We start from the raw sequence: 132143 nt of genomic DNA on the forward strand, positions 1-132143 counted from the left end.
GAATTCAATATGGTCAGAGGAAAATGATGGCCTGAGAGAATTCCCTGTGGTGTGAAGGGATCAATGCCCTGCTTTATAACTTCTAGGAGCTGAGACGTGGTACCTAATACATCTTTTATCCTCCACCTTGCCTAATGTATATTAAATGTTAAATTCCTATTGAAAGGGTAATTGAAATAATCAGATCAGATGGATATGGATATACTGAAGGATAGTGAAATTGTATTTGGAGAGGGAGATATTGACTTGATTATACCTAAATTGGAAAAACGATTTTAAGTATGAGAAGTAGGATGGCACCATGTTGGTAAGTACATGATGTGCAATAGGAATGGGCAAAAATTAAGAGCACAAAGATTAATTCCCTGAAGAATTAGCAACAGGAAACCTGCTCTATTTCATGTGTTCTATCAGTCACCATTTCCTAGCCATTTTTCCCTTGAATCTATTTTTAATCTGTCCCTTGTTCTCTATTTCTACCCTCAGTGTTTTAGTTTATGTTCTCATCTCTCACCGAGGTACTACAACAACCTCATAGCTGCTCCTCCTGCCCTTAAACTTCCATTCCCTACACTGCAGACATAATGTGTGTTTTTCCCACAATGCTAATCTTGTTGTGTCAGTTTCCTTTTGAAAATATTTTATTGGCTCTGCATGGACTGTATTATTAACCTTAAATGACAGCATTATCGAGGTAAGGTCATGTTTGGCTTTGTTCATGTCTTAGAAAGAGACAGTGAAATCATGAAATAGGATGGCATTAATAGGGATGGAGAGGACAAGGCATATTTGAGAAATATTTGGAAGATACAGTGTTTAGAAATTGGTGAGTGAATAGATGGTGAGTGAGAAGGAAGCATAAATATTTGGAAGCCTGGTTGCCATCAATGGATATGGGGGTAAGAGTAGTAATAAAAGCTTGACATAGTAGAAATATCCAGCAGGCCAGTGGAAGCCTGGAACATGTTAACATATAGTTAGGGTTAAAGCCAAAGAGTTGATGGCTGTTGTGAATAATGCTGCAGTAATCATGGGATTGCCAATATCTTTTTGACATCCTGTTTTCATTTCCTTTGGATATATTCCCAGAAGTGGGACTTCTGGGTTGTATAATAAATATATTTTTAGTATTTTAGAAGAGTCTTCATGCTATTTTCCATAGTGGCTGAACCAACTTACATTCCACCAACAGTGTGCAAGTGTTCCCTTTTCCCCATCTCCTCACCAACACTTCTCTCTTCTTGATGACAGTGGTTGGAAAAAGTATGAGGCGATAAGCCATTGTACTTTGATTTGCATTTCCATGGGAAGTGCTGGTGAGCATCTTTTCATGTACCTATTGGCCATTTGTATGTCTTCTTTTGAAAAACATCTGCTCAATTCCTCTACCAATTTTTTAATTGGATTGTTTCTTTTTTGTTATTTAGTTGAATTCTTTATGTATTTTGAAAATTAATCCTTATACCATATATGGTTTGCAAATATTTTTCCCCATTCTGTTGATTGCCTTTTCTTTCATTGATTCTTTTGCTGTGCCTTTAAGTTTGGTGTAGTCTCGTTTGTTGATTTTTGCTTTATTTGATTGTGTTTTTTGGTGTCAGATCCAAAAATGAATTGCCAAGGTCAGTGTTAAGGTGCTCCTTACCTATGGTTTTTTTCTAGGAGTTTTATGGTATCACATCTTAATTTTAAGTCTTTAATCCATTTCAAGTTAATTTTTGTGAGTGGTGTAATAGAGAGGTCCAATTTTATTTTTTTGCATGTGGTTATCTAATTTTTCCAGCATCATCTGTATAAGAGACTATCCTTTCCCTATTGAATACTCTTGGCTCCCTTGTCAAATATTACTTAACCATATATGAGTCTATTTTTATGGCAGTGCCATGCTGTTTCAATTATTATAGCTTTGTAATACAGTTGGGAATTGGGAATTATGATACCTCTTGCTTTGTTCTTTCTCAAGATTGCTTTTGCTATTTTGGGTCTTTTGGGTTGCCTTATACATTTTCAGATGGCTTTTTCTATTTATGTGAATGTGCTATTGGAATTTTCATAGGGATTGCTTTCAATCTATAGATGGCTTTAAGTAGTGTGGATATTTTAATATTAATTCTTCTGATCCATGAGATATTTTTCCATTTATTTGTGCCTCCTTCAGCTTCTTTTATCAATGTCTTTTGGTTTTCATTATAGAGATCTTTCACTTCTTTGGCTAAATTTATTCCTCAGTATTTTGTTGTTTTTCATGCTGCTGTTAATGGGATAGTTTTCTTGTTTCTCAGATATTACATTATCAGTGTATAGAAATGTAATTGATGTCTGTATGTTGATTTTTAGTTGAGTTTTAGTATTTTCTATATATAAGATCATATCATTGGCAAATAGTGATAATTTTATTTCTTCCTTTCTGGTCTGAATGCCTTTTATTTCTTTATCTTGCCTGATTGCTGTAGTTAGGACTACCAGTATTATGTTGAGTATGATGTTAGCTGTGGGTATGTCACGTAGTGGACTTTAAAAAATATTACATACATTAACCAGTTTAATGTTCTCAACAATCACATGACATACTTTAGATAACACTAATTTATAAATGATGAAACCAAAGCATTATAGAGTTTAAGTAATTTGCCCATGGAATACCTAACTGCTAAGTGCTTTATTGCTTTCATCTTGTACTGTATTGATGTCTCTCTTTTCATGGCCTTTATCATGTTGAGGTATGTTCCTTCTGTTCCCAATTTGTTGAGGGTTTTTATCATGAAAGGATGTTATATTTTATCAAATGCTTTTTTGTGTGTGTCTATTGAGATGATCATATGACTTTTTATCTTTCATTCTATTAATGTGCTATATCATGTTTATTGATTAATGCTTATTGAGCCATCCTTGAATCCCACATATAAACCCCACTTGATTATGTTTATGATACTTTTAATGTGTTGTTGAATTTGGTTTGCTAATACTTTAAGAACTTTTGCTTCTATATTCATCAGGGTTATTGGCTTATAGTTCCTTTTCTTTTAGTGTGCTTATCTTGCTTTGGTATCAGAGTAATGCTGGCCCATGAGTTTGGGGGGTTCCCTCCTCTTCAGCTTTTTGGGGTTTATCCAATGTAGGTTATCCAATTTGCTGGTTTATAATTGTTCATAACAATTTCTCATGATCTTCTGTAGTTCTGTGGTATCAGTTGTAATGTGTCCTCTATCATTTCTGATTATAATTATTTATTTGATTTCTCTATTTTTTCTTAGTTATTCTAGGTAAAGGTTTGTCAATTTTGTTTATAAACAGCTTAGTTTCATTGACCTTTTTTATTGTTTTTTCTGATCTACATTTCATTTATTTCTACTCTGATCTTTGTTATTTCCTTTCTTCTGCAAAGTTTGTTCTTTTTCTTCTAGTTTCTTGAGTTGTAAAGTTAGGTTGTTTAATTGGGTATTTTTGTTCTCTTAATATATACATTTATCACTGTAAACATCCTTCTAAGAAGTAGTTTTGCAGCATTCCACAGATTTTGTTGTGCTAAGTTTCCATTTTCATTCATTTTGAGATGTTTTCTAACTTTTTTTTTTTAGGAGAGCCAGGAAGACTTTTATTGAGAGATACAATGAGAGGACAGACAGAGCTCCTGGTGTGAGCCAGGAGGGGACAAGAGAGCCCGTCTAATTTTGCTTTTGATTTCTTCTTTGATATGTTGGTTGTTGTAGAGTGTTCTTTTTAGTATCCACGTCCACTTTCTTCTTGTTCTAATTTCTATTTTTTTACCATTGTGGTAGATAAAGATACTTGATATGATTTCAGTCTTCTTAAATTTGCTAAGACTTGTTTTCTGGTCTATCATAGGATCTATCCTGGAGAATGTTCCATGTGTGCTTGAGAAGAATGTGTACTCTGCTGCTGTCGGATGGAATACCCTATATATGTCTGTTAAGACTACTTTTAGTCTAACGTATAGTTCAAGTCCAATGCCTCCTTATTGATTTTTTATCTGGATGATCTATCTGTTGTTGAAAGTGGGGTACTGAAGTCCTCTGTGCTATTATATTGTTGTGTATTACTTCCTTAGATCAGTTAACATTTCCTTAATATATTTAGATGCTCTGATATTGGGCATGCATGTATATTTATGATTATAATATTTTCTGGATGAACTGACCACTTTCTCATTCTATAACAACCTTTATCTCTTATTACCACTTTTGTCTTAAAGTCTTTTTTGTCTGATAAAAGTGTAGCTATCCTTGCTTTCTTTTGGTTCCCACTTACATAGAATATCTTTTCCCATCCCTTCACCTTGAGTCTATTCATGTAATTAATCTGAAGGGAGTCTCCTGTAGGCAGTATATAGTTCAGTCTTGTTTTTTTTTTTAATCCATTCAGCCACTCTGTTCCTTTCTATTGTGAATTTGATCTATTTACCTTAAGAGCTATTAATTGATATATAAGGAGTTACTGTCATCTTATTAATTGCATTATAACTATTTTGTAGTTACATTGTTTTTTTCCCTTCCTTTCTGCCTAACTTTATGAACTGGTCATTTTCCATGACTATGTTCTCTGATTCCACCTCTTTTATCTTTTGCAAATGCATAGTAGGCATTTCCTTTGTGATAACCAGGAGGCTTACATAAAATACTTCATACATAAAATAGTCCATTTTAAGATGATAGCAACTTAACTTCAATTGCATATTAAAGTTCTACACTTTTACTCCCCATTTTTATGTTTTTGATATCATAATTACCTCTTTTTATATTGTGTATTCTTTAACAAATTATAGTAGCTAGTTATTTTTAATATTATTTTTCTTCAACATTTACATTAGTGTTAAATGGTTAACAACCCTCATATTACAGAACTTAAGTTTTATAGATTTGACTGAATATTTACCTTTACCAAAGTATCATTTGTTTTCATGTTACTAATTAGCCTCTTTTCACTTGAACTTGAAGAATCCCTTTCAGCCTTTCTTCAAGGCAGGAATAGTGGAGATGAACTCCCTTGACTTCCGTTTGTTTTTTTCCTCTTTTCTATCTGAAGGATAAGTTTGCCATAGCTTTGCTTTTCACATTTGAAATATCAGATACCTCCTAAAATCTTTACTTGCTGTCTTCAGGTGGGAAATATCTTTCGTTAGTCCTTGCTTACATCTGGGACTTTCTCTAGCCTTTTATGGATAGACCTGCTCCCCCCTTCTTGCTCCCTTTTCTGGCCAAATTCTTAAGCTTGTATGTGTTGTCTGGTTCTTACGAATCTCCAGGCTGGCTGCTGGAAACGTCTTTTTTTTCCAGAAGGTGGCACAATAGCTCAAGTTGTAGTTTCTCCCTTGCCCAAAGATCTGTTTTCTGAGGGATTTCCTGTTTACCAGAGCTCACTCTCACTGCCCCATTCAAGATTACACACAAGGATCTGACCACAGAGTGGGGCTAGATGTGAGTTTAGAGCTTGAGGAATCAGGGGTGTCCACGTCTCAGGTTGGGGGATCCTTGGGTGAGGTTCTCCCAGTGGCTATGGACAGGCTTCCTGCTGGAGTCCAGAAATCAGTCAGCAGGTATTCCATCCTTTTAATGCTATTTGATATTTTTATCTTTTTCCTGATCTACCTTCTCCTGCTCATTGGAGGTCCCACCTCAATACTTTGGGTGCTGCTGGAGAGAAATGGGCTTCTCCAGCAGTGTTCCACACAGCTGGAGCAGCCAGCAGTCACTCTCTTCTCTCCCTTCCCCCCATACAAGTTTCTGCCACCTACTTCAGATTTGCACTATGCTGCCTCAGGGAAGGGGCAGCACTAGCCAGGTTCCTCTTACCAGTCTCCACTGTATCCAAACTCTTGCTTTGTTTTCCCAACAGAGCGCTAGCATCTCTTATTGTGAAGGCTGGAATTTCACAAAGGTTTTCTCATCTGCGGGTGTCTGCTCAGATCAGCGCTTTCCTAGTTTTCCTCAGCTGTGACCAAGGAGGTTTTGGCTGATTCACAAGCTCCTGCTGGTTCTGCAGCCCATCCTGTGGTCTCTCTGCCTGAGACCTGATGCAGAGGTAGGAGAGACTCTTCCTCGGTCCTTTGCAGTAGTCCTGGGCCCAACAACTTCCACACAAGTACTTCCGTTTGTGGACATATGTCAAATTTAGTTGTTAAAAAGAAGAGACAAAAAGCAGGGACATCTTACACTGCCATGATGCTGACATCACTCGTTAAGTAGTTGTCTGCTCTCCAAACCAGGGGGATGCCTGGAGCTGATGAAAACTCATGTGGGGGGAGAAGGTGGACTGAGCCTCCAGCCGTGCCAACTTTGGGAGGATCAATAATAGCACAGCTGTGACCCATTCTTTATTTTTTGACAGTGTATTATGTCACGGTGCCATAACAAAATACCATAGATTGGTTGGTTTAAAAGATGGAAAGTTATTTTTTCACTGTTCTAGAGGCTGAGTCCTAGATCATGATTCCAGCATGGTTGGGTTCTGGTGAAAGTTCTCTTTGTGGTTTGCAGATGGCCACGTTCTTGCTGTGTGTTCATGCAGCATTTCCTTGGTACATGTGTATACCTTGGTACATATACACTTTAAAAAACTTGTTTTGTCAAGTTTGGGCTGGAGAGAGAAAGAGAGAAAGACATCTGTTCCTCTTGTAATAAGACCACTAATCTTTGTGTCCTTGTCTAACCATAATTGTCGCACAAAGGCCCCATATCCAAATGCTGTCACATTAGGGAATAGGACTTCAACATATGAATTTTGGAGGAGACACAATTCAGTCCATAACAGACAGTCGTAATCATGTACTAGTTACGGGCCTGTATTTTATTGTTAGATAGTTTAATTGAAGGTTTGATTTTTGTTATTTATTGGCAATGAAAAGTATCATTTTTAAAAAAATTTTTGCAGTGATGATAGTTCCTACCACATGGGCCTGTGAGGTTGAGCTAAAGTACTTCACATTGTGTTAAGCACCTGGTTACTTCCATAAATGTTAGTTGTATTGGTATTACTACTAGGAATTTTTGAGGAAAGCTATGTACTGTGGTGTTATTTTAGCATTATTCTTGAATGTGGAGATTGTTGGGGCCTTCTGAATATATTCCTTGAAAATGTCAATGAATTCTGTCTGGATGTCATTTGGCTGGTTGGTCAAGCTCCTTCATGCTGTGTAGAAAGATATAAAACCATATTTGGATGCATTGTTCATACAAATGTTGGGCAAAGTGTGTTTGACAGATCTGTGTTTTTGCAAAACTGTCATTAGCGTTGGTAATAACAATTATGGATAAAAGAAAGAAAGTAAATACTTAGGAATTCATTACCTTGACTTTATTTTTTTTTAATTCAAAGAAATTACTACATGCATTCATTAATTTAAAGTGTTGACAAAACAAGTGTTATGTTTCAACTTTGAGAATTGAAAATATCCCAAGGTTTTGAATAAATTATGCAGAAGTGGACAAGATGAATATATTTTAAATTATCCTATTTCAGAAACAAGTCTGTTCTAGTCTCTTATGCAATTGTGTTTTTTCTAATCATGTTGTTTACATTTAAGAGTATACTTCAATTGTATGGATGACAGTGGATGAGACAGACATTTCTTTTTGCTACCTGTGAAATGACAATAGATAATTTGATTAAAAGTAAATCTCACATACTCAAATTTTGCTATTTTTACAGAGAGACCTTTATAGAGCAGCCAGGAATGCTTGTTTTGTATATGCTTTCTGTCAAATTATTGGGGTAGAAAAATCATATACACTTTAAAAAATTATCTGAAATAATTGTCTGTTTCAAGATCTTTTGTACATTAGCACTACAAATGATGAAAGGTAAAACATAGAGTAGTTATGGGCTATTTAGAACTGGAAAATATTTTAGGTTCAAATAACTAAAAATCACAAATCTCCCAAAGATTAAATAATAGTATACAGTAGTCCCCCCTTATCCATGGGGGACACATTCTAAGACCCCTAGTGGGTGCCTTAAACCACAGATAATACCAAACCCTATATACTATGTTTTTTCCTATACATACATACCTATGGTAAAGTTTAGTTTATAAATTAGGCACAACAAGAGATTAACAATAACTAATACTAAAATAGAACAATTATAACAATATACTATGGTAAAACTTATGTGAACATGGTCTCTCTCGAAATGCCTTACTGTATTGTGTTCATCCCTTTTCTTGTGATGAGGTGAGATGATAAAATGCCTACATGATGAGATGAAGTGAGGTGAAAGTTGTAGGCATTGTGACATAGTGTCTGAAAATGCATCAAAGGAGGATCATCTGCTTCCAGACTATTGTTGACTGTGGGTAACTGAAACCACAGAAAGCAAAACCATGGATAAGAGGGGGGCTATGTGTGAGCTAAAAAATCAAAATAAAGCATTATGCGGTTTCAGCTATACTGCAAATCTAAGCTATGGCCTTATACGTATAGCAACTATGTAGCTTATAAGAATAGTATTTTAGAAGACATCTAATATCATGGGAAAATGGTGATGGTATATTGTATTAAAAGATCCTATAAAATATCCTATGAAATAGAATGGGATCCTAATTTGTGGGAAAAATGTAGCGATGCAACACATTCAGGTCTAGAAAACTGTGGGAACACATACAACCATGTCAGTTATCATCTTTGGGTCCTTAAGCTACAGGTATTTTCTTTGTTTTAATATTTTTCTCAGTATTACTTTTATAACCAGGGGTAAAAGTCATACTTTTTAAAGTTTAAAGTAGAAATCATATATAGAAAACCCTAGTATCTGTTATAAAGATATGGTGATCTTGTCCCCCAACATTCAGTGTTAGCTAGCTTTGTGATGGGGTTCACTACCAGTAGAGTACTTTAATACTGCAGTAATAGAAATTGCTTTCATAGGAATTTTTCAGTAATTCTCTAATATCTTGGGGGAAACTTGGCAAGGTCATGAAATGGAATTACAGATTTAGGGTTTTTACATTTCCATTCTCTACAGTATGAAAATAATGAGTTGCTCACAAGCCTTAAAGACATTTTTGAATGTTTCAAATCTTTTCTCAAGTAGAATTGCAATACAGACTACAATGGAAACAGTTTGGATATAGAGGGAATAATGATATCTTCTCATTTTCACATGTTAATTAACAGCAGTGTTTGATTTAGAAATGCTATGGCAGTTTGAAAAGCAATCATAGATCACATGGATGCAGGCTTTTCCTGATAAAACGTATGATAGTTTCATGAGTCAGTAAAGCCCTAAATCATCTTGAAAAATTAAAAAAAAAATAAAAGAGCAAAAAATTTGCTGTAGCTGAAGAACCTCATTGAGGTTGTTGTTGACAGTTTCTGCTTTGGGATATAATTTTGATACTGTGTTTCTTTTCTGGTTTGTCATTAATACAGGAATAATGCACATTCTTATCATTTAAAATTGGGCATTGGACTTGGCAGCAGTACATGGACTGGATGGACTAGCATTAGGGACATTGATGACAAGAATTACACTCTCTTCTTTGCGGGCATGTCCTAGTCCACCAGTACAGTTATCTTTCTAACAAAGGAAATTAGTTTTTCTGCCACGGTTTTTGCGAGTGTCCATGAGTCCCCCTACATATGTTTCTAAATTCTCTCAAGACATCTCTCTAACAATATAGTGAACATGTAGCTAGTACTATTGTCAAAGACATTGCACCATAGTCTGGGGAATATGCGTTCTTACAATTCTTTACGAAAACTTCATGATTTGCGTATCATAAGTTTTCCATCATTTCTCTCATTCTTTATCACTCCTCAGTGATTACTGAGAGTGGCTTGAAACCATTATTTGGAAGTTCTTTCAATGACCCAGGATAAAATTTTATTTCAGGAACTTAAAGGAAATTAATTTCTCAAAACAGGAGATTTCTGAGAATATATGTAAAGAGATGCAAAAAGATGTTAGAGAATAATTATAGAGTCAATAAAATTGCATAATTATGAAATAAGTGCAGGAAAATATATATGCAGTCTCCTTCTGTTATGTTTTTATGCTCTTCCAAAATAAAATTTGAGGTAAAAGTGAAGAAAATCTTCCCTGCTGAGAAACCTGAAAGGAATATTTATTTCATTATCTAAATGTTATTTTCAAAAGATTAACAGGCTATATCTACATGTATATGTTTTATATGCTGTAAAACGTTGAAAAGTTGTTTATTTACTTTGTGCATCAGTTCCTGTGTCTGTATAATGGAAATAATAATACATCCTTACAGAGTTGCTCTAATGAATAGATAATGTGTTAAAACCTCTGGCAAAATAATTTAGATTTAGTTTAAAGCTGAATGCAAAAAAATACCCTGAGATTTGCATTTTTTTATTTTTTCACATAATCAAGTATTTTAGCATCGTAATATTTAAAATATTAGGATTTTATCTTAGAACATCTCATATTCCTGACATATTCTTAAAGAATTATTGTAATTTTGCTTATAATTTGGGAGAACTATTGATTTCTAAATTATTTCTTCTGACTTCTTTGCTGACATTTGTAAGAAAGACTTGAAAAAGAGCGTAAATTATTTAAACTACTACAACATCAAAATATTGTTAAAGCACACCAGGAGGTTCTTTTTAGGTGCTGACACAGTCCCTCCCCTATCCAAGTCTGCTTCTCCTTTGAAATTATCTGCGACTGTAAATGTCTCCTTTCCTGGAATAGTAAATAGTTTAGACAGAAAATAGGAGTTTCACTGGTGCCCTTCTGAGTGGCTCTTGCACTCCCTTGTAAGTGTGTCTGTCATCGGGGTCACAGCCAGCCTAGGATCACCTTCTGCGAAACAAACGGGCAACATAGACTCCTATACTGGCTCGGACTCGTAATAGGAATCCCAGTTCGCCTTTACTGGTGTTGCCTTGTACTTCAGTCTTTATATACATTTCTGTTGCTCTCACCAGATTGTCCATTTTGGGGGAGACTCAGAGATCCCTCTGTTTCCTTTTATCTCCCACAACTTCTGGAACAGTATATTTGAACAATGTAACATTAAAAACTATAGGAAGTTAGTTAATGGTAGAGTCAGAAACCACTTATCACAGAGGACTCTGAAGACTTTTTCAACTCTAGATTCCAAGGTTTACTCAAGCTTGGGCCTGCCCATCTCTGCATCTATGGGTTGGTTTAACCTTCATTCTGTGATGAGAGTAGCCCCTATCAGACTCAAAAAGTAAGAGAACAAGTAAGAGGTGAAATCTCAAGTCTAGCCTATTATATTTTTAATATCAATTCTGATGTGGCCAAGCAGGATTCTTCTAGGTAAAGTTTTACTTTTGTAGAAATGATGTCATTTTACTTAAGTCACTTCCATTTTTTTCAGTTATAGATATGCATTCTGTATTGACACATCAAGAGTTGCCAAAATTTAAAAATTGAGAATAATTCAGGAGTGTTTTAGAAATACAACCGGAGGGCTGTGAACATGTAGGACTTAGGACTAGCCCATAGGGGCCTGATTCATGAATAATTCCTCAGGAAAAGTGTTCTTAACCCCTCAAACTAGGTTAGACTCCCTATACTATATGATCTCATAGCATTACTTATATTTTGGGGTAACATTTTACTTTATTTTATTTTATGCTGCAAAATGTATTCTTGTTTCCATTTGGTCCACAGCCTGGGCTAGGGATCCAGAGTAGTTAAAAAAGTGCCTGGTGGCTGGAGAGAGACGCTTAGGCAGAAGCTCTGATACCAGGAAGATAAGAAGGGCCTTTCAAAGGCTGCAAGGCTCCAAGGGCTCTGACCTGTGCCCTTGGAGGGTTCCTAGCTTGGAGACTGGCCAGCTTGTCAAGGTTAATTCAGGTGGTCACTAATCTTGACGAGTTTCACTTCATCATCTAGGCAAACAGCTGTCCAGAGGGTCAGAGAGGGCAAGGCTGTGAGGGCAGAACCCAGGATGTACAGATCCAAAAGGGCCTGGTTTATGTTCTTCTCCAGGGCCATGACAGCTTCTGTGGCATCCAGGCTGCCCTTTCATTCATCTTTGAACAGTTTCTGCCCATCCTGGGAGAGGATGTAGTTGCTGCACTGGTTTTGCATCTTCAAGAGATGCTCAGCATCTTTGCACTTCTCTTGGACCGTCTTGTATAAGTAGCCCATGCTTTCCATGGCCACATAGTTGCCTTTAAGTAGAAGCCCAGAGAGTGGCAGATATAGGAGGACTACAAATACAGGTTGACTATGTAGTAGATAGTAGCCTCCACCTTAGTAGAATGAGTCTGGTAACTCTAGGAGCTCATGGTCCGTTATAATGAGCTAACCACAAAAACAGTGTTGGATGGATCCAGAAGCAGCGAATGGTCCAGAGAAGGATGGTCCCAGAGGTAATGACTGGATCGGGGTTGGAGAATGGCTGGAAGCTGGAAGAAGAGCCCTCAGGTCTGTTCCATCCAAACAATATTGAAGCAAGTAACAGATCCATGAGACCACCAGGCACACTGCCCATTTTATTTTTATATAATTTCAAATTTGGAAAATATTATAATAATAGTATAAGAAATCCTGACTACGCTTTACCCACATTCTCCAACTAGTTACCTTTTATCCCATCATTTGCATGCTTTCTCTCTCAAACTCTCTTCTCTTTCTTCCTGTCTCCCATCATGTGAGAATAAGTTGCACACATGCTCATTTTCTTCTTAAGTATTTAGGTATCTTTTCACTAAGATATTGCTTACGTAGCCACCATAACTGCAGTAGACATCAAAATATGGACGTTTAACAATAATACAACATTATTATATAATTCACAATAAAAATCTAAATGTCAAATGTTTTAATAATGCCATTTATTAGTTTTTATCTCTTACTTCATGAAACAGCCAGGAATTAGGCATTGTACATCAGCAACATGGCTAAACAAGATGTCCTTCATCCTGTCTCTCCACAACAATAGTTTGGCATCTATCCACAGATAAAATTGCCATTGTAGGAACTGTTGGATTTATGGCCATATGCCAAAGGATCCTGGGGGAGCTTGCCTGCCTGTGCCCTAAGTAATAGTTGTCCAGACCTCCATCACAGTTATGGACCCTACAGTAGCCCATGAACCAGCTGAAGCCCATCTTGGCTGAAGTCTTTGAGTCCCTGGAGAACATGGCCTTAGACATTCACCCATGGACAGTGGTCTTTGTGGAAGTCTAGGTTTCCAGGGGGGAAAAAATGTTTGGATGCATTAGAGAACTGTACGGAGTTATGAGCTGCACGACTGGGGGATGGAAAGAGTCTGGATGAATGCAGATAGGACTTTCTGAGGACATTAGAGGGGCAAGGATCCTACTGGCTGCATCAAAGACTCCATCAAGAAGCCCAGCCATGTACTACTAGGGACCTCTCACCTGTATATCCTGCCAACTGGCCCATGGACCAGTGCTCAGCATGCCGCATTCATCTCTGCCCAATACACATGCACACCCTGTGGCCAGTTTCTTGTGTGTGCTCTTGGTGAAGGCAAAAGTGAACTTTGGCAGATGACTGGTGAGCATATACAGAAAGCCAGACCAAATATGCATACTAAACAGAGGCTCCAATTTGAGCTTTAGCTCTGCCCTTGAGACACCAAAGGGAGGCTGTCAGTACTTGGCCTGGTGCATTGCAGGATCAAAAGGAAGTATGCAAGTTTAAGAATTCTGCTGTAACAGGGGCCATGAAGTGTGCTTAGGACATATCCATAGGTCTGAGAAAGCTTCAGAATTGCTAGCAGGGCTGACAGAAGGCAGTTTTCCCCAGAAGGCAGTTGGGGAACACTGAAGAAGTTGGCTGGTACTTCAAATGTGAAATATTTTAAAGAACATGAAAAATAAAGGAAACATGACACCACCAAGGGACCACAATACTCGTCCAGTAACCAACCCCAAAGGCGTGGAAATCTGTGATTTATATGAAAACAAATTCAAAATACCTTTGTTAAGGAAGGTCAATGAACTGCAAGAAAACAGAAAGATAATAATGCAATGAAATAGGGAAAACAACAAGACAGAATGAAAAATTTAACAAAGGAATAAAAATTATAAAAAAGAACCAAACAAATTCTGGAGCTGAAGTATTCAATAAATTAAATGAAAAATGCAATAGACAGCATCAACATTAGAATAAATCAGGAGAAAAAAAGAATATATAAATAAAAAGTAGGGCCTTTGAGATTATCCAAGGAAGAAACAGAAAAAAGTAATGAAAAAAAGTGAAGAAAACCTGTGTGATCTATGGGATACCAGTACAGTGTGCGAGTTATTGAAGTCCTGGAAGAAGTGAGGAAGGGTGTAAAAACCTTAGTTAAAGAAATAATGTCTGAGAACATCCCAAATACAGGAAGAAATTTGGATATCCAGGTTTATGAGTCTCAGGTCATCAAACTCAAATAAAAGCGATCTTCAAGATACATTATAAGAATAGCATGGAGAATATAGTCAATGATTTTTTAATGTCTTTCTATGTTGACAGATAGTAACTGAACTAGTTGGGGTGAGGATTTAATAATGTGGGAAATTATTGAATCACTGTGTTGTAGACTTGAAACCAATATAATATTGCATATCAACTATATTTCAGTAAAAGATACACTTAAAAAGATATAAGAAAACTGTCGAAAATCAAAGACAGAGAATCTAGAAAGCAGCGAAAGAAAATCTTATTACTTAAAAGGGTACCCAGGTAAGGCTATCAGCAGATTACTCAGTAGAAATCTTACAGACCAGGGGAGAATGAGATGATACACACAACATGATAAAGAAAAACTGCCACCCAAGAATACTATCTGACAAAGTTATCTTTCAGAAATGAAAGAAAGGGAAAGACTACCCAGACAAAAAAAAGCTGAGGGAATTCATGTGCTCTATACCTGCATTATGAGAAATGCTGAAAGGAGTTTGTTCTTAAGGCTGAAATTAAAGGATATTAATTAACAACATGTAAATACATGAAAATTTACAAAACAGTGGTAAATATAAGTATACAAATTCAGAATACTCTAATACTGTAATATGGTGGCATATTTACCACTTAACTCTAGTATAAAATTTGAAGGAAAAAAGCATTACAAATAACTAAAATAATTTGTTAACAAATACACAATATAAAAACATGTAAATTATGACTTCAAAACTACAGAAGTAGGGAGGGGTAAAGGATGGAATTGTTATTTGAGATCAAAATTTAGTTGTTAGCTTAAAATACACTGTTATATGCAAACCTCAAGGACACAACAAAGCAAAAACCTGAGGTAGGTACACAAAATATAAAGAGAAGGCAATCAAAGAATATCACTATGGAAAATCATCAATACACAAAGGAGGCAGCAAGGGAGGAAGAAAGAAACAAGAGAACTACGAATCATCCAGGAAACAATAAGGCATTAGCAAATCCATCAATACTTGCTCTAAATACAAAAGGGCTGAAATCTCAAATCCAAACTCATGGAGTAGCTGGATGAATTAAAAAACCATATGCTGCCTTAAGAGAATCACTTCAGCTTTAAGAACACACATAACTCAAAGTGAAGGGATAGAAAAGATATTTCTTGCAAGTGGAAACCAATAAGGAACAGGGGTACCTATTGCTTATGTTAGACAAATAGATTTTAAGGCAAAAACTGTAATAAGAGACAAATAAGGTCATTATATAATGATAAAGGGATAATTCATCAAGAGGCTCTAACAATCATAAATACATATGTACCCCAAATCAGAGCACTTAAATACATTAAGCAAATACTAATAGATCTGAAGGGAGAAATAGGTAACAATGCAATAGTAGTAGGGGAATTCAGTATCCCACTCATAGCAATGAACAGAGCATCCACACAGAAAATCACAAAGAAACTTTGGATTTGAACTATACTTTAGACCAAATGGACCGAACAGACATATATAAAACATTTGATCCAATGCCAGCAGAATATGCATTCTTCTCAAGGACATGCAGACAGTTCTCCAGGAGAGACCATGTTAGGTCACAAAACAAAGATCAGAGTGGGCAATGAATGAAAGAGAAATAGAAATTAACAAAACAAAGTAGGTTTCTTGAATATATAAACAAAATTGACAAACCTTTAGCTAGACAAGTTAAGAAAAAGACTCAAGAAATGAAAGATGAGGCATTACAATTGATAAAATGAAATAGAAGTGATCATAAGAGACTACTGTGAACAATTATGCACCAACAAATTGGATGGTCTAGGGAAATAAATATCTAGAAACATGCCGTGTACCAAGACTGACTCATGAAGAAATGGAAAATCTGAATAGTCCAATCATGAGTAAGGAGATATTGAATTAATAATAAAAAATTTTCCAACAAAGAAACTCCAGGACTGGATGGTTTCTCTGGTGAATTTTACCATACATTTAAAATAATTAACACAAATCCTTCTCATATTTTCCAAAATATGGAAAAGGAGGGAACACTTCCAAACTCATTTTACAAGGCCAGAATTACCCTGATACCAAAGCCCCCTAAGGACACTACAAGAAAGTACAGGCCAATATTGCTGATGAATGTAAGTACAGAATTTTTCAACAAAATACTAGCAAACTGAATTCAACAGCACATTAAAAAGATCACCAGTATTAAGTGGAATTTACCTCTAGTAAGCAAGGATGTTCCAATATATGCAAATCAATAAATTCAAACACCACATTAATAGAATGAAAGCTAAAAATAACATGATCATCTCAATAGAAGCAGAAAAGGCATTTCACAAAATATATTCTTTTATAATAAAAACTTCAACAAATTCAGTATAGAAGGAATAGACCTCATCATAATAAAAGCCATAGGTGAGAAGACAACAGGTAACATCATACTCAATAGCAAAAGACTGAAAATGTTTCCTTTAAGATCAGGAACAAGGGTGCCCACTCTCACCATTTCTATTCACTGTAGAACTGGAAGTTCTAGTCAGAGCAATCAGGCAAGGAAAAGAAATAAGAGGCATCCAAATTGGAAAGGAAGAAATAAAATTGTCCCTGTTTGCAGATGATATTGTCTTATATACAGAAAATCCTTAAGATACAACCAAAAAATTGTTAGCACTAATTAACAAATACAGTTAAGTTGTAGGTTTAAAATCCACATACAAAATGAGTTGCATTTCTCTGCATTAACAATTAAATATCTGAAAAGAAATAAAGCAAGCAATCCTATTCACAATAACATTAAAAACAATAAAGTATTTAGGAATAAATTTAGCCAAGGAGGTGAATAATCTGTACTCTAAAAACTATAAGACTTTGATGGAAGAAATTGAAGAAAATGCAAGTAAATGGAAAGATACCTCATGTTCAAGGATAATTAATACTGTGAAACGGTTGATACCACCCAAAGCTATCTATAGATTCATTGCAAACCCCACCAAAATTCCAATGGTATTTTTCACAGAAATAGGAAAAACAATCCTAAAATTCATATGCAACCACAAAAGACACCAAATTGCAAAGCCAATCTGAGAAAGAAGACCAAGGCTGGAGGCATCACACTTCCTTATTTCAAACCATAGTACAAAGATACAGTCCTTAAAGCAGAGTGGTACTTGCATAAATATAGCTACATAGACCAATGGAACAGAATTGAGATCCCAGAAACAAACCCACACATATGTGGTTAACTATGTTTGACAAAGGGGCCAAGAATAGTTGATGGGGAAAAAATAGTTTCTTCAGTAAATGTTGGGAATACCAGGTAATCACATGCATAAGAAATGAAATTGGCCCCTGTCTTAACACCATTCACGTATTTAATTTACAGTGGATTAGAGACTTGAAACCATAAATCTCCTAGAAAATAAACATATAAAAAAGCATCTTTTTCACTGCTGTTAGCAACAAGTTTTTGAATATGACAACAAAAGCAAAAAGAAATATGTGGGCTGACATTAGAAAGCTTTTCACAGCAGGAGAGACAATCAGCAAAATGAAAAAGCAGCCTACTGAATGGTAGAAAATATGCACACCATATATCTGATAAAAGGTTAATATCCAAAATATATAAGGAATGTGTTCAACTTAATAGCAAAAAAAAAAAAAAGCTAATTGAAAAATGCGCAGAGGAACTGGGTAGACTTTTTCCAAAGAAGGCATTTAAATGGCCGAGTGGTACATGAAAGATGCTCGGCTTCACTCATAGCATGGAAATGCAAACTAAAACACAGTGAGATACCACCTGACACCTATTAGAATGGCTATCATCAAAATGATAAGAGATAATACTGGAGAGGATGTGGAGAAAAAGGATGCTTGTGCACTGTTGGTGGGAATATAAATTTTTACTCCCAGTGTGGAGAACAGTATGGATATTCCTCAAAAAGAGAACTACCATATGATCCAGAAACCCCATTTTGGGGATATACCCAAAGGAAATGAAATCAGGATCATGAAGAAATACCTACACCCTCATGTTCACTGCAGCATTATTCACAACAGCCAAGATATGAAAACAGCCTAAGTGTCCATGTACGGATCACTAGATAAAGAAGATGTGATTAATATATATATTTTAAAAATACTCAATTAAACAAAATCTACACACACACACACATACATACCAACAATGGAATATTATCCAGCCATGGAAATGAAGGAATGTCTGGCTTTTGCAACAACATGAATGAACTTTGAGGGCACTTGCCAAGTGAAATAATTCAGACAAAGACAATTACCATATGATCTTACTTATATGTGGAATTTTAAAATGTCTAACACATAGAAAAAAAGTGAATGGTGCTTGTGTGTCTGGGGTGAGGAGTAATGGGGAGATGTCCATCAAAGACTGCAAACTTCCAGTTATAAGATGAATAAGTTCTGGGGATCTAATATACACCATGGTGACTATGTTAACAATACTTGAAAATTGCTGAGAGATCTCAAATGTTCTCATCCAACAAATGAAATGGAAATTATGCAAGGTTATGGAGCTGCTAACTAACCCCACTTTGGTAATCATTTCCTAATATATAAATGTATTAAATCATTATGTTGTATACCTTATATTTATACAATGCTACATATCAGTTATATCTAAATATAGCTGGAAAACAATAAAATGTAAAGACAATATTTAAAAAAAAGAATCAGGTATTGCATTAAGTTGATATGGCTTCTTAGTCTCCTTTAGTTGGTTATTAGGAGTGCTGGTCAGTGTAGTTACTCTTGATTCCACCCATAAGTTCCCCTACCCATGTCTTCTTAGTGTTGTAGATTGTATTAGTGCACTATTGCTGCTGAACAAGTTACCATGAACTCAATAGCTTAAAACAAAACATCTATTCCCTTATATAGTACTGAGAGTCATACATGTGAGGCCAATTTACTGGGCTGAAGTCTAGATGTTGACAGGGCTAGGTACTTATGGAGGCTCCATTTCCTTGCCAGTTTCAGCCTCCTAAGTGCATTGGCTTGTAACCTCTTCCTCCCTTATCGAAGTACATCACTCTAATTTCTGCTTCTGTCATCGTATCAGCTTCTCCTCTTCTGTAGCCAAATATCCCTCTTCCTCTTATAAGGACATTTATGATTACATTTCAGCCCCACCTGGATAATTCAGCATAATGCCCCCATCTCAAAATCCTTAATAACATCTGCAATGCCTTTTTGCTATGTAACATAACATTGACAGGTTCTGGGAATTGGAACAAGGACATGTGAAAAGTATTACTCAGTCTACCACAGAGACACAGGTTAAGATAAAGGTTTCTGATTCAGTGATATACTTGGAATGCTGTCCCTTCCTCAAATAATAGTGCCTCTGAGCAGGTGCTTCAGTTATACCTTTTAGCTCTCTTTTCCAATTGTTCTACCAATTCCTTAATGAAGAATCTTAAACTCTCCAACTATCTTTGTGAATTGTTTATTTCTTTATTTTACTTTGGTGGGTTTTTTCCTCCATGTATTTCAGAGCTCTGTTATTAGGCACATTCACATTTAAAATTGTCACTTTTTCCTGATGAATCATTCCTTTTATCTTTATGGAATATTATAGGTTCTAGATAAATATTTGTTGAATTAGTTTAAAGAAAATACAGCATATTAATAAGTTTAACATAAATGCAAAGTAAAGTAATATACCTTGATGTTTTTTGAAATAAAGATACTGACCAGAGCTCCAACTTTTGGAGAAACTTTTCAGAATACTTTCTCAGTTCTTTAGACCCCTATTTCCTTATTACAAATATAGCTGTGTTTGCTATTTGGAACTGAGAATTCTGAATAAGGTCACTATTATGTTTATAGCATAAAAAGTAGACCTTATAAAATCAAACAGCCAGCAAAATTCTGTGTCCTTAGGATGAACACGAAGAGAGTCCTTAATGTTCACAGTAGGTAATTGATTTTGCCAGGTTCTTCCTCAGAGCTACCTTAGTAATCTGGGGGTGTGCAGTGTAGGTGGGCCCCACTAGAGGGCAGTCTATCCTCTGAAGCACAATTCTCTAATAATTATATATATATATATATATATATATATATATATATATATATATATATATATATATATATATATATTAAAGGTATGGATATATAGATACCAAATTAATCTGTGAAAATAAACTGAGTAGACCCAAACTTTTGAGCTCCATATAGAACATCTAGGTCTTAGGCACCCTGAGGATATCCTGTGTCCCGTACACATGCTAGAAACTTGGTCTCTCTTTTTCCCCCACAACTAGAGTTACATCCTTTCTTTTACTTATTTTTATTGAAGTATAGTTGATATACAATATTATATTGGTTTCAGGTATACAACATAGTGACTTGACACTTGTCTACATTATTAAATGTTCACCCCAACTAGTGTAGTTATTATCTGTCAACATACAGAGATACTATAATATAATTGACTATATTTCCTATGCTGTACTTACATCCTCATGACTAATTTACATTATAATTAGAAATTCATGCCTCTTTTTCCCCTTCACCTATTTCACCCCCCCCCAACTCCCTGCCCCTTGGCAACCACCAGTCTCTTCTCTGTGACTTTGAGTCTATTTCTCTTTTGTTTATTTGTTGTGTTTTTTAGATTCCATATAACTGAAATCATTTGGTGTTTGTCTTTCTCTGACTGGCTTATTTCACTTAGCATAATACCGTCTAGATCCATCCATGTTGAAGCAAATGTCAAGATTTCTTATTTTTATGTCTGAGTAATATTCCACCGTGTACGTGTACCACATCTTTTTTATTCATTCATCTGTTGATGGGCACTTAGCCCATGCATATATGGTCAATATATGAGAAAAGATGCAAGAATAAGGAAGAGACAGTTTCCTCAATAAATGGTGTTGGCAAAACTAGACAGCTACATGCAAGAGAATGAAATTGGATCACTGCCTTACACTATACACAAAAATAAACTAAAAGTGGATTAAAGACCTAAATCTAAGACATGACACCATAAAACTCCTAGAAAAAAAAATGTAGGCAGTAATCTCTTGAGCATCAGCCTGAGTAGTTTTTTTCAGGATACATCACCCTGGGCAAGGGAAACAAAAATAATAAGAAACAAGCGGGACTACATCAAACAAAAAGGGTTCTGCGCAGCAAAGGGAACCACCAACAAAACAAAAAGGCAGCCTACCATATGGGAGAATGTATTTGTCAATGGTATATCTGATAAGGGGCTAATATTCCAAATATATAAAGAACTCATATAACTCAATACCAAAAGAGAAAATAACCTGATTAAAAAATGGTCAGAGGATCTGAACAGACATGTTTCTGAGGAAGACATACAGATGGCCAATAGACACATGAAAATGAGTTCCATATCATTCATCAGCAGCGAAGTGCAAATCAAAACCGGGGCTTTTATTTATTGAACCTCCTATCTAAGAACCAGTGACAAATCCAAAATGTCTTTCATTCATTACTGGCCAGAGTTATCAAAACTAACCTTAAATTTATAATTCTTGTTAACCTTCAGCTGCAAGACAAATGTTAACCTGCTGAGGTTTATATCTATATACTTTATCACTGACAGTGTTATTGGCTATTCGAGGCTAAGTGATAGTAGAACGTATTTTGCTCCTTGGAATTGAACTGTTCCACCAAAGACTCCATGTCTGCTTCTCAAATTCAAGCTCAACTTCTCCTGCTGGTCAGCTTGGAATAAACCCATTACAGCCTCTCTCACTCCCACTGATACTATTGCAACAGTATGACTTGAACATAAAAAGGCAACCACTTGAGGACTTTGAAAAGTAGGAAGGACAAAAACCATGGGGTGTTTCCTGTTTTTAGTTTTTTTGTTTGCTGTTTTCCTCTTTTTTCCTCCTGGCTTTGACCTGAGACACAGAAATCCAGAGAGAAACTCCTAGAGAACTGTCTGACCAGAGGACCAAGAAAAAGGTTCCTGAAAACTGGGGAATGGGGTAGAATCTTCCCTCTGTTTTCTTTTTGCTCTCCCCTCCCCTCCCCTCTCCTCCCCTCCCCTCTCCTCTCCTCTCCTCCTCTCCTCTCCTCTTGTTTCCTTCTTTTCTTTTTACTTTACCTTTCTTCTCTTTTCTTTTTTGTTTTCCTTTTTGCTATGATTATAATGGAAGAGAGGTTTCTATCCAAAGGGGCACCGTGAGGGGATTTGGGGGACTTATGGAACTTGTCCGTGTTATTTGTGGTGGTGGTTACATGGCTCTGTGCATTTGTCAAAACTCAGACATCAAAAAGAGTGAATTTTACTATATGTAAATTAGAAAAGACTAAAACCTTGAACTGGCCCCAGGTAGTGCGCTGTTTTGAATAGAACATGAGGTTTTGAATTGGGAAGTCTTACGTTCAAATACTAGTTTGGCTTTTCACCAGCTTTGTGATCTTTTCTGTACTTAATTATAGGAGAATATACAGGTGATAAATACTCAAAATCGAAATAAGTTAAAAATCTGTATTCTCAAGGCATATTGGGAGGGACAGGGAGAGGAAGGGAGATCTCAGTAAGTGATAGCTGTCAGTATTAGTAGCCCTGGCGGGCCAGGTGGCCCTTCCCCCAGTACCACAGAGAAGATGGTGAAGTCGCTGTTGTTTTCCTTCACCATGACTGTCTCCAGTCTGACCTGGCCGACCCAGCTGGCTTCCATCTCTGCCAACCACGCAGTGCTGACAGGAAGGATATGGCCTCTCAGCCCTGCCTCGGCCTACTGCAGATACGGCTGATGGAATTATCACCCAATAGACCCTTCTTCCTTTATCTCAGAGTGGCCTTTTAAGCTGAATTGGCAAAGGAAAATTCCACATTACAAACCTATGTAAATTTAACATTAATACATAGCTTACGTATGTAAGTTTGTGTCAGTAATAAAAGGCAAAATAAAGCAGCACTAACAATGTAAAACAACAAGGCTCTTGGGTACCCTGATAATTACAATAATAATACGCTATGATATAAAATTAGTAATGTATTAGAACAAACCAGACATTTAAATAGTAGCTTCCCTACACACATAGGCAGTTGGAGGTAGCAGGGATTTAGTTACTACTGTCTCAGTGCTCAAATAATCCTGAAGAGGTTTTAGTCATGTTGATGTGTATCAACTTAGTTTTATTTGCTTTCCAGTGAGAAGTCTAATCATATGCAAGGCAGAAGCCTGGAAAACTACAGGGTTTTAGCTGAGTTTTGCTTTATCAATGTAATTAATTGATAAATGCTTTGGGTTTTGGTACATTGATTTATTCACACATTTTTGACAATGCTATACTGAAGAAAAATATGTAAAGATTATAAAATTCCAAGACATATGGAAACTGTTTTAGGTTTAGATACAGGACAACTTTTGGTCATAACTTGTCCTTAAACTTCCCTGTAGACTTGAACACAAACGAAGATGCGCTGTGCGATCTCACCTTTTCCTCAAACTCAGACTGTCCCCCTTTGGGAATGATTTTTATACTTTGGATTTCCACCACAAGAGGAGACAAATGCTGTATTGTTCTGACCCAAGATCATGTCCGTTGGCTTTCTCTGATTCAGTGATTACAGAATGATGTCTTTATTTTGAAATGACATGTTCTCTGAGGAATGTACTTGTGGGCAAGGATAGAGGCCAGAGGGAAATGACAGCTCAATTGACATACTCAGAAGTACTTTATAACGCCAAAGAAATCTGAGTTACCACTGTGTGACAGTGATCTCGCTTCTTCATTCTGCCCAGGGAAATATTCTGTTGCTAGCTAGCACTTGAGGCGATTTCATAATTCTGAAACTGTCTTACAAAAATTAAACAGCAAATTGCAGGGAATCCCTTCTAAGTTGAATATATTAATGATGAGTATATTTCTCCTGCAAGGCTGGTTCTGCGTGAATATAATGGCAAGATGGTACAGAAATAGTTCAGCCATGGTGACTAGTAAAAACAGAGGAGCCATCTAAGCTTGCTATCTATGATCCATGTGGAATGGCATCCTTAAGTTACATAGTAGAATTAATGATAGGCTCTTCAAGGTGGAGGGGACCTTATAGGCCATTTCTAATTCAATCTCCTGTCTATTTGAGAAGTCCCTTTTTCAAAATGGTTGGCACATTGGTATCCGACCTTTGCTTCACCTCTTTCAGTGAAAAGAGAGCTCACTGACTTAATTCTTTGTGAGGCACCAGGCATCTCGTAGTAATATTGGGATAATACGCTATAATCAATCGTACAAAGACAAAACTCAATCCCCAAACCTAAATCCAGCAAGCACAATAGTGAGCATCATTTAGTCAAGTAGTACATTGAAAGAATAAAGTTTATATGAATTTGGGGACAATGAAAAAAAATTTTTTAAGTAATATAGTATCATAATTAAAGATAAAAATAATGCATTGCATTTTTTTATGTATTAATTACATCTTACAGACATTTTGATTACCAGATGATTCTGAAGAGGCTATTCCTTGATTTTTAAAATTCTTCAGTTTGTATTACCAAGGTTACTTCATTGATTGTTTATAAGCAGTATTTAGTGAGTGCTATGTGTTTCAGACTGTGGGAGAGAGAGAATTCCATTTGAACATTTATCCACAGTTATTGAGGAACCATATTTTAAGGGATTAATTTAACTCTAAATTTAATTCCACTCAAAGCTAGATCACATTCACATTTACAAATCTGATTATACACATTTTAACAAATATAACTTGAACCGGATGTATATAAAATGACCTGTCATATAGTATAGCATTAGCAAAATTAAATTCTGAAATATTTAAAATTAATGGCTTGTGTGATATTTTTATATCCAGTATATTGTTGCACACATTAAAAACTAAGAAGAATTATTTGAAAAATATGAGTGACTATCTCAGTAGGACCAGGGGACATCTAGATATATTGTGTATACTCCAAGGCAAAAGTGTTGTATAAGTGACCAAGTCACTCCTTGATGATATGTCTATTAAAAGGGAACAATTTAAATGGCAAGAAACGTTTTAAGTGGTAACCTAGGAAGTTCATTGGTAGGGACTTAGTATTAGTTCCTGTTGACACAAATTTACTGGCTTAAAATGAATTTATCATCTTACAGTTAAGGAAGTCAGAAAATGCATTATACATGTAAAATACTAGTATTAATTTGCTTATCAAATACAGTTATGTGTATGACAGGGTTTGACTTAACATCTGGTAAATCTTCAGTATTTATACAAAGTTTCTATCTTATAAATAACCATATTGAAGTATATAGGACTTTATTATTATTATTATTATTATTATTATTATTATTTAGTGTCATCCATTGGTTCGTTAGCAAACACTGGTCATATTCTGGGCAGGGACGTGTCTTCCTTGTGTGTCACACTGGTGAGCACTATTCTATAGGCATCTGTTTTGAAGCCATGGGCCTACATGGATAATCCAGGCTGATCTTCATCTCAAGATCCTGAACCTTCAGCCATGAGCAAAGTGTATTTTATCATGTAGATTAACACATTCACAAGTTTTGAGGATTAGGACACAGATATCATAGGGGGCCTTTATTCTATTTACCAAAGTCTCCATCTGCCTAAATGCGGGTTTATAACCTCGATGGCCTAAACATGCTAGTTTTGTGTGTTTTTAAAAGTCTCCCAAAGTAAAAAAAAAAGTGTTCAGATGCTTTATATGTTTATTTTATGTCAGGCTTTTTAAAGAAGCAAAATGTCTTGACAACAATTGAATAAATTAATGTTGATTATGTCCTTAAGTGCTGATAAGAACAGTCCTATTAGAAAAGTTTCATTAGAAATTCCAGTAGAAGGTTAGGTCATTCTGTCATTGATTTACCTATGAAAACACAATTTTCACAAGCTTATTTAAACATTTGTCTGAATTGTGCTCCTCACATCACTCATTTTCTGTGCTCTTTGCCTCAAGTTAGTGCAATATTGACAAATATTTGAAGAGCAATCATTTGCTTCAGCACATATAGATTTAAAATATAAAGACATTCTATTAGGTAGTATATTCCTTGAATAATAAATATATTCCCTGTCAGTGTTCCTTTCTAACTATGCAAATGATACACTTTTGATGTTTAGCTGGTCTTGTATGCTTTATTTGTGCACCATATGGTTTTCATAGATAACTAGTCTAATTGGTTTGAATCAAGAAACTGACACAAACATGCAAATATAGTCAGAATAGAAAATATTTCTACCGTTGCTCTTTTCTGCACTATTGATTGAAATATGGATGCTTAAAAATACTTCTGTAGAGCTAGTCTGTTTGAACAGTTTGTGATTACATCCATTCTCAATTGTCTACATTCAGGAGTATGATGCTAACAAGGAAAAATGACTGACCAAGTGCATTTATTTAACACAGAACCAGCTCTGGAAGAACATTATGCTTGTGATTATTTGTATTTGGTTACCACAAAGTCAGCATGTTTCTCAATAAAACTGCTGTTAAGGATATACTGTTGTATGACAAAATTCTACGCTATTAGGCTAATGTTAGATTATATTCTTGGCACAGTTATTTTTTTAAAGGAGCCCTTACTATAGAAACAATTTTTCTCTCCTTTTAGGTTGCTTCTTACATTTTTTTTTTACAGAAAGCCAAGTGGAGTTGCTTTAATTAGTCTCTGGCTAGTTCTAGCCCTGTGTTATTTGCCATCATCTTTTTTTTTTTTCCCTCTGACCTTCCACAATCTGTTCACATTAGATATGAGGTGGACCATGTCATCAGGGAGCATATTTTCATCTGAAGGACTGCCAGCATAGCTTTCTGCTGTTCCTTTCCATTAGCTCAAAATTCTCTATGGGACTATGCTATCCTCTGTTTTGGGTTTTGTTCCTACGTAGTTATCAGAGACTTTCAATAAAAGCAGAGTCATTTCTGATAATTCCTTACCTTTGTGCCTCACCATTTTCTTTCTCACTGTGAACCGTGTCTGTTATGCTTATTAATATTTTGTTTGATACTAATTCTGAAGTCTGTTTTTCCCATGAATATATGTTCTTATGAAGCTCAGTGAGACTGAAAGTGTCAAGAAGAGGCTGTACCTTTTCTACTTCATGTATTTTCCCATAGTAACTAGCACAGGGCTTTCCCTACAACAGAACTCAGATGTTGATGCCCATTAGCCAAATAATGCATTCTATCAGCCAATTTTCCCCAGTATATATTTAGTCTCTGAGTGCAACACCTACAGTTTGGGGGAGGGAAATAATATGCTTAGATCACTGAGATACTCTCAAAGAACAACTTTTTTTAGTCAGTTAATTAATGCTTTAAAGTAGTTTGCAATTATAAGACTGTCTCTAGAATTTCAAAATGACTAATAAAACATGCAAAGTCTTGTTGGGCTGATTGTCGCCTTTAGGTTGATCAGCATATAAAGCTAACCTTAAAGTAACTACTTATTTCTTTGGAGAAACCTATGTCCAAGGAGACTCTCAGTAGTAGATTTGTGCCTCCTTTTAAATTGATCCAACAGCAAAGCACAAAGATAAGCAGAGACTGAAAACAATAAAGTGTATTACTTTGAGTTAATCACCTTCCATTTTTTTGATGATCTAGAAATAATAATGGCAATATGACCTTGATATTATTACTGGGTTAGAATGGCTACACATCAATTGTCAAACAATCTAGAGAACAGAAAGCATGGTCACTATTAAGTTCTGGGTGATCTTCTTGTTTGAGGAAAGTAAACTCTCTTCCTTTAAATAGTGATTCATCAGCCAGTATTTTTGTGAAAACTGATTCACTTCTTAATTTCTCTTCCTTCTCCAGGCATTTTTCACTAAAGCTAGTAATTCTGTCAATGACAAGAGTTCCGTGTTTGAAATAAAATAACAAGGACATTGGAAAAGGTTTCTGAAGTATGAGATTTCTTTTTACACTTGGACTTGGAAAGTTGTTACTATAGTAATTTGACTTTTTCTGTAACATATTTATTATTTTCATTGATGTGAGCATCACCCCTTACCTACTTTCAGTTACATACAAAGGAAACCATATACATGTACATTTCAGTATATGTCTGAAATATTTGCTGTGTTTAAACTGGTTAAGAATCAGACCACTAAAACTGAATTAATGCTATTTGACATAGAAACCAGATGGAGGAATGGGCAAGGGTTGTGTGTAATGACCCCACTATATAGGGGACAAATTCATCTTTTGCCAAGATGCACTCTCAGTTCTCACTAGGGCATCTTACTTCTGTGTCCTCACATGTCATCTGAGCCCCGTCCATCTGTGACTCACCTTCAGGCCAAGAATCATTTGTGTTCTTAATCCTAATGATAAAAAAAATCATATCATATAGATTCTTGCTTCTTCTAGCACATGTTTTCACGCTAAGTCTGTCCCTTAACAATAGTCTCCTCTATACCATCTGGAATTCAGAAAGAATAAAGAATCCAGTGAACTATCTCCTGACCAAGAAGAAACCATTTCCATAATGACAGATCATACTTAGCATTCAATGTCTTGCAGTGACACACAAGGTGTATTGTGCATGATCCCTACTTGTTCACACCATGGCACGTCAAGACATCCATATGGACCATGGCTAATTGGCATAAATCCTAAGCTGTTATGTGTAACCAACTGTAAAGGAAAATAATGGATGGTAAAAATTATCATAAAAGTTTAAAACTGCATTATACATGTAAAATAATAGTATTAATTTGCTTATCAAATACAGTTATGTGTATGACATAGGGTTTGACTTCACATCTGGTAAATCTTCAGTATTTATACAAAGTTTCTATCTTATAAATAACCATAGGACTTTATTATTATTGTTATTATTATTATTTTAGTATCATCCATTGGTTCATTAGCAAGCACTGGTCATATTCTGGGCAGGGAGGTGCCTTCCTTGTGTGTCACACTGGTGAGCACTATTCTATAGGCATCTGTTTTGAAGCCATGTTATCAAAAAGGACAGCTTTCTCACATGATGAAAGAATAATACTTATTTAGTACTATACAAATGGCTGTATCCATGAGTAGAATTGCACCTAGTAAATACTATTAGGGTTCTTTAAATCAAATTTACTGGGCATGCTCAACTCATTGCTTTCAAAGTTGATCACCTCACAAGTGTAGTGTGGTCAACAGGTAAGTTGTATCTATATAATGCCCAAATCACCCAGTTAAGTAATTAACAAGCCAAATAAGCAGAACCGTCAAGCCAATAGTTGGGTGTCATAGTTGCAGGAAAAGACTTAAATTTAATTTATTACTTCTAAGTAGGCATTGTACTTTCAATTAGACATTTTATTGACTATTATTCTTTGCTTATATTTTTGCATTTACACTGACAGCTATAAAGAAACTTGATTCTTTCTCTGCATAAACTCAGTATCCTGATTCATTGAGATGACACTGCTACTAATTCTTCCTTGTTCTGAGGTTACTTCAATAATATTTTTCATGGACTTGATGTTCACACTATGCCATTTAGGTCCTTACTAGAAATATTTGTTACCAAGCTATATTTTCTATCTTTTTTTTAAATATGGGGGATAATAACCCATACAGACCTTAATTATTGGTCAGAACTATTTTAAATAGAGAGACCTTTAAACAAAATACTTCAGCAGTGAAGAGGAGAGCATGATTATTTTTGACTGCAGGGACTGGGAAGGACTTGACAGAAGCAAACACATTTGATTGAACCTTGAGTCATGAATTGATTGATTCACTCATTTCACTTGTAAAGAAAGAGTGGCTGATGACATTGTATTAACTATATTTCCTTATTTTCTTTATTCTTGGTGCTCTGGTATCTAGGGCCTGGCTCACTACTAGGGAGGAACCATCCCTTCTTGGGTTAGTTAATTCTTCCATATAGCAAACCACGTAATCCCAAGCCTGTTCTCCCCAAGTACCTCCTTATCTAGTTCTTACATTCTAGGTCACCACCCATTTCCCCAGTCACTCTAGAGCCAGGTACTAGACAACCAGGAACAATCCACAGCCACTGAAATTATTCAAACCAGCCAGTCCTAGACTTCCTTACCCTGCCTTTACCACAGAAACAATGATATAGGTTCTTACCTCTATTTTCCTCACTTCCTCTACTTTCTGACTGACCCTGATGCTTCCCCGTATGGCCCTACATTGTGTACCATGCCTCCTGTTTCTAGGGAACTGTGAGTATAACCTTCCTTCATGGCAGTCATTTCCATGTCTGTGTATCTTATTATACCAGATTAAAACAAATCCTGGTACATCTAAAAACAGCAGTACTGTAAGCAAAGAGGCATGAGATTGTACAGTATGTCCATTGAATGGCTGGAATGTGGATTTGTGGCAGGCGAGATAAGGAACAAGTGACGAATTTGGTTGAGAAGCAATTAAGAAAGCCCTTAAATGACAAAATAGAGCATAAGACTTAGTGATTTTACCAAAATACAGTTTTCCCATCTGACACAGAGAACAGCAGGAGAGCAAATAGGTTAAGGACATATTGTGAATATTAAATAAATATAGGTGAATGAGTATTGTGAAGAGTAAATGACAATATAACATTGTTATATATGTTGAATATTTGTTGGATTTGAATGTTGACCCTTGAAATAAAAGCTCACCCCGTTTTATCCTTTTCAGTGATGCCAGAATAATCATCCTGAAACAGCAAAGTTGGTTTTGTGGATCCTCTGAAGCTTTTTTAGCTATTAATTATGTGTAGACATCTGAGCATCACCATACCCCTCCTTATACCTTTCTCTTTTACTGCATCTATACCAGGAAACTCGGAACTTGTGTTTCCTCAGGAAGGACTTTTGTTACCTCCCTGATTGCATCTCATACTTCTCTCCCTCTTGCTCACTTCGTTGCAGCAACACAGGCTTCTGGGCTTTCCATGAAGACACCAGGCACCCTGTGGCACACTAACAGGCACACTCCTGACGTAGGTCTTTAGAGTCTCTGCTCTTTTTCTCTGGAATGCACTTAAAATAAACAGAACATTACCAAGCTAGGATTTGAGTCCAGTTTTGTCTTGTCACTCAGAAGACCATTATTGGTTTCTACCCTATACTACCAATATACTTATACCATTAATACTTATAATTCCCTGTACAGTCTTTATTCTTCCTCACATTTATACCTCTTGCCATTATGTTTACTATTGTATTAACCTTTTCCCATGACCCTCTGCCTAAATCTTCTCTATCTCATTAATGGTAACTCTATAATTCCAGCTGACTTCTCTATTCCTTCCATAGTCTTCATTTAATCCATCAGCAAATCCATCAGCAAGTCCCGGCATTTCGACTTTCAAAATCCCTTAGAATCTAACCACTTCTCACCACCTCCACTGCTACCATCCTGGTTGGAACCACTATCTTCTCCCACTTGGATTATTTTAATAAGCCTCTTAACTAGACGCCCTGCTTCCACTTTTGCCTCTCTTGATTTTCTACGGCAGGTATCCCTATATCAAATAGGAGCCAGATTATGTCACTTCTATGATCAGTGTCCTCCAGTGGCTTCATATCTAACCAAAGCCTGTGTTCCCTGTTTCCAACCCCCCTCCCCCATTCTCTCTTAGAATCGCTTCACCAAAATGGCTCACATCAACAACCCTAATGACTTTGACATTTCTGAAATCACTAATCTAAAATCATTTCTCAGTCTTCATCTTACTTGGCCCATCAACAGCATTTGACTCCGTTGATCGCTCCCTCCAGTTTTGATACACTGTCTTCACTTGGGTTTCAATATGCCACATACTTAGTTTTCCTTTTACATAGCTGCGTGTTAGATAATAATAAATGATGCCTTTCATAGTCTCTTATGGTGGGTCTTCCACTTATCTTCAGATGTTTGATGTAACATACCTCAGGGCTCCAGCCTCAGGCTTCAATACTCACTAGTTTGTCGACTCTTCTAGTCTAATGGGTCTAAATGCCATCTTCATGTTTATGATAATGAAATCCATATTTCCAATCAAGACCCTTCTCAGAAACTCGAGTCATATACTCAACTAGCAACTAGCTACTCATCATCTTTACTCAGAGATCTTTTAGGCAGCTTGAACTTAACATGTCTCAGTACCAAAATCTGCATTTCTATCCTTCAAACCTGCTATTCCCATAGTCTTTCAGATCTTAACAAATGGAGGCTCCATTCTTCCTGTAACTCAGGATACATTTATAGGGATCATTCTTGACTGTTTTCTTTCTCTCCTATCCCAGGTCATAAGTAAATCGTGACAAAATATATTCAGAATCCCACCACTTCTCACTACCCCCACTCCTATAGCTTGGTTCCATCATCTGTCAACTAGATCATTGCTACAGTCTCCTAATTGGTTTCATAAGCTTCTTTCATAGCCTCCTTCAGTCTGTTATCAGTATAGCACCTGAATGGGTCTATAAATCAGATCATGTAATTATCCTGCCTAATGCCTCATAATGGCTTCTGATCTCAGAATATAATACAAATTCATACACTGTCCCTCAAGGCCCAACCTGACTTCCCTTCCATTTCCTCCCTGACCTGAACTCCTACTCTATCCCTCATTCACCTTGTGGCAGGCACACTGCCTTTCTGGTAATTCCTGGAACATGGAATAATCCTGCCTCAGTGTTTCTACTGACTGTTTCTTCTGCCTGAAATGCTCTTCCTCCAAGTCTTTACTCACACTCATCTTTTCAGTGAGGATATTTGTGGCCAAGCTAACTAAACTCTGCCTACTCATTCATACCCCTTTTTCCTTATATTTCCCTCTGATCATTTATCATTATCTAGTATACCATATATTTTATTTATATCCTTCTTATATATCCTCTACTGCAATGTAAGCTTCACAAATATAAAGACTCTTATGTGTTTAATTTACAACTGTCTCCCTTGCACCTAGAACATTGACTGGTGTACACAAGTATAAAGACATATTAGCCAAGCACTTTTTGTTACTTTTTTACATAAAAATAAAATGGGAAAAATTTTAAGTGGAAAGTTAAAGTTATTCTTCATTTTCTTTATATGATATATGTTACCTTAAACAGAAAATAAGTAAATTTAAACAAATACAATGTCTGATACTGCTACTATCCCTATAGTGCTATACATTCATACACCCAGTGATTTATTCCTCAAAATAACTCAAAAGAGGAAAAAAGTTATACCCCCAAGTCATCAATTAAAAAGTCACACAAGTAAGCACACAGACATCTTTTTTTAACATTTAAGCAACATGGCTGGTGTGGGGTGAGAGTTCGGTAGAGTAATGGGGGTATAATGGAAGCCTAGAGTGATCTGCTACTGGGTTATACTTACTGACAAAATTATGGTAAATGGAAAACCATAGGGAATTAGTCCTTTAATTCAATGTTTTATTGGGCTTTAGCCAAAGGAAATAACAAAAAACTTCGATTCTTTTTTTATTAAGGTATCATTGATATACACACTTATGAAGGTTTCACACGAAAAATATTGTGTTTACTGCATTCACCCATATTTTCAAGTCCCCCCCCATGCCCTATTGAAGTCACTGTCCATCAGTGTAGTAAGATGCCACAGAGTCACTACTTGTCTTCTCTGTGCTACACTGTCTTCCCCATGATCCCCCACACACCATGTGTGCCAATCATAATACCCATCAATCTGCTTCTCCCTCCCTCCCCACCCATCCTCCCACATCCCTCCCCTTTGGTAACTGCTAGTCCATTCTTGGAGTCTGTGAGTCAGCTGCTGTTTTGTTCCTTCAGTTTTGCTTTGCTGTTATACTCCACAAATGAGGGAAATCATTTGGCACTTGTCTTTCTCCACGTGGCTTATTTCACTGAGCATAATATCCTCCTGCTCCATCCATGTTGTTGCAAATGGTAGGATTTGTTTTCTTCTTAGGGCTGAATAATATTCCACTGTGTATATGTACCACCTCTTCTTTATCCATTCATCTACTGATGGACACTTAAGTTGCTTCCATGTCTTGGCTTTTGTAAATAGTGCTGCTGTAAACATAGGGGTGCATATGTCTTTTTGAATCAGTGATCTTGTTTACTTTGGGTAAATTCCTAGGAGTGGAATTCCTGGGTCAAATGGTATTTCTATTTTTAGTTTATTGAGGAACCTCCATATTGCTTTCCACAATGGTTGAACTAGTTTAATTCCCACTAGCAGTGTAGGAGGGCTCCCCTTTCTGCGCATTCTCACCAGCATTTGCTGTTCCTTGTCTTTTCAATGCTGGCCATCCTAACTGGTGTGAGGTGATATCTCATTGTGTTTTTAATTTGCATTTCTCTGATGACTAGTGATGTGGAGCATCTTTTCATGTGCCTGTTGGCCATCTGAATTTCTTCTTTTGACAATTGTCTGTTCATGTCCTCTGCCCATTTTAGAATAGGGTTATTTGCTTTTTGGGTGTTGAGACATGTGAGTTCTTTATATATTTTGGATGTTAACCCCTTGTCAGATATGTCATTTACAAATATACTCTCTCATACTGTAGGATGCCTTTTTGTTCTACTGATGGTGTCCTTTTCTGTACAGAAGCTTTTTAGCTTGATGAACTCCCATTTGTTCATTTTTGCTTTTGTTTCTCTTGCCTGGGGAGATGTGTTATGGAAAAAGTTGCTCATGTTCATATTCAAGAGATTTTTGCCTATGTTTTCTTCTAAGAGTTTTATGGTTTCATGACTTACATACAGGTCTTTGATCCATTTCAAGTTTACTTTTGTGTATGGAGTTAGACAGTAAGCCAGTTTTATTCTCTTAGATGTAGCTGTCCAGTTTTGCCAATGCCAGTTGTTGAAGAGGCTGTCATTTCCCCATTGTATGTCCATGACTCCTTTATCATATATTAATTGGCCATATAAGTGTGGGTTTATATCTTGGCTCTCTATTCTATTCCATTGATCTTTGGGTCTGTTTTTGTGCCACTACCAAATTGTCTTGATAACTGTGGCTTTATATTAGAGCTTGAAGTCTGGGAGCATAATCCCCCCAGTTTTATTCTTCCTTCTCAGGATTGTTTTGGCTATTCAGGTGTTTTTTTGGTTCCATATGAATTTTAGAACTATTTGCTCTAGTTTGTTGAAGAATGCTGTTGGTATTTTGAAAGGGATTACATTAAATAAGTTGATTGCTTTAGGCAAAATGGACAATTTGACAATATTATTTCTTCTTATCCATGAGCATGAGATGTATTTCCATTTATTCGTGTCTTCTTTAATTTCTCTCAAGAGTGTCTTGTAGTTTTCAGGGTATAAGTCTTTCATCTCCTTGGTTAGGTTTATTCCTAGGTATTTTATTCTTTTTGATGTAATTGTGTAGAATTGTTTTCATGATTTCTCTTTCCACTAGTTCATCTTTAGTATATAGGAATGCAACAGATTTCTGTGTATTGATTTTGTATCTGCAACTTTGCTGAATAAAGTTACTAGTTCTAATAATTTTTGGGTGGATACTTTAGGGTTTTTTATGTACAATATCATGTCATCTGCAAACAGGGACAGTTTGACTTCTTCCCTACCAATCTGGATGGCTTTTATTTCTTTGTGTTGTCTGATCGCCATGGCTAGGAATTGCAGTACTATGTTGAATAAAAGTGGGCATAGTGGGCATTCTTGTCTTGTTCCTGACCTTAAAAGAAAAGCTTTCAGCTTTTCACTGTTAAGTATGATGTTGGCTCTGGGTTTGTCATATATAGGCTTTATTATGTTGAGGTACTTGCCTTGTATACTCATTTACTTGAGAGTTTTTATCGTGAATGGATGTCGAATTTTGTCGAATGCTTTTTCAGCATCTATGGAGATTATCATGTGGTTTTTGTCCTTCTTTTTGTTATGTGGTGTATGATGTTGATGGATTTTCGAATATTGTACCATCCCGGAAACCCTGAAATAAATCCTATTTGATCATGATGGATGATCTTTTTTATGTATTTTTGAATTCAATTTACTAATATTTTGTTGAGTTTTTTGCATCTGTCTTCATCAGGGATATTGGTCTGTAATTTTCTTTTTTTTGGTGTCTTTGTCTGGTTTTAGTAGTAGAGTGATGCTGGCCTCATAGAATGAGTTTGGAAGTATTCCCTCCTCTTCTACTTTTTGGAAAACTTTAAGGAGGATGGGTATTAGGTCTTCACTAAAAGTTTGATAAAATTCAGTGGTGAAGGCATCTGGTCCAGTGATGTTCTCCCTAGGTAGGTTTTTATTACCAGTTCAGTTTCGTTGCTGGTAATTGGTCTGTTCACATTTTCTGTTTCTTCCTGGGTCAGCCTTGGAAGGTTGTATTTTTCTAGAAATTTGCCCATTTCTTCTAGGTTATCCAGTTTGTTAGCATATAATTTTTCATAATATTTTCTAATAATTGTTTGTATTTCTGTTGAGTCCATAGGGATTTTTCCTTTCTCATTTCTGATTCTGTTTATTTGTGTAGACTCTCTTTTTTCCTTGATAAGTCTGGTTAAGGGTTTATCAATTTTTTTTATTTTTCAAAGAAACAGTTGCTGCTTTCATTGATTCTTTCTATTGTTTTATTCTTCTTGATTTTATTTATTTCTGCTCTAGTCTTTATTATGTCCCTCCTCCTACTGCCTTTGGGCCTCCTTTGTTCTTCATTTTCTATTTTCATTAATCGTGAGTTTAGATTGTTCCTATGGGATTGCTCTGCTTTCCTGAGGTAAGCCTGCATTGCAATATACTTCCCTCTTAGCACAGCCTTCACTGCATCCCACAGATTTTACAGTGTTGAGTTATTGATGTCATTTGTCTCCATTTATCACTTGATCTCTATTTATATTTGGTCATTAATCCACCAATTATTTAGGAGCATGTTGTTAAGCCTTCATGTGTTTGTGGGATTTTTTGTTTTCTTTGTGTAATTTCTTTCTAGTTTCATATCTTTGTAATCTGAGAAGCTGGTTGGTACAATTTCAGTCTTTTTGAATTTACTGAGGTTCTCTTTGTGGCCTAATATGTGATCTGTTCTTGAAAATGTTCCATGTGCACTTGAGAAGAATGTACATCCTGTTTCTTTTGGATGGAGTGCTCTGTAGATGTCTGTTAGGTCCATCTGTTCTACTATGTAGTTTAATGCCTCTGTCTGCTTACTTATCTGTCTGGTTAATCTGTCCTTTGGAGTGAGTGGTGTGTTGATGTCTCCTAAAATGATGCATTGCATTCCATTTCCCCCTTTAATTCTGTTAGTATATGTTTCACATATGTAGGTGATCCTGTGTTGTGTGTATAGATATTTAGAATGGTTATATCCTCTTACTGGATGACCCCTTTATCATTATGTCATGTCCTTCTTTGTCTCTTGTTACTTTCTTTGTTTTGAAGTCTATTTTGTCTGATACAAGTACTGCAACTCCTGATTTTTTCTCCCTATTTCTCCCTTTTCCATCCCTTCATTTTTATTCTGTGTATGTTTTGGGTCTGAAGTGAGTCTCTTGTAGGCAGCATATAGATGGGTGTTGTTTTTTTATTCATTCAGTGGCTCTATATCTTTTGATTGGTGCCTTCATACCATTTACATTTAGGGTGATTATCAATAGGTATGTACTTATTGCCATTGCAGGCTTTAGATTTGTGTTTACCAAAGGTTCAAGGGTAACTTCCTTACTATCTAACAGTTTTATTTAACTCACTCAATATGCTATTTCAAACACAATCTAAAGGTTCTTTTTTTACTTCCTTTTTCTTCCTTCTCCAATATTTATATATAGGTACCATATTCTTTACTCTTCATCTATCCCTTAACTGACTTGGGGGTGGCTGATTTTATTTTGCATCTGCTTAGTAATTAATTGGTCTACTTTCTTTACTGTGGTCTTATTTCCTCTTGTGATAGCTATTTAGCCTTAGGAACACTTCCATCTATAGCAGGCCCTCCAAAATGCACTGTAGAGGTGGTTTGTGGGAGGTAAATTCTCTCAGCTTTTGCTTATCTGGAAATTGTTTAATCACTCCTTCAAATTTATATCGTAACTTTGCCACGTAGAGTAGTCTTGGTTTGAGGCCCTTCTACTTCATTGCATTAAATATATCATGCCACTCCCTTCTGGCCTGTACGGTTTCTGTTAAGAAGTCTGATGATAGCCTAATGAGTTTTCCTTTGTATGTGGCTTTTTCTCTCTCTGGCTGCTTTTAATAGTCTGTCTTTATCCTTGATCTTTGCCATTTTAATTATTATGTGTCTTGGTGTTGTCTTCCTTGGGTCCCTTGTTTTGAGAGATCTGTGCACCTCCATGGCCTGAGAGACTATCTCCTACCCCAGACTGGGGAAGTTTTCAGCAATTACCTCCTCAAAGATACTTTCTATCCCTTTTTCTCTCTTCTTCTTCTTCTTCTTCTTCTTCTGGTACCCGTATAATGCAAATATTGTTCATTTGCATCATTCACACAGTTCTCTCATTATTCTTTCATTCCTAGAAATCCTTTTTTCTCTCTGTGCTTCAGCTTCTTTATATTCCTGTTCTCTAATTTCTACTATATGAAATCTCCTTTTAAATCCCTCTGTTGTATGTTTCATTTCTGATACCATATTCTTCAATATTTGTATCTCATTCCTGAATTCCTCCCTGAGTTCTTGTATATTTTTCTGTAGCTCCATGAACATGTTTATGATTTATATTTTGAAATGTCTTTCATGGAGATTGATGAGTTCACTTTCACTTTGTCCTTTTTCTCGTGTTTGTGGGATTTTGGTTTCAACCAGGTTCCTTTCACGTTTCATATTTGTATGTGGCAGCCTATAGTGCCCAGAAGCTCTACTTTCTGGAGCTTCTCAGCCCCTGGAGTGGTGGTGGGGGTTGCAGGCAAGCGACACTGGTGCCTGTTGGAGGAAAGAGGTCTTTCCTACCTCCTGGCTGCTGTGCCTGTCTCCACTGCCAGGGCCAGTGGGCTGAACATGCACGGAGTAGCCTCTATGCTTTGCACTTGTAGCTACCATAGGTGGGGCCGCCCTCTGGCTGGCCTGGCACTATGGCAGGGGTACCTGGTTTGCAAACTGGTGCCAGCTGGGAGGAAGGCACAGCAGGGTGCATATCATGGTGGGGGGCCTCAGAGCTGCATAGCGAGCCAGCGGAATGGAGCGCATGAAGCTCCTGAAAGTTCCCAATTTACTGGGAAGAGTGCACCCAGGAATTCTGTCCACCTGCCTTTCTCCAGAGCAGCTACCTCTGTGCAATCCTTGCCCCTTTAGCAGCCCTCTTACTGTGAGGATGTCTGTCAGAGTGCCTGCCTGTCTTTTGTCCAGGTGTGGCCGGATATGGATCCCTGTTTTCCACAAGTGGCTGAAATCTTAGTCTCTCCAAGTATTCCACAGTAATCTCCAACCCCAGTAATCTCCGGAGCACCATGTAATGTAGGTTGGTGCTCCCACAGCAGATTTCCAGGGCTGGGTGTTCAGCAGTCCTAGGCTTCCTACCCCTCCCCACTATGTTTCTCTTCCTCCCCCCAGTGAACTGGGGTGGGGGAAGGGCTTGGGTCCCTCCAGATCATGGCTTTGGTATTTTTCCCTTTTCCTTTAGGTCTGCTGGTTTCCTCATGTGTAGACAGTGTGCCAAAGCCTTCTTTCCTGTTGCTCTTTCAGGATTTTATATTTTTGCTATATTTTCATATTATATGTGGTTTTGGAAGGAGTTTTCTGTCTCACCTCTCATGCTACCATCTTTAATCTTCCTCCAGAAAACTTTGATTCTTATCATAAAAAGATCTTTAATGACTTCATAGTTTTAGATAAATCAAATTACTTAGCAGAGAGACTACTGAGTATAGTTCCCATATGTATTCATTTGTAGTCTTATTGGACTAATATCTATACAATTCAATTGATCTTCCTAAAATAGAAGCTGCTAAAATGAAGAGCTCTGTAAAAGTAATAGCAACATAAAAGAATGGCCCCATTGAATTGCCTTGTTAATGGTAAAGCAACCTTTATAAATAAGAGATGTCTTATATTGTTGAAATTAAACTAATCTCTTCGTGCAAAGGTTTTGTTGTAAAGGATTGTTCTGCATATTGACATGTTGATATAGTTTTTTATGGTCAGGTGCCAAGAAATTTGTCAAGTTTTAGTATCTTGGTTCTCCTTTCTTATACCACTCAGAGAGAAAAAAAATAGAACTAACTGCCAAACACTCATTCAGTTTAAGTACTCAAATGGCCACCCTTTCAGCTATAGGAAACCTGGAAAACTGATGCAGCATAACTTGAAATTTAATGGAAATTTTCTGTCTTTTTATATTAAATTTGCTTTAAAATGAGGTATACAGGCAAATAATTTCCAGATTGTAAGCTCTTTGAGAATAACTCATAAAGCCAACTCATACATATGCCCAAAATAAAAATCCGTCTCAACTCTGAGGCTGGTAGTATATGATTCCAAATGCAGTGAACTTGGAGTAGAATCACTTCCTTTTCATTTACATAGAAACATATCAGAGCAAAATTAGCTTGAAACTGAAGTGAGCATTTCCAAAAGAAAATGATCAGGCTCTAGATGAATGTAATCAGTCTGTGGTCCCAGGGTTCGCCAGGGATTCACAAAACTATGTGGTATGCATTCTACTTTTTTAAATAGCTTCAAAGTGTTTGTTTTATCTCAGTATTTTAATCTATCTACTTCCAACGAGTATCAGAGGGGAGATATTCAATGTAAAAAATACACATAGAGAACAGATGACTCAAGATAAACATCAGATAAGAGTTCCAAGATTATAGAGAAAAAGGGGAGAGATAATGTTCTGGGATAAACGAGATAAATGATCTGGAGAGGTATTACCACAGTTGAAAATGTAATCTTGCTTCCTAACAGGAAAAGTAACACCTTCAACAAAAAAGTTAAAAACAAAGCAAAAGTATCCATCTTAGTATACCACAGACTCCTCATTGTTTGATTAAAAATTTTTTTTTCTCCTAAAAGCAAACATTTTCCTTATTTAAAAAAAATCTATGAAAATTGAATAAGGTAGGTCATTATAGAAAAGAAGTAAAACTGTGGGAATGTGGATAGTCTCACCTTGAAATAGGCAGATGCAGTATTTTAAAGCCATTTCTTAAAAAAAAAAAAAGGCATTTCTTTTATTTACCCATCATATAAGCACAGGCCATCGAAGAGAGTTGTGGCTCTTTGCGGGAGCAGGCCAGGGATGTAGTCCAGGAATGCCAGACTCAGCCTGGCCTGGGCAGGCGGCCGTCCCCCCGTGTTGCTGTTGGCAGCTGCCTTCGCGCCGAGCCCAAGGATTTGCTTTTCTTGCCTCAGCCCCTTTTCTGAGAAGGTTATTCTGAAAGCAGATAATCATTATATTTAGGAAGCATAAAGGAATGGAATATTTAGGAAACTTTTCAAACGTTTTTGTTTTTCAGACTTGAGCCATGCGTTATATAGACTGCAGGGCCATAGATTACAGCTGATTTCACTTCTTTAAATCAGGTGGTTATTTAAATATTTCAGGGGGAGGTGCTTTAAAGCAACTTACAGATAATTTAAAATACATTTCAAAACATGTAGCTTTTTGTAGAATGAAAAACTACACATGAATGTTAAAGATAAAGTGGAACACATAAAAGAAACCTCGTACTAAGGGGCCTACTTTAGACTATTCCTCTCAGACCCATTTAGAGTTTCAGTTTCCTGTCCTCTGCTATAGAGACAGTGTCCTTGGACAGAAATAAAGAGCCATTTTCTGCATTGTTTATAAGATATTAAAGATTTCATCTCTGTTAGAAAACTCCAATCAAGGCTAGATTCTCTGATAAATACCTGGAAATGTAAATGAGATTCCAGCAATATGTAAAATGTAACCATTATAGCAGATTATTAATTGTTCTCATTGTTACAGCTTTTCTAAACATGTGTGCTCTTTAGAAAGGAAGAATAACGTAGAATTTGGGAGCATGAATTTTGAAGGCAGATTGGCCCCATGTCTACCACATAATGATTGTTATGACCATTGGAATATTAATTAACCTCTCTGTGCCTCAGTTTTTTTGATGTATCAAATAGCAAAAATATTACCTACCTCATGAGTTTAGGAGACAATTACACAAGATAATGCACATTAAATATTCTGCACAGTATCTGACACATATAAATTATTTACAGGTTGGCTATTATTGTATATCAATAATCACAATGTACAGAAAAGTAAAATGATGGGAAAAATGACCATACTTTCAATATCCAAAGTCAGGGTCAATTACTGTGTGTGTGTGTGTGTGTGTGTGTGTGTGTGTATGTGTGTGTACCTCAGGTATGTATTCCTAAAATGTCATTCTTCTTCATTACTGTAACCAGTGAACATCTAAGTATCCCGTGATCATGGGAAAACCACATCTAGTAATCAACAAATAAAGATACATTGAGATGGCCACGTAGTAATTTTATAGACTAAAATAATTTATGACTGTTTAGATACTTACTTGAAAAGTATTAATAATCAATAAAATAATTGTTGAATACCTATTAATTTCCAGGTACTGAACTATACTCTAGAGATATGGTAACAAATGAGATACACAAAGTCTCTTCTGTCATGGCATTTATATCCTAATAGAGAAACAGTAAACAAGCAAGTAGAAGTACATAACAAGTGCAAATATGTTCTGATGTCAGTAACAATGGGGTTCATATGGAGAATAACAGAGGTAGTCCTCTTTTAGGCAGAATGGTCAGGAAAGGCCTCTCTGAATAGGGGATATTTGAAATAAAATCATATGAAGTTGGTGAAAAACATCTCAGGCAAAAGGAACAAAATTTTGCAAAGACTCCACCATGGGAAACTGCTTCTTGTGCTTTGCACAGAAACTGAAAGACCATCAGCACAGCTGGAATGGAGTAAATATGAGGGAGAATTGTATCAAATGAGACTGGAGAAGTAGGCTGAGGGCAGCATATCAAAGGCCTCATAGGGCATAGAAAGCAGCTGGCATTTATTCTAATTATAATTACAAGCCATTGGTAACTTTTAGCAGGGGGCTGACATTATCCAATTATAGTGAGAAGAATATTTACTGGAGGGGGCATATAAGCAGTTGTTAGATCACTGCAGTAATGAAGTCAGCAGATGCTGGTAGCTTGCAGTAAGGTCATGGCAGAGATGATGAAGAGAAGAAAGAGGATTTGAAATGTATTTTGGAGACTGAAGCAACTGTACTTGTTGATTGGAGGTAGTGGAAAAGGGAGAGAAGAAAACGGAGGACTTAAAGATGATTAAATTTCTGGCTTGAGAATTTCATCACTTCGGATCCCATTGATTGACACAGGGAATACTCTGGGAAACAGTTAGGAGAGAAAAGTGTTCTGTAACAGACCAATGAAGTTTGTGATGTTTGTGAAATCTCCAAATGGAAATGATAAGTAGGAAGTTTAACAAAATGAGTCTTAAACTCAGAGGAAAGGGTAAAGATACTAATTTGTGATCATTACCATAACCATTGGTGAGACTACCTAGGAATAGGATGTAAAAAAGAAAAGAAGGCATAGAATCAAACCTTGAGAAACCCCAAACATTTCCATTATAAATAGAGGTTTCTCCTTGAAAGAGAAAAAATGGCCAATGGGGAAGAAGAAAAACTAGTAGAGAAGGGTAGTATGTGAAGACTATTGAAGACTATTTCAAGAAGTCACACATTCAAGCTGAGAAAGTTGGATTTTAGTAGAGAAAGTCGGCTGTTAATAGGAGGTGTTTATTAGATTGGCTACTTGAGAGTTCCTGCTTGACCTTAGCAACTGCCGTTTCAGTGGAGTAATACGGGTACAGTACAGATTCTGCATCACTAGTTTTCAAGTGTGGATCCCAGACTAGCAACATCAGCAACATCTGGGACCCTGTTGAAAGCACATTCTCAGCCCCCATCTCAGACCTATGAATCATTAACTTTGGAGGTGGCGCCCCAGAAATCTGTGTTTTAACAAGTCTTCCAGTTGATTCTGATGTATATTTATGTATGTGAGACTTTTGCTCTAAGAGCTGAGTTTTAAATGGGAGTCAAGGGACTTAATTATACTCAAGGGACTTGAATTGTAGTCAAGGGATTATATGTGAATTGTAAACATCTAAGAAATGTAACTTAAAAAGCATTTGAATAGAATCTGACACATAAATACTTTCATAATAATCATATGAATTCTGGGATTTTTCCTTTAATCAAATAACTTAATCTTTTGCACATTTGTTTAGTTAATAAAAGATATAAAATTCCAAATTCAAGATAGCTAATTTTGTAGAATGCTGTCAGATATGGTTGACGAAATAGTGATGGTACATTAGAAGAGTTCAAATATACTAGAAGGCAAAAATAAAGTTCTGAGATGGAATCACAAATGAGCATAGTACAATGAGGAGAAAGAGCAGTTGGAAAGGAGATGGGTAGAATGTTTCAAAAGGCAATGGATACACATAATCAAAAAGCTGTACCAATATGGATGCTCATAGGACAGGAAATGTGTATTACAACTGGAAGTACTGCAGTCAAGTTCACCTGCTGCTCTCGGTCAGTGTAGGCCTCATATCCCATGTGATATAAACTTGCCTTTCATTTTCAAAAGAATTTCCTATGTCCTTTTCAGTGACCATCAGTTAGTCTTAAGGATCAATTCTTGACATCTATAAGATATTTTATTCACAAAGACAATAGCATATTAATTGCCCCTGAAGTCAAGCAATGGATTCACTACTTGTTAGTTCTTAAAAAGACAATATTTCTGACTATATTTAAAATATACTTTATTAATAAATACCTAAAATAACTTTTTATTATTAACTATTAAGATCTACTAGAATGCCATCGTAACTTATGTTGAGTCTTTTTTCAATGTAACTTTGTACTAGTTCTCTCTTGGTTTAGTTGTTTATATAATTGTGGTAATACTCTTTTATAATTTTATTTCCTATCCATTTCACATAACAGACATTCTCCATATTATTAAGCTAGTCCATATATATAAATTGAACAGCTACAAAATATACTGTATTTTTCCTTAACCACTTTCCAGTTGTTGACAGTGTTGTTTTTTCCTCATTTTTAAAGATATTGTAATGCTGTGCTGAGGATATGTGTATAGAGAGCTTTGTTCCATATTTGGTAATGCTTCCTTAGTATAAATTCCCTGAAGTACAGGCAATGGTGGTTGTATTGGTTTAGATTTGTGGGAAACCGATGCCAAGAGGGAGTGAGAAGTGTAGGAGATTTATTGAGGGACATGCCTGTGAAAGATACACAATGCAGGGTACAGGGCAGGCAGGGAGAGACTCAGACCATAGTATAGATCAGATACCTGTGAATAGAGGGAACGTAGACTTACTTGGGAAGATCTTCAGACTGGTGCAGCTCTGAGAAAGTCTCACCCAGCCCAAAAGAGGAATTGTGATTGTTCATAGGAGTGTCCTATGATGGACAGAAATGGCCACACCTCCTACCCCCACCAGGCCCAGTCAGCTGCCAAAGAGCATAGCCTTGGATCAAAAGTTGCAGCTGATCATGAAGGCTCTGCAGCTAGAGGCTGTCAGCTGACTCTGTTGCTCCATCTGAAATTCAGGTTCTTTCTGGGTGCTCCATGAATTCCCCAATAGAAATGGACATTTTAAGCTATCAAATTATTTCAAGGTATCAAATTACTTTTCCAAAGGGCTATAAAAGTTTACACTATAATACCCAAGTTCTGTCACCAGCTTTCACTATTATTACTAACAGTAATCCTAAGTATTTTGAAAGATAAAAGTGTCACTTTCATTTGTGTTTTTTGATCAGTAATGATGTGATTTTCCCCATTGGTTTGTTAACCAGCTATTTTTCCTTTCTATTGATTCATATCCTAATGGTGACTGAATGTTATTATGAATTATATTGGTTACTTTTATATTTAATTTGATACATAGAGTTTTCTGTTTATTGTTTGACTTTACTTTGTATTTTTAATTAGTTGATGTGTAGATTTAATTTTTTTAGTGAGTTTTGTCTCTCTTTAAGATTTGGCAAGTATTCCCCCCATAGATTTGAAAAACATCTGTTTATTTTATTTTGTTATTATGTTATATTAGGCTCCATCTGGAATTTATATTGATATGAATAACATTTTACTATATCCCAACATGACAATATTTTCAGGGTCATTTAGTGAATAAACTTTCCTTTCTCTACTGCTTTCTGGCGACAGCATCAGTAAGTTCAGATGCCCATGACGAGTATGTGAAAGCACCCATTATCCACATCCTGTTCTACTGGGTTTCATCGACCTTTTCAACTGAATGGTATGGTTGAGGATAATTGCATTTCGCTATTATTGAATTTGCATGGTCCTGACTGCCAGTGACATAAGTATCTTTTCACTCACTTGTTCTTTCAGGCAAGAAATATTTATTGAGTGACATGGCGAAAACAAAAGTGACCAAGATTCCTCTTCATTGGGTAGAATACTTAAGTTTATTAAATAGCTTTCTCTCATCTTTTGTGAATGAATCATTCACATATTTTTTTATTTTTTTCTACTTTTTAAAATCTTTTTCTTACTGTGTATTGAATCTTCTTTGTATTCTAGGAATATTGCCCTTTTCCTATGTTATGCAATGTTAATATTTCCGCAAGCCTTTGACATACAGAAGTTTAAAATTTTTAGGCAGCCAAATTTGTCAAATGGAGTCATATCTCATTCTGGCAGATAACTAACTAAAGTATCATGATATAATAATATAACAGAAAACTACAACAGAATGATACAATGTGATATGATATGATGGAGTAAGAGAATATAATGAACATATGTGATTCTTCTGCTCCACTGAAAAGATAGAACAAGTATAAATAAGCTGCAACTATCTATGTCCTCAACTCCTAGGACATCCAAATGCTTTCTTATCTCCAAGCACCATTTTGAATTTTTATCATTCCCTTCTTATTTTTTTTAAAGATACGGTTGTTCTCCATTCTTCCTGGATTCTCTATTTGTGAAATTGCCTACTCACCAAAAGTTATTTGTAACCCCAAAATCAATACTTGAGGCTCTTTTGCAGTCATGTGCAGAGTGATGAAAAATTTGAGTCACGTGATACAAATATTCTCATCTGAAGCCGAACAAGGAGATGCTCTGCCTTCTTGTTTCAGCTCTCATAACTGTAAATGGTATCCTTTTTGCAGTCTATTTACCATCACCTTTTTTTGTATTTTTGTGCTTTGTAGTGGTGATTTTGCTGTTTAAAGTGGCCCCAAGCACAGTGCTCAAATGGTGTCTTCTGTTCCTAAGTGCAAGAAGACAGGGAACATAAGTGCTCTACAGAGAACATAAGTATCTTAGATAACCTTTGTTCAGGCATGACTTGTGCTGTTGCTGTGAGTTCAAAGTTAATGAATCGACAATACATTACATCCAGAATAAAATAGAGGAAATTCGTTGATCTGTACACAAGGCTGCTCTGGAAAGTGCGAAGTAATGTCTTTTATGGATGGTGAAGTTACGGAAAAGATAGAAAAATAGCTAAATTTGTAGATCCATGATATAATGCCTGATGAAATAAAAGCATAGTACACAACATCATTATGAGGCTGAAAGCCAAATAAATTTACAGTCACATTACCCAGGGTCAGGAAAATGTTAACCCCTTTGGATAATGTTTCATTATAAAGAAATAGTGTGTAAATTATTTGAAGAAATCTAGATCAAATAAGTAGTCTTTAAACAGAAGCATACATACATGGTTATGGATTGATCACTTGATGAAACATTGTGACCAGAGGCTTGAAGGAACCTGACCCTGTAACTCTCCTAGGAGCAATGGTTCAATATTTGCTAATTCAGTGTTTGTAGTAACTTTGTAGAACATAAATACAGGCATGCCTTGTTTTATTGTACTTTGCTTTATTGCACTTCACAGATGTTGCATTTTTACAAATTGAAGGTCTGTGGCTTTCATTGAGCAAGTCTGTTGGTGTGATTTTTCCATTTGTGTCTCTATCTCATATTTTTGTAATTCTTGCAATATTTCAAACATTTTCATTACTATTATATTGGTTAGGATAATCTATGATAAGTGATCTTGGATGTTACTATTGTTAACTGTTTTGGGGCACCATGAACCATGCCCATATAAGATGGTGAACTTAATTGATAAATTGTGTTATCACTGTTCCACCGACCGGCTATTCCATCTTTCTCTGTTTCTTTGGGCCTCCCTATTTTCTGAGACGCAATATTAAAATTTATTTTATTGTGATAACTTTATTGTAGTGGTCTGGAACTCAACCCACAATATCTCTGAGATATGCCTATACCACAAATAACAAGAATCAACTGTTAATTCCTTTTTTGTGAATTGCCTGTTCATAGACTGCCCATTCTCCTTTTCGGCTATTTGGCTCTTACATATTCGAAAGAGCTGTTTACATATACTTGTTATGTATCCTTTACCTGCATAAATGCAGCAAATAGCTTTCTATTTACTGTCACTTCCTTGCTCTTATTTTTATTTTAGCTTTATTGAGATATAATTAACATACAACAGTAAGTTTAAGGCACAAATGGTGTTGATTTGATATACTTGTATATTGTAATGATTACCACTGTAGCATTACCTAACACCTCCCTTACTTCACGTAATTTCTATTTCTTTTTTGAGGTGAGAACATTTAAGATTTACTCTCCAAGTAGTTTTCAAGTATATAATCTGGTATTATTAGCTATAGTTACCATGTACATTTTATCCCCAGAACTTATTCATCTTGTAACTGAAAGTTTGCATCCTTTGACCAGCTCATCTCATAATGGAAAGCCTGTACCCGTTGACCAACATTTCTCTATTTCCTCCATCCCCAGCTCCCAGGAACCACCATTCTATTACTGTTGCTGTGAGTTCAGCTTTTTTAGATTCCACATGTGAGATCATACAAAATTTATCTTTCTCTGTTCGACTTATCTCACTTAGCATAATGCCCTCTAGGTCCATCCATGAATGTTGTCACAAAAGCGCAAGCTTTTCTCTTTCTCATAGTTGAATAACATTCTATTATATACATATACCACACCTTCTTTATTTATTCATTCATAATTGAACATCGATGGCATTACCAGTACATGGCTATTGTGAATTATGCTGCAATAAACATGGGAGTGCAGGTATCTCTTCAAGATCCTGATTTCATTTATTTAAATATTTACACAGAAGTGTGATTTCTTTATCATATTGTAGCTCTATTTTTAATTTTTTTATTGGACTTTCATATTGTTTCCATAGTGGCCATACCAAGTTACATTCCTACCAAACATGCACTAGAGTTTCCTTTTCTCCACATCTTTGCCAGTACTTGCCTTTTATCTTTTTGATGATAACCATTCTAACAGGTGTGAGGTGATATCCCATTGTGATTTTGATTTGTACTTCCCTGATGATTACTAGTATCAAGCAAATTTTCATGTACTTTTTGGTCATTTGTATGTCTCCTTTGGAAAAATGTATATTAAGGTCCTTTGCACATTTTTAAATCAGATATTTGGGGGATGGGCTTTGTTGCTATTGAGTTGTATGAGTTCTTTATATATTTTGGATATTAACCTTTTATCAGAGATATGTTTTAAAAATATATTCTTACATTCCCTTGTAAAATATTAGTTAGCTGGATATGGAAGGGCTTAATTTTGGGCTCTTGATTCTGTTCCATTGGCCTATGTGTGTACTTTTATACAAGGACCATACTGTTTTGATTACCATAGATTTGTAGTATAGTTTGAAATCAGAAAATGTCAAACTTCCAGCTTTGTTCTTCTTCCTCAGGACTACATTTGCTATTCAGGGTCTTTAAGGATTCCATACAATTTAGGGTAGTTTTTTTCTATTTCTGTGAAAAATGCCATTGGAATTTTGATAAGGATTGCATTGAATCTATAGATTACTTTGGGTGGTATGAACATTTTAACAAAATTAATTTTTCCAGTACATGAACATGGGACATTTTTCCATTTGTTTGAGCCTTCTTCAATTTCTTTCATCAAACTCTTGAACTTTTCTGTGTACAGATCTTTCACTTCCTGGGTTAAATTTATTCCTAAGCATTTTATTGCTTTCATGCTTTTGTGAGTTCTATTTTCTTTATTTCTAGTTCAGATATTTCATTGTATGTTGATTTTTTGTCCTGCAACCTTACTAAATTCATTGATTAGTACTAACAGTTTTTTGGTGGATTCATTAGTATTTCCTGTATAGAAGATACTGTCATCTGCAAACAGAGACAATTTTACTTCTTTCTTTCCAGTTAGGATGCTTTTTATTCCTTTTACTTGCCTAATTGCTCTAGCTAGGACTACCAGTACTGTGTAAATGATGGGACTTGGAACACTTGTCTTATTCCTGATCTTAGAGGGAAATCTTTCACTCTTTCACCATTGAGTCTGATGTCAGCTACACGTTTGTCATAAATGGCCTTTATTATATTGAGGTATGTTCCTTTTATAGCCAATTTGCTGAGAGTTTTCATGAAAGGATGTGGGGGTTTTTTGTTTTCTCTTTCATCTCTTACTTATTTTAATAATTTTTCTTAGTCCAGCTATTGATTTCTCAAATTTGTTTATCTTTTCAAAAACTCAGCTCTTAGTATTGATCTTTTCTATTGTTTTTCTGGTTTCTATTTCATTTATTTCTGCTCTGATCTTTTTTATTTCTTTCCTTATGCTTACCTTGAGCTTAGTTTGTTCTTGTTTTTCTAGTTCCTTGAGGTGTAAAGTTAGGTTGTGTGAGATGTTTCTTTTTTTTTAATGTAGGCATTCATCACTATGAACTTCCCTCTTGGACCTGCTTTGGCTGCGTCTTATAGGTTTTAGTATATTGTGTTTCCAGTTCAACTTGTTTCAAGATTTTTTTTTGCTTGTCCTTTTTTTTTGGTATCATTAATCTACAATTACATGAGGAACATTATGTTTACTAGACCCCCATTACCAAGCCCCTCCCACAAACCCCCCCACAGTCACTGTCCATCAGCATAGCAAGATGCTGTAGAATCTCTACTTGTCTTCTCTGTGTTGTACAGCCCTCCCCGTGTCCCCACACACATTATACATGCTAATCGTAATGCCCCCTTTCTTTCCCCCCCCACTTATCCCTCCCTTCCCACCCATCCTCCCCAGTCCCCTTCCCTTTGGTAACTGTTAGTCCATTCTTGGGTTCTGTAAGTCTGCTGCTGTTTTGTTCCTTCAGTTTTTTTCTTTGTTTTTATACCTCACAGATGAGTGAAATCATTTGATACTTGTCTTTCTCTGCCTGGCTTATTTCACTGAGCATAATACCCTCTAGCTCCATCCATGTTGTTGCAAATGGTAGGATTTGTTTTCTTCTTATGGCTGAATAATATTCCATTGTGTATATGTGTCACATGTTCTTTATCCATTCATCTACTGATGGACACTTAGGTTGCTTCCATTTCTTGGCTATTGTAAAGAGTGCTGCGATAAACATAGGGGTGCATCTGTCTTTTTCAAACTGGGATGCTGCATTCTTAGGGTCAATTCCTAGGAGTAGAATTCCTGGATCAAATGGTATTTCTATTTTGAGTTTTTTCAGGAACCTCCATACTGCTTTCCACAATGGTTGAACTAATTTACATTCCCACCAGCAGTGTAGGAGGGTTCCCCTTTCTCTGCAACCTCGCCAACATTTGTTGTTGTTTGTCTTTTGGATGGTGGCGATCCTTACTGGTGTGAGGTGATATCTTATTGTGGTTTTAATTAGCATTTCTCTGATGACTAGCGATGTGGAGCATCTTTTCATGTGTCTGTTGGCCATCTGAATTTCTTCTTTGGAGAGCTGTCTGTTCAGCTCCCCTGCCCATTTTTTAATTGGATTATTTGCTTTTTGTTTGTTGAGGTGTGTGAGCTCTTTATATATTTTGGATGTCAACCCTTTATCGGATCTGTCATTTATGAATATATTCTCCCATACTGTAGGATGCCATTTTGTTCTATTGGTGGTATCCTTTGCTCTACGTAAGCTTTTCAGCTTAATATAGTCCCACTTGTTCATTTTTGCTTTTATTTCCCTTGCTCGGGGAGACATGTTCATATTTGCTTGTCTTTTGATTCCTTCTTTAACCCAGTGATTGTTTAGGATTATATTGTGTAATTTTCACATATTAATGAATTTCCCAGCTTTCTTCATGTTATTGATTTCTAATTTCATATCTTTGTAGTCAGAAAAGATACTTGGTATGATTTCGATCTGAAATTTGTTAAGACTTGTTTTGTGACCTAACATACTTATTCTGGAGAATGTTCTATGTGCAATTGAGAATAATTTATATACTACTGCTCTTGGGTGGATGTTCTGTGTATGTCTCAGTCCCATTTGGTCTAAAGAAGAGTTCAAGACCAATGTTTCTTTACTGATTTTATGTCTAAATGATCTATCTATTGTTGAAACTGGGATAGTAAAGCCCCCTACTATTATTATAGTATTGTATAGTATGATGATCTATTCCTTCCTTCAGATCTGTTAGTATTTGCTTAATATATTTAGGCACTCTAATTTTTGGTGTAGATACATTTATGATTCTTATAGCTTCTTGTTGAATTGACTCCTTTATATCACTTTATAATAACCTTCTTTGTCTCTTGTTACCATTCTTTATTTAAAATCTGTCTGATGTAAGTAGAGCTACCCATTCTTTTTGTTTCCATTTGCATGGATATCCTTCACTTGGAGACTATTTGTATCATGAAAGCTGAACTAAGTCTCTTGTGAGCAGCATACAGTGGGGTATATGTTCCATTTGGTGGGAGAACTTAATCCATTTTTATTTGGTGGTAATTATTGACAGGTAAAGACTTACTAATGCCATCGTATTAACTTTTTTTCTGGCTGTTTTATAGTTCCCCTGTTCTTTTCCTTCTCTCTTTGTCCCTTCCTTTTTGAGTGATGATTTTCCATAGTGGTATTCCTAGTTTCCCTTCTTTTATCTTTTGTGAATCTACTATAGGTTTTTGCTTTGTGGGTACCATGAGGCTTACATAAAATATATACAGACAATAATCTATTTTATGCTGATAACAACTTCAATCAATGAAAAACTCTACCTTTTACTCTCCCTCCTTTTATGTTTTTGATTTCACAATTTACCTCCTTTTAAATTGCATATTTATTAGCAAATAATTATAGGTACAGTTAAGTTTAATGCTTTTGTCTTTTAACCTTCATACTAGATTTAAGTGGTTAACACACCACTTTATTACGTGTTAGAGTATTCTGAATTTTACTATATACTTAACTTTATCAGGGCATTGTGTATTATCATATGTTTTCATATTACTAAGCAGAATCCATTCATTTCAACTTGAATAACTCCTTTCAGCAATTCTTGGAAGGCAGGTCCAGTTGTGATGACTTCCCTCAGCTTTTATTTACCTGGGAACGTCTTCATCTCTCCTTCATTTCTGAAGGATAACTTTGCCAGATAGGGTATTATTTATATAAAAGTTTTTTTTCTTTCATCAGTTTGAATATATTATCCCACTGTTTTCTAACCTGCAAGGTTTCTACTGAGAAATTTGTTAGTAATCTTATGAGGTTCTCTTATAAGTTTCAAGATTCTTCCTTTTACTGCTTAAAATCCCTGTTTGTTTTTTGATTTTTGACAATTTTATTATACTGTGTCTTGGAAAATATCTCTTTATGTTGAATTTGTTTGACCTATGAGATTAACAGACCTGTATATCCAAATATCTCCCCAGATTTGGAAAATTCATCCATTATTTCTTTAAATAATTTCTGAACCACTTCTCCCTCTTTTCTCTTTCTGGAACTCCAATAATTCACAAATTAATTATTTTGATAGTATCCCATAGATCAATTAGGCTTTCTTCACTCATTTCCTTTCTGTTTTCTTTGTTCTGCTATGTTGAATAATTTCAAAGATCCTTACTTCTGTCTCAGATTTTTTCTTCTGTTAGATCCATTCTGCTGTTGTTGCTCTCTATTGCATTTTTCATTTCATCCATTGTATTCTTCAGCTCCAGAATTTGTTTGATCTTTTTATGATTCCTATCCCTTTGTTAAGCTTCTTATTTTGTTAATGAATTATTTTCCTTATTTCTTTCTGTTTTTTCATAGCTCACTGAGTTCCTTAAGGATTTTGAATTATTTATCAGGTAAATCACAGATCTCTGTCTTTGGGGTTGGTTACTGGAAGATTATTGTGATGCTTTTGTGGTGTAATGTTTCCCTGATTTTTCACATTCCTTGAAGTTTTGTGTTGCTGTCTTAACATTTCAAGTAGCAGTTACCTCTTCCAGTTTTTACTTACAGCCTTCAAGAATGGAATGCCTTCTGCCAGTCTTGTGGTATTCTGAGGTTGTCTCACACCTTCTTCTCCTCAGACCTGCTCCACACCTCTTGCTCCTGCCTGTGGCAGAACTCTTAAACTTGTATGTCCTTTATGGATCCTGCTATGTTCCAAGTGGGTGCTGACAGACTCTTTTTTGTTTTCCCAAAAATGGCACTGAAGTTCAAGTCTGTGATCTCTTTTTGGCTGCAGATTTGGGCCAGCTCTTTGTGTATGTTCACTAGCCATCCACCAAAGCTCTCTCTCACTGCCACAATTGAGAATGCTGGCCATGGGGTAGGGGTATTTAGGAATGAGCTGTTCTGAACACTGGAGGTGCTCATGGGCCTATTGTGGGCATGTGGGGGTGAGGTGTTCCCATTGGCTCGTGGTAAGTTTCCTGATAGAGTCTCTGATGTAGGTACTAAGACCTGCATGTTGTTAATGCCCTCTGAGAATACTATCTGCCACTTCCCAAGCATCTTCCTATTCCCCAGTCATGCAGCTCATGATTCTGTGCTCTGGATGGTGTGAGAGATTAATCGATCTCCTTTTCAGCATCCTGCACAGTTGGGGAAGCCAGGAGCTCACACATTCTCACTTTCCCCTGTGAGAGAAGTCACACTGCAAGAATGTTTCTCTTTGCCCCTAAGCTGTGCCACCTGGGAGAATGGGTGTTGCAGGTAAAGTCAAGCTGTTCTACTAATCCTCTCCAGTATGTCCAAAGTCATATTTTTGTTCCAGTGATGTGCTGCAACTTTTCCTCTGGAAACCTGGACTTCCACAAAGACTCTCCCATCTATGAGTGATTGTCTAAGACAGGAATTTATGGGGGTTATTGGACAATGGCTGAAAAGAACTGGAGCTGGTTCACAGGCCACTGCAGAGTCTACAGCCAGGACCAAGGTCTTTATGACTATTACCTGATCCATAGATGGGTGAGACTCCACAGTCCCCTAGTACATGTTGCTGGATCCCATAGTTCCCACAAAGGCTCTTTGATTTGTGGATGGATGCCAAATTACTTTTGTTGCAGGGAATGACAAAACAAAGATCATCTTACTTCACCATGATGCTGGCACCAATCCTTGCCCATATTTTTTATGATGCTTTTTATCATACAGAAGTATTAATTTCATGTAGATGAATTTCTGACTACTATCATCTATTCATGTGTTGTTCTGTATCTTCTTGAAGAAATCATTGCCTACCTCTAGGTCATTTAATAGTCTTGTATATTATTGTTTAATAATTTTGAAGACATGTTTTTATCATTTAAATCTCTAATCCATCTATAATTACTGCTTGTAATAGGTGAAAAATATAATTTTATTTTTTAGATGGATAACCGTTTGCTCAGCACCATTTATTGAGTAGCCTATCTTTTCTGCATTGACTTGTTATAAACTCTTTCATATATCACTTCTATATATTTATGTGTCTTTATTCTCTGAGTTCCCAATTCTATTGTAAAGACCTCTCTGTAAAAATAACAAGTTTTACATGTTTTGTATATAAATATTAGTAATTGCATAATTAGAGGATGTCTACAAACCTTTTAATAATGGCTATAAACGAAAAGGAAAATGGAACTTAGAGACAGATGTTGAAAAGGGTAGACATGAAGAACTTTTAAATTTTACTTCAAATTTTGCTCTATTGCTTGAATTCTAAGTAATAAGCATATACTCATTTATTATATGCAAAATTAAAAAAAATAAATTTGAAGAGTATATATACCCAATTTTTAACAATACCTACTCTGGATCACAGTGTTTCCGGTGATTTTTTATTTATTTTTCATTTTGTTTAATTGCATTTTGTAATTATAGATTGATCATGTATTAATGATAATGTTTAAGGACAAAAATAATTTTTTTTCTTTAAAAATGGCAAAAATGTCTATCAAGAGTATTGTTTAAATTTTTTGAAGTTTTATATAATTTGTACAAATTTAAACTACAGTATAAACAAATTAGTTAAGTCTCACTTTGGAGCAAGGTGACTGGTAGACAAAAAAGAGACTTTTCACTTAATCCCTTTTGTGCCTTTTTCTATTTGCACGTATCAGTTATTTATAAAAATAAAATTACACACAAATACAAAAAAAATAACAAGTTTTAAAAATATGTCTTAGTATCTTTTAAGATGTATCTCCCTACTTTATTGCTCTCTTATTGTCATCATTGCCATCATTGATATATTTTCCATCTTGCCCTTCTTCTCTCCTCTTTTTTCTATTCTCTGAAAATGACCATATGAATTTGGACTTTTTCTCCTTTGCCTGTACAGTAGATGTCATTACAAAAACTATCTAGGCCTCTTTGGGTTTTATTTTTTGTTTTTATTTGTTTTGTTCTCTTTTCTTGATATTGCTTTCAATGAGATGCAATAGTTTTATTTCCCCTTATCATTCCAAACTTCCAACAAGCTTCCAATACGCTCTTTTGGACTTAAAACACTGGAAGTTTATTACTCCGGCCTACTCAGTGCTTTGTGATTCGGCTATGTTTCTGGGCCCCAGAGATATATGTATTACATTTTTTAGACTGGGTATGTCTATATTTTTGTTTTATTTTAGTCTGTCATTGCTTATGAATGGAATACATGTGTAAATGCATAAATTCCCTGAGCCATATTGACCAGAAGTTTGATATATCTCTTTTATTTAGAAAAATACTATCCTTCTACAATACTGGTTAAGTATCAGGAAACTATGGCCAACCATAGGTCCCTTCTGTTAAAATATTAATTATTTATCCCAGGAATGGGCACCTTTTAGACTAAACTATGGGTATAGATGCATTTAATAAGTTGCTAATACTGTTGGTACATATGGAGAACCATGTACTTAAGAAAGGAGGGGGAAAGATATTCAGCAATAATTAACAGGGTGCCAAGGAGAGTACATGAGAAAGAGCTAGTTGTCTGTCATCCTGTTATGATTTTCATTCTGTATATATTAAGTGATATCCTAAGAGAACAAGTTGATCACTCCCAAGAAGGATTTCTTCATAAAAGAACACTTTCCAGAATGATAGCAACAAGTCAGATGAGAGCAAACTCAATATAATAACCAAAGTTCATAACCATCTAAGACACAAGAATTCCACCTTCAGGAATCTACTATAAATAAATAGAGATGTGACAACAAAAAATATTTGAAAAAGGCATCTGTCACATCAGATATAAAAAATTAGAAACCATATAAATGACTCAAAAGAAGGGATACATAGAACAAATCACACTGCATCCATGAGTAGAGTATTTTTGAGTCCAAAAAAAGATACACCAAGAAAGCCTATTCAGGTATTATATATAAAAGGGCAATTACAAAAATAGCAATAAAAATAACAGTAACCACAACTAACATTTACTGAGCACCTGCTATGTGCCAGGGACTGTGCCAAGTGCCTTACATTTATTCATTTAAATCTCACAACTCCCCTTTCAGATAGGAAAAATTATTTTCCCCATTTAAAAACTGAGGAATCTGAGACTTATTGAAGTTACATGATTTGATTGACATCATACAGCCAGTAATAGTAGGGCTATGGTTAATGAGTATACATGTGTGTACGTCATGTGCATGTGATATGTGTGTGTGCATGTAACATGTGGGAAAGATGACTGGAAGGAAATGCACCAAAATATTAAAAGATCATTATACTTAGTTGATTGTTTTATTTTCCTCATATAGACATAGATGTGGTGGATGCGTATGTGTCTGTGAATGTACATGTGTAAATATCTATGTATATTTTCCATATTACCTATAGTGGGCATAGATGTCCCTCATAATCAGAAATGAAAATTACTATAAATATTCTATGACCTTTACCCACCTGTTTCTTTGCTTTGACCTCATTGGTGTGGCCCAAGATATAGGAAGGAATCTTTAGTGAAATCTCATTGTCTTTTTTAGGATGACAGGGAGGTCAACAAAATAGTCATGATTGAATTTGCCATGGATGTTATTAAACCTGCTGTTCTTCATAAGGCGTGTGTGTACAAGTGCATGCATAGAAGCAAGCTAATGAATTTTAATTGAGCATTCCACATTCTAAATGCCATCCATGCGAATACAGCATTATAGTATGCTGCAAAAAAGCAACTTCTGAGGTAAAGAGATGAGACAGTAAGTGGCACTATAAATATGAAGATGAATTTGATAGACTAGAATGTAAATGAAATGTATTATGGTATAAAGTGAAGTGGAAACTAGTAATACAATAAGACACAGGAATGCTAAGGGCTTTGTGATAGGGGTTTGAACATACATGATATTATTAAGGAGTAGCCCAGGTTTGGTCTCCTGGTATATTCATACAATTATGAGGAATCATGCATCCTTACTCACCCACTGTGTCCCATTTATCACCTGAATAATCCTTTATAATATTACGCCAGGACAAAATAAAATGATCAGATGAGAAAGTCTGTGTTCTTCTCATCCCTTTACTGTGCAATGTTCTACAAATATTAGACTGTTTTGTTATATTTAGAATTTCTAGCTCATTATAAAGGAGGTGTCTCCAAATGTTTGGATGAGATTACAGTGCTTCAGGAAAGAGAGTTATGTCTTCAGAGAGGTGTTGGTCCTCTTGAGGATATTTCTTTCCGTGGTGACAGTCAATTGGTCCTCTTGAGGATATTTCTTTCCGTGGTGACAGTCAATCCACTATTTGTGAGAGTACCCTACCAAGACCAAGATGTCTTATTGATTGTTCAGCTGATGCTCTACAGAACTTACTAGGTGCCCAAGGTGTATGCTCTAACCCTTATTACTTTCTAGGACTTATTTACACATTTCCATGTGCTTTCTCAACTGTATGAGGTGTTCTGAACTGCATATTTCCTACTAGCACTCCAATAATACCTGCCCCACCATCTGGATAGACAGCCATTTACTTGCTTGACCACCAGCTGACCTATCATACTCACTGAGGTGATAAGAGGAGAATAAAAGTTGAGAAGTGTTGGCTATACATTAGCCTTTAGGGCAGTGGTCCTCAGTTTGGGGGAAGAGTCCAAAGATCCGGTTCAGAATCTGATGAAAGCAGTAGACCCTTCCCCCTCAAATGGTTTTGAATACATATATACCATGATTCACATAAAATTTCACATTTCCTAAATTTCCTGAAACCCATACTTTGACTCCTTTAAAGTGTTCAGATTCTAGTTCTAAATCATCTGCTCAAGCAGAGTTCAAGTCCTTTCCCCTCAGTTTACCCCACAGAAGAATCCAATCTGCTATCATGGAATTCACTGTGATAAACTGGACTGTGGAGATAGGGGCTTGGGCCTTCATCATAAATGAATCTAGAATAGCAATATCCTGAAACAAAAGACTAAGATGAAGCCTGAGGAATAGATGACTGTAAAGCCACTGGGTGTTTCTTACAGTTTAGTCAAGTTGTCTTGCTTCTTAAGTGGGTTTCTCCCAGCTCCCCAGGGCCTAGGGTTGCATGGCTAAATCCCTAAGTGTTACATGTTTACCTAGGGTATCCTGTTTTGATAAGCCCACATATATGAGATGACAGTAAATGGTTAGAGGAGAAATGGGAGTTTGAAATGTGCCCCCAGCACATCTATCTTATCGTAAGCAAAATTAACACCAGCCAACTAGGAAGAAGAAACTATTGTGACAGCAAAGTAAGTTTTCAAATCCCCTAGAAGATTCTTTTTTATATTGATCTTGGAGATAGGATTGTGCTAGAGCCGATTTATGCATCTGAACTAAGGTATGGATCTCTGCTAATGCATATTGGCTACAATAAACTGAAATATGCCTAATGGAGTATGAACTTTAATTTTTCATTAAATGATGTAATTTTGGAGCAGCACATCTCAATGAAAGGGATATAGACTTTGGAGTCAGACATAGCTGGGCTTGAATTCTAGCCCAGACACTCCCTGTGATCTCTTTTATATTACTCTCCATCAATGAACCCATTTTCTGATCTGTGAAAAGGGTCCAAATAATACCTACTTCAGGGTCATTGTGAGAATTCAAAGTAGTTGAAAATTCCTAATTGTATCTCTTAGTAAATAGTAGCTATATCTGATTATCCCCTTGGGGCCAATGCTTGAGTGTGCCAGTATGATTCATTCAAGATAATTACTCAAACCATTGCACGTAGTGTGGTCGATCTTAATACCAGGATAAGAAGCCCATACTTTATTCCATAGACAATGGGGCGTCATTCAAGATTTACCTCTCCTAATTTTTTATGTGAATGAAAACAAAACAGAACAAACTAATGGAAAACGATGAGAAATTGCTTCTTCAGTACTGCAAATTTAGATTGATTTAATTACATTCTGGAGGCCTCAAAACATAGCCCTTTTTCAAATGAGAGGTTTAGCATTTCAGTGACAGTGCACTGTATTGCAGCTAGAGTTTTCATTTTCAGAAGGGCATGTTGTGGACAATGAGCTTACACCTAAGTAATGACATTTGTTCAGAAGTCAGTATCATTCATGAAAATCTGAGCTGCAGTATTTGAAGAAAAGTGGACTAGAAAATGTGAAGCTTTATGTAAATCATATTTACTTCTACAATAGGTGTGACAATTGCTGGAAACCTTCTTAGATGGTCCAGCTGGGGAAACAGAGGCCTAGGTAAAGGAGAGGTGCATAGCAAAGGAATACCAGATTAGAGCACAGAAAACTAACATGAATTTTCTAACACTGAGAAATGTGAGTGAAACTTCTGTGGGAAAGGAGTTTGTTCATTCACAAGTATGTGAGTTCCTGCTTCTGCAGGGATGGAGGAGGTCATTTATTCAATAAATGTGTGAGTCCTACTATGTGCCAGGAAGCACACTAAATGAACAAATTAGACAAACCCTAGCCCTCGTGGAGCTTATAGACTAGAGTGAGTCACAGTAAAATGTGTGCAAATGATTTATTTGATTTAACTATAATTCTGTAACTCTGATGCAGCAGTTGCACTGGGCCAAGAGAGAATATAAAATGGCTTATCTAGTTGAGGAAGTCAATACAAATTTCTACAGGTCAAAACAAATTTTTTAATTCTTTTAACGCTGTGCTGTCTAGGAAAAGAAATCTTACGGCTGTGGGAGTCTTTATATACCAAGTAACTCACAGTTTATTTGTATCCTTTAGAAAACCATGATCTTAATGTAAGGTGTCAATCAATAAATTGCCTTACTTGGCTTTATATTTTCATTATACAATTTCTTACTACACGAAGGGGAAAATGATCGTCAGTTTTCAGTTTCTGTTCCACTGGTTAGAAACTATTACTTTGACCAGGAAGTGATCTGAGCAGGTCTAACCACTAGGGGTCGCCTTGGGCCAGGGCAGAAGCAAGAATACCTCGGTCTACATCTGTGGCTATAGTCAGAATGAATACAAAATAATATTTAGGATTTGAGTTGGTCCTGGAAGAGTGATAAGGTTGGGAAAAGAAAGAGTTAAACATGAGAAGAACCTCAGTGATTTATTCCAGTATTTGCAAAATCAGAGAGGAGAATATGTAAGTGGTTAATGGAGAAAAACAGCTAAATCAGCTGGGCTGGAACATTGAGTACATGCAGGATACCAATAGCACATAAAATTGGAAGCACAGTTGGGATGAAATTGTTGAGAGTCTTAAGTACCTGGCTAAGGAGTTTTTAATTTTATCATATTGGCAATTGGGAGTCTGAAGATTTTAAAGAAGGAAATGTAAACTGGTAGCATGGTTTAGGAAGCTTTTTAATATCCCAATGAGACATGAAAGACTTGTTCGTGACAGCCCATCGCTGCAGTAGGGAAGGCAGAAAGCACAGGAGGACTGGGAGGAAGCTGGGTTCGTGTGTACATGCTCTGCGCACACTAGGCTGTTTGACCTGTGAGTCCTCCATGTGGAACATGCACAGTGCAGTTGGAAATGAAAAATTGGAGCCTAATAGAAAAGGTGAGCTATCCCAAAAGCAAATCAAGAATATAAGCTTCGATGCAATGCTTGCAGCCTCAGGATAAGGCATAAGAACAGAAGCAGAGAGAACCTAGAATGAGCATTTGGGAAAGTGCCAGCATTTGGGTGTAGGATGTGGATGAAGCCATAGAGGAGGACACACAGAAAAAGTAGCCAAAGTGGTTCCGATTCTGCTGGAAAGTCACAGTTGGACCAAGGCCGACAAACACCATTTTTGTAGGCTCTATAGAGTTAGGAATTGACAACAAAGAATAAAAGGCAGTGAAAAACAAGGTTTCCTCCCATGGCTTTGAGAGACACCGAGCTTAGTTAACTAGATTTAACCACCACCAGATGGGGAGAAGAGCAGTGAAGTTAAAGTCAGCCGGACTGAGGATAGAATGCTGCCCTGTTCTGTGACCTTACACACCTTGCTTTTATCTCCAGGAATCGCCTTTCTCTTCAGTAAAGTATAGGTACCATGATACCTCCTCGTGGGGTTTCTGTGACTAAAACATGTGGTAATGCGTGTATGAAGTATGCAACCAAGCCCACAAGTGTATTAAGTGCATAAAGGGAATGGCTCTTCTGTCTCTTGAAGACCTCTGAATAAAACCTCAAATGCAAGGTTATGTTAGAATATGGTTTCATGAAAAAAAGCTTCCTTAGAAATTGATGAGCTTTCTGCTTTGCAGATGAGGGCTTTGCAAGTTTTTGTTGTTTCTATTGATAGATTTGTCTCCCTTCGATTTGGTTTTTGGAAATACTGGGACTAGTTTTGAAACTCACACCTAGCCAATAAGTTAACCCGACAGCTCTCACATTTGCTGCTGCTGCTTCATTTCCATGCTCCTGATTTTGTATTTTTAAATTTATCTTACTGTTTTTAACTGTTACTTATTGTGTACTGATTTTTTTCTGACACAGTATTACTCTATGTGTATCCTCAGAACACCCTTGTAAGGTAAAATCATTAACCCTATTTCACATGTAAGAAAATGAAAGTTCAGAGCAGTAAGATAACTTCCAAAGTCACAAAATTAATATGTGCAAGGGTAGAAATTTGAAATTACATCTCTCAGACACTACATTATTGCTGTTTCTCCTATGCTTGTTATGAGTCAAGAGAATAGATAAAGGAATAATATAAGAAAAAAAACATGACTTAAAAGAAGTACACTTGAAAAAGTCATGGGTTTTAAATGGCTGTACACATAAAATATGTAAACTCAATGATATGGCTGCCAAAAACCTGGCATGTGGGACCCATCCACTTCTTTGTGGGCTGACTACATTTATTTGGGCATTATATTCCAGGTGGGGCACAGTCAAGCTAGACTGTGTTCAAAAGAGGCTAACCAGATGGCAAAGAGAACTTAGGCCATGTTACATGAAGAAAAGACGTGGTGCAGGTACCTTTACTGCTGCTACATTTCTGAACTGTTGGGGATTAGACTTGCTTTACATGGTACACAAAGACAGAATTGGGACCTGTGGCAGAAGTTACAGGGCAGAACATCTGGCTTGACATAAAGATGGAATGTTCTAGTATTAAAGACTTTCCATAAATAGAATGAGGTGCATCAAGAGATAATAAATGTCGGGGCATTTAGGTTTTTAAGAAGAGGTTGGAGAGCCACTTGGCAGGAGTATTGCAGAAATATTTCAAGTAGTGAGTAAGGGATAGACCAGCAGTCTTTCAGGACTCTCCAACTATAAGTTTGTCATTGTATGAAATGAAGATACCTGTATTGACCTATCCATATGTTCTCTGTCACATGTTCCTGCATCATAAATGTCACTTGGGATATGCAAACTAGTGGAGACTTCCAGTATCTCATTTAAAGCAGTAAAGTTTTATTTCTTCCACACAGTAGAGCTCTTTTGTGGATCAGCAGGAAAGTTCTGTTTAGCCTAGTCACTCAGGGCAATGACTTCAGATGCTAAGTATCCAGAGTGAGGCCAAACTTGGCAAGTGAAGGGTAGAGTCCTCCACAAGACTGCCCTCACTTCTGACCAACTAGCTAAAAATTTGGGCATTCCCACTATCCCCTCAGGTTCAATAATTCATTAGAACAATTCACAGAATTCAGGAAAGCACTACACGTAATTTTATGGCTTTCTTATAGCAAAATGGATACAATCATAACCAGCCAAAACAAGAGACACGTAGATCAAAGTCAGAGAGTATCCCAAATGTGAAGTTTCTGCAGCCTTCTTGAGGAGTTAGGACAGATCACCCTCCCTGCACAGAATGTTGGTCACCAGGGACACTTGCCCAAGGTTTGGTGTCAAAACTTTTCCTAGGGCTTTTTCTTGGAGTTTTATTATGTAGGCCTGATTGAATTGTTGGTCATGAGATTGAATTCAGCCTCTCCTCCCTAGAGGTCAGTCTGATGTCAACCCTTAAATTACATGGCTGGTCCTTCTGGCAGCACCAGCCTCCATCATGAGTTACTTCCTTAGTAAAAACTAGGGCTCAATATGAGTCACCTTATTAGCATAAACTCTCAAGTGTGGCACATTTTATCATGAATAACAAAGACACTCATCGCTTTAGGAGCTACACCCCAGGAACCAGAATGGTCTCACACTAGTGTTTAAATGCCCTGGCCCAGAAGTGGCATGTTACTTCTATTCACAACTCATTGATCCAAACTCGCCATATGACTTCCTTCAACAACAAGGGGCTACAAAGAAGAGAGTAAAAGAAATATTTGAATAATAGCCCTGAAAATTTACTGTATAAGTCCCTCAATTGGGCAATCATTTGCTTAGCATAATTGCATTTTACCAATATTTTCATTCAAATGTTTATTTTCTTACATGAATATAGTCTTTAAACCTACCTAAATTGTCATTATAATGAATGACCTTATTTGGAAGTTCATGATTATTTTTATAGGGGTAAGGGTTTTTTAATGATTTCCATATAAAGCATCTCTGTTTATCTTTTATTTCATTAACCACATTACCTTTAAATTTTGTGTTGAAAGTAGAAATACATAGCAGAGAATTGGGCACTTCAAAAAATGTTTTGTTTCTTTGTGACATTTCAACAGAAATAATTTTAAACAGTAAAATATGACCATTTTCTTAAATTTAAAAACCTTGGCTCGAGAAACAAATATTTCTCTTATTTGCTAACTAATCCAGACCATTATCTAGCTTGATTTCAGTGTCACAAATAGTAAGTGGAATGAAGCAATCTTAAACTACTAGTCACAATGCCATGCAAACACACAGATAAGTAGTTATTAATACGACTTCAGAAGGTAAGAGATTTTTCTTTTGTAAACCAGAGCTTATAAATAGATGAATGAAGTAGGAAACTCAGAAGCTGTATTCAAGGCCATTCATCTGACTTTCAAATGCTCAGTATTTATAACCATTTCTGGATGATGTCAAGGATATCACATCTGTGGGCAAGAATGAAAAGAACTGAGAAGGGGAAAGATGATTATTTTAGAGAACAGACTCACTCTTGTTTAGAGACTTAGTCAAATCTCCTCCTTTTCCCCATGCCCCAGGCTTATGTGAATAATTGGTGGGTATATTACTTCACACCAGTCATCACCTAATAAGATGGCACTTCTAGGATCCTCCTGAAATTGCATCATACTTTCCCATCTATTCCTCTGCTATGAGTTCAAAGAAGGAAATGCCTAATAGGCAGCATGGGAATTTACGGTTAATTTTGAAAAGACTTACAATATTAGAAACTTTGATGGGAAATTCGGTTAAAAAGAAAGAAGACAGCCTCAAAATTAAACAGGCTATTCCAAGTCAAGAAAGAACATATGGAAGAGTTAAGCAATTTAACAACAAAAACAACAACAGAATTCCCGTGGGACTCTGATCACCAGGCTTTAAATAGCAGCAATGAATAGTAATGATTTCTATAATAGGAGGGTCTAATATGTGTGAATTATATTCATTATCTCTAATGTTCCCAATAACAAGCAAAAATAAATGTTAGGATCCTTAATTTTAAGATGAGGAAATAGAGGCCCCAAATAGAAAAACCACTTGATCAAAATAATGCTTACTGGTTCCACAGTCACCAGATCCCTGCCTAGGGCTGTTCTCCTTCCCGCCCAACCAGTGGCTTGCTGGAGCTGACCTGTACTGGTGTTCAGGGATCGATTTTTAAATTTTCAGGAATTTTTCAAGCCATTATTTTAAAAATTCTGTAAATCTACAAGCAAGTAAATTATATTTTAAAATGATAATACTCAAAGCTCATCAGTTCTAAATTATTTTACTATGTTTTAGTATTATCTGAGTTCTTGAAGTTATTAACATCTCTGATATCTGTATGGTGGAAATAATACATGGCACATTGCTGTGCGTCTCTTTCTAGCTCCCCATTCAGTGACAGCATGTTGCTAGCTTGAAATCAATCATGCTGGCAGTATTTACACCAAGGATATCAGGAAATGCTTCAACCAGAGCTTCGCTTATTGTTCTGGTGTTTTTCTAGATTTAATAAAGTGATAGAGAAAGTGTTAATAATGCTGATTAAACTTAAAAGTGTTCCAGGCCTGCAGCCCTTACGTTGTGAATAGCAAATAAGTGAGAAAATATTCTTCTAGTATTCAAAGCCTATTATCCAATTGAGCAAAAATTCACTCACATCCTTGACAGAATGAGTGAAGTTTTGACATTCACCTTTGATGTTTCATTTTCATGTTACTTCTTAACATAAATGAAAATAACAACTAACATTAAAGTCATAACTACATTAATTCACCAGTTGTGAGCAAAATATTAGAGTTTGGCAAAAATCAACAAAAGCATTGTGACAATAATTGACTATGTAGAATTGACAATAAAGTACAATAAAGAAGATTAGATATTTTATTAGATAAAATGCATGCTGTGAACTCCTTAATACCACTAAAATTTATTTAATATATATCTGTTTTATATATTAAAATTGGTTAAACATTTTCTAGCACACCAAAGCTTTTAACACGATATTGTCAAAACTGAATAAAACTGCTTTTGCCAAAGTAACCCATTCCGAGTTGCCAAATTCAATTTTTTTTATTGGATTTCTTTGTAGCATTTGGTACTTCAACAACTTTTTTTGTATGTGAACTATTCTTAGCTTCCAGCACCCACTCCTGCCTTGCTTTTATCACAGTTGAATCTAAGTCCCTTATTTTGATCTCTTTCTGTTTTCTACATCCTAAATATTGGTAGTCCAAGCAGTTCTAGGGTTTCTACTTTTATAATATTCACGCTTTGGACAATCTCATCTACTCACAAGGTTTAACAACATATGGGGTGATAACTTGCAAATCTGTATTTCTGGCCTAAATGTCTTCTTAGCATTATATGTAGGCAAATGTGTAAGGTATCCCTAAGTGGATATCTTTTAGTAATTGCCATAAACTGAGTGTTTGTGTCCCCCAAAATTCATGTTGGAACATAATCCTCAGTGTGATGGTATTAGGAGGTGGGGCCTTTAGGGGGTGATGAGTGACAAGGGTAGAGCCCTCAAGTATGGGATTAGTACCCTTATAAAAGAGGCCCTAAGGAGCAACTCCATCCCTTCTACCATGTGCGGACACAGCAAGAAGATGGCTGTTTATGGACCAGCAAGTTAGCACTGACAAGACACTGAGTCAGATGGCACCTTGACCTTGGATTTTCCAGCCTTTAGAACTGTGAGAAATAAACTTCTGTTGTTTATAAGCCACCCAGTCTATGGTACTCTTATTGCAGCAGTCAGAATGGACTAAAACAGAAATCTTGCACTAAATACAGACACAACCTAATGCTTTCTCTTGCAAATGAGCTCCTTCTTCGTTAGTTTCTAATCTGATTAAAAGCATTATGCAGCCACTCAAGGACTATGTGTCATCCTAGACTTCTCACTCAAGTTTTAATCATTTATGAAGTCCTTTTATCTAGTGCATCTCTCCTTTTCTTTCTAAACCTTAAGCTAATGTTTTAGTTGGGCTCTAACCATCTGTTGTCTGGACTATAAAATAAGTTTCTAACTGTTCTCCTCACATGTGCTTTTGCCCACCTACAATCAATCCAACTGCTACCAGAGTTGTATTTCTAAAATACAAATGTAATTATCTTATTCTTGTACATGAAATTTTCCATAGTAATATTTTTCAGTCTTTTTCACTGTAACCTTATAGAAAGAGACACTTTGTTTTTCAAGACCCAGTGTATGTACCCACCACATATATGCACCTGCACCTCTGTGTGTTGGGCCCACACGCACACATACAATTAAAACAAATAGGTACCAAGACAGCAGTTAACTTCATCTGTTTACATCCTGCTATTAGGTACATATTTTTTAATTTTTTAAACTCCAGGTAACTTCAAGCCACTAAATATATTTGATGACCTACTAATGGAATGTGAACCATCAGTGTGTAAAATACAGAAGTAGAAGAAAAAAAATCTGCATCCATGAGGCATGGCACAGGAAGGCTTTCATAACTAGAAGTAAAACTAGAAAATGTTTTTAAATTAATGGTAATAGAATATAGCAAATCAAAATTTGTTGTATGGTTCTATCAGTGCAAAGCTTTCTAAAACAGTTTGTCACAATTATATTAGATATTGATAAAGCAGTACTTAGAAATTTAAAGTAAAGGTGAGGCTTGACTAAAAACAGGCATGAGGAAGCTCTCTGGAATGATGGTAATGTTCTATACCTCAAAAGTTTAGGCTACACAGAGGTATGTATTTGTCAAAATTCAACAAATAGTACTTCTAATATAATGCATTTTATTATATGCAAAATTTACCACTAAAGGATAAAAAGGAACTATAAAGACATTTTCAACTATAATGAACTATATGCATGCTAAAGTATTTAGAAAACGTTATACTAATATATACAAATGATTTTGATATGCAAAGATGCATTCAAGAGTAGATAGATTTGTGAGAAAGCAAGTATAGTAAAGTGTTAATGGTAGACTCTAGATGGTTGGGTATATGGGTTTTCATATTCAAACACATGTAACTTTCTGATATGTTTGAAATACTGCTTAGTAAAATGTTTAAAAAATTGTGCTGTATGAAAGCATACAGACACAAAAGAGTACAGACTGTTAGATTCCACTGATATGATATTTAAGAACAGTCAGAACTATGGGGAGAAAAATGAGAACAGTGATTTACAAAAGGAATGGGAATTGACTGCACGGAGTAAAAGGAAATATGCTGGGGTAACAAAAGTGCTCTATGTGGTATAGGTGTTTACAGGGACACATATATTAGATTCATCATATCTATACTTAAGAATGGTGCATTTCACTCTGTAAATTTTGACTAAATAAAAGCAATAGTTTTTATAATAAAAACTCAACAAAATGGGTAGAGAGGGCAAGTACCTCAACATAATAAAGGCCATATATGACAAACCCACAGCCAACATCATACTGAACAGCGAGAAGCTGAAAGCTTTTCCTCTAAGATAGGGAACAAGACAGGGATGCCCACTCTCCCCACTGTTATTCAACATAGTACTGGAGGTCCTAGCCATGGCAAGCAGACAAAACAAAGAAATACAAGGAATCCAGATTGTTAAAGAGGAAGTCAAACTGTCACTATTTGCAGATGACATGATATTGTACATAAAAAACCCTAAAGACTCCATTCCAAAACTACTAGAACTAATATCTGAATTCAGCAAAGTTGCACGATACAAAATTAATACACAGAAATCTGTTGCTTTCCTATATACTAATGACAAATTAACAGAAAGAGAAATCAGGAGAACAATTCCATTCACAATTGCACCAAAAAGAATAAAATACCTAGGAATAAAGCTAACCAAGGAAGTCAAAGTCCTATACCCTGAAAACTACAAGACACTCTCAAGAGAAATTAAAGAGGTCACTAACAAATGGAAACTCATCCCATGCTCTTGGCTAGGAAGAATTAATATTGTCAAAATGGCCATCCTGCCTAAAATAGTCTACAGATTCAATGCAATCCCTATGAAAATACCAACAACATTCTTCAATGAACTACAGCAAATAGTTCAAAAATTCATATGGAACAACAGAAGACCCCAAATAGCCAAACAATCCTGAGAAGGAAGAATAAAGCAGGGGGGAATCTCGCTTCCCAACTTCAAGCTCTACTACAAAGCCACAGTAATCAAGACAATTTGGTACTGGCACAAGAACAGAGCCACAGACCAGTGGAACAGAATAGAGAGACCAGATATTAACCCAAACATATATGGTCAATTAATATACGATAAAGGAGCCATGGACATACAATGGGGAAATGACAGCTTCTTCAACAGCTGATGTTGGGAAAACTGGGCAGCTTCATGTAAGAGAATGAAATTGGATCATTGTCTAACCCCATACACAAAAGTAAATTATAAATGGATCAAAGACCTGAATGTAAGTCATGAAACCATAAAACTCTTACAAAAAATCATAGGCAAAAATCTCTTGGACATAAACATGAGTGACCTCTTCATGAACATATCTCCCCAGGCAAGGGAAACAAAAGCAAAAATGAACAAATGGGACTATATCAAGCTGAAAAGCTTCTGTACAGCAAAGGACACCATCAATAGAACAAAAAGGTACCCTACAGTATGGAGAATATATTCACAGATGACAGATCCAATAAAGGGTTGACATCCAAAATATATAACGAGCTCACACACCTCAACAGACAAAAAGCAAATAATCCAATTAAAAAATGGGCACAGGATCCGAACAGACAGTTCTTCAAAGAAGAAATTCAGATGGCCAACAGACACATGAAAAGATGCCCCACATCATTAATCATCAGAGAAATGTAAACTAAAACCACAATGAGATATCACCTCACACCAGTAAGGATGGCCACCATCCAACAGACAAACAACAACAACTGTTGGCAAGGTTGTGGAGAAAGGGGAACCCTCCTGCACTGCTGGTGGGAATGTCAATTGGTCAACCATTGTGGAAAGCAGTATGGAAGTTCTTCAAAAAACTCAAAATAGAAAAACCATTTGACCCAGAAATTCCACTCCTAGGAATTGACCCTAAGAATGCAGCAGCCCAGTTTGAAAAAGACAGATGCACCCCTATGTTTATCACAGCATTCTTTACAATAGCCAAGAAATGGAAGCAACCTAAGTGTCCATCAGTAGATGAATGGATAAAGAACATGTGGCACATATACACAATGCAATATTATTCAGCCATAAGAAGAAAACAAATCCTACCATTTGCAACAACATGGATGGAACTAGAGGGTATTATGCTCAGTGAAATAAGCCAGGCAGAGAAAGACAAGTACCAAATGATTTCCCTCATCTGTGGAGTATAAGAACAAAGAAAAAACTGAGGGAACAAAAGAGCAGCAGAATCACAGACCCCAAGAATGGACTAACAGTTACCAAAGGGAAAGGGACTTGGGAGGATGGGTGGGAAGGGAGGGATAAGATGGCGGGAAAAGAAAGGAGGCATTATGATTAGCATGTATAATGTGGGGGGGGGTGCACAGGGAGGGCTGTACAACACACAGAAGACAAGTAGTGATTCTACAGCATCTTACTACGCTGATGGACAGTGGCTGTGATGGGGTATGTGGGGGGGACTTGGTGATGGGGGAAGTCTAGTTAACATAATGTTCCTCATGTAATTGTAGATTAATGATACCAAAATAAAAAAATAAACTAAAAAAAGTAAAAAAAAACAAGTTTTTAAAAATAGGTTATTATATTGATATCAGGCATGTTAATTCAGAGACAAGAGAATTAAACAGTACAGTGGAGGGTCCTTCATAATCAGAAAATGAACAACCATGTAGAAGTTAGGTTATGAATTTTATGTACCAAATACTATAGCATCAAAATATACAGTATAATAGCACAAGTAGAATAGAGTCAGACTCCACTGTTGTTTAACTGCTGAAAGTTTTCAGGCCCCAGTCCTCCTGCCTTACATGTGGGCAAGGTAATATGAAGGTCTAGGTGCTACCTTCTTTGGTACTGGTGGGAAGTTCAGACCTTGCAAGTCTGGCCCACACGGGAGAGCTTCCCTTCAGCTCCAATCCCTATCTATGAGGAAAACCTCTGGCCAGTCTCCTCTCTCTGCCCTTTCAAGCCATTGGCAGACCTCCTCAGGAGTCACCTAACTATCTCTGGAAAGCCTTATTACATGAGTGATAAATCATGTCAAACTCTTTTGGTGCATATGTGGTATATCAGTCTTGACATTTGTACCAAATTTTGGGTGAGAGGGTCCATTCTGCTTCTGGGGAGTGACCACTTAAAACAGGGCATACCCTGGAGGTCATAGAGGTATCCTTGAATTTACCTCTTTTGCCCTCAAAATGTCATGTAAACAAATGAAACTTTTCACCAATTTTTCCTAAATAACAAAACATCCCATTATTTGGAGCTGGAAAACCAGTTTGTGGTTGCTCACAGTTCTTAGTGTTGACTGCATTCAGGTGAGTGGTTCTCACTAGGTTGCCATTAAATGCCATGGACAGAACCCACTGAAGTCTTCTTCCCTCACATGTCTGGGTCCTGGGCTGGGTAGCTGGAAAACCTGGGAGCCACTGGACTCTACATGGTTTAAGGTGTCCTCGCAGCACGTCATTCTCAGGTTAGTCACACTTACGGATGTCTGGCTTCCCAGAGACAGGAGATGGAAGCCACCAGGTCTGTTCCGTGCTATGCCTGGAACTGGCACACTGCCATTTCTGCAATATCTTATTGGTCAAAACAGTCCCAGGTTTTGCCAAGATTCAAGGCGGTAGAGAAGCAGGCTGTTCCTTTTGATGGGACAGTAGAAAAGTCTCATTGCAGAAGAGCATAAGGCATGGCAGTTAGTGTTGTGGAACCTTAGGAAAATATTATCTTCCACAATGAGGATAAAGGACTGTTTCACGTAACCTAAAGTAGAGCTAACTGATGTATGTTGAGCAGTATAACTTGAATCAGTTTTCATTTAACCCTACACTCTATGCCAATACACATAAAACATTCATGACACTGACCATACCTAAAAATTCATACATTCACCAGAATTCTCACAAACACAAAAAAGTCATAGAAGCAGGCAGACAGCATTTTCAGATCATTATATCTGATGAATAATAGTTTATTACAAAACTAGACAAGCAAATAATTATCCCCCCTGGGAAATTAAAATGCAAGAATAATTTTAAATCATCTACTAAACAATTGATTCACAGAACACATTACAACTAAAATGGTAGAGTCTCAGGAAATGACAAGGAAAATGTTATATATAAGAAACTAGGATAGAGGTCCATCACAGCTTAGAGATAAGTTCACATGGAAATATTAGGATAGGCTTATGGCTGTAACAAATGATCTACATGTATAGTGGCTCAAATACAGTAGAGGTGTATCTTACTCACATGAAAGTACAGTATGGGGTAAGACTTCACAGGGCTGCTCTCCTCCACACAGCCATTTGGAGTCCCTGGCTAAAGGAGGTTCTGCCATATTAAATTTCTGGCTTACTGGGTTTCCCTAGGTGTCATCTCAGTTCCACCCACCTAGAAGGACGAAAGAGCAGAAAAGAATGGAGAGCGTTTTTTGTGGTTTTTTTTAAGGAGGCAGGACTTAAAATGGCACAGCTCACAATGCATTGGCTAGAGCTCAATCACATAGCTTCACATAATTGCAGCTCTAGGAAAGATGAGTTAAAGGAGCAGAATCAATATTTACAAATGTAATCTTTCCATTAACAAATGTTTACTGAGTTCTTAGTATTTACCAGGACTTGTGCTAGGAATTTGGGAGTTAATGACGACTACAAGTGAGACACACCATACTCTTGTGAATCTTAGAGTCTAATGAGAAAACATGTAATTATAACAATATGTGAGTTATGACATACTTGTACAATGGAATGTTTTCATCAGTGGAAGTGAATTAGAGCAGTATCAACATGTATACATCTTAAAAACAAGTTGCAGGAGGTTACATCGTACAGGACATGTAAATATGCACATATGTATTATTTAGGAATCCTACACATCAGTAATTAAGACATGTATGTCCGTGATAAATACCAAATTCAGGAGCGTCGTCAGCCCTGAGAAGGTGGAAGGGTGAAAGAGGACAGTGAGTGTAATTTGAAGGAAGTTCAGGGGACATTAATTTAATTTGTATTCTTATTTTTATTTCTATTTATTTTTGACAAAAACTGTAATTAAGGCTCAATGTGATATTTTGATATATGTATACATTGTGAAATAATTACCACAATCAAACTAATTAATGTGTCCATCACCTCTCATAGTTACCATTTTTCTGTGGGTAGTGAGAACATTTGAGATGCACTCTCAGCAAATTTCAAGTATTTAATATATTACTAACTATATTAATAATAATACATTATTAGTAGTAGTATACAGTTACCATGCTGTATATTAGGTTTCCAGAACTTATTCTCCCTGTAGCTGAAAGTTTGTACCGTTTGATCAATATCTTCCCTTTTCCCCCACCCACAGCCCCTGGTGTCACTATGAATTTGACTTTTTTTTTCTTTTTGTAATGCTTGCTTTGTTCTTTACCCTGGTCATGGAAACACAGGTGTTCATTACATAATGCTTTTCATGTTTTTGTATGCCTGAAATTTTCATAGTGCAAAGAAAATTCTGAATGCATGTCAAAAGAAAACCATAATCCTATGCATATATCCAGTAGTAAATTCATATACAAGTGCTTTTGTTATAATCATCATTAAGTATTATAGAAAGCATTTTAAAGAGTGTGGGGAAAACATGACATTCGTCATTCACTGGTACAAACAGTGACTGTTACTATGCTGGACAAGGATGGAAAGTTCAATGATTGGATTAGTGACTCATGAACATCTCCTGGATAAGAAATGAGTTTCTTATATGGCCAACCTGGCCATCTCTGCTTCTGTCTTTTCAGACAATTCCCCTTGAAAATGTCCCTCAATCCCATTGACAAATTAGTAAGGGTTTCCCCTGCTGGAGCAGGTTGCGAATTTCTGTTAACTTAGAGGGCCATTATTTCTTGGGGCTGGCCTTGGGGATTTAGGATTGATTAATAGTCTGAGCAACCAGAAGTCATTGCCACATTTGTTTTTTTCTGGAATTACAGATCAAATAAAATTAGTTGACTGCCTGACAATTCATTCTGGAGAATTTTATTTGATAGTCACTAATGCCAAAAGCACCATTGGGTCATGCTGTTTGAATCTCAAGGTGAGCAAATGGGAAAAACAAGGATATGCTAACCCCTAGGGCTTCTTTTTTTCTCCTGGATGCAAAGCTTTTTGGTTTTGCTCCCTGCTTAATGATTTTGACCTTACGGATTGGATAAGAAAACCATTAGGCTAGGGTGCTGGTTTGGGAGACATCTCTAATCCTCCTTAGAGTGTAATGTCGGCTTCCATGCTGAACTCCGGCATACCCATTATCATTTATTTTTCCTTAGTAGAGGCAGTGCAGGAGACGCAGTGGGGAGGCCCCAGGTTCCTGGATTCTCCAGTTCCTCTGGCTCCTCCCAGATAACCCCATTCAAACCGATATGGTGTATGTTACATAATATCAGCACACCTATTATAATTTTAGACACTGGCTGCAGCAGAGAATTTGACTAATTTAATTCAGCAAAGTTCATAATTATAGATATTTCAGCAGTATCAGTAACACTGGCTAAAGTCAGAAGGGACTTCCTTAAAAAAGCTTTTTTCTCTGCCATCCATTCTAGTCTTTCAAGTGAACAACCATGGATCGCAACACTTATCTTTTACGTTTTTTTAATCTTTTGGCATCCTGGCAAGAAATTGATGGCATGTTCAAAATGAGTAATTTGAAAATAAATTAATAAAGGGACTATGAATATAGGTGTGTTTGGGGTTTAGAAATCCAGTGACAGAAGGTGTGGTTTCCCCAGACTAAAAACAGTGGGTAGCTCTTACCACCTTTAGATCTAAAAGCACAAAGGGAGGGACCAGTTACTGAAACCTAGCAGGAAGATGTGTGGAGAGGGCTGCCTGGCAGGAGCTGTGGGCTTCCACGGAATGACTCAACCATGGTGACCCAACAAAGTAGGAACCATTGGAATGAGAGCCCTAACCACATTTTTCTTCTTCTGTTCATCTGTTTCCTTCTGTCCAATCCCAACCAGATGCCAATGGTCAAGGGAAAACACTGATGCAGTCCAATGGATCAGCCTACTATGCACAGATCGGGGTGGAGAAGGGTGAAGGGTGGTTCTAAAGGGGCAAATGTAAGTTTCCAGCATACCTCACTCTCTTGTAGTTTTCTTTTTAAGAATTTATTTTTTTAAAGCTGTTTTAGTTTCACTGCAAAATTGAGAGGAAAATACAGATTCACCATATACCTCTTACCCCTACACATGTATAGCCTCCCCCATTAACAATATCCCCCACCAGAGTGATACATTTGTTACCACTGATCAACCTACAGTGACATATCACAATTACTCAGAAGTCCATAGGTTATTTTAGGGTTCATTTTTTGGTGAATAAATATGGATAAATGTATAATGACATGTGTTCATAATTATAGTGTCATACAAAATACTTTCACTTTTCCAAAATTCCTCTGTGCTCTACTTATTTATCCCTTTCCCCTACCAAACCCCTGATCTTTTTCCTGTCTCCACAGTTTTGCCTTATCCAGAATGTCATATAGTTGGAATTATACAGTATATGGTCTTTTCCGATTGACTCTTTTACTTAGTAATATTCATTTAAGGTTCCTCTATGTCTTTTTATGGCTTGATAGCACATTTATATTTAGCACTGAATAACTTATAGTTGCTTACCGAAGATCACAAGAGTAGCTCACACACTCTGATACAATGACAAGTTTCCTAGAAAACTCAAGCTTAAGATACAGTGATTACATATGCTGAATCTTATACTCTAGTTCACATGGCCAATGGAAGATATCCCACATTCTCTGAGATTTAGTGATAGTTACAGAAAGCCTAGGAAAGTCTGAATCTTATTTCATTGTCCTAATCCCAAATTCTGGGAATAAGGTATTTATTAAGTGTAGATTGGTTCAGGACCAGATTAACTGATAAATAAACTATTTCAGATTGGGATATATACAAGGCCACAAGCAAAAATACAGTTGCTTAGAGCCACCTCTTTAATCATGTATATCAGGGCATGGGATATTCAAGTCATCATATTTATCTATGTGATATATTCTATCCTAATATAAGCTATCATTATAATACAGTGAAATGATCTTCAGACTCAGGTTCGTAACCTTGTTTTGAATCATTACTCTGTGACTTATAAGCCATGCGTTATTCAGTAAGTCACTAAACTCTGTGAACCTCAATACCATTATCTCTAAAATTGGCTTTAATAATACCTGCCCAACTACGCATTGGGTTTTCATGACCAAAGTGCTATAGGTAAATTATTATATATGAATAAAATCAGAATATATGTGAAAGCTCTTTCAGAAATTATGTCTTTCAGAAACTGTAAGCTGTTTGCATTGCTTAAACAGCAATTTCGTCTGTTGTTCTTTTTTTAACTTCTCAAGTTAGATGCATACATCATTAATTTTCGGTCTTTGCACCTGTTAAATAAAGAAGTAAATGCTATACATTTAACTTAAAATATGACAGCTGAATCCCATTAGTTTTCATATGGTTATTTTCATTATCACTCAGTTCTAAATGTTCCCTAATTTCCATTTTCATAACCCTTTGTTCCAAGAATTTTTCAGATATGATATGGTCTTAGAAAAATCCAAATCTACAGATTTTTAAAATTTATTTTTCTTTTTAATTTCTAACTCAATTTCATTGTGGCCAGAGAATAAGGTTTGTATTCTTTGAAATATAACATGTTAGATTGTTACTTTGGTGGCCCTCAACGAACCACAGTTCCTTTTATTTCTTCCCTTCTATAATATCCCTACCGTATGACCCTGTGCTCAGCCATGTGATAAGCTATGGACAATGGAACATTAGCAATCATGATGAAAGGCAGAACCTGAGAAGCACCAACAATTAAAGTTTCTACTCTTGGAATATTCCTTCTGATAACCCAGCTACCATGCTGTAAAAAGCCACATGGAAAGGCCATGTTTTGGTTATCTGTTGCTGTGTAACAAAATACCCCAAAACTTAATGACTGAAAACAACAATTTCTTATTTCTCATTATTTTATGAATTGGCTATCTGGTTCTTCTGCTTAATGTGATGGCAACGGGGACACTGTGGCAGCTGGAGTGTCCAAAGTAGATTAATTCATATGACTGGCAGATGTCTGGGAACGCAGCTGGGTCTGTTGGCCAGGGGCCTTATTTCCTTCCCATGTGGGCATTCCCATATGATTGTTTGGCCTTCCTCCCAACCTGGCAGCTGTGTTCCAAGGAGTGTTTTAAAAGGACATGACATTACTTAATAGCACATCCAATAGTCCAAGGGAAAAGGTAGCAAACAGGCAAAGGTAACAATGTATTTGAGAAGCATAAACTTAAACAAAAATCTAGCATTCTAGAAATGGATTCCTCAAAAGCAAAAGTATTAGAACCTAGAGGCTAATAATATATAATTAATCTAATAAACCTAATAAAAGAGATAAAAGAAGACATAAGCAATATGAAATAAGAACACAAGAAGATGAAGAAGAAAATCTTGTTAGGAAGCAAATATATAATTGAAATAAACTATGCAGTAAATGAGATAATGAGCAGAATGGCTGTAGCTGAGGAAGAAATCAGGAAATGTATAGACCAGATTGAAGAAACCTTGTAGAAAAAAGAAATAGGAACTATAAAAAAAAAGCTAAGAAATGAGGATAGAAATAGGCAGTATATTAGAAAGAGGAAAAATAGATTTGAAGCAGTAACAGAGATAAATTTCCCAAATTAAAAGAAAGACCTCAGAGTGAAAGACCCCATAGGTGGCCAACATGGGAGTATAAGGAAAAGCCATACCTAGATACATTTAGAGGGGAAAATATTAATAGAAAATAGAAAAATAACTAAAATCTTTAAGACAGAGAAGATCACATATAAAAGAACAAAAATCAGATTGACCTTCGATTTTGCAACAGTAAGACCAGACCTATGAAAACAATGGAGTAGAAGTTTTGAAGTACAGAAGGAAAATAACTTAGAATGTGCAATTTATATCCAGCCAAACTGTTTCTCAAATGTAAAGTCATTATAAAAATATCCTTAGGTATAGAAGGCCTCCAGAATTTTGCCACACAAAGTCTCACACTGCAAACAGTTTTAAGTGAAGTGCCTAAATAAAACAATAAAGAGGAAGATATAAAAAAATAAGGTGATTAAATATCTTGGTGAAATTCATTGATATCATTTAAAAATCTAAGACCAAAGGAAAAAAAGAGAGAACATATATTCATAGTAAATTGGAATTAAAAATTTTAGATAATATTTACATGATGGAAGTTGGAAATGAGACCAATAAATGTATGATCAGACTAAAATTCTTGTCCTATCAAAGGGGAAAGATAGCATTTTAAAAATAAAATAACAAAAGATAAAACAGAAAAGCTATGAAACGAATGGAAATAACAAATGAGTATGATAGAAATAGATCTAAATATATCAATAGAATAAATGCAAATAGAATAAACTGGCCAGTTAAAAGGAAAAAAAATGAGAAAAATGCAAATATATGCAGAATACTAGCAGTACATATAAGTACATGTAAAGATTGAAAGTAAAATGATGGGAAAAGACTTATGTGGCAACTATAAATCCTAAGAAAGCTAGTGTAGCACCACTAATATCAGATAAAATAGACATTAACACACACACATAAAAAGCATCTTTAAGGGTGGTAAATATCACCGCATATAAACATTTACATTCAAGAAGATCTAACAATATTAAATATGTATGTACCTACTAAAATAGCCTTAAAATTTATGAAGTAAAATTTGTAGAACTACAAAACTAAATTGATGGAACCATCTTCCTTTTGAAGATTTCAACACAAGTCTCAACTGACAGATTAATCAGAAAAAAGCTACAAAGTATATAAAATATATGAATGATATGATTACCATTAGATAATCAATATCTAATTAATATTGATATTATATAATACATACTAAGATATTGTATAATACAAATTAGGATATATCTGTGTGTGTGTGTAGGTAGGTAGGTAAGTAGATAATATAGAATAGTCTTCTGACAATTAGAGATGCACATTTTTTTCAAGCACACATGGAACATAAGACATTGAACATACACTTGGCCATACCATAAAGAAAGCCTCAACAAATTTCAAAGACCGGGTGTCATACAAGCCATGATCTCAGATCTCACTTCAATTATGCTAGATGTTAATAAGACAAAATACATCCACCCATATTTGAACAATAAGATACAAACTACCAATTCATGGGTAAAGAAATTTTAAGAAGCAGTTTCAAGAATGAATCCTCATTTTCTATGAGTTCAAGGTCTCCTGAAATCATATGATCTTTCAAATACAGGGCCCTTCCTTATTAAGACAAGAAAATTCCCCCAAACACCTTACTGCTGTGGATTTCTGTTCTTTCGCTTCATGTTGTTCTCTGAGGAATAGCCTAATTTCATTTTGAGTTCTGATCATTTTAAATGATATTTTATTTTTTCCAGCATTTCTTGGTGGGTTTGGTTGGGATTTATGTTTACCTAGAGGTTTTTTAGGGTATCTAGTCTGTCATATTACTAGAAACAGAATGTCTGTGTTCTCTTTTATTCACTCATATAAATCTATCCACCTTATTTCCTTCAAACCCAATTTTGAATAGTACTTTCAGTAAAGATTATTTAGCAGATACAATCCATCAAATTATCTAATCATATAATACTTTTAAAAATGTATCACAAAGATTCTAAAAATAAAATATAAAAGTAAATGTTAAAACCAATTGAGAAAATACCAGCATTTTTCTATCCATAACCATGTGATGCCTGGTAATTCACATCTGATCTATCTCTGGCTTTCCCGATATTTTCTAGACTTAATCACCTATTATGTGCAGTTCCTGCCTCTGGAACAGCTAAAACATAAACCAGTTGGGATTTTTCAATGCTATGGTAAGAATTACCTTGTCATTTGGGCCAGAAAGTGAACAATAAACTCAGTGACAGTTAAGAGAACCAAAGAGTTGACAGGTAACCAAACCCGCTCTCCCCCTTAGCACATGGGGATTTTGTCAGAGGTCATAAATGTCAAAACATCCTGCCCATTGCATGGATGGCAAACACATGCTTGACCTTGAATATGGCAATAGAACAGATGTCAAGGACAGTTTTCTGATGTTTATTGTGTGAAATGTCTTGTTTATTGGAAGAAACACCTCTCAGAGTTACCAAGATCAAGAGAATTCCTCTACACTAATAATAACAATCCAAAATGATCCAAAGCTAATTTTTACTCCTTCTTTTCTTTCATTATTTGAGTGTGTGTTACCAAGCTGAACGAATTGCCTCTGGAGGCAATAAGGGTGGGTAATATCTGTTTCCTGGTCCCATTCTGGTAGGCTCGGGTTACCTTGGTGCACCCTGTTATCTCTGCAGCTGTCTTCTCACATCTTTGTACTGAGAAAGTGACAGCTGGCTGAGCTGTGGCTTATGAGTATAAAACAAGAAATGCCGCTCCTCTTTGACCTGACAGAGTCTTGTGGAGGTTGATACCAAGGAAACTAAAAGTGATTTTTAAGCTTCAGCAAAATAGAACAATTCTTAGCTTTTACCCTTGGATATGGAGTATACTGGGTGGTGTAGAGACTTTGAATACTTGGAGTTTGTCCTTCCTAAAATATGCTCTTCACTCTGCTGATTTTCAAGAAGTCAGAATTATCTCTTATTTTCAATTTGTTGAAAGTTACAAGTGAAAATAACCTCAAATATCTTATTTAATGTTCTCTTATGTGTAGCTAAACAGCACAAAGGTCACTTGAATTTTACTGAAATTATCCAGCACAAAGCATTCCACAGATTCATTTCCCACTAACCCACTGCTTATAATTAACACTCCAGCCTCTGGATTTCTCTTATTGGTTTCCAAAATACTGACCTGTCCGTTCTTGGTGGTAGCAAATCTGTCCTTCTCATTTGTAAGCTTCCATGGGGTCTAGTCTTTCTTGCAAATAGTAGTTGTTCAGTAAGTGTTGAATCAAATTAAACATACTTAAAATTCTACTTTAGACATCACTTATTTTTGTTTCGTAGAGAGTAAAATTGTCACACATTAGTTCCCCAGAAATCTAATTAATTCAAATTTCATCTTTTATGTTCTTGTTCTTCTATTCTCTTTTCTTTACCAACACGAGGCTGAAACTTCAGGCAGGTCTGAAGCCTGGTTCTAATGAGGCAGATGCCTGGCGCTGGCCTCTGATTTAATCCATGCCACAGTACTTGCTCCCTTACTTATAAGGCAGGAAATGCATATGAAGGTTCAAGGGCAAGAGGCATTACTACCCTAATGCAATTGATTTGTACATGGTTATATCAGGCCAGCAGGCTGGCCTGCGGTCAGAATCTCTTCATACCTCTCAGAACAACTAGAGGTTGCCACAGGGGAATAAGACCTCCCCCCAACAACAAGAAAAAGATGAAAGACTTTGTGGAATCCTAAGCCTGATCACACAATAGCATTGACAATGTGTGGCCTTGTGGAGGGCCAGAAGAGCTGCAGCTCCAGCGGGTGAATGCTGCTGGGTCTCCTTCTCTAAGTAGCCATCTTAGATGAGTCAAACTGCTGTGGCTTTTACTTATATCAAAGATATTGTGTCTCTGAGTTGATAGTACCACCACCCTTTCAACACCTATGTCTTAGCTGTTCTATACAATTTAAAAGCATGACTATTGGAGTATTTTGTACAGAAGCCCCGTAACTTATACAAACAAATGGAGGCTGTTGTGTTTTGAACTCCTCTTTAGGAATTTTTTTCCAAAGCCATACTTCCTCTGAATAATGCCTCTACTTTGCTTCGATTTTCTCATTTTCTACAGTGTCCTAATGATACTTCCACTGCTACACAGTAACTGTATGACCTTGGGTAAGTTACTTAGTCTCTCGTGAACCTGTCTTTATCATCTATAAAATTGAAATAATGGCATATGTTTAATGTTGAGACAAGTAGTCTGACTTTATGGGAAAGGATATTCAAATATTTATAGTAAAGGATCTGCTATCAGATCCTCCAAGAGGGAATATGGAATTTTAAAAGATTTCCAGGAGACTAATTAAGTGGCCTGTGTAGTATTCCAGGACAGGTGATAACTAAACTAAGGTAATGGCTGAACTAAGGCCCAGACTAAGGTAGTGGCTACAGGGATGCAGAGGAAGGGGCAGATTCGACCCATATGGTATAAAGTGTCAGGGTTGTGGTTGGGGAGAAGAGGAAGAAAAGTCTTGGATCACTGGAGGGATGGTTATTTCATTAACTAATCTAGCCAATACTGTGAGAGGGGAAATAATGAGTTCAATTTTTTCAGTATCTAATATTTATATATGTCAGACCCCAAGCTAAGTGCTTTATGGACAATATCTCATTTAATACACACATTTTCTTAGGAAGTTAGGGATATAATTACCCTCAGTTTCAAATAAGAAAACTAAGAGTTAGGGAGGATAAATAACTTACCCACATCAGAAAGCAAATAAGTTACGTAGCCAAGCACAGAACTACATCTGCCTAATTCTAGAGCAAATGCTCTTCACTATTACTAGTACAGCATGTCTCAGCTCAGTCAGCTGTGGGTACTGCCTTTGTTTATTTTCAAATGTGTCAGTATTTCCTGTTATGATGCTAGCACATCCTTATTTTTGTTTGTATAGTCTTATGTCTTGAATAAAGGAATTTTCTAAGATTCTCACTGTAAAATACACAAAACATTGAACTCTATTCTTTACTGAATGTATTTGAATTGAGGTTGTTGAATTTCATAGACATTTTCTCAGATGTACAAAAGGTCAATTTTTCTGTAACAAGCCTCCATTAGCACTCAACACTGGTAAAACTATTCATACTGATTCCAAATAGTCACTTTCAGTTACAACTCAAGTTTCTTTTGCAAGGTCAACTCAAGAGTTTTGCCCTTCCCTTTCTCCTTCCATTCTCCCTGGGAGGATGGAAAGTATTTGTGTCCATTTGAAGCCTGAGGGATCTACAGCATGCGGTGCACATAATCACGAGTCTCTATTGCCTTCCTCTGAGATGTACCTCATATTCTTCTGTTGATTTCATGGTATTTTACTCTCTCTTGTGGATGGCTGTGGTCGTGCCATGATCTCCGGGCACTGAACCCTTGGAATCCTGGGAACCTGAGTGTTTTCACAGACTTTCCTGCCTGCCCTCAGCAGTTCCCCTTCTCCCAAGTACTAGAGTCCGTGCTGGGAAACTTGTTGCCCTCTGCCTGTATTCTCACTCTACGGGTGACATGAGTTCAGTTTTACATTGTAGTTCGTGGTACTTGTGGGCAAGTCACAAAGAGATGATTAGTAAGCAGTTGGAAATACAAATTAGAAGAGAATTCTGGGATTGAGGGCATTCTGACAGAAGCATCAGTATATACATGGTGGTCTTAGACACAGATGCTGATAATATCGCCCAGGAGCCATGTGTGAAATTATGAAAAACGGAGGCAAAAACTGTGGGTCACAATGATATTTAAAGGGTATGTAGAAGAAGCATACAAAGCATATTGAGGCAGGTACATATCTGTGTGGGCTATCCTGCAAATACACTCAGATACTTCAAAGAGTGCAAATAACTGGGTCTAAAAAAACTAGAGACATTTTTCACAAGGTCTGGTTTGCATTTTGATTTAAAAAGTCAGTTGTTCCTGGGTACAAGAGGGGGGAGGTCTGGTGGAATGCAATATGGTGGGAAAAGACCCAGCAGGGTTATGCCTATTTGGCTACAATCTCACTGCCTAGTGTAAGATACAATCTATCTGATAAAAACTGATTTTTTTCAAAGTAGCTTTCTTACTTCCCTTTATCTTGTAAGGCCATTTCTCTTGAAATTAGCAGTCAGCTCTTTGCTGGCTCTTAAGGATGCAAAGTGTGTAGCATCTCATCTGCTATTTTTGCCAGCTTCGCGATTCCTATAATTGTCACTTCATAATGTTGGTATCCGCTAGTGTCTAAAGTTCTCCTTGCTTCATAGTAAAAGAACTTGACTAATGTACCTTATGTCATTTTCTCTTAGCGACTTGAGTCCTCCTCATCCTGAAAAGTTAGTCTAATTCAGCATTGAATTCATTACACCCAAACCCCTTTGCTTCAGCAACTTGAATCTAATAGTCAGTTGTCAAGCTGTGATAATGTCCTAAACCGATGGACTTCTTGGCAGGCTACTGAGCTCTGGCTGGGCTGCCTTGTCAATACCTGAGCCTTTCACTCAACATGTTTCTGGGCAACTGAAAAAAAAAAGTGTTAATGAGCCCAATAGAGAGCAAAGGCACTAAAATTTGGAGCCTTAGAAAGTTGATCGTTTTCCCTTTGTAAACCCACCACTTCTCCAAGTAATACCATCCTTCTTTCTGCCTTCTCTGCCTCTACAGACCTGACCCTGGCAATCTAGATTCTTCTCATTTATTTCATTATGGTATTCTCAAAATCCTTGTCTGCACCTTTTGTCTTATCTCTGAAAACTGCATTACACTGTGAATATAGTTATTTCACTTCTGTAAATGGACTACTGCTATTGTAAGTACTGTAAGTGGTCGGTATTGCTTCCTGAGCAAGAACATCAGCTCTTGTTCACTAACATGATACTGTGATTGCTATTGGCCCTTGAACATCATATACATATGCTTCTGAAATATGTAACATTCTTTTTTTCTCTATCAGCATTTTACTTCATGTAAATGATATTGTATATAGATTTCATTCTTTTAATTATTTCAGTCAACCATACAATTTTTAAATATATACCTGTTGCTGTGTTTACCCAGTCTGTCGTTTCTCACTACTATACAGTAGTACCTAATATGCATCCATCACATCATAGTGTTCCTTTCACCAAATGGTGAATTAACATGTTTCTGCTCCTTTTACAACAAACCTTATTGAAAGAAATGTTTATACGTGTTACTTCACTTCTTCACTATCTCTGAATGTCTCTTGAACACAAAACAATCACACTCTTGGCCCCAAAAGCCCTGTAACACTGCACAGAAGACACATTTGTCCAAGTCTCCAATGAATTCTGAGTTGCCAAACCCAGTGGTCATTCTTTAGTTGTCATCCTTCAGCTGCATGATCTGGCCCACCTCCTTCAAGCTCATGCTCCACCACTTCCCACTTCATTCCTTGGAATCCAACCACATGTACTACATTGTTGTCCCTTAAACACATTCAGCTTGTTTCAATATTACCATCTTTGCTTTTGCTGTTGTTCTGCCTGAGACCCTTTTAGCTCCAGGTAGTATCACTCATTTCCTCCATTAATTACCACCTGCTCAAGGCAGCCCTGTGGCTGTCATTCTCTCTTCCCTTACCCTACTTTATGTTCGCTCAGAACACTTGGTATTATGTGAAATCTCACCATATCTTTACTTAGTTTTTTTTGTTTGTCTGTCCTCACTAGAATATCAGCTCCCTGAGAGCAGAGATTTTTTCTATTTCTTTCACTGATATATTGCCATTGTCTAGCACAATCCTTGGCTCATAGTAGATTTTTGAGTAAATTTTAGACGATTAGTAACAGAATCATGTCACATGAAGTGTTCTTGTAGTTTCTACAAGAAGCATGTTCTAGCTCAATGTTTCATTTGCTATTTTAATAGCACTAGTAGAAAAGAGGCAAGTCAGATAATTGAATTACAATTGGCTGTTACTATGACCAATCGCTTCTGCCTGAGGAGTTGTCATCTCATGAGTCCCTTCAAAATAAGCAATGAGAAAGAAGTTACAGGAATCAAATATTTAAACCAGTTTAATATTTTCTTCTGCCCCTTTATCTTCTACCTTAAATAATACTAGACAGCATTCAGTTATTATGCAGATATTATTCAGACAGCTTTGGCCCTCCCCTTACACCATGTTTCCTGTTTTCACATTGTCTCTCCAGCCTCTGCTTCTTTCAGGGAATGGAGTGGGGTGGCAGACACGGCAGGTTTTGGTTCCTGAAATTTCTATCATAGCTTATTATGAAGGGACCAGAATTAGGTCTAACCAAAGAAGCGGTCACCACTGAATTTGTTAAGTGCCTAAAAGAACTATAAACTTGTTAAGGACTACAAAATATTCATTACATAGTAAATGTAATGAAAATTTTACAGAATTAAAAAATAGCTCTTTCTCCTGTGAAAACCCCTAGGATTGACAATAACTTACAAACAATATATTTGCCTCACAAATAATAGTCTTATTGTACATATCAAATTATAAACTCAAAGATGATCCTTGCTATTACATAAATATCCAACTCTGTCCTTTATAAGATAGCATTGTTTCTCTCATAGTGTCCTTTAAAAGATGGGTGAGGGGATATAAGGCATAAAATCTCAATTACAATATAAATTATAAAAATAAAAGATAGCATTGCTTCCTCTATAAAGAAATAGTAACAATCAGTACATTATGAATTATTAGAGCACAAGATGGCCAGATTGACCTGTATTCTAGAAGACCTACTAAACCGTATCTGGAAAGCACAAACTAGTAATTATGTCACTTGCTATTGCCATTTGCACACCAAAATTAAGCTGTCTTATTGTTTCAGCCCTTGTTACACTAAATGCCATTTGTTCTCAAAACAGATGGGCCCTTGCTAATTAAGAGAACTGCTCTGGTTCATTAAAGAAATAGCAAACAACCAAATGAACTGTCAGTTCTTAGGGTCACTCAATACACAAAGCTTGATCACATTACTCATTTGTTCCCTCTTCCTCTGAAACACTGACTTAACCTAATGATCTACCATATATTACCTGTAAGTACTGTAATTGCAAAAACCACAGCATGCCAAAAGGCTTAAGTATGTGCAGTATTACTTGGGGGGGGTGTGTGTGTGAATGTTTCATAAGTATTTTTAGACCCCTAAAAAGATGATTGTTGAAAGTATTATCTTCACACTTGGAAGAGACCTTAGGGAATCTTTTCATTCAATGTCTTTGACTCACTCAGTTGTTCAGTACTGATTGAGCTCCTCTTTCTTGCTAGGATTTGTGCTAAATGCTCATGAATGCAAATATTAATAGAACTAGCCTTGTCCTTGAGCATGAGACAGAAATACATATAAGGTAATCACAATAAAAGTATTAGCCATTGAAATTCTATGAAATTTTGGCAGTGCAGAGAGAAACACCTAGCTTTAACAATGAGCAGGATGGTGTGATAAGGTTTTTGTGGAAGAGATAATGTTGCTGGTATACAGGAAAGCTTTTAATTTTTATATGTTTTTCTTGTGCTCCCTTGAATGTTATTTTATTGATCTCTCCTAGTAGCTCTAATCATTGAATAGTTTATTCTCATTGATTTTCTATATAGATGAGAATATTACCTGCAATAATGATAACTTTATATCTTCCTTTCCTACAGTTATCTCTCATTTCTCATTTCTTATTTTATTGCATTGGTTAAGATAGTCAGAATTTCAATGTTTTCTGTATTCTATTCTGTTCAATAGTGCATGCAAATTGTATTACTTCAATTCTAGTTAGGATATACAGAGTCAAAAGAAATCATTCTTCTCACCTTGTCAATGAGGAAAACCTAGACAATACACAAAATCATAACTGTAAAAATCCCACCAGAGAGTTGGAAGTGTCTCAATGAGCTAAATATGTAGATTTCAAGCCCTCTCTACATGATTAGAGAACTGCTGCTGCCTCCATCCCTGGCGGAGCAGGAAGAGGAAGAGAAATCCATTAGATGAGGGTAAGGAGAAAGGAACAAAACCTTTAATAAACATTTAATGGCTACCCGTGACCTGGAGTTACAGAATAGAATTCTCAAGAGCCCTCGCCTCAGAAGGGGTCTGCATCTACCTGCCAACTCTTTCCCACAGGCCTTCAAGATCACAGGGGTGGTCCAGCAAAGACCAAGGAGAGGCAGCAGAACTGAGAAAGATCCCACCCTGAGGCATGCACAGCGCTTCAATAAAACACGAAAGCCTGAAGATATGATAGGAAAGCTGGCTCTTCATCAAGGCCGCTGCAGTGGCCCTGCAGAGGGTTGGAGTAAGGTAGCCCAGAAGAGATCACCCAAGGAGCAGAAACCCAGGAGGCAAGCCTGAAGAGCAAAGAGAATTCGAAGGCAATACAATCATGGTCAGCCAATCGGTGAAACAGAGTGCTTTCCCACGGATCTGAAAGTCGGCGACTGCAGTATTAAGCATACTGCACATATAAATTAAGCATACAGAGTTCTCTAAGTCTTGCTGATGCTTTGATCTTCTTTGAAGGGGAATTTCTGATGTTACTCTTGAAATATTTGAAATCAACCATGAAATAAATATAACTAAAACCAATGTAAAAGCCCATACTCAACTTGGGTCAACTATAGATTAGACACACTCAACTCCCACCTCCAATAATTAGTGGCCCAATAGAAGAAAGGATATGACCTTTTCCTGGGAAAAAATATCATTTACTTTAGACTATACTGTATTTTTTATGCATGAAATCCAGAATACAATAAATTATGAGAAATGCTAAGAAGCAATAAATTACAACCCATGCTCAATAGAGGAAATAGTCAATGGATGCAGACCCAGAGATGATCGTATGTTGAAATTATCAAGCTGGGGCTTTACAATTTCTATGATAAATATGTAGGGTATTTATTTGAAAAGATGGACAGAAGATTGGAGACTGTTGAGAATTAGGCTTGGGGTTGATTAATGATTGTGCATTGAGTCCCCTATACAGAATTTTAGTATTGTTAACAACCATTTGATCAATAAATATGAAAGATGCCCTCTCAAAAAAAAAAACCTTCAAAATTAGAAATGTAACATCATAAATGGAGAATTTTTCCCGTGGGATTAATAATAGACTGGACATAGTACAACAAATATTGTTCAGTATGAAGAGAAAAAGAAACTACCATACATTCCTGGTCGGTGTGCAAAATAGTATGATTTTGGATAATTATTTGTGGGTCTCATAAAAATTAAACATGAATCTGTACTGTGACCCAGTATTTCCTTCCTAGGTATTTACCCAAGAGAAATGAAAACATAGATCTACAAAAAGAGACTTCCATAAGAATGATCATAGTATTACTGTTTTTTACAGTCAAAAATGGAGAACAACCCAAATGCAAAATCAATTGGAAAATGGATAAACAAAGTGTGGCATATTTATATTAAAAACTGAAAATTCAAAAATAAATAAGAATGAGCTGTTCCATGTGACACATGGATGAATCTCAAAAACATCATGCTGAGTGGAGTCATCTGGCCATTGCTAACTGAACACTCATCATCTGAGAGGTAAGGCAAGGGAGCTGGAAGAGCAGTAAGGAAAAAGAAAGTGAAATGTAGTCACCCAACAAAGTGGGAAAGCTGACTGAGGATAACACTGTGGCTTCAGATGGCATTGGAAGCCCACCAAGGTTTGTGATTAGGAATTTCAAGTGAGAGCAGTTAACAGAGTTGTTCTGTTTCTAACCAAGCTCAGCTTCCCCATACACATATGAAACAGCCTGAGAGTTGTATTCAGCCAAGAGTGGCTTTGCTAAAGGAGTACAATGAAGTGAGAGAGGAGTGAGGCAATTGTGAGTGTATGCATGGGATTGATTATAATGACTGACCACTTAACAGACAAATAAACAGTTACATAGAAGGTCAAGAATTCCCCAGCATCATGAACCTAGAAATGTGTGGAACCAGGGGTTGAACCCCCAGTTAAACCTGATGACAATTTTTTTCCTTATTACATTGAAGCACAGTGAATAATTGCTTTAAGTGGGAGCAACAATTGCTTTAAGTATGAACAATACAATTTGATAGATAAAATAACAACTATGTATCAAGGAAGTAGATGTACAGCTTTACACAATAGTAACCAACTATTTCACTTCACAATTAAGGAGAAAATGGTATTTATATAGAAAAATATCTGAATGATATAAAGTAAATAAACAGAACTCCCTAATGGATTTATCCAGATAAGACAAATTTATTTAAAAGGTGCTTCGTTATCATCCAGTGACTAGATGAGTTCAACCTCTTAATTTTGTAAATGACATGAGCTAGAAAATATACAGCAGAGCCGTAAGTAGGGCGGAAGTCCCCTGATATCTAGGCTACCATTCTTCCCATTACGCCATGCAATTTTGGAGGGTTTAGATATAGTCCTGCCTAATGCCAAGAAGATTGGACAGATGACCTCCTGACATTGCCTTCATTCTTTTAAGATACACTCTCTGATTCCATAATACCTGCTACAGCATTATAGACTCTGATACCTAGTAACACTATCATATTAGTCTCTTTTTGTTCCAGCTCTATTGAGGTACAATTGACAAATAACAATTATATATATTTGAGGTACATAACATGATAATTTGCCATCTGTACACATCATGAGATGTTTACCACAATTGAGCTATCTTAACCACTTCATTCTTTGTGTACTTTATCCTAAAGACTCATAGAAGCTAAGAATTCAATGCTTGATTTGGCTGTTTTGAGAAAAACTGAGTAAAAATAAATAGGGGGTGATGATTTTAGTTAACATTGAAATAGAAAAAGTAGCAAGTTTCCACAGTTTCCTAAGTCATTTTCCAATGAAGAAATCTGAAGATGAGCATAAGAACTATAACTGGTAGGCAGTGCTTATTGAATATTTTTCTTATATTGCTGAATAATTTCACATTACATAGGCTGTGTCATTATGTATTTCTATCACAATAGGGGGGAAAACATTAAACTAATGAATGTCGTGCCTCGTTTGTCAAGATCTGAGTCACTGGCATGAAGCATCTTTCATTGTAAATGCAATTTGGGAGACTCAACCATACTTCTCCTATTTGAAAATACCCAAGTGCTTAGTACTGAGCCATTTTGTTAATACATTGAACAGTAAAAATAATTTGACATATGGGAAAGCTATCTGAGACTAGATAATTAAAAAAGAAGACTTAATGAGAGGCTGCATGTTTTACTGGGACAGGCCACAGTTTCTCCTTTTGTGAGAAACAGCAAGGCTTTTCTGAAAGTGGGTACTTACAGGGTGTCATATTGTTTAAAATGTTATGAAGAAATCAATTTCCATTTTCCTGGCACTTCTTTCAAGATGCTGCTCTTGCAAGCATCAAGTGGGTGTTCTTCATTGTAAACACCTCAGGACAGAAAGGAATCAATGGACACAGATTTTCAGACAATGAGCAGACTGGCTAGTCCATATTTGGAGTGTCAAACTGTTGAGGCCAGGAAAAAAATCAGGGCAGGGGAGGGAAAATAAAAACAAAAACAAAACAACACTGAAGGAAGGCAGAAGCAGGTGGCAGAGCTCCCTTTTTCTACCCATTTATGAAATTAGGAGCTCCAGCCTTCCTCAGCAGAGAAGGGAAATCCAGGCTGGGAAAACGGGAAGGGGCAGGTGCTTTTCAGGATTCATGAGGTAGTCGTTTCTGTCAGATGTTGGCTCTGAACTTTTGAATGTTAAAAGTCATGCCTGAATCCTGAAACATTATGTATAGACCTGGAAGAAAATAGAGTTGGGACCCATTGGATGTCTACTCACCATAATTGGGTGGCCTGGCTATCATGACTTGTTCTTAAAGTCTAAGAGGCACACTTGTAGGGGGTATAAGAGGCCTGTATATTAAATATAATCCTGCCCCACTCTAACGTGACCTCTAATGATTCCCTCTACCTGGTAGTCAAGTCTTTGTGTAATCCTCTCTCTCCAGCAGATTATGGCAAAGGTGATAGATGTCACTGCCATGATTAGGTTATACTATATGGCACAGGATGTCACAACTGTGATTCGGGTACATATATAAGACTCCATTTCAGCAGACTGGAATGAATGGTCCTTGTGGGCTTGAAGCAGCCTTGCTGAAGAAGCTCATGTGGGGAAGAACTACCGGTGGCCTCTAGGATCTGGAGGCAGCCCTAGCTGGTTGTAAATATCTATGGTGCTCAACAATACACTGTTAAGAATGTGAATTTTGCATAAGCCTGAATGAATATGGACTTGAATTCTTCCCCAACCAAGGCTTCGGAAGAGAGCTCCAGCAAACCTTTTGGGTGCAGCTTTGTGAGACCGTGAACCTAACAGCCCAACTAGGCCATGCCCACCAACTCCTGGTCCACAGAAACCATGAGATAGTAAACATGTATGTTGTTTAAGATACCAACTTTATGCTGATTTCATAGGCAGCAGTAGAAAACTAATACAATGTAATATATATGTCCCTGGAAAATCTCAGTTTGTAAATTTATGTGTAGAATATAAGAGGGTTTATGGGTCAAATAGGGTTGTGGCAGACCACTTAAACATCATGCAGCTGCATTAAGGGAACACAAAAACAGTAACCAAATCCCGGGAAAATTTTAAAGACATGGTAAATTACTAACAAATAAACAATATCATAGTAAACATAAACCTTAACCTCACCCAAAAGAGCTAAAGGTAACCTGATGGAGAGTGGTGGAAGGAAGGATTAGGACTGCTGAGTTATGTGGACAGAGGTAAAATGCACACAGATCTGAGAGAACTGAACAAGAAGCGCTTCTAAAGCAGAGCAGGGTGTCTACGCCATCAGAGAGAGCAAGGTGGGGAATGCACATCACAGCCAGTGTGCTAGTTCGCTCAGGCCACCAAATAAAGTACCGCAAAGTGGGAGGGTCAAACAACAGGATTGTATTGTCTCCCAGTTCTGGAGGCCCGAAGTCCAAGATGAAGGCGTAGATAGGATTGGCTCCTTGGGAGGCTGTGAGGGAAGTGCTGGCTGCAGGCCTCCGTCCTTGGCTCGCAGACAGCCGTCTCTCCCTGTGTCTCTTTACATCATCTTCCCTGTATGTGCATCTCTGTGTCCAAATTTCCCCTTTTTATAAAGACACCAGTCATACTGGATTAGGACCCGTCCTAATGAGCTCTCACTTTAGTAACCCTGTAGAAATAAGGATTAGGATTCTAACATACATTTTTTGGGGGGGACACAATTCAACCCATTGTATACAGCAGTGGGCTTCTCTGGCTTGCTGGACTCACTGCTGCCAGTGTGCTTACATTCAGCCGCTGTTAGTTGGTGGTGCAAAAATTTTATCAGTGATGGGGGAAAAGGGCATATGCCAAGTAAACTTCCCCATCATACTGATGTTCTTACTAGTCCCCAATACAGAAATCTGCCTTCTCACTGAACAGTGTAGAAAGCATCCACACATTCCCTTTACTCTCATGTATGGCTTTACATATATGTGCGCGCACACACACACGTGTATATAAAATGACATTTACTGAGTGCTCACCTCATTAAATGTTTTGCCTGAGGTTACACAGCCAGTTAATGAAACGAGTATAATTAAAAAACAGGAAGCAAATCCAGGTAGCCTGGCGCAACAACCTAGTCTTAACCATTATGCTGTGGTGTATCTCATAACACAGCATCACATGGGAGCTTTCCAGAAATGCGGAAGAATTGTATGTACATCCTCTATCTTGCTTTCCACTGCCCCCATCTCCTAGGCAGTGGTTCTCAAGGTATAGCCCATGGGCCAGCAGCATAAGGGTCAGCATCATTTGTGAATTTATTAGAAACACTTCAACTCAGATCTAGGCCCACTGAATCGGTATTTGCATTTTAACATGATCACCTGATGATTTCTGTGCACATTAAATTTGAGACACATGGGTCTATTATGGGAGTTCTCGGACTCTAGCACTTGAAGGGCTTATTTAAAAAACAGATTTTGGAGGTCTAACTCCAGTGCTTCTGATTTAAGGGATCTGAGGTGAAGTATTTCTACTAAATTTACAAATGATGCTAATCCTTATGCTGCTGGCCCATGGGCTCTACCTTGAGAACCACTGCCTTAGGAGATGGGGGCAGTGGAAAGCAAGATAGAGGATGTACATAAAATTCCTAGTTTCTTCAGAATTCAGACAGAAGCTGAAGTGGGCCTGAGCCTGCAAGTGGAAATTATCAGTTGGCTAGCCTTGAAGACCTAGCAATGTTTGACTGTTATGAATATCATTTCACGTTTTACAAAAACAGACCTCATACATTATTTCAGCAATTCCTAGATACCCTGTATTAGTCAGGGGTTCTCCAGAGAAACAGACCAATAGGATATATGTATGTATGTGTGTGTTTTTATCTCTATCCATCTGGAGAAAGAGAGAGATTATAAGGACTTGGCTCACACAGTGATGGAGGCCAAGAAATTCCAATATCTGCAGTTAGCAAGCTGGAGGCCCAGGAGAGCTGATAATGGAGTTCCAGCCTAATCCAAAGGCCCAAGAACAAAGAGAGCCAGTGGTGTAAGTTCCTGTCAAAAAACCAGAAGACTGAAGACCCAAGAAGAACCAGTTTCAGTCTGAATATAAAGACCAGAAAAGACCAATCTCCCAGCTAACGCAGTCAAGGCAGGAGGAAATTCCCTTCATTAGCCTTTTTGTTCTATTAAAGTCTTTAAGCAATTGGATGAGGCCCAACCACATTATGGAAGGCAAGCTCCTCTACTCAGCCTACCAACTCACATATGAATCTGGCACACCCTCAGAGACACACCCAGAGACACACCAAGAATAATGTTCAGCCAAATGATGACTGGGCACCCTGCGGCCCAGTCAAGATGAGACATAAAATTAACCATCACACACCCATAGTACTGGTTGCTACCATAGATTTTTAAATGAGGATTATCTTGTTTAATTGGCTGTGATAGCTATATAGAAATTTTTTTTGGTATTTTGATCTTGTGTTACAAATTGCTGACAAGCTCTTCTTCCTAAAATTTATTTTGTAGATATTTTTGTCTTTTCTATGTAGATAGTCATATCATCTGCAAACAGCTTCCTTTCTTCCTAACAATAGACACCTTATTGCTTCTAGTTATCTGAGATTTTAGGACTGAGTAGAAGTGTTGAATTTGTAGCCAACTTCCTGGTTTCTACTACAACTATGGAACTCAGGGTCAATTCTTGAGTAAGTTGTCTCACATCTCTGTATCTCAGTTTCATCACAGTATAGTTACACCTAGCATGTATCTTCATATTGGTTAGACCTCGAAGAATTGTTGTAAGAATTAAATTAAGCATGGGAAGTAAACAAATTTGATGGAAAGTACTTATACTTTCTCTGGCTTTTTTGTATTCCCTATTCTGGCACAAAGATACCTCCCCTTCTTTTAGCTCAGCTATAAAACAAATTTTTGTTAAATCTTATCCAGCATGTCCGTGTCTGTAGCAGATGGAGCCTATCGACACCAGGGTACTTCTTAAGATTTCAGGAAGTAGCCTAGGTCAGTCTTCCTTAAATTGTAGTCTAAGTTTGACCTGTACCAAATCACCTGGGATGCTTGTTAAAAAGGCGGATTCCTGGACACCTAGACCAGACCTATTAAATAGAACTTTGGGGCATGGCTCTGGGGAATCTGCATTTTAAATTAAAACATGGTACCTCTGCACATTAAAGTTTAATAACCACCTTTTTGTGATTTCCAACTTAGTGCTCCAGGACAAACAAGATTAAAAAAAACAATTATATAGATATTTTTTTACTTGATTTTGCACATAAGTAAATTCTTAGTCTCACAAAAGTTAAGGGGAAATCCTCAAGATTCTAGAGTAATTGTGCTTTTTCCCAAATTTCAGAGTATTGTTGTCTTTCAGATTCTGCTTGCCTTCATAATGAATTCCTCATTGTTGGAATGCCTGTTGTGCACACTTCCCTAGCACAGCTAAAACAAGCAAGGCCATTTCAAGCAGAGCAGAGAGACATTGGATGACAAATCTGGTTTGGTTTAGGTGAAAAGAAGAGGGAGGCATTTTCTACTTTAAGCTTACTGGAGGCTGTAGTGACACTACATTCCATCTGTTTGAAAAATCTTCTTACACCAATTAAATGGGGCATATTTTGATTTAGCTTCCAATAAGTTTAGATTGTGTAATTCAAAGCTTTTTTTTTTTTCTCTACCACATAACAGTTAGTACCTAACCCAGTGAGTTCAGTGGTTGCTAAGGGACTATTCAACGCATGGTTGAACTATTAAAACTATACCTTCAATGCAAAAAGAGTTAAGGTTAAGAAATGCAACCAGACAGCTGGGAAATGTCCTTCTGAATGATCACAGGGTGGAGTGCAGAGGCAGAGGACTAATGACTTTTTTTTCTCTCTTCAGAAGGAATCAGGTATGCTTAGCATTCATTAGATACTTTTTAACGCTGGGAAAGAAAATCAGCATCTTGTTACAGATTGTCTAGAGAACTGACATCTTTATCAATAGACAGAGGATTCCACCTGCACAGGCAACTGCTGAGAACAGTGAAGTGACGGAGAAAAGGAGGCCAAGAAACATCTCTGGGGCATGTACAGGAGCCAATGATGCTACTCATACAGAAGGATGATTCCACCTGCCAGAAAACCTTGCCCTGTCCTGATCTCAGCGGAGTTCTATATAAACGTCTGGTTCTTTCCAAGTATTCTGAGAGCTGAACGTATGCCATGCCTGCCCACTCACTTGGTACAAGTAAACTAACAAAATACACATGTGCGTGCACACACACACACACACACACACACACACACACACACCCCACTCCTGAGTATTTACTGGCAGTCTTGGGTGAATAAAATAACAATATTTCCAAGTGCAGCATCCCTCATCAAGACCTTAGGACCACTCAACACCTACTTTTAAACTATAACAGCTTTTCACAGAAAATTAGACATGTCAAAATTGAAACCATTCTTGAAAAAGCTTAAACTATTTCAAGGAAAAGGGTAGAGTTGGAAGAAATGTTATATTTAGGAATGACAGTGGATATATTAAGTAGTGGTAAAATTAATGAGTGATTAATTAAAAAGGATTAGCAAGTAAAATATGAAATTGACCTTAGGTATGCAGGATCTTTCAGTCTTGCTCTAGATAACATCCTATTATTTAATCACACCCTATTATTTACATCAGTAGTATTTATGAATGAACAGTTTTAACAAAAAAGCATTTGGATATTTTCTGTAAACATAAAGCATAATTGAGTTCAAAAGTATACCAAATATACATAATACATTTTACCCATTTATTAATAGCTAGGGAAAGAGAGGTGTAAAGGGTAAAATTTTTTGCTTATTTTTGTCTTGTATGTATTGATAGTTAATCAGAGCTCAGGTTCCCAGATTTTAATCCTAATACCTATACTACACTATGTTTTTCGTTCTCTCAAGAAAAAATTTATTTTGCCTTTGGAGAAATTAGTTGTTGAGAGCTTGAGGCCATTAGCAAGGCACTCCCATCTATCATGGGGTATAATCTAAATATAGTCTATTTATAAGCAAAAGAAATAAAAGACATCCAAATTGGAAAGAAAAAAGTTAAATTGTTTTTGACTGAAGGTGACATGATCTTACATATAGAAAATCACAAAGACTCCATAAAGAAACTCTTAGAAGTAATAAACTAATTTAGTAAATTTGCAAGACAAAAAAAATCAGCATATAAAATCAGTTGTGTTTCAATACACTAACAATGAAAAAGAAGTTAGAAAACAATCCCATTTATAGTAGGATCAAAACGGATAAAATACATAATAATTTTAACTGAAGTGAAAGATCTGTACACAGAAAGCTTTAAGGTGTTAATCAAAGAAATTGAAGACACAAATAAATGAAAAGATACCTGGGTCCATGGACTGAAAGAATTAATATTATTAAAATGTCAATACTATCCAATGTGATTTACAGATCCATCGTAATCCCTATCAAAATTCCAGTGGCATTTTCCTCAGAAATAGAAAAAATAATCATAAAATACATATGGAACCACAAAAGACTCCAAGTATCCAAAGCAGTCTTGAGAAGGAAGAACAAAGCTGGAGGCATCATAGTTTCAGATTTCAAACTATATTATAAAACTGTAGCCATCACAGGCATAAAAACAGACATGTAGACCAACCGAACAGAATATACAGACAGAAAATAAACCCATACATATAAGGTCAACTAATCTCTCACAAGGGTGCTGAGAATACACAGTGGAGAAACAGTAGTCTCTTCAGTAAATGGTGTTGGGAAAACTGGATAAGCACATGCAAAAAAATGAAAATATACCCTTATACCATCCACAAAATTGATTCAAAATGGATTAAAGACTTAGACGTCAGAGCTGAAACTGTGCAACTCCTAGAGGAACACAGAGAAAAAAACTCCTTGACATTGGTCTTGGCAATGTTTTGTTTTGTTTTGGATGACACCAAAAGCACAGGCAACAAAAGCAAAAAATGAACAAATGGGACTACATCAAACCAGAAGGTTTCTGCACAGCAAAGGAAACATTCAACAAAATGAAAAGGCAATACAGAATGGGAGAATATATCTGCAAACCATATATCTGTAATGGATTAATATCCAAAATATATAGGGAATTCATATAACTCAGTAGCAAATAACAAACAAAACCCAAATGACCCAATTTAAAAATGGACAAAGGATCTGAATAGACATTGTTCCACAGAAGACATACAAGTGGCCAATGGGTACATCAAAAGGTACTCAAATCACTGATCAAGGAAATAGAACTGCAAACCACAATGAGATATTTCTTATACCTGTTATAATGGCTATTATCAAAAAGGTAAGATAACAAATGTTGGTGAAGATGTGAAGAAGAGGGAAATGCTTAGACACTGTTGGGATTGCAAACTGGTATAGCCCTTATGAAGAATAGTATAGAGTTTCCTCAAAAAATAAAAATAGACCTACCATACCTTACCACCCAGCAATCCCATTATTGAGTGTGTATCCAAACAAAATTAAATCAGTATCTCAAAGAGATATCTGCACTCCCATGTTCACTGCAGCGTTACTCACATTAGCCAAGATATGGAAACATCTGTCAACAGATGAATGGACAAAGAAAATATGGGATGGAGATATATAGATATAGATACACAGAATGGAGTATCTGTACTTTTTTTAGCCATAAAATAGAAGGCATCCTGCCATTTGCAACAACATGGATGAACTTGGAGGACATCATGCTAAATGAAATAAACCAGACAAAGACAAATACTGTATGCTGGGATTTAAAAGTTGAGATCCACCAGAGAGTGGAACAGTGTTAACCAAAAGCTGGGGAGTGGGGAAAATAATGAGATATTGGTCAAAGGAAATAAACTTTCAGCTATAAGATGAATAGCTTCTGGGGATCTAATGATCAGCGTGGTGATTATATTTATACTGTACTGTATACTTGAAATTTTCTGAGAGTAGATATTAAATATTCTCACCACCCCCAAAAAATAGAAAGTTAACTATGTTTTGTGATGGATGTGTTCATTAACTTAGGATAGCCATTTCACAGTGTATCCATATATCAGATCACCACGCTATACACCTTAAATATATATATAATTTTTATTTGTCAAAAAATTAAAAACTAAGTCCCTTAGTGACCCAGCCTCATTTCAATCTCTCATTAGTGACATCTGTCTACCATTAAGGACAGTGCAGTTCTTGAGCATGTTTTCAACGGATCTGCAATAATAACAAAACATGGAATGTAAGATTTTTAGAGGGGTAGGAGGTCACCAAGAATGAGGACATAATCATGTCAGTGGATTGGAAGTCTAGATTATAAGATATCTGAATGTTCAGGGGCACAAGGCTGAACGGGTAGACAGGTAAGTGGGGGTAGTGAAACAGGCACATTTTGGAGGTGGAGTCATCCCTCATAGTGACAGTGAATGGAGTGTAACCATGGGAATCTTGGCTGCAGTGGAATGGCAGAAGGGATTATTGGAAGTCGGTGAGGATCAAAGGTTATGGAGCTTTGGTTAGTCATCCACCACAGATGCTGCAGTCACGGCAGATGGTAACAGGAACAGGGGAGAAGGGAGAGGCCATGAGCCAAGAGGCCAGGTCTCCAGTGAAAGATGAAATTGGAGCAAGATGTTGGTAGTGGCTGCAGAAGTGGTAGCTGGAACTATAGCCTGATAGCATGTGCTACAAGGGTGCTGGGAATTTTTAATGAGGAGGTACTGAAATGGAGTCTGACAATGCCAGGACCTGTGGGGTTTCCAGTGTCCATGGGAGAGCAAATAGGAAAGGGAAAGAATCTATTTAGGACTACGTTAGAAAGGACAGGTGTCAACTAAGACTTTTATCACAGTTGAGTGCAGAGGGACAAACCAAATATGACCTTGGCCAGCAGCCCCTGGGGTCTTAAGAAACTCCTGGTAGGAAGAAGAGATAAAACAGTAAATAAAATATAGTTGGGGTGTTCCAGGATGAATGTTGACTTGGGAAACTGGAAACAGAGAGTATCAAGAGTTTTAACATGGTTGATGTTAGGTTATTTCTGAGTTGGCAGAGTAAGGCCAACAACTAATAAACTGTACAGCTTTATTGCTGAATTTTAAGGAAGGTAAGAAGAGCAGTAAAGGGAGCCGGCCTGGAAGCCAGGAAGAACAACCATCCGAATCCTCTCAGGAAAGAGCTTCCTATATAAGCAGTGGCTCTACTTGGAGACACAAACACCCAGCTACCCACACAAAACTCGAACGCTTTTAGTAAGTAGTTCTCAATAAACAAGGACCCAACATGCGGTAACAGAGTCAGGAACAGGGCAGATGGGGCTCACCTGAGTCCAGGGCCCAGCTCCCTCCTGAAGCGAACACAGACTCAGGGGGGCTCCAGCCCCAGTGAGGGACAGCTGCTCGGGGCTTGGATCTGAGTGATTTTGAGGTCAGAGTCTGGGCTCAGTAAAGCATGGCTCAAGGAAAGGAGCTACCAATGAGGTCTCAGGAGGAAAGTAAATCTGATAGTTTCTTTCTGTCAGTGACTCCCTGTTGCCTGAACCCATTCAGACGGCTGCTCACAACCACATAGACCGCCACTGGTTGCATGCAGACAGCTCAAGGATAGCACCCACCATAACGTAGCTCCCCATGAATGCCTCAGCTGTGCCCATCCTCTCGGGGGAGAGCTGTGCAGGTCCCACCATGCGAGGTGTCTTTGCCGGGCACGTTTCCCACCTGCCGCTCACAACGCAGAACTTGGGAGTGTGCCAGGTCCACCTCACCATAGGTACTGCCCACCATCACCTCAGAGGGGTAGGAAGTCCAGAGTTTGGCATGGTGTTTTGTTCTAGGAAAGGTTATAGCAATGAGTGGTGAGGGGAGGCCTCACAGCCAGGAAGGTTCTCCCTCCCAGCCTCAAGCGAGCTGAGAGCTGGGAGGCCCTAGGAAGGTCTGGCTGAGCTCCTCCCTGGAAAGGATCCTCTGCTGACAACAGACTTGCATTTCAGAAGAGATGGTCCCACTCTCCCACGACCAGGATGTGTGCTACAAGCACAGCCAAGCAACAGCAGACGCCCTCGTGAGGAGGCCGGGTCCTGAGGCACTGCTCTTCCACAAAGAATAGAAAACTCTGCACCTAGTCTTTATAAAATTATCAATATATAGGCAAAATGATATGTGGACAGAGTACCACAATAAGGGCACATGTGCACTCTGGTCACATGATCCAACTGGCCTGTGATCACTGAAAGGTCTCCAAAGAGGTCCCAAAGTGAGCACGCCATTTTTTTACCAGAGGTACATTTTTTAACCAGAGGTAACACGAGGATCTCATATGTTCCGAAAAGTAGCTTCAAGGTAATCACAAAGGAACCCTGATCAATGACAACAGCGTGGGAATAAGCCCATGGTGGTAACTGTGAAGCCCATATACCTGCTTGTATTCATCCTGGTCTGCCTGTTAAAATTCTAGTCACTTTACAGCAACACTTGACACAATCTTTTTTCAGATTAAATAATGAGACTTCTTCTGCTTCTCCGAGTAGATCACGAATTAACTTGCCTGGGTGTATTATTTTGTTTCAGTTCTAATTCCACCCCTAAGTAACTGCTGAAGTGCGGGTAGAAAAGCCCCTGCACCAAGGATGAAGGAAGCTGAGACACCCCTGCCAGAGCAGAGTTAGGCCTGAACAGGGAAGCCCGCACAGCCTCGCCATCATCCCCGCTCCACACCGACGAACAATAAACAAGTGGACCAGCAGCAAAAGAAAGTTAGGGTGCTAGGTGTTCAAAATCACATAAAGAAACTTTTTTTTTTTAATAAAAGCCCTAAAGGGTTTTAACTGGCACAGTAAAATATGATTATTTGTATATGGATCATTATCTCCCTAGCTATAATAAAATAATTCCATGAGACATTATATTTAGTATTCTGATTCCTTATAAGTTTCAAGTACTTCACATAAGCCAAGCCTTCAGGTTTCTTACAGAGACTTATGCTCCTCGAGGGCAGAGACAATGTCTTAGAAAAGGCGGCTTTGAATAAAAGTTTGTAGAGCTGCTTCAACCAACACACCTGACACTGGACAGCAGTGAATGTTTATAAAAGACCAAGGGAAACAGGCCTTTCAGCTCCCCCCTAACCACCCCACCCACTATGCCAGGTTCCTCTGGCTGCTCTAGCAAATTTCTACAACCTTAGTGGCTGAAAACAACAGAAATGTATTATCATATCATTTGTGGCTCACAAGCCCGACACAGGCGTCACAAGGCCAATCCGAGGTATTAATAGGGCTGCATTGCTTTCTGAAGGATGCAGGGAAGAATTTGTTTTCTTGTATTTTCTGGTCTCTAGAAGCTGCCTGCATTCCTTGGCTCACATACCCTTTCCTCCATCTTCAGAGACAGCAGTGGCCAGTTGAATCTTTCTCACATGGCATCCCATCGCCGACTCTTCTGCCTCCCACTTCCCTTTTTATAGTCCCTCGTGACTGCATTGGGCCCGCCTACCTCCTCCTGGGTAGCCTTCATGTTTTATGGTCAAGCCTTAATTCCAGCTGCAAACTTGATCCCCCTTTGCCATGTCACATGACCTATTCACAGGTTCCAGGATTAGGCCGTGCACATCTCTGGGGGCTCTTTTTTTGCCTTTCCCACCTTCTCAAAAAAAGCAACCAATGATAAATCATCAAAGACATGGCACAGAAGAGTCAGAAAGAAGTCATCCATGCATTTCTTCACTGTCTACATTTCTTCCTCCACTGTTGTTGAATATTCCGAAGAGCCTTCCAGTGCGAACTAATGGCCAACTATGAAGGTTTTCCATAGTTTACAATAACCACTAGGTATCTCTCAGATATAGAGTAGGCTCTAGGTTGGTCATTTTCTAATATGACTCTTTAAAAGAAAACTAAATGATGATGTCACAAAAAGTTGCCTCATAGCAATGATACTTCAGCATGAACTTTCAGATGCGAAGTAAGATGATTCCTCAGACCAAAAGAGTTTCTGCAGTACATCCACTCGGAAGGTCACTGTTCCCTAGTGTGCACTGTCTAATGTTGACCCAAGTGGACTCGCTAGCACCACGCTTTCCCACGACTCTCCCACTCCTCCTCCCCAGCGTAAACCCTTCGATGCTCACTGCAGACTGAGCTGCAGCCAAATGCTTCCGGACATCATCGGCATCCTTGCATTCCTAAGGCTCCTCACCAGCAGGAGTGTTCGTGAGCTGCGTTAAGGAAGAGCTGGGGTGAAAGGCTTTCCTGCCCTCCTTGCGCTCAAAGGGCTTTCCTCTGGAGTGCATTATTTTATGCTGGACAGAAGCAGCAACATGGGAAGGAGTCCCCACATTCACTTCACTCATTGGGCTGCTTCGTTGCATGGACGATAGTGTCGGATGAGGCGTTTCCTTGTGCAAAGCTCTTTCTGGTGCTCTCAGCACTCCCGGGGCTTCTTTCCAGTGAATCTGCTGATGTTGAGCAAGAAATTCCTGCTACGCCGTTCCCCACAATCCTTGCATTTGCGGCAGTTCTTCCTGGATGAAGCGCGGGGTCTGGATGCACTCCATTTGTAGAGAGAGTCTTCTGAGGACAATCGTTGCTGCGAAACCCCCGAGCGCAGACTGTCATCTGTGCTAACCAGGACATTCCGGGCCCGTCGGCACAGGGAGCCTCTCCAAAGGGCCAGCCACGGTCTCATGCCCCTCTCCTGCATTCCTGAAGGCCCGAGCTTGCTGGCCCCTTGCTCCTCCCGACCTGGACTCCTCTGCGGCTCCTGGAGCCAGGCTCCCTCAAGCAAGTGGCAGACTCTACAGGGTCAGGTTTTGCTTGGTCACCTGAGGGCAATTTTGTACCTCAACAGAGGCTCTTAGGATATGGACAAAGAAGCAAAATCACTGCTTCAGGGGGGAAATGAAGAGGAAAATAGTCTCTGTGCCTGCTGTGTTCTGACATTTCTGAAACCTATGTTTCCATCTCTTTCTTTTCTGATCCTTGGACTCCTGACACCTTCAGGAGTGTCAATGGAAACCCAGTAAGGAAGGGTGAGGCAAGGGACAGAGGGACTAGCATGGAAACCACTCCTCACAGCGCAGGATGGAGGTGAGCTGCCAGAGGAATGACGGCACTATGTGTGCTGCGTTTGATCTGAGAGAGGATGTCTAGTGCTGTGAGAAGAGCACAGAAAAGCAGCACCTAACCAGGCCCAGGTGGGAGTGAGGAGACCAGGGAAGGCTTCCTAGAGGAGATGTCCCATGAGCTGAATCCCGATGGGGAGGTTGGAGTTCCCAGATAGCATAAGGGGCGATGGGTGGGGGGTAGGGGGGGCACTGCAGCCTGAGGAGGTAGGGAGGATTGAAGCACACAGGTCTAAGTCAGTTGGCAAAAGGCATCCCACATTAGTCATGACCTAGGCAGGGCAATCGTTCTGAAGATAAAGCACTATTTTTAGGGTGAGGAGAGGGGTAACTGGAGCTGTCCCAGTCATCCTGCGACCCCTGTGAAGAGCCAGCCTGAGGGAAAGACAGATGACCGGACCAGCGAGCACCTTTACATCCCCAGTGGCACTGCCAGCAAGGGGCCAGCGCCGCCCAGGCTCCTCCCTGGGTGGGGTATTGCACGTGCTTGAGGGGGAAATCTATTTGAGGTGGTCATCTGCTGCATGTAGCCAAACATATTTTGATCAATGCATGGACCCTCTGTACAGTGGTAAAATGACAGACACCAGGACTCAAGGATCATTCATCCACTCATTCATTCATCCACCCAACAAAGTGTTCCTGAGGGCTCACTATGTTTCAGACACTGTTCTCCATGATGGGGCTTCAGCAGTAACCAAGCAGACAAAGGTCCTAGCTTTCTGGAATTTAGGTTCTAGTGGGGAGAAAGACAATAAGCGTAAATTAGTGGATTTTAAAGTCCGTTAGAAGTGTTGACTGCTACAGAAGGGAATAAAACTGGGAAGAGGGTGAGGGAATGTGGGAAGGGGCTAACCTCTAGTAGAGTGGTAACCATGTGCTTTGGGCCCTTTTGTCTCGAGTACTCATCTGAAGCCAGGTTTGGTCTAAGGCTATTCACAAGAACTTTTTCACACAATCCTCACTGCAGCCCAGTCCATCTTATAGATGAGGAAACTATGGCTCAGAGGTGAGTGAGAGAATTTAACTGAGGTCCTGTGACTGATGAATGAGCAAAGGGTGGCCTGTAGCCACGTAACCAGCCTCCACTAGCTGCTCAGGTCTTCCAGGCCGCCGTCAGAAAAGATTCAACAAAGTATGGGGTGGAGGGCTAAATCCCCCTGTGAGGAAAGGCTAGAAGTGCCATCCCCCCAGTAGTCCAGGGGACGGGTGGGGCCCACTATTCTGACCTCCTGGGAGAGACCTGTGGGTGCTGAGGCCAGGGGAGCCCTCCAGGGGCAAGGGGTGGTCCTCACATTTCTCTTCAGTTCCTATGCAGACCAATTCCTTGGTAAATGAACCACGAAAAGTTGGGTGGGAATACTGTGGGATGTACTCATTCATTTTATTAAACAAAAATGTAGATAGCACTTGCTATGTGCCTAGTTCTTTCCTAAGAGCTTTATAAATATGAATCAATTTCAATTCATATACTACCACTATCAGACCAATACTGCTATGGTTCACTTCACAGATTAAGAAACTGAGGCACAGAGAGTGTCAATAACATGCCCCAAGTCCCACAGCTGGTAAGTGTCAGTGCCAAGATGCACACTGTGACTCCTGAGTCCAAGGGCTTAATTCGCCATGCCCCATGGGAATTTTTATCCTAACAGTAAGACCAGAACTAACATTATGGGGTACTAGCATGTCTCAGGGGCTGCGTTAAACATTTTAAATGCCTGGAAATGGTGAGTGGCCAAGCCAAGACAGAAGCCCAGTTATGGCTGTGTGTGGTGTCTGTGATGTTTATCGGCAGAGCTACATGACCTGGCTCCACAAGGTGCTGAGTCCGGGCATGACCTGTCATGACAGCAGTAGGGATCACAAGTGCTAATCCGCACAGTCAGGGAGCACCCAGTCTCTGTCCCAAGCCTTCTCACACATCAGTCTGCTTGACCTGGCAACAGCCCTGCCAGTTAGACACTATATGACCGCACTTGACCAACGAGGAAACTGAGGTACAGAAAGGTAAGGACCGTGCCCAGGTCCCAAAGCTCAGGAGCAGCAGAGGCGGAATTTGCCATCAGGCACTCTGGGCACCTGACTCACCTTCCTTCTTGGGCAAGCAGACAGAGAGAGAGGCCACGAGAAGAGACCTCGAGGCCACACCTCTGTTCCTTGTAGACCTTGCTCTCAGTCTCTCACGGAGCCCACCTGGACAGTCTGCCCTCGGCCTCTGTGGTGTATCTCCATTCCCCTCCCACACGTTCTCCCTTGGCTTTGCACCATTTTGAAGGGGACCCTGATTCTAGTCCCACCAATCCCTGATAGAGACACAGGGAGACCAGGCAGGATGCGAGACCCAAGAAGGCAAGAGGTGTGGGGAAAAGGGAGGGCAGGCCCTGTGCGAGGGCAGAATGCAGGATGCTGCAGGCCCCCGAGGCGGCACACATGCGGGCATGCCCAGCAAGAGCAGGGTGTCCAAGTCTGCAGCATCCCCTCCTGGTACACGGTCCTTTGGGCTCTATCCTCTGGGCCAGGACCTCCTGAAGGTCATGGCCATATCCTCAAAGGTCACCAATCCCTAGAAAGTCAAAGAAAGGTAGGGATGTTGGCCTTTTAATAGGATAGGATTAGAGTCTGTCACTCAGTCATTGGAAAAGATCATGGAGCACCCAAGGTCCAACTCACTGTGCTCCTCCTAAGGGCCCAGCTCTTCTGGGCTCCAGCTGGGGGTGGATGCTGCCTTTGCACAGAATGTGATTGTGTCACTTCTACAGGGGAAGCCACTGGAGAATGACACAAGACAATATTAAGCCCCTGTGTCCTGGAAGGAGCAGGCAGGAAGCACTCAAGGACATCAGAGGAAGAAGGAAACAATGTAGCAATAATCTCAATGCCAACAATGGTCACAGCAGGAGCTCTGAGTCTTACTAGCCTTCACCGTGTGCCTGGCTCCAAACTGTGTCACAAAGTGATGCAGTGTCCCCATCACTGGGGCCCGACTCCTGGGTTTGAATCTGGTTTCTTGAATCCTACACTTGCCCACTGTGCAATCCTGGGGAAATGACTGCATCTCTCTGTGCAGCGCTTTCTGCTTCGATATATTGATAGTTCCCACTTCTCTAGGCTGTTGTCAGAATGAACGTGAACTGTTCCTAAGGCAAACACTGGGATGCCTGGCACACGTCTGTGCTCAGTGTGGTTTTGCTAACTTGTATTAGTCTTCCCACAGCCCATGAGGCCAATATGACCATTAGTCTCCATGTCACAGTCAGCAAGCTGAGGCTCAGAGACATCTAGCCAGTCCCATATCTGATAAGGCAGGATCTGAACCCAGGATCCTCTGCTTCAGGGTCTATGTGTATAACCCCCACACTCCTCCATCTCCACAATGAATATCCAGCAAATGCTGTTACCGTTTTGCCCTCCAGGATATATCTCAGCAGATGGAGGCCCTCATTAACCACACAGGTCCTCTCATGACTCCTTGAACAGCCTACATCCCTGCCTTTGCCCACAGGTTTCCTCTACCTAGAATGCCCCGTATGCTCTCCTCATCCCTAAACCTGAACTCATTCTGCAAAGTAGACTTTAGGTGTCACCCACAGGCCTCCCCAGCCCACTATGGGTTTTGTCATGGTTAGGAATACAGGCTCTGGTGGTTGACATATTGAGTTTGAGTTTCTGCTGTTTAGGAGCTGTGTGACCTTAGACAGGTGATTTAACTTCTCTGAGCCTCAAGTTCCTCTTCTGTGAAGTAAGGATAATAATAGAAACTAATTCTAAGGAGATAAGACTTAAATGAAGTGGTACATAACAACTGCCCCTCAGTACATGGCAAGGGCTCAATGAAGGCCAATCTTATGGTTGTTCGATTATTATTATTTTTCCTATTTACTCCCTCAGCAACCTAGAAAAGCTTGACTCAGCCTGCATCTTTGCTTCTGTAATTATGCCAAATTCCCTGTACAAAAATGCCAAAATGAGGGCAGGCAGGGACAGGGGCTATTTTAGCTAGAACTGCCAGGAAAGGCCTCTTCTAAGAGGTGACATTTGAGTTGAGCCAGAAGGATGTGAAAGGACAGCCAAGGAGAGATCTGGCCACAGGGTCCCAGGCAGAGGTAACTCTAAGGGCAAATGCTGGGAAGTGGGAAAGAGCTTGGCATACTCAGGTTGGTGTGACTGGAGGGCAGTGAGCGAGGGAAGGATATTAGGAGACAAGGTCGGAGATGGTCTCCAAGGATGGGACCTTCTGAGGCTTGGTGGGGAGGTTGGATTTGTCCTGCCAGGAGCCGGGGAAGGGGAGCATCATGCATGCATTTATGGAACCCCTGGTACAGACCAGGATGCCTATAAGCCTGGGGATAGGTCAGGAAGAGGCTCATATTCCAGGGCTGCAGACAGATCACCCACAAGGAACTAGATAAATGGTCAAGAGAATTCTGCAGACGAGAGTGAGGAGATGAGAGATTGAGGGTGACCAAAGAAGGCTTCTCAAAGGAGGGCATACTGACAAGCCTGGAATGAAGTGAGGGGTTGAGCCACATATCCAACAAAGGAGAAAACAAGGCAAGTCCTGACAGCAACCAGGGCCATGATGAGGAGAAACAGGGCGGCTGCTAGAGAGTAGCTGGGTCTGTGTATGTTTGCATTCAAAGGGAAACCTGGGATCCTATTACCGCACTGTCTCATACTGGCTGCATGAACCTGCCAAGGACTCACCCTCTGTGTGCATCAATGTCCTCATCTGTCAAATGGTACCCAAGTCATAGGGCTGTTGTTAATATCAAACACTTTAGTACATGTCAAGTGCTAAGTCTGAGCTTTTCCTGTCCACAGGACTAACGCTTTGGTAAATGCTTTTGGTGCCAATGAAGTAAGGAGCTTTTGAAAATGTGGGTGGCTTTCCTGCTTTTTAAGCATTTAACAGAATATGATGTTTAGGACTTTTGATTTTACCCAAATGTTTAGAGGTATAATAACTTTTCAAGCAATTAGTAAGAATTTGCATAAATTTAACCAAATAAATCCGTAAGTTTTAAATTTCTATTGAGTGTTTCTATTTAGAGAAATGTTTAAAGAAGCAATTACTTCATAAATAAATTTTGGAGGTTGGGTCTAAGCAGACCAGTGGGACACTAGCTCCTTCACTAAAGCAGCCTGGGCGCGTGCTTGCTGCTGGGAAGGAGAACCTGCTCAAGGAAGCCTTGTTTAGAACATCGGATCACCCCTCCCCCGGGGGCCTGCAAGAGCCTGAGAGGCTGATGCACCCTTTCCCTGGCCTGGCCTGGGTCACTCTGCTGGCCTAGCTGCCTCTTCTCCTGCTCACAGGGAGTAGACAAAAGGTCCTGCTGAGCCCGCAGGGCGCTGACTTAGATCACCCAACAGCACTGTCCCTGTCCCTGCTGGCCTGGCTGCCTACCCACCGCAGGCCTCCCTTCCCTCAGATAACAGCCAGAACCCACTGGAACTGAAGGCACCTTCCCTCCAGAGGAAGAATCAGCAACCTGAACCTGAACGCTAGGCCTACCCTCCAACACGTGCCTTTCTCACTTCACGCCCATTTGGAATAAGCCTCTTAAGATTCCCTCTCCTAAATCTGATCCCCACGCTATGCCCTGGTCCAGCTCTAAAGTCCCCCTTGGACATCCCCAGGGTAGAACCCTTCTGGAACTGCAGGCTTGCTTGTCCAGCTGTCCATGTCTCTCTCTGTCTCTGTCTGTCACGCTTCTGGAACATCTCAGAATCACTAAACCAACCGCTGACCTTCCTTCCCCGCAGCAACCTGCTCCCTCCACCCGACCTCTCCGCCTCCATTCTCCCAGATGTTGAGCAACAAGAAACAGAAAACAACTTGGGATGGTCCTTCACTCCCTACTTTCCTCGGCAGAGGCAGGACACCCCAAGGGCTCCATCCTTCGGATCTATCTGGAATCGATGACCCTGCCCTCCTGCCCCGCCGCCGGGGATCTGGTCGCCAGGGGAACTCCGCGGGCGCCGGGGCAGCAAGGTCTTCCTGGGTCTCCCTCCCTCCACCGTCATCAGCGCCCGCTCCAGCCCCCACTCTCCCGAGCCACCTTTGGGAAACGCTTCGAATCCTAACCCAGATTGTGTCCCTCTGCTGTTCACAACTCGCCCTGGCTTGTGGCGTCCTCGGAGTGAAGGTCCAGGTGGCCAGTGCAGCCGAGCCGCCTCTCCTCCCATTCCGATCCTTGCAGACCCCGCCCAAACCCGAGGTTCCCCCCAAGGTTTCCCAAGTGCCCCGACTCGGCCGCACATCTAAGCCTCTGCAACTCTCCCGCACCTCCCTCGCTGGCTGCCGGAAATGGGGACCCCACTCGCAAGCACCCCAGGGTCCTGGACACAGTGACCTGAGCGGCAGCTCTCGCTCGGGGCCCTAGCGTTGGGCGGTGGGGGTCGGGTCGGAGGGCGGCCTGGGAATGGCACCCACCTGCGCCGGGTCCAGCAGCGCGGCCACCGGAGCCGCAGGGAGTGAGGCTGGCGCGGCGGGCGGCAAGGGCCGAGCCCCAGGCCCGCCCCCGTGCAGTGGGGACAACGCTTTCCCTCCCGTCACCTCGAGTGCGACACAGTGCTCCGGAGTCCCCGACCGATGGACCAAACCGAGAGCAGATAAAATAACCGCCGCCAGTAAAGTGCCAGAAGTCCCGCCCTGAAGTGACGCGTAAGGCGCGGAAACGTCCCCCTCCAGGTCCTTCAGTGGCCCAGGGACGCCTATGCTCAAGGGGGTGCCTTCTGGGTGATGTAGTTCCGCAGCGCCAGGACCAGGCCAAGGGTCTGGGGGCTAATAAACTATGTTTAATTCAATACAGGTAGCCTAAGGCTTTAGTCAGTTGTGTCGGTGTCAATATTTTCAGGTCGGGACAAGAGAAAAGACTTCAGACAGGACCACGGTTGCAAAGGTAAGTGATCCACTGAAGCAAATACACAAGGGTGGTTCCTGCCTCTGATTCCCTCAGAAAACAAACAAACAAAACCCTCTCCTGCCTCTGTAGTTAGAGACTGTGCTCCAAACCAGAAAGCAGCACTGTTTTATCCAAGTATTTCTTACTCCCTATCCTTAGATGCCATTGCTTTCAGGAATATGAGACCTAGCAGGGGAAAGTAGTGACTTTATAAGTGCCATTTCCTGTGTGGGTACTGGCTGCAGTTGTCACAGTCTGCGTATGTGGAAAAGGGTCATCTGAACCCTAGTAAAAGGTTGGGATACCATTATCTCATCTTCTTGCTGGGAAGGAATTGTAATTTCACCTGAAATTTCAGTGACAGTGCCTGCACAGGGAGGTGAGATTATTTTGGAAAAACAGTTGTGAAATATCTACTGAATTAAAGCTTCTAATCATGAATATGAAGTTTGACCAGGAAACACTGAAGTCTGAGAAGCTGAGGACCTGGTTACATTGGAAACTTGGCCACTCTGAGGCTTTGACTCTTTAAAGTGTGATATTTTTCAGTCATTCCAGAGAATGCCAAGTGATACCAACTTGAACAGAGAGGCAAAGTGGGAATTCAGAGAGAGTTTTCAGAATGGTAATGACCAAGTGCTAAGCGCTCACACAGTGACTCATAAGTAACCCATTAGTTTGACCAAACAGTTCTCTTCTCTCCACAAACCCCTGCATTGTGCCTCCCTCTGGAGCTTAAGCAAGCACTAAATGCAGTTCATTCCTGGCTACTTCAAGAGAAACACTTCCTGTTAAACCACCCCAGTCATCTATCTGTCTACTCACCCCCAGAGCTTCCCACCCCCAGCGAAGTTACTGCTAGCCCTGCCTACCACTCCCATTTCTTTTTTAAAGCCTTTTCCTGTTTGATTTTGACATGGCTTTGGATCTTATGGTCAGAGCATTCTCCTATTGCAATGGCCTTTTTCAATAAAGTCTTTCTTTGCCTTAGTCTGGATTTATTATTTGACAGTTTTACAGTACCATGACTTGACTCAAGATTGGGCTTTACTTACAGAACCATGTCATCTCTGTCCAGGTAACTAATGGCACCTTGCAAATCCTTTGAAGTCCTCTCTTGTTCATGAATTCAGAAATCCTTTGGTGAATTCAGTTCTCACATCAGCACTCTGGGCTTCATGTGTGTCACATCACAGTAAGGAGTTACTTTGATTCTTTTAAGCAAAGAAATTTTTCTTTGGCCTTTTGAGTGGGGAATCATTTCCTGACTCTTGAGCAGGAACCTTCCCTATTCTTTTCTGTGAGGACTCCTTTCCAAGGCTCTGCTGGTGGGGATTGGGGTAGGGAATTTCCTAGGCCCTTCAGGCAGGAACTGTACCAGGGAGTAATCAAGGAGGACTCTTTCCTGGCTCCTTTAAGGTCTTATCTGTTTCAATTCTCTAATCATTTGAGTAACTCCCACTCTATTGGGTATTCTCCCTCTTCCTTCCCTGCTGACATTATGCTCCATTATAATGGCATTAATGCAGTTCAGTATCTTCAAAAATAGCAAAATTTCACTCAAGACAGTTGAGAACTTCAATGGCCTCCTTGGGCAGCTTGGGCTTTGCCCATACTGGCTCATCAATTGCCCATCCCTTCCCACAACCACCCCCCCTCCATTTTCATGACTTTCAAACTTCCCTTCAGCTCTTCCTGTCAGCACTTCTACCTCCTCCATCCCTCTATCTGCTTCTGCCAAAACTTTTCCATCCCATTTGGACCCTTCAATGTCGTATAGTCATCTAAGCTCTAGGCCCTCCTCTCCCTCTTGGGAGCTCTTGAAGGGCTCAGGGATCCAAAGAGCATACACTTAATGCTGAAAAAGCTAATTAAAACCAGGCTGGATGTTTTATCAACTCAGATGAGCTGTAGAGATGCCCAGATGGTCATTTGATGTATCCCCAGTCCCTGACCCAAAATTCAGTCCACGGCCTCCATAAGAGTACACATCAGAGTAAAGAAAATCTTAAGGGTCTCCTCCACTAATATTTTTGGAGACACTTCACCTCTGATATCAAATAGGTCACCTTAACTTGCCCCATCTACCAGAAATGCAATGCTGATGCTTTTTAAAAGAGTAAGGGTAGTCAAGGGCAAGGGTCAGCAGTTTTTAACCAATAAATTAAAATTTTAAATTAAAGCTTTGAGTTCTCTATTTTATCTGGCTGTATGTTTATGTATGTATGTATGTTATTTTCCTACCTCCAGGTAGTATTGAAATATTAGATTACAAAATGTTTTCAAGAACTCTATTTTGATTGGCTTAGAGATAAATAAGCACTTCTATAAATTAAATATTCCTAGAGTTCTCAAAAGTTAAAAGAAAATTTCACATCTGCAATTTTCAAGAGTATTCTCACAGAAACTAACCCAAATATTTTAAAAACTCAACTTCACATAACTAAAGTAAATCATGGCAAACAAGTCTAGTTTAATATTACTGGTTTAAATAAATTCAGCTATGTCTTCTGAGTTATCAAGTATAGATAAAATATAAACAGACATTTTTATACTTTGTGGTATATTCCTCCTAAACTTATGTAGGCTTACTGATCAAATAGACTAGCACTACATCTGTTAAATATTTAAGATTATAAAAAGATGTAAATTTGTTTAACCAAATTAAATCATTGTCTTACAAAACTATCTTAACACTAATCTGCTTCATAATATATCAGCCTGAAAAGAGTTTTCAAGATATTTTGCTAAGTTAAAAACCTCAGACTTGTGCTAAATTAAGTAATGAATATTCATTAAATAACGAGATTATTTTTAAGTAAAATACTGAAATATTAATAATTAGGCATATCTTTAAGGCTATATATGTCTGGGTCTATTAACATATTCATTTTTGCCTCATTGAAAAGTTGTACTGTAAGGGATAGTTATGGCTATAAAAAATTGTAAGATATATATTCATAACCTCTGGTGGTTTGCTATAAAATATTAGTATATGATAGTTCATAATTATTGACCTCCTAGGTTTCCTTAAAATAAAAATTAGTGTGAATGAATGTTATCATCAATATATGTGAATGAAACTCTATTAGGAGCAAGCACTAGTAGCATATAGAAATTTTATGCAAATATAGAAGATATGTTTTTATTAAGGAAAAAAAATAATTTTGTCCTAAAGTAAAATGACTGGTTGTTCCAAAATAAAAAAGAAGGAAATGTAGGATAAAATTTAAGTGGATACAAAAGTTGTGATGGGGAGTTTTATTTGTTGAAGTCAAAGCTGGCAAAGAATTAATGGGTTTATTTATAATTTTTTAAGAGACACTTTAATATCCAATATTACACTAATGCAAAACTAGAATTTTTTTTTCTTTCTGTTAAATGACAAAATTTCCTTGGATGTTTTACCTGCTCTTAACAAGAAATTAGAAAAGTTTTTCTTGGACTGCTAAGTCATTTGCCTAAAATGTAAAAATACTGTGTCTTATTAGAGTAATTCCCTGTGCTTTCATGTTGATTTTATCATGTCCTTGATTAACTGAGAAGCCAAACTCTTCTCACTTTTTATAGTTGTAAAGTTCTTTACAAACTCCCACAATTTACATGCTTTGTTCTGGGAAATAACCAGGACCATGGGAAATCTGACTGAAACCGCCAACATGATTGCCATAAAATAACATCAATTTCAAGAAGTGGTCCTCCAAAACTGTCTGGCATTGGACATGATTCTGGCCTCCCAAAGGGGCACTTAGGCAGTGAGCAGTGGTCAGAAGGAGCTGCTGTGTATATGTCCCCCAAAACATCTTTATCTCTATGCTATCACCAAAAATATTCAAAGCACAAACCAGAAAATAAAGCAGATCACCACTGTCACTTTCACTTTGCGGTCTAAGAACACTTTGGGTTCAATGACCTGGAATCTTTTTGACTAACTCCTTTCCAACCTCAGATTTTGGTGTTACTCCCTTTTTCAACCATAGCCATTCTTTTTATTAAATTCCCAGACATAGCTCTCACCAGTGCCTTGTCTCTAAGGCCCTCCGACAGCTGTGGGTTGGCAACATGCTCAACATATTATAAGGCTAATACTTCACAGCCAACAAGAACGTGCAGGCCAGCCCATCAGTGAAAACTACTTTGACTATCCTTAACATCACATGACTCTAATTCTATCCATGATAGTGTTTAGGGACAGACCTGACCTACTTAAACAACAGCAGGGACTGAGTGCTCACAATGACCTGTAGCATACCCACTGACTTGGCTTAATCAAACTTCAGTCAGGCCTTTCCGCTCTTCACAGGCCCTGAGCCTTGGCTCACCCCCAGGCTTAAGCAAGCAGTAAGATGGAAGCATATCTCCTCAACAGCTCTTTCTGACAATTGGCTAAACACAGAGAAATGCTTCCCGCTCCCATCATGCTGTCTGCTCACTCCCACCACTTATCCCCCGACCCTGCTCTCCACACACATTTCCTGTTATCCCTGTTTACCCTTCCCCGTAAAAGAAACACCCTTCTCTGTTCTATTTTGAGACACTTGCAGAACTTGCAGTCAGAACATTCTCCCTACTGCAATAGTCTTTTCAAATAAAATTTCTTCTTAAGTCTGGGTTTGTTTTGATTTGCCAGTAAAAATGAATTCTGTGGTGTGATGTTTATTTCTTACTTAATAGGTATTACTTAAGCCCTTCCTGTGTCCAGGCACTGTTGAGGGTGCAAGAGACACATCAGAAACCGAAGGGACACAGATCTCTGCCCTCACGGGACTCACGTTCTGATCAAGGAAGATGAAAGGGAAATATTAACAACAAAACAGTAAATTATACAGTATAGACAAAGCTATGGCTGATGAGAAATGGGGAGTTTTCCCCTAGAGGTTAGTAAGGAAAGACCTTGTTAATCCAGGGCATTTAAGCAAAGACTTAAAGAAGTGAGGGACGAACTGCGGGTATCTTGGGGAATAAGTTCTAGGTGGAGGACACAGCGTGGGCAAAAGCCCTGAATTGGTACCATCTGCACTCTTCTGAAGAAGCAAGGAGGCCTGGGTAAGTGGAACCAGGTGAGTCAGGAGGCAAGTGGAAAGAGATGAGGTGCTGGTGAGAGAATGAGGCAGGCAGAGGAGGAAGGTAACATGACACGTACATTTCCACTGAAGTGATGAACTGGTTCACAGTACACAAGCTGTCCTGTGCCGCGGCAGAAAGGAGAGGCATTTGTCCTAGTCGGCAGGCCAGGAGGTGGGGGATGGGGGCCTTTCCTAGAGACACCTGAGGCGAATCCTAAACCACCAGAAGTAGATAACCAAGGGAAAGCACCAGAGTGTTTTCCAGACAAAGGGAAGGGGAAGCATCTTCAAAGGCCCCACGACCCAAGAGGACCCTGGCTCTTCACAGTCCATGTGTTGAATATGACTGGAATCCAAGGTATGATGGGGGAATTGGGAAGAAACGTGGCCCTGGAGATATAAAAAGGGAAGACTTTGAAGGAACACCAGCGCGCATGCTAACTTAATGGCTGTCTTATACTGCTTTGAAAGAGCTTTGCCAACATTTTCTAATTATAAATACATACTCAATGCAAAGTAGTTGGCAAAAGGAAAAAAAAATGTGTAAGTCATGAAGTTAGAGAGCACCAGTAATGTCATCTCCCAGAAATATGTACTGTCAATATATTGGTGCTCATTGTTCTACCCTAAATGCTTATAATGTATGTAATACATTTGGAAGGGTGCATACACATAAATGAATATACCTTTTTTAGTTTATAGAAATCAAATCAAACTTTACATGCTATATTGTAGTCTCCCTTTTCAACACAATAGATTGGGAAAATATTTCCATGTCAACCAACATGTATGTCATCTTTTCTAACAATTCTATAGTGTTCAGATTCTTGCATACCCCATACTGGAAGCAAGTTCCATGAATACAGGGACCATATGTATCTTGTTCATTGTACTGTTCCTAGCATCTAGCAGAGTGTCTGAAACATAAAAAAAAAATTAATAATATGCTTAATTAATTAATTGGGGATTTTCAGGTTTTTCTACTGTAGTTGCCATTATAAACAATACTGCTATGGAGAAATGTGTATAAATGCTTGCAAATTCATTGGTGATATTTTTTAATTAAGTGCCTAAAAGTTAAAATGATCAGCAAAAATGTATATTCTTTCTAAGGCTTTTATTATGAATTGACAACTGCCCTTCAGAAAATCTTTTATTGCCAATTCATAGTCTGACCAAAAATAGATGACAATGTAATTTTCCTCACACACTTGCCAACCCTATAGAGGAACAGTATTACTCATTTTTGCAAATATAATATGTGAAAAACTAATCTTACTTTAAAATATGTGTGAATTTGATTACTGGTGAGAATCTTTTCATACTTGATTGATAGTGATCGTTTGTATTTTGTGAATTTCTTGATCACATCCTTTACTGTTTCTTATTTTGTGCTTGTCTTCCTTATTTATGATAACTATTCATAAAAATTTATTGGCATTTTGTCTAGGCAGTAAATGTTACAGTTGCTTCTACAACTTTAATTTTACCTTTTCCCAATTGCATAGAATTCACATGGTTTAGCATGGATTTAACCCCACTTCCAGCTTCAGGAGTTGACTCTTGACTGGTCTACACTAAAGAGAAAAATTCCATCTTCTTTCCTCGGTGATTAGTTCAGGCACTGGCACCTAATTCAGGCCTAAGCCAGTGATTAGCTCAGAGCTGGCCAGCAGCACTCCCGTGGAGGAACACTAAACTGAAACTGTTGGAATAATTACACCCTACTTTCACTGGGATAGACACGAGCCCATGCTTAAGTGGGTCAGATGATGATGGAAATATTCCCTGAACAGAGTGATTGGGTTTAAGAGTGATCTAGTCAGAAATAACCTTGAGACTTTTTGTGTGTGCAGTTTTGGGAAGTGGACATTTTCTCCCCTTGGAATGAACCAAGAATGATCTAGTCCCACTTGCCAGTCACAGATATCTTATGAATATGAAGGAAACCAACCTGAGGATGAGGCCAACACTAGAAAGAGTATGGAATCAAGAGACAGACAATTAGGCACAGAGCTCTGTACAACTATGTCAGAAGTCTATTCAAACTGAGAAAATAGAATTTTATAAAAATATTTTAAGGTAGTTTAAGTTGTGTTTTCTGTGTCTTGCAACCAAAACCACATGGATATTGTATGTCATATAATTTTCATGATTTTTTCCAGTTTTTCATTTGTCTCTTATCTACTTTTCAAAATATTTTGTCATTTATTTACTGAAATCTGTTATCCGTGATACATTTTTTTAACTAATGAAATGTTATCCTTGATATTTTTTTTGACTAAGACATTTGCACCGGTTGGCATCTAAAATCAATGATCAGTCTCAAGATCCAGGCCAAGTTTCACAAAGTGTCATTCCCACACAACTACTCTATTCATACCTAAACGTGTGCAATGCTATTTCTCAGTATTCATATGCTTCTCTTTAGCCCAAAGAGGTCACGTGAGCTCCATAAAGCCAGACTTTTCTAATTCTGTAACATTTGTTTTATTGAATCCATTAGAGTTCTGACTGTGGACTTCTTTTGAGATATCCTTGGGCTGTTAAGCAGAGACAGAATACTATTTTTAAATAGTGTTTAGGTTGTCCAATTCGATTTCTGCATACATTGGTGTTACTTTAAGAACACCTTCTATAATATCAGTGTGATATGAGTTAATGAATTTAAAATTTTTTAAATAAATAATTTTCTGTGCATGGGTAGGTTTTAAAAAATAAAAACAGGTGCACACAAGAAGTAAAATAATCTGTCAACAAAATGATGTGTGGGAGAAGTGTCCATTTCATCTCCAAATGGAGAAAATTAGAATATCCTTTAACTTCTGATTGTGTGAATGAAAATTTTCAGAATATCAATATCAGTGGAAACAATAAATCATGAACAAGAGTATATAAAAATGAAAGTTGAAAATTTTAATTAGCTTCTTTGATTTTCTAGAATTTGAACTATCTGAACTGATTCTTAATCATAAAAAAATGACATTGAGGACTTCTGATGTCAGCTCTGACATGGAAAGAGCTTGAAAGTCATAACTCCCATTCTTAATGCTGAACATGACTTCTGTCCTTAAGAAAAAAGCTGAACTGAAAGTAATTGACTTTTCTTAGACCACCAGAGAATAAAAGTCACAGGGCAAAACCTACTCTAAATCGGGATAAACAGGTAAATACAGAGAATCACAGCAGGGATCAGCTTACTTGGAATAAAAGCACTGGAGCCACAAACTGGCAGGTATACTTCAACAGAAACTTGGATGAATCGTTACAGTCTGCATGTGGATGAGAGTGACTCTTTGGGGTTGTAGTATTTAGGAAGGCCCCCAGTGCATTCACGGGTTCCAGGAACCCCATCAGGTTCTCATGGTGAGGAGCCAAGAAAAATTCCTTCATGGCTCTCGCAGGAGGAGGAGAAAAGTATCCATTTAGAAATAGAGCATTCTCCATAACAAAGGCCTATTCTCCAAGGGAAAATATTTTACCAGTCTTCTCAGATACAGGGAAAGGGCAGTTCTTCAACTCCAGCAACCTCTGACTTTCCTGGATCACCCAATGGGGAGAGGAAGCTGAGACACACTTGTGAAAGCCACAGCAGAGGGATGCACTGGTAGACTGAGATTAAATAAGATTACGGAACACTGTTCTCTCCATCCCTTACTGTCCAATCAGTGGACAGTGGATCACAGCTGGAAGAGCAGCAAGGTGCTTCTATCACTTAAGAAGGCACTTTTAGGGAAACCCAAAGCCAACTAGAGGGACAAAACAAGGACTAGCACAAGAGGAATTTGAAGCCTCTGGTACCAACACCTGCAGTCATTAAACAGACCCAACTCCTAGCCAGACTAACATTGAATCTGGAAATGCTGAACTTCACGAGAGTACTGCAGTCCTGGAAAGAGTTACTATTAAAGAATTCCCACCACGCTTTGTGTTCTGGGAAGCAGCTTACCAGAAAGTATCATTCTTCTGCATATGACCTAGCTAAGACTTGCAGGTAACTCCTTTGTTTACTTGGTAGGCCAGACACAGACCCTCCAAATTCCCATCCTTTGTCTTGTAAAGTGATTAGTTAGCTGAACTGTTTGTCTCCATTGATCAATGAGAACAGAATGCCTATTGACTTGGCCAAATTTTAGTTAAGTATCTCCTCTTCCCATAGGGTCCTGGACTTTCACTCACCCCTATGTTTAAACAAACATTGGGACAACACTCCTTAATGATCCCTCCTGCAAATGGGCTTGCCAGGAAATGCATTTCCAGCTCCATTTACCAGTCATAACACTTATGAATATGAACATCATATGCCATTGGTTCATCTCACTGTCCCATAACCAATTATGTCTAGCCTTGTTCTCTCCTCACTGTAGAAGAAAATTCTTTCTGGCTGACCTTTGAGACACTTTTAGATTTTGTGCAATCATCCTTTCAAATAAAGTCTCCCTACTCAAGTGCAAATCTGTTTTTTATTTGACAAAACTCATGATAAAGGCCTTTGTTTACCTCTGTCCCTGTGGTGGTTAACTTTGTGAGTCAACTTGGCTGGGTCATAGTGCCTAGATATGTGGTCCAATGTGTGAATTCATGTAATTACCACCATAGTCAAGATGCAAAACTGTTTCAGCACCACAAAGGAACTCCCTTTGCTTCTCCTTTATACTCCACCCACCCCTGTTCCCCAAAACCATGGGGCAGTTAAAGCAGGGGAGTGGGAGCACCTGAGACTTGTCTGCTGGGTCAGGACATGGCCTATCCAACTTTGGGTACCCTAGAAGCCTTTGACAAACTAAGTGCACTGTGAATATATACTGGGTTTTTTTTGTTGTTTCTTTTATTTAAAGACATTTTAGAGAATTTTTAGGTTCACAACAAAATTAAGTAAGAGAGATATCCCATATACCTCCTGCCCCCACACACGCATAGCCTCCCCTATTGTCAACATTCCCCCACCACGGTGGGACATTTGTTACAACTGATGAATCTACATTGACACATCATAAGCAACCAAAGGCCATAGTTTATATTAGGGTTCACTTGTGGTGGTGTACATTCTACAGGTTTGGACAAATAGATAATAATATGTACCCAGCATTATATTATTGTGCACAGTAGGTTCACTGCTCTAAAAATCATCTGTGCTTTGCCTGCTTAACATTTGCTCTCCCCTAACCTATGGCAACAACTCATCCTTTGCTGTCTCCACAGGTTTTTTTGTTTCTAGAAAGTCATATATTTGAAATCATACTGTATGTAGCATTTCAGATTGTCTTCTGCCACAATAATATGCACTTAAGGTTCTTCCATGTCTTTTCATGTCTTGATAGCTCATTTCTTTTTAGTGGTGAATAATAAGCCAATGTCTGAATGTATCATAGTTTATTCATTCACCTACTGAAAGACATCTTAGTTGCTTGCAAGTTTTGACAATTATGAATAAGTCTGCTATAAACATCTGTGTACAGTTTTTGCATGGATATAATTTTCAACTCCTTTGGGTAAATACCAAGGTGCACAATTACTGGATCATATTATAAGAATATGTTGTTTTGTAAAAAAGGTGACAAGCTGTCTTTCAAAGTGGCTGTGCCATTTTGTATTCTCACCAAGAGGGTATGAGAGTTCCTCTTACTACACATCCTGGCCAGCATTTAGTGTTAGTGTTCCAGATTTTGGCCATTCTAACAGGTGTGTAGTTGTATCTTATTGTTGTTTTAATTTGCATTTCCCTGATGACATAGGGTACCGAGCATCTTTTCATATGTCTTTTTGCCATCTCTATATCATCTTCAGTGATGTGTCTGTTAAGATCTTTGGTTCATTTTAAAATGTTTGTTTGGTTTTTTTTCTTACTGTTGAGTTTCAAGTTTCTTTGTATATTTTACATAACAGCCCTTTATCCTAAGTGTCTGAAAATTTTTTCTCCCAGTCTTTGGCTTGTCTCTTCATTCTCTTGACATTGTATTTCATTTTTAATTTTAATCAAGTCCAGCATATTAATTACTTCTTTTATGGATCGTGCCTTTTGTGTTGTATCTAAAAAGTCATCACCATACCCAAAGTCATCTAGGATTTCTGTTACCTTCTAGGAGTTCCATAATTTTGCATTTTATATTTAGGTCTTTGATTCATTGTGAGTTAAATGTGTGTATATATATATATATGTGTGTGTGTGTTTTATATATATATACACATATGTTATATACATATTATATATATATATTCTGTTTCTCTGGAGAACCCTGACTAGTATATGTTCATATCACCTGACACATTATCTGGATTTCAACAAAAAAAACTGCAAGACATCCTAAAAAGTAAAGCAAAAATACAGTATAATGAGACAAATCCAGTATTGAAATAGGACTCACATATGTTGCATATTTCATAATTGTCAGACAGGGAGTTTAAGACAACTTTAATTAATGTGTTAAGGGCTCTAAGGGAAAAAGTGGACAGTGTGCAAGAAAAGATGAATAATGCCAGCAGACAGACACTCTAAGAAGATGTTAAAAAGAAATCCTAGAAATCAAGAATACTATAATAGAAATGAAAATTACCTTTTACGGCTTCATCAATAGACCAGACAGAGCCAAGGAAATATCAGTAAAATTGAAGATATGTCAATATAAGCTTTCTAAACTGAAATGCAAAGAAAAAGAACGAATGAAAGGAACAGAGCAGAACACCCAGAATAATGGGGTAATTTCAAAAGGGACAGCATATGCAGAATATCAGAAAGAAAAAAGAAAAGAGAATGGAGCAGAAGAAATATTTGAAGTAATAATAGCTGAGAATGTTCCAAAATTAATGACAGTCACCAGACCACAATCCAGGAAGCTCAGGGAACACCAGGCAGGATAAATATCAAAATAATGTATATTTAAGCATATCATACTCAAACTCTAGAAAACCAAAGATCAAGTGAACACTTAAAGTGATTTGAAAGAGAAAACAATGCCTCACCCATGGGGGAATAAGAATGTTACAAGGGATTTCTCATTTTTTAAAATCACACAAACAAGAAGAGTGTAGAGTAAAATATTTAAAGTATTGAAAGAAAATAAACACCAACTTAGAATTCTATATCCAGTGAGATTATTCTTCAAAAGTGGAGAAAAAATATAGACTGAAACAGAAAACAAATTAGAAATTTATCTCCAGCACCCCTGTCTTGCCAGTAATGTTAAAAGTTCTTCAAGTAGAAAAAAGATAATAATAGTTCATAAATTCCGACCTACATAAAGAAGTATTAGAGGAGGAGGAATATATGAAGGTAAAATAAAATATTTCCTTTTACTTAATCTATTACATAACTTTCAAAGTAATAATACTAACAATGTATTATGTATTAGGTGATTAGAGCATATGCCTAAGTAAAATGAACAACTGCAATATCATAAGGGACAGGAGAGAGGAATTGGAAACATTGTTATATTACCTTTGCTCTCCATGAAGTGATAAGATATTATTTGAGAGTTGACTTAGATCAGTTGTAAATTTATATTGCTAACTCTTGGGCAACCACTAAGACAATTTCTCAAAGAAGTATAATCGATATGCTGAGAGAGGAAAGAAAATGGAATTGTATAAAATGCCCAGTTTAAAGCAGAGAAGACAGAAGAGGGGAAGGGAGAAAAAGAAAGAACAAGTGCAACCAATAGAAAACAGCTACAAACATGGTGGGTATTAATCAACTATAGCAATAATCACTTTAAGTGTGAATGGTCTAATATATCGATTAAAAGATAGATACTGCCATAGTTTATTGAAATTGTGACCCAACTGTATATTGTCTATAAAAGAAAATGACATTGATAAAATGTATTACACATCAATGGATGAGGAAAAGTTGAAATGAACTCAGGGAAAAATATCTGAACCACTAAAACACATAAACCTTTTGAAAAAAACATGCAGTTAACATTTAACCAAAAGCAAGAGGAAAACAAATCAATTTATGAAAAGAAAAAGAGCTTTGCAAAATGTTAATTATCTCCAATCTGATACACATATAAGAAATAGGCCAATAGCAACATTCACTCATGAAAAAAATTCCCCGGTATATAAGCTTTGTCTTAAAACCTGTCTGCTGCACAGTAACCACAGGTGGCATAGTTGAGGAGTAAGAATACTTGGTAATGGCAAAACCACTATGTTAGCTTATGAAAATAGTTGAAGAAAGTAGAAAATTTGGAAAATACACATATGAATGCATTAAAATTAATGTTAAAAAACCTACCTCCTAGGAAAAGTATATTTTGTTTTTATTTTTTGTTTCTTAGTCTAAGCTCATTTCAAAATCAACATGAATAGAATTTATGACATAGGGAGTTTCCCCTTATTTATATTTCAAAATTTTCTACTTGTTCTCATTTGATGTTTCCTATTCAAAACAACTAGCTTTACTGTGATCCCATGGCCTCTATGAAGTATTTTTGCCCATCTTTATTGATGTAAATGTTTTCCATGTTTTTGTTTTTGTTTTCTGTTTAGTATGCAATGTGAAAGATTTTAAAGTCAGATAAAATAAGGTCAAATTAATTCATGAAATATTTATTGGATACCTGCTTTGTGCCAGATATTCTACTGGGCACTGGAGATACATCAATAAGCCCAACTGAGGAAAAACTGTTTTCATGAAACGAAATTGTAGAGAGTTAATACCTTACATGTTACTCAGCAGCCTTTTATTTAATACTTTTGATAATTATATTAGGCATTTAAAAGATATATTTAATGTAAGGAAACTGAGTCCTGGAGAGGTCAAGTGACCTGTGAACAGCACTTGGCCAATAAAAAGCTGGGCCAAGTTTATAACCCAATTTTGCCTTTGACTTTCAGGATAACTTCAGGAAATGGCATTGTTCTTGTTACAGGAATGATGATGCTATATTTGAGTGAAGAATGTTTCTGAAAGCAAATGGGAAAATGACCAGGCACAGCTACTTACCCCCATCCTGCATGTTTAATCTTTTAGGGTTTAATGGGCATTTGCTGATTTCTGATAAATCTCCCTTTCTTCCAGTACTTAAGACAGACACAGCATCTTCAGATGCTGGAGTTTGTATGAGAATCAGAATAGTTTAGGCACTTTGATCCAATATTTGGAAAGGAGCTTTGTTTACAGAGATTCTAACATAAATTGATAAATGCTTATAGTGGATCTTAAATTATAAGGAAAAAGTCCTTAGGATCAAAATATCTGAGAATGAAATAAAGCAATGCATTTCCTTGTCATAACAGGTCATGTTCTAATCAGAAAACAATTTTTCTTATATCCCATCCCTTTGAAACTATGCAAAAGTGAGTATTTTAGAAGGATTATATAGCTTGTCATTATAGAGATAAATGTATCTCTATTTTCTATAATTCCTTTGGGGGAGAGCTGGATAACAGTATGTGGATTGCACATTGGGATGGACACCAATAAATAACGAAAACGAAGATAAACCAAACATTCCCAAAACAGGTTTTATTTTGTTCTTGATGCAGTCTCTTCTTATATTTTGTTTTGTTTATATGGTTTCCCTTGGTTGATTTGTTTCACTCATATGGATTTAGCTTCTTAGTATACTTTAATAACTCCTATTCTAAATTTTCTTCTGAGCTCTGAGGCCACAATTTATAACTACGAGCTACACATCTCCACCTGGGCAGCACAAAGGCAACTAAAACTCACTGGGCCTAGAAACAAATTTATGATCTCCCATACACATGCCCCTCTTTGTATGACTGTAAACCAGTTAATATCTCTAATATCTATTCTCTAAAATAGATGCATAGAAGTCACCCTCATTTCCTTGCCTCTTTAATCACCCATTGTCAATACATCTTATCAATTCTATTCCCATAACTCAAATTCACCCCCTCTAAAATATCCACACTACTGTAGTTCATGTACTGTTGAGCAGTTGACCAAACTTTTAAAATAGTCGTGATTTACCCAAATGAGTACAACAGTGCTGCTAGAAAGAGGCATGCCTTCAATTAATGATTCTGATAACTATGTAATATAATCTGGGTAAGAAGGACTCTGAGGATATAAATGGGGTGACAGATAACAAAAGGCTGTAGGTTCAATGTGTTAGAGATCCTAGAGAGTCAAAGAGTGTTTTAGATGTGGTACTAAAGGGAGTTGGACAGTTGGAGGTTGTGCTCAAGGAATGAGATTATGCAGGAGTTGTGGTTATTGGAAATGATAAAATCTGGGATATGGCCATGGGAATGAGCGACTAAGGGGGTGGCAAACGAGTTCCCTGGAGGAGAGAAAAAGAAACTGATTAGACAGAGACCTGGTAGGACCAGTGTTTGTATTGAAATGGCCCAGAATTAAGACAGTGAGAGTGCTGGAGAGACTGACAGGAACCAAGGCTCTGTAATATCTGCAAAAAGGAGGAGGGACAGTGGGGTCTATGCAGTGAAGAGATGAGCTCTTTTGCAAATGGAGGGGTTTATGCTGATGGTGGTAGTGATCCAGTGAATGGGTTTCAGGAATTGAGGAGAGGTGAGAGAAATAGAAAGAGGACTCAGTATGGCTTTTAGAGTCCAGGACAGGAGGGATGGATGATGACTCAGTACTCCTGGTTTTTTGTGGTAAGTGATTAACATATATAAAAAACAGGGTGAAATTTATTTCTTTTTCTCTCTTTTATTGTGCTAAAAAGCTCATAACATGAAACCTAACCTCTTAACAAATTTTTAAGTATATAGTTCAGTCTCATTAACTATATGCACATTATTGTACAGCAGACTTCTAGAACTTTTGCATTTTGCATGGCTGAAACTCTGTAGTCATTGAACAGCAACTCTCCATTTTGCACTCCCGCCAACCCCCCAACCCCAGGCAACCACGGCTCCACTTTCTGCTTCTATGAGGGTGACTATTTTAGATACCTCATATAAGTGGAATCATACAGTACAGTATTTGTCCTTCTGTGACTGGTTTATTTCACTTAGCATAATGGCCTCAAGGCTGATCCATGTTGTGACATGTCACAGGATTTTCTTCTTTTTAAAAGCCGAATAAAATTCCACTGTATGGGTAGACCACACTTCCTTTATCCATTCATCCATCAGTGGACATCTACATTGTTTCTACTTTTTGTCTAATGTGAATAATGCTGCAGTGAATATGAGGGTGCAGATTGCTGTTCAAGATCCTGATTTCAGTTCTTTTGGATATATAAGTTCTATTTTTAATTTTTTGAGGACCCTCCACACTGTTTTCCTGTTTACCAGAGTGGCTGCCAATTTACACTCCCACTAACCATGCACAAGGGTTCCAGTTTATGTACTCACCAATACTTGTGATTTTCTGTTTTGAGATATATGTATATAAGCCATCCTAGCAGGTGTGAGGTGGTATCTCATTGTGGTTTTGATTAGCATTGTCCTCAGAATTACTGATGTTGAACATCTTGTCATATTCCTATTGGTCATTTGGTTTTTTCCAGCTTTACTGAGATATAATTTATATGTAGCACTGTAAATTTAAGATATATAATATGCTGATTGATATGCTTATATATTGCAAAATGATTACCACTATAGTCTTAGCTAATACCTCCATCATGTTACATACTTACCATTCCTTTTTTGTGAGAAGTTATTTATTTAACCTTTCGACCCCCTTCGCCCATTTATCCCATTTCCCCACCCCCAACCCCTGGCAACCACCAATCTGTTCTCCACATCTATGAGCTTGGTTTTTTTTTTTTTTAAGATTCCACATATAAGAGAAATCATATATGGTATTTGTCTTTCTCTGACTTATTCACTTAATACAATGTCCTCGAGGTCCATCCACGATGTAAAATATATTCTCTTAGCAACTTTCAAGCATATCATACAGTATAATTAACTATCATCACCATATTATACATCAGATCTCCAGAGCTTATTAATCTTACAACTGAAGTTTGTAATATTTAACCAACATCTCCTCATTTCCCCCACCCCAATCCCCCTTGGTAATTACCTCTCTACTCTGTTTCTATGAGTTCAGGTTTTTTAGATTCCACACTTAAGTGTATAGAGTATCTGTGTGTCTCTGTCTGACTTATTTGACTTAAGATAATCCCTTCAAGGGCCATCCATGTTGTTGCAAATGTCAGGATTTCCTTCTCATGACTAATATGCCATTATATATATATATGTTTTATATACATGCATATTTATATATATTATATATATATTCTTATATATATGTATATGTATCACATCTTTATCCACTCATCTGTTGATGGACAATTAGCTTGTTTTCATATCTTGGCTATTGTAAATAATGCTGCAATAAACATGGGGTACAGATAATCTCTCCACGATTCTGATTTTATTTCCTCTGGCTGTATATACAGAAGTGGAATTGCAGGAGCTGGCAATTTTTTTGAGGAACTTCCATGCTGTTTTCGATAATGGCTGTACCAATTTATATTCTCACCAACAGTGCACAAGGGTTCCGTTTTTTTCACATCTTCACCAGCACTTGTTATCTTTTGTCTTTTTGATGAGAGCCATTCTAACAGCTGTGAGATGATACCTCATTGTGGTTTTCGCTTGCATTTCCGTGATAATTAGTGATATTGAGCACCTTTTCATGTTCCTATTAGCCATTTGTATGTCTCCTTTAGAAAAACGTCTGTTTGGGGACTTTGCCCATTTTTAAAATTGGATTATTTGGGGTTTTGGCTATTGTATGAGTTCTTTATGTTCTGGATATTAACATCTTATTAGATATATGGCTCACAAACATGTTCTTCCACTCTGTAGGTTGCCTTTTCATTTTGTTCATGGTTTCTTTTGCTGCGAAGAAGCCTTTTAGTTTGATATTGTCCCACTTTTGTAGTTTTTGTTGCCTATGCTTTTGGTATCAACATATAAGAATTCACTGCCAAAACCAACATGACATTGTCCCCCTGCATTTTCTTCTAGGTGTTTTACTGTTTTATGTCTTACATTTAAATCTTTGATGGATTTTGAGTTTATTTTGGGGTATAGTGTAAGACTAAGGTTTCATTTCATTCATTTGCATGTGGATATTCACTTTCCCAGCACCACTAGTTGAAGAGAAGACAGGATGAACGTTAATCATGATTATCTCAAGGCAGAAAGGGGTGACAAGCCTGTGGGGAAGGCACTGGGGTAAGGCACCTTGCGGGAACGTGTGGAATTCTGTGGCTCCCACTTGATCCCTGCTGATAGATGTACAGTGTCTTACAGAGAGGTGTTCTCACCTTCGGCACATCAACGTCCTTTTGACCTCTGAGGGAAGAAGCCTCGGGGCCAGCACTAGGGTACTCTTATTCTGAGTCCATGGGCATTCTCTTGGCCTCTGCCTTGGTGTCTTGCAAGGGGTGTTCTTAATAATACAAGGACCTGGAGTTCCTCTTGACATATAATGAAAAAGCCTGTGGTTTAAATTCCTTCCACCACTTACCCACTCTCCAGTTTGTCTATGTTTTTATTATATTTTCAAAACAGATTCTTAGATATAGTTTACAGAAGAGAGTGATTCTCTTCCCTTATAGTCCTATATAATTCCATTTCTGATGACATTTTACATCACACTAATAAATTTAGTCCACTGGCCTCATATTCAAATCCCTATCATAAAGGCAGCATGTGGTAAACAGTAAAATAAATGAGTATAGAGAGACTAGACAAACTAAAACTTACCGGGGTAATTGAGAAAAGGACTTTGGAAGGCGGCTGTTAGGCTGGGCCTTGAAGGATGTTAGGTTTGGGGCCACGGGTTTTATGGATGTGGCTCAAAAGGTCAGTTGGAGCCTGTTCAGAGGGGACATTTAGGCTAAGTCTAAAGAGTTTGCACTATACTTTTTAAGTGCTAAAGGAACAAACAACAACTTTTGCAATAGTAAGTGACATGTCTGAAGCATAATATGCTATCCTTTCTGAGGGGAATCACACCCATCTGATACTGATCTTTTTTGTTGTTCTGTGTGGATAGATATTTTCTCTGTTCATGGCTTCATTTCTTATCTATGTGTTTCTTTTTTAACTCCAAGAATCCT

The 132143-nt window shown here is 37.8% G+C and overlaps 1 long non-coding RNA gene across 1 annotated transcript; it reads right to left on the bottom strand.

The window, feature by feature from the left end:
• Positions 1 to 41102: 41102 nt before the first annotated feature.
• Positions 41103 to 112784, bottom strand: LOC108393022 (uncharacterized). The gene is made up of 3 exons (XR_001852167.3): positions 112579 to 112784; positions 73979 to 74119; positions 41103 to 41654 (listed from the first exon to the last, which is right to left on the bottom strand). It is a non-coding gene; the product is annotated as an uncharacterized lncRNA (long non-coding RNA).
• Between the last annotated feature and the right edge of the window lie 19359 nt (positions 112785 to 132143).

Source organism: Manis javanica, chromosome X (assembly GCF_040802235.1).
Source record: "Manis javanica isolate MJ-LG chromosome X, MJ_LKY, whole genome shotgun sequence".
In the NCBI taxonomy this organism is placed as follows: domain Eukaryota; kingdom Metazoa; phylum Chordata; class Mammalia; order Pholidota; family Manidae; genus Manis; species Manis javanica.